General features: G+C 49.8%; 4 protein-coding genes across 12 annotated transcripts in view; 1 reads left to right on the plus strand and 3 right to left on the minus strand.

The window, feature by feature from the left end:
• The first annotated feature begins 3,620 nt into the window (after positions 1-3,620).
• TLE2 (TLE family member 2, transcriptional corepressor) lies at positions 3,621-47,375 on the plus strand. Of its 8 annotated transcripts, none has more exons than XM_082206350.1 (20): positions 3,623-4,251; positions 7,292-7,377; positions 9,563-9,626; positions 10,939-10,983; positions 14,673-14,735; positions 15,957-16,031; positions 18,480-18,675; positions 22,966-22,982; positions 24,564-24,665; positions 25,565-25,609; positions 27,909-28,049; positions 32,490-32,625; positions 34,105-34,265; positions 35,462-35,538; positions 37,039-37,288; positions 39,110-39,357; positions 40,468-40,615; positions 42,691-42,841; positions 44,782-44,858; positions 46,748-47,375. In XM_082206350.1, the coding sequence occupies exons 1-20, from the start codon at positions 4,228-4,230 to the stop codon at positions 46,853-46,855; spliced, it is 2,214 nt and encodes a 737-aa protein (XP_082062476.1). In that variant the 5' UTR covers positions 3,623-4,227; the 3' UTR covers positions 46,856-47,375. The 8 variants fall into 8 exon arrangements, with proteins under 8 accessions (XP_082062481.1, XP_082062476.1, XP_082062480.1 ...); XM_082206354.1 differs by having other exon boundaries at positions 24,564-24,653; XM_082206352.1 differs by having other exon boundaries at positions 3,624-4,251; positions 18,483-18,675.
• Positions 47,376-50,722: 3,347 nt separating this feature from the next.
• LOC309522782 (transducin-like enhancer protein 1) lies at positions 50,723-89,526 on the minus strand. Of its 2 annotated transcripts, none has more exons than XM_082206340.1 (21): positions 89,454-89,526; positions 87,830-87,936; positions 84,951-85,093; positions 83,820-83,883; positions 83,252-83,296; positions 77,598-77,660; positions 76,011-76,052; positions 69,219-69,414; positions 67,917-67,933; positions 65,397-65,501; positions 64,080-64,130; positions 62,518-62,664; positions 61,204-61,339; positions 59,943-60,124; positions 59,567-59,646; positions 58,213-58,462; positions 56,929-57,176; positions 55,161-55,308; positions 53,618-53,768; positions 52,739-52,815; positions 50,723-51,257 (listed from the first exon to the last, which is right to left on the minus strand). In XM_082206340.1, the coding sequence occupies exons 2-21, from the start codon at positions 87,851-87,853 to the stop codon at positions 51,150-51,152; spliced, it is 2,277 nt and encodes a 758-aa protein (XP_082062466.1). In that variant the 5' UTR covers positions 87,854-87,936; positions 89,454-89,526; the 3' UTR covers positions 50,723-51,149. The 2 variants fall into 2 exon arrangements, with proteins under 2 accessions (XP_082062466.1, XP_082062465.1); XM_082206339.1 differs by having other exon boundaries at positions 75,978-76,052.
• Positions 89,527-101,652: 12,126 nt separating this feature from the next.
• Positions 101,653-121,395, minus strand: PLPP2 (phospholipid phosphatase 2). The gene is made up of 6 exons (XM_082206697.1): positions 121,228-121,395; positions 107,416-107,567; positions 106,443-106,720; positions 105,665-105,722; positions 104,529-104,705; positions 101,653-102,153 (listed from the first exon to the last, which is right to left on the minus strand). The coding sequence occupies exons 1-6, from the start codon at positions 121,280-121,282 to the stop codon at positions 102,025-102,027; spliced, it is 849 nt and encodes a 282-aa protein (XP_082062823.1). The 5' UTR covers positions 121,283-121,395; the 3' UTR covers positions 101,653-102,024.
• Positions 121,396-125,384: 3,989 nt separating this feature from the next.
• LOC309522783 (interleukin-6 receptor subunit beta-like) overlaps positions 125,385-140,382 on the minus strand; it is a 27,722-nt gene continuing 12,724 nt past the window's right edge. The window contains exons 5-14 of the mRNA XM_082206341.1: positions 139,675-139,858; positions 138,727-138,809; positions 137,617-137,836; positions 135,559-135,744; positions 135,312-135,413; positions 133,338-133,484; positions 131,630-131,773; positions 130,380-130,476; positions 128,527-128,608; positions 125,385-127,368 (exon numbers count right to left, since the gene is read on the minus strand). Of these exons, the coding sequence (XP_082062467.1) occupies positions 126,832-127,368; positions 128,527-128,608; positions 130,380-130,476; positions 131,630-131,773; positions 133,338-133,484; positions 135,312-135,413; positions 135,559-135,744; positions 137,617-137,836; positions 138,727-138,809; positions 139,675-139,858 (1,782 nt within the window). The 3' untranslated portion in view covers positions 125,385-126,831. The remainder of the gene's footprint in view (positions 127,369-128,526; positions 128,609-130,379; positions 130,477-131,629; positions 131,774-133,337; positions 133,485-135,311; positions 135,414-135,558; positions 135,745-137,616; positions 137,837-138,726; positions 138,810-139,674; positions 139,859-140,382) is intronic.

Genomic DNA, 140,382 nt, shown 5'->3' on the forward strand with positions numbered 1-140,382 from the left:
AACATACCTGTGTTCTGAAAATCCCTTATTTTGGCTGCTGATCCCTTATTTTTGAGGCTGCTGGTCCCTTTTTTTCAAATCTGTAAGTTGACAGCTATGAGCTGGAAGGGCATTGCAAGCAAATTGACAAGCTCTGTGACCTCTAAAAATGACAGGGCAGTTTGCTCAGACATACAGTAAAAGAAATGTAAGAAACAAGCTCCAAATAGCCTTTGCCCTGCCCTTATACTCCCAATATATTTCTATTTATACTTTAAAATAATAATAAAAAAACATAATTTTTACAGCCCACGTACTCCCGAGCAAACAGGCATAAGGTTGCAAATATAAAACTATATGATTATGACAGGACTGGGGTTTCCTTCAGACGCTGCCTCTGCAAAGATAGGCTTGATTTCAAAGGCATTTTTTAAACAAGAAATATTTTGGCGAAACAAAATAAAGGGAAAATGGTGGTTTGTTACCCACCCTTTATGTTACCATCGTTTCCAACCATCCCTCTAATAATAGATAAAGTTATAACTTGTTCCCGTGTAAAAGGTCTGTATTTGCAAAAGAAAATTGAATTTTTTTGCAAGTTCTTGCACTGGGAGGCTGAAGAGACTACAACACCCAGAATGCACCGCGGGACAACCCTCCCCAGCATACGCACCCCGCCCCTCTCCCAGTCGTTCAAGCATTCTGCCTCGCTCCCTCCTGATTAGTCTCCCCAAACTCTGACGTCAGAGACCCATGTGGGATCCGCCTTCGCTGATTGGCTACCTCGCCTGCCCCGCTGCAGCCAATCAGCGGAAGCCTACAGTAGCAGAAGCTCGGAAAGGCAATTTAAGGTGGAACGGAATTTCTCCTTTCCGCTTATCCGGTGCTATTTTAATAAAAAGTATCTCCTGTTATACTGTGTATATAAATATATATGTTTAAATAAACTCTTTGCAGACGTTGTGTGGGACAACACTGGGGTTTTATTTCTTTATTTCGTGAAATGTATACCCCTCTTGATTGCAAAAATAAATAAGGCACTTTACCCCCAAAAAAGAACAGAAAGATAAAGAAATAAAATCATCACTAAGGAAAATGGACAGCAATAATTTAAGACACCCGGAAAGTTAAAATAGCAATAGTCTGAGTTACTGTATCACGTGGGAATTATAAGAGTCTCTGCCCCTATCTGCTTACAAAACCGGCTGCTTCTTTTCAACACGTGAACTTAAAAATATCCCGAAAATATTATTTCCGCTGCCAAAGAAGAGCACAAAGCCTTTCTCAGTCCAGTGCCTTTGAGGTGCATAGATGCTGCCATCCAATTGAATGTTCAGGGGAGACAAGAGAAAGTTAACCTGTGGAACTCTCTCCCACTGGAGGGAGTGGTGACAAGTCAACTTGGGGGCTTGGCTTCAGAAGAGGATTAGACAAAATCATGGTGGACTTGTCTTTCGGTGGCCACAAGCCACAATGGCTCGGCTCTGCTTCCATGGTCAGAGACAACGATACTTCTGAATTCCTGTGGCTGGAAAATTGCTCTTGGGCTCAGATCCTGGGTTCCACATAAGGGGAATCTAGTCAGCTTCTGTGAGACAAGGCATGCTGAATTAAATAGGCCGTCAGCCCGATCCCAGCAAGTTCTTCCTTCGTTCTTCTGCTCTTAAGTGTTCAAATAAGTTAGTCACGGTGTAAAGGTAAAGGGACCCCTGACCATTAGGTCCAGTCATGGCCGACTCTAGGGTTGCAGTGCTCATCTTGCTTTATTGGCTGAGGGAGCCTGCGTACAGCTTCCGGGTCATGTGGCCAGCAGGATTAAGCCGCTTCTGGCGAACCAGAGCAGCACACGGAAACACCGTTTACCTTCCCGCCGGAGTGGTACCTATTTATCTACTTGCACTTTTATGTGCTTTCGAACTGCTAGGTTGGCAGGAGCAGGGACTGAGCAACGGGAGCTCACCCCGTCGTTGCGGGGATTCGAACCACCGATCTTCCGAACGGTAAGTCCTAGGCTCTGTGGTTTAACCCACAGCGGCACCCACGTCCCTAGTCCCGGTGTACATACCATCAAATCAATTACAATCTTTTTTTAAAACAACAATTCCTAAGGATTTGTATTAACCACAGGGGTCTAAACTTTAGAATCTAAAGTACCGTATTTTTTGCTCTATAAGACTCACTTTTTCCCTCCTAAAAAATAAGGGGAAATGCGTGTGCGCCTTATGGAGCGCATGCAGGCTGCACAGCTATCCCAGAAGCCAGGACAGCAAGAGGGATTGCTGCTTTCACTGCGCAGCGATCCCTCTTGCTGTTCTGGCTTCTGAGATTCAGAATATTTTTTTTCTTGTTTTCCTCCTCCAAAAACTAGGTGCGTCTTGTGGTCTGGTGCGTCTTATAGAGCGAAAAATACGGTAAAATGCTCTCGAGTTAGGCTGCCCTCCTCGCACAGCCTGCTTTCAAAGCGAGCGGCTTCCTCAAAATAACCCTGGGAACTGTAGCTTGCCCCCTTCACAGGGCCTGCAATGCTCAGGACCCCAGCGAACTACAGTTCCCACAAGCCTTGGTCGTGTGCTTTGAATGAATGGTGTGTAAGGAATAGAACTGTAAGGCTGGAAAAGACTTGAAGGCCGGATCTAGCCCAACCAACCCTTGGCAAGGCAGGTATCTTTTACCCATCGTGGAACTCGAACCCACAACCCCAGGACTGAGAGTTTCATGCTCTACCGACTGAGCTATCCCAGCAGTCATCGTTGCTTCTTGTTGTAAGCCAGTTCCTGCAATGAAAGATCGGATCCCGAAACTGTTCAGAAGTTTCCAGCAGGTGTTTACTCCTGTATTGCAGTGCGATTGAGATTTTTCAGGAGGACTCGCAGCTCCAAAACAGCGAGCCTTTGTTTAGTCAGCTGGCCTTCAAGAAACCGCCGTTCCTTTATAAGAAGAGCTTGCAGGATTAGACCAATGACCTGCCTCCCACAGTTTGGTCAAACTCTTGCTGGTCGCTTCGAGAACACTGTCCCACCATCTCGTCCTCTGTCGTCCCCTTCTCCTTGCGCCCTCCATCTTTCCCAACATCAGGGTCTTTTCCAGGGAGTCTTCTCTTCTCCTGAGGTGGCCAAAGCCTTGGAGCCTCAGCTTCAGGATCTGTCCTTCCAGTGAGCACTCAGGGCTGATTTCCTTAAGAATGGATCGGTTGGATCTTCTTGCAGTCCATGGGACTCTCAAGAGTCTCCTCCAGCACCAGAATTCAAAAGCATCCATTCTTCAGCGATCAGCCTTCTTGATGGTCCAGCTCTCACTTCCATACATCACTACTGGGAAAACCATAGCTTTAACTATAGGGACCTTTGTTGGTAAGGTGATGTCTCTGCTTTTTAAGATGCTGTCTATGTCTGTCATTGCTTTTCTCCCAAGAAGAAATTTGCGGTCCTTGAATTTTGCGTGCAAAAATACACAAGAGCAATTCTGGATCATGCCAGCGGCCTTTTGAGATCTGGCGACCTGGGAAGCCAGCAAACAGCATCCGACCACGAGAGCGACACCCTCCCCTCCTGCGGTCCTCAGCTCTATCCACTAGCCGCTTCTGCCTCCCTCCCAGAAAGCGTGATAAGCCGCAGCGGTTTGGAAGCTCGCCGTTCTTCGGTTTGGAAGATCCACCTTAAGCTTCCCGTTTGAAAGATCATCTTTCCCCTGGGCTCGTAAGAGGCAGCTCCTTTTGCAGACAGGGACTGCTGCTGAAATCCGGCCAGATTTTCGCCTGACCTTCTGTTTGCGTTCTCCCCCTCCAGCTCCCTTCTCTCCACGCACCCCACCCCCGGCCAGCCGGCCCCCCCACCCCGACAAAAAAACCCCCAAAACATCTCCTCCCTTTTCTTTCCACAATTGCAAAAAAAATCTCCTTTTGCTCCCACCCCAGTGAGTCTCCTGACCCCCACATTCCAATGGGGGCGAAATTCCCTCCTCTGCTACTTCCAGCCTTCGCAAAGGAAATGCTGTTTTTTGGCACGGTTTTCTTTTAAGGGATATAATTCTTTTTAATTGATTAAAAGGGGAAAAAACAACAACAAGCCTCGACTTAGATCTGCGGAGCTTCGAAACGGGGGAGGGGGGGAGTTTTCTCTCTCCCCCCCCCCCTCCTTTTGCTTTTCGAGTTATTTTCCCCCCTGGATAATCTGAAAGAAGAAAAAGGATTCTTTCGTTTCTCCTCGGGTGGGTTTTTGGGTTTTTTTTGGGGGGGGGTTATCCCCCAGGATGTATCCACAAGGACGGCATGCTGTAAGTATCAATATTTGGGGTGTGTTTTTTTTTGGGGGGGTGTTGTTTGAAGGAAGATGCCAAAATGTCGTGAGAAATCTGGGGAAATAATTCAAAGCAATAGCTTTGGTGAAAGAATCTGGGGTTGTGTGTGTGTGTGTTTTGGAGGGGGTGGAGGAGAAGGGGGTTTAAACTGTGCCAGGATTTTAAACCTTTGCAGGTTAAAAAACAAGTAGACCCTCCCCGTGCAACCCTGGGCATCTTTACTCAGAAGTAAGTCTGTGTTGAAGGGCACTCCTCACTCAGGAAACCTGTGCAGAAACCTTGGTTTAGGAAGGTGAATTATCCCTTGAAATCCTATTGCTTCTCTGATATACTGGATAGCAGACGCAGTTCTGCCTCCCCGCCCATAATTATGGATTAATATTGTGCTTAGAGTGTTGTTGCTGTGTTTTTTTGCACGGTATAATTTTCTCCAACAGGGTCTTCCCCAAAGGAATTAGGGGTGTTTCAATTTGCAGTTTAAAAATACAAAAATAGAGGGGGGGAACTTAGCGTTATTTGGGGGACAGGGTCTGGTGACAAACTGAATGCTAGCCGCTAGCTGCAAGGTGCGGCGACTCACTCAGGGGTGCAACAGGGAACCTCGCTTCCAGGTAGACATTCCTGCTGCCTCATTTGCTTCAGCGGGGGTTCCTTGATCCGGGCGCGCCTGGCGGATGGTTGTGGCCCTGCCCGAGGCTGGTTGGCAGGAACGGGGACTCGCCAAGAGAAGCGGCAGGCAGCCTCTCCCGAGGGCAGCTCCTAAGGCCGGGTCTGTGTGTGGGCACAGTTCAGAACAACTCATGGGCGCAGAAATAAGTTGACCCGAAATGAACTTCCTGGGTTTTGTTCTTGTGATTTTTTTAATCTTGTATTTTTATGCTGTGATCTGCTCCAAGATCTTAGTAATAAATAGTGCAGAGTGGAACCCAGATCTCTCATGTCCTAGCCGGACGCTCTAACCACTGCATAACCGCTGCCTCTTTGTCCTAAAGAGAGATGTTTTGGAATCTATCGATCTCTCTCACACACACAAATTGTGGGGTCTTCCTGCCCTACATAACTTTTGGGCACCGTAACTTTTTCAGGCATGGTTTTCCAGCTGCCAAAGGGATAGCACTCTTACCATGCTCAGGGGCTGTTCTTCTCTGCAGGTGTCTCCCTGGGAATGGCTTGAGGGGAAGGCAGTGAAGCTGGTCAGGCTTTCAATACCCAAAGGGGTTTCTGCAGCCCCACCCCAAAGCCCGCAAACAAGTTGCAGATTTCGGTTGAGCGTTAGGAAAAAGTTATTTGGCAATGGGGTCCATACCCTAGAGAAGTGGGGTCCATCCTTCTCTGGAGGAGTTGAAGGAGACTACAAGCTGTCAGGGAACTGCGAGATTTTGGCGTTTCCTCCCTTGACCTGAGGTTGGGGTTGGAATAGATGATCCCTAAGGGCCCTCTTCTCACTTTTACGAGCCTGCTGATATTTCAGAAGGGTCTCCGAGGCTTCTTCCTCAAACATGAGGAAGGAACCAGAGTAGGAGTCGTGGGTCCCCAGCAAACTAATGTGCTGAGGAAGGAGAGAGCAAGAACTGGAAACCAAGCCGGATGAGGAACGGTCGAAGGAGCTAGTGGTACGTTTAGCCTGGAGACTGAGAGGAGATAGAATAAAGGTAAAGGTAAAGGGACCCCTGACCATTAGGTCCAGTCACGGACGACTCTGGGGTTGCGGCGCTCATCTCGCTTTATTGGCCGAGGGAGCCGGCGTACAGCTTCCGGGTCATGTGGCCAGCATGACTAAGCCACTTCTGGCAAACCAGAGCAGCTCACGGAAACGCCATTTACCTTCCCGCCGGAGCGGTACCTATTTATCTACTTGCACTTTGATGTGATTTTGAACTGCTAGGTTGGCAGGAGCAGGGACCGAGCAACGGGAGCTCACCCCGTCATTGTGGGGATTCGAACCGCTGACCTTCTGATTGGCAAGTCCTAGGCTCTGTGGTTTAACCCACAGTGCCACCCATGTCCCTTCAAATATCTGAAGCGCTGTCGCCTGGAAGATGGAGCGAGCTTGGTTCCTCTCACTCCAGAGGGTCAGACCTGAACCACTGGGTTCAAGTTGATAGAAAAGAGATTTTGACTGAACATCAGGAACAACTTTGGGTGGTAAGAGTTGTTCAACTGTGGAACGGACTCTCACAGAAGCTGGTTGATGGTTACTAAGCAGAGGTTGGGTTGCTGTCTGTCAGTGATTCTTTTGCTGAGATTCCTGGGGGTTCGACTTAGATTACAGTTTGCCAAACAGTGGCAGTTTAGTTCTCAAACTTAATCCGTTCCGGAAGTCCGTTCCAAAACCAAAGCGTTCCAAAACCAAGGCATGCTTTCCCATAGAAAGTAATGTGAAATGGATTAATCCGTTCTAGACTTTTAAAAACAACCCCCAAAACAGCAACGTAACATGAATTTTGCTATCAAACGAGACCGTCGATCCATAAAATGAAAGCGATAAACGTGTATTGCAGTCACACAATCAATCTGTCAGTAGCTGAACCGGGTTCCACACAGTCACAAAAACGAAAAGAGCCACAAAAACGCAAAATAAATAGCAAAAACAGACCAACCTCAGCGTTACACTCAAATTGGAAGCGTAACACTCTGAACGGAGCACATTCAGCTTACGGAAAAAGTTCGCAAACCGGAACGCTTACTTCTGGGTTTGCAGTGTTTGGGTTCCAAGTCGTTTGAGTACCAAGGTGTTTGAGAACTAAGGTACTGCTGTATTCCCAAAAGTGACAACCCAGAAATCCAGGCCTTTTACAGATTCAGAAAAAATGGTGCTCAAAGGCCCAAATCCCAGACGTGTCCAGGATAAACCCGGACTTATGGCAGCCCAAGAATAGATGGTCCATTATTCTGTGATTCCAGAGGACGTATCTTGTCTATACGCAAGGCGATGGGGAGAGTTTCTAACACGGCGTTATTTGATCATTCTTTTCTCCCTGCCTCGTTCCTGCTCTTTTGCTCCCCTCCTGCAAAGTCCGGACAGCCCTTCAAGTTCTCGGTTTTGGAAATCTGCGACCGGATCAAGGAAGAGTTCCAGTTCCTGCAGGCACAGTATCACAGGTATTTGCAGGGAAGGAAAGGAAAAAAGAGGGATGGCCACCAACTGTGCCGGCTAAAGTAGAGCTTCAGAGTTCAGGGGCAGTCTACCTCTGAACACAACCTTGCATTTCCGCAGGGCGATTTCGGAGGATCCATTCCTTCCTTCCTTGGACGTTGGATGGCCATCTGTCAGGGATGCTTTGGCTGAGATTCCTGCATAGCAGTGGGGGTTGGACTAGATTATTTTATTGGGGGGGTTCACTTCCACCTCTACAATCCTACGATTCTACATGCTTTGCTTTATTATTTATTGACCTCCTGTTGTGGGTGGGCTGCGTTAGACCGCCCTTTTACAGATCCAAACGCTTCTAGCCTTTTATCATTCTAGTTTTAAATTATTATATATATATTTTTTTGGAAATTTTGTTGCAAGTCGCTTTGAGGTTCTGTTCCGTTATAAACAACAGCAGTTCACAAGTCCAATTAATTGTCGCTGCCAATCTATATTGGACTTTTAAAAAATGGCATTATTATTATTATTATTATTATTATTCAAAGTTATAACAAGACATATTATCCAAAAACATATCCATATTCCCCCCCATTTTTCCTCCCTCCCCCCCCCACAGAAAACCCCCCCACCCCACCCCACCCCCCGATTTCCCTCAGTTCCAATCTTTGGTTTCTCCAATAATGCTGTTTTCTGCATGTTACAAAATTGTATAGATCCTCAAACTGTTTAGCTGATTATTATCAGTAAAAAAAATGGTGAATGTTTATTCAAAACCTGCCAAGGAGTCCAGTTCGCTTTGTTGCGCCTTCAGATACTTTGTAAAAGGTTCCCGTTCATCCTTTAAGTCACAGTTATCCTTGTCCCGTAGCTTACATGTCAATTTTGCCAGTTCGGCATAGTCGATCAATTTTTCTTGCCATGATTCTTTAGTTGGGATTTCTTCAGTCTTCCATCCTTTTTTCCAGGTTAAGGTTTTCTTGCTGCCTTGAACTTTGAGGCAGAAAGGCAGCGTTCTGAATCTCCATTTATTTTCTAAACTTACGTCCCGGTTTTCCTCCAGGGATATGTGGTTATTCCACCCAGTTTTACCTCCCAAAGACCCTGCGAAGTAGCTTAGAACTGGTCATCCCAGGACTCACTTTTGACCCAAACATGCCTTTGGGGGGACCGGTTTCTCAATCGTCTAGCCCAGTGAGCTTTGTGGCTGAGTGGGAGGATTTGAACCCAAGTCCCAGTCCAACGCTCTAACCCAGTGGTCCCCAACATGGGTGCTAGCACCCCCTGGAGGCAGATTACCTGGGGGGGGGGCGCTAAGAGGCAGGTTTCCGTGTGTAAATACACAACTTTGTAAATACACCAACTTTGTAAATCTGGTATCGCTGACTCCAGTTCATCCATTTTGCCCAATTAATTAAACCGAATAGTTTTAATTGAACTTTGAATAAATGTGCAATTAATTGCCAGGGCTTTGAATTTCATTGCGTTATTATCTGCCTTCGTGGAAACCGCTGTTCCGGATAACAGGGCACCGGGGGATACCAGGGAACTGGGGGTGAGTTTATGGAAACCAGGGCGGGCGGTGGCCTCAAATAAAATTGGGGACCGCTGCTCCAGCCACTAGGCTGCGGAGGCGAAGCAGGTGGGGTCTGCAGTAAAATGTTGGAGTCTCCTAGAGCGTGTGTGTCTTCGGAGTTCCGGCTAGCCGCAACCCTTTCCGGGAAACGGAGACATAAGTGTTTTGTTTTTCCTTTTCAAAAGGCCCTCAGGATCCCATGACTATAGAGAAAAGCTTGTTGCTGCTGAGATCATACATATATAATCTCCTGCTCTCGTTTTTTTATTTTTCGTCGTTCCACAAGCTCCCTGCCATTGCTGGGGATTAGAGGGACCGCTCTAAATGCAAGAGGCATTTTCTCGTCTCCTCGTGTTTCTCTCGCCCCTCCGCCCCCCCCCTATATTTCCCTCCTCTTCTCAGCATCCCTCCACCCTGTCTAAATTTCCCATCTTGACGGAGGGAAATGTCAAAAACATCACTTGGGTCTCATACCCAGTACAGAGAACGCCACGGTCATTTTGTGTGCGGTCTTTGGTTGGTTTTTTTTGGGGGGGAATTTGGGGGCTGGGGAGCAAGGGCCTCCCCCCCAAAAAAAAACACAGTGTGGAGGTTGCAAATAACGCTCTCTTTTTCTGCAGCTTGAAGTTGGAATGTGAAAAGCTGGCTAGCGAGAAGACAGAAATGCAAAGGCATTATGTCATGGTAATTGTGGCTGTTTGTTTGTTTGTTTGTTTGTTTATGTTTGTTTGTTTGTTTGTTTGTTTATGTCTGTCTGGGAAAGTTGCAGCCCAGAGTGACGGGGAAACCCCGCCAGATGGGCGGGGTATAAATAATTTATTATTATTATTATTATTATTATTATTATTATTATTGCAGTCATACCTCGGGTTACAGGCGCTTCAAGTTGCATTTTTTTGGGTTACAGACTGCCAAAACCCAGGAGTACCGGAACGGGTTACCGTATTTTTCGCTCTATAACACGCACCCGACCATAACACGCACGTAGTTTTTAGAGGAGGAAAATCCGTAGGCATGCCACCCGTAGACATTCCCTCCATAACACGCACAGACATTTCCCCTTACTTTTTAGGAGGAAAAAAGTGAGTGTTATGGTGCAAAAAATACGGTACTTCCAGGTTTCGGCGGTCGCGCATGCGCATAAGCACTAAATTGCGCTTTGCGCATGCGCAGAAGTGCAGAATCGCAACCGCGCATGTGCAGATGCACTGCTGCGAGTTGCGGACACTGCGGGTTGCGAACACGGATCACGTTCGCAACCCGAGCATCCACTGTATTATTATTATTATTATTATTATTATTATTATTATTATTATTATTATTATTATTATTATTATTACTGTGGCTGCAAACCTGGTTTGGTTAGCTCATATGATTGTATGACAACAGACCAGACCTAGAGACGCATATAAGCCTTGAATCTGCAGGGATGTGGTATTTACAAAAATTGCCCGTCTTGGGTTTTTTTTTTTTAACCCAAGTTTCTAGACTTTGTAAACCCAAATTTCTAGACGCCTCCCTCCCACTTTTGGCTGAACAAGGATAGGCTCTCATCTCTGAACATTGGAAGCTAGAATGAATTATCTATTACATCTCCCTCCCTCCCTCCCTCCTTCCTCATCTTACTTTTCTGTCCTCCCTTCATCTTTTCCTTCCTTCCTTCCTTCCTTCCTTCCTTCCTTCCTTCCTTCCTTCCTTCCTTCCTTCCTCTTTCTTCCCTCCCTCCCTCCCTCCCTCCCTCCATCTTTCTTTTCCTTCCTCCCTCCCTCCCTCCCTCCCTCCCTCCCTCCCTCCCTCCCTCCCTCCCTCCCTCCATCTTTCTTTTCCTTCCTTCCTTCTTTCCTCTTTCTTTCCTCCCTCCCTCCCTCATCTTTCTTTTACTCCCTCCGTCCCTCCCTCCCTCCCTCTTTCTTTTCCATCCTTCCTTCCTTCCCTCCCTCCCTCCCTCCCTCCCTCCCTCCCTCCCTTACCGATATTTGTTCTTGATCTGTTTCAGTATTACGAGATGTCTTACGGCTTGAACATCGAGATGCATAAGCAGGTATGCGACTTTCGAGTTCGTCTGGAGGAGGAGATGGGAACTGTACACTCCTCGGGGCAGAGACCTCTGATTTATTTATTTAATGGCGTCACACACAGAGACAGATGTTTCAGGCTTGGTTTTCCGACTAGTGGCGAGGACTGAGGGCTTAAGAAGAAACAAGGGAGACGCTGGCTTTCAGAGACCTCCAAATGGGGCTGTCATCTTTGATATTTGATATGCCTCTTACAAAAAACGACACGAGGCCACACATTTATTTTCTGACGTAACAGATTTCCTGCTGAAGCGTGTCCCATAGCCTTTCCTTCCACTGTCTGGGTGGTGGCGACCCTGCAAGTGAGGGATTTGTATGTTCAGGAGAACTCTTGCCTATAGCATGCCCTTGCTTATTCCGGAGACGTGGCCCCGGGCATTTTTAAAAAACGTGAATCCAGAGACTGAGCCCTGGATTTAAATTGCATCCTTATGTCACCTTCAGCTGCTTTGGAATAAAACTCCATTCAGCCCCAGCCAGCACATGGGGTAAATTAAAATTAAAATCAAATTAAATCAAATTAAAGAGCCCCTCCAGACTGGTGTTGTTGCATTGCAATTTGCAATTATTTTATTTTATTTTATTTTATTTTATTATTACATTACATTACATTACATTACATTACATTACATTACATTACATTACATTACATTACAGTGGTGCTTCGCAAGACGCGAAAACTGCTAGACGAAGAGAATCACAGAACGGATTCTTTTCATCTTGCGAGGCACCACTGTAATATAATTGACGGATTAGCGGATTAGCGCTATTAGCGCTATTAGTGGCTTTTAGCGGCTTATCTGCTGATCGGATCAGCTGATAAGTGGCTTAGCGGCTTAGAAAAGGGGGGGAGGGGAAAAAACCAGCAGGAACTCGCAAGACATTGTCGTCTTGCGAAGCAAGCCCATAGGAGATTCGTTTTGCGAAGCACCTCCAAAGCGGAAAACTCTTTCGTATAGCGAGTTTTCCGTCTTGCGAGGCATTCGTCTTGCGGGGCACCACTGTATATTATTATATTATATTGCATTGCATTGCAATTATCTCCCACTTTTTTCACCACGTGCTTCAAAATGGTTCTCCCCCTCATTTGATCCTCACAACGACCCTGTAAGGAAGGTTAGGCTGAGGGAAAGCAGGGATCCTCCCAAACACTTCTTCCAGCTGCGGAGGAAAGCAGGGTGGCGTTTAACCACAGGAGACCATCGTGGGCGCAAACTATCATTTACGAGCGATACAAAGAGATGTCTGGGGAGAGGCCAGGCGCAGTCTGCCTGACCTAACCACTTTTAGCTTGGGCTCCTTGATCACTGCAGATGGTGACAGCAGCCACGAAATTAAAAGACACCTGCTTCTTGGGAGAAAAGCAATGGCAAACATAGACAGCATCTTAAAAAGCAGAGACATCACCTTGCCAACAAAGGTCCGTATAGTTCAAGCTATGGTTTTTCCCAGTAGTGATGTATGGAAGTGAGAGCTGGACCATAAAGAAGGCTGATCGCCAAAGAATGGATGCTTTTGAATTCTGGTGCTGGAGGAGACTCTTGAGAGTCCCATGGACTACAAGAAGATCAAACCTCTCCATTCGGAAGGAAATCAGCCCTGAGTGCTCACTGGAAGGACAGATCCTGAAGCTGAGGCTCCAAGACTTTGGCCACCTCATGAGAAGAGAAGACTCCCTGGAAAAGACCCTGATGCTGGGAAAGACGGAGGGCACAAGGAGAAGGGGACGACAGAGGACGAGATGGTGGGACAGTGTTCTCGAAGCTACCAGCATGAGTTTGACCAAACTGCGGGAAGACAGGAGTGCTTGGCGTGCTCTGGTCCAGGGGGTCCCGAAGAGGCGGACACGACTAAACGACTCAACAACAACAACAACTGCTTTTAGCATGCAGAGATAGTGAACGTTCTTCTTGGTTTCTTTCCAGCAAGGGAAGAGGCGGGGAAGGGAAATATTAAGGCACGGAAATCCTCCAGACCTCTGTTTTCTTCGTGTTAATCCATTCGAAGAAGCCAGAAGTCTCTCTCTCTCTCTCTCTCTGGTTTCCCCAGATCTCCCCGCCCCGCTTGTAATTTGCTTCCTGTCTCTGGGTTTATCAATCCAGGGCATCATGGGAGGGCTGGGAGCGGCTGCCCGGGAGAACAAGCTTGGCAAGGCGCCCGGGGAAAGTGCCAAGGTTGCCAGCCTTCCTGTTTGTTCGTTTGCCTGCGAGAAGACAGGGAGCCTCGGAGCGAGAGTCACTTGTTTGCTTGTTGCTTCCTGGCCAATACAGTGGTACCTCAGGTTACATACACTTCAAGTTACATACGCTTCAGGTTACATACACTTTAGGTTGCAGACTCCGTTAACCCAGAAATAGTACCTCGGGTTAAGAACTTTGCTTCAGGATGAGAACACAAATCGTGCTCCGGCGGCGCGGCAGCAGCGGGAGGCCCCATTAGCTAAAGTGGTGCTTCAGGTTAAGAACAGTTTCAGGTTAAGAACAGACCTCCAGAACGAATTAAGAACTTAACCCGAGGTACCACAGTATATTTGTTCGCCCTTCTTCTCCTTGGAAATCTAGAGAGAGGTATGTTAGGAGGCAAGCTGTTTTTGCAGCATCCATCAGGGATGCTGGGGCTGGAGAAAACGAGAGGCGGGGCAACGTGTTGTTGTTTTAAAATATTTTATTTTTCATTTTTTAAACGATGTTCTATACATTTAAATAGGGATGCGGGTGGCACTGTGGGTTAAACCACAGAGCCTAGGTCTTGCCGATTAGAAGGTCGGCAGTTCGAATCCCCGCAACGACGGGGTGAGCTCCCGTTGCTCAGTCCCTGCTCCTGCCATCCTAGCAGTTCGAAAGCACGTCAAAGCGCAAGTAGATAAATAGGTACCGCTCCCGCAGGAAGGTAAACGGCGTTTCCGTGCGCTGCTCTGGTTCGCCAAAAGTGGCTTAGTCTTACTGGCCACATGACCCGGAAGCTGTATGTCGGCCAATAAAGCGAGATGAGCTCCGCAGCCTTCTGATCGGCAAGTCCTAGGCTCTGTGGTTTAACCCACCCGCGCCCCTTATAATCCCCATGTTACACCCCCCCAAACTACATTACTCATACATCATAGTTACATCATGAAAGGGGAGGTCTGGTGGCCGTAATCTGAGCATCCTGGACCCTGCCCCATGGTTCCCCTTGCCCTCCACCCATCAAATGAAACAAAAGAGATATTTACATTTCCCTGTTTCCCAGCCAAGTTCATCACACCCTTTTGTCTTCATCTGGGTTTGTTATTTCTGGACTGGCTACCTGTCTGGCACTCAGGTATCAGGAGGCCAGGGATTACCACTCAGGCAGAGGGGCTGCTGAGAAGCTGAGCTCACATGTCTATATGAATTTCTGAAGTTTTCCCAGAGAGCCAGTACATAGATGCATTGATCAGTGAATTCTTGCATTTGGTATTGTGCAGCAAAGGCCCTTTGAATAGACAGGAAGAAACTGCGATGAAGTGTTTTGTGGGGACAAGTCACAAAAGTCACAAAAGTGTTTGTGCTGGTTTTGGTAGTGGGCTGCATGTGCGTGATATCTGCTGGAGGGGCAAACCCACCCCAACCTATACGTAAATTCCTGCAACAGCTTCAACTCTGATGTGACTGAGACCGCCGTCTCTTTCATTTTCCAGGCGGAGATTGTTAAACGGCTCAGCGCTATTTGCGCCCAGATCATCCCCTTCCTGACGCAAGAGGTAAAATAAATTTGTTTGTGTTTCGTACGGAAAGCAGTTAGCATTTCACATGCAACACATTCTGGGCACCGGGGGTCCGCAATGACAAAACCTCAAACTGCCTTCGGCAGACTGAGGAATGGTTTGCCCCCAGGGCCGGATTTAGGTTCAATGTGGCCCTCAGCTATTGAAGGTAATGGGGCCCTTTATATATCCAGCTGTCCTTTGTCAACACAAATTTTCGCTGTTTTTTTGTGTTCGGTATATGCCATATGGAGGGACACGGGTGGCGCTGTGGGTTAAACCACAGAGCCTAGGGCTTGCCGATCAGAAGGTCGGCGGTTCGAATCCCCTCGACGGGGTGAGCTCCCGTTGCTCGGTCCCTGCTCCTGCCAACCTAGCAGTTCGAAAGCACGTCCAACTGCAAGTAGATAAATAGGTACCGCTCCAGTGGGAAGGTAAACGGCGTTTCCGTGCGCTGCTCTGGTTCGCCAGAAGCGGCTTAGTCCTGCTGGCCACATGACCCAGAAGCTGTACGCCGGCTCCCTCGGCCAATAAAGCGAGATGAGCGCCACAACCCCAGAGTCGGCCACGACTGGACCTAATGGTCAGGGGTCCCTTTACCTTTACCTATATGCTATATGGTCATTTATGGACCTCATAGGTATCTCAAACCATATGCCCATGTGGCCATGCAACCAGTCCATGCAGAATGTCAGCACCCTATACAGTGGTACCTCGGGTTACATACGCTTCAGGTTACATACGCTTCAGGTTACAGACTCCGTTAACCCAGAAATAGTGCTTCAGGTTAAGAACTTTGCTTCAGGATGAGAACAGAAATCGTGCTCTGGCGGCATGGCAGCAGCAGGAGGCCCCATGAGCTAAAGTGGTGCTTCAGGTTAAGAACAGTTTCAGTTTAAGTATGGACCTCCGGAATGAATTAAGTACTTAACCTGAGGTAACACTGTATATAGAAAGGAGCAAACCAGGGATATTTTAGGGAGCAGGCTAGCAGGCTGGGCCCATGACTTACATCGCAGGAGCCGACACAACACAAAACATTGTTGCTGCATGTCGGTTTTATTTTATTTGCTTTTTATCTTCTATTTTATATCTTTATAACTTTTATATTTTATATCGTATATTTTCGAAATCCAGGTTTTTCCCCTTTAAAATATTATTGAGAGAGGAACAAAGACTTCCCTAAATTTCCTGATGTGTTTTTTTTTCTCCTTCCAGCACCAACAGCAGGTGTTGCAAGCTATGGATCGGGCAAAGCAGGTGACGATGGGGGAACTGAACAGCATTATTGGGGTGAGTGGCCGGTTCGGACCAAAGGCCGTCTCTTTCCTGTTTGCAATTCATTTGTCTTTGCAAGGAGTTCTCCTTGGAGCAGCTCCTCTCTTGCAAAGATCTTCTTCCTGCTGTGCCATCTCATCTTTTGCAAAGCTTATCTTGATGAGGCAGACGAGGCAGAGACTGGGCATTTAGGGATGCTTAGCTACCCGGAAGTAGACAAAGATCCCAAGAGAGGGAACCGGCACATCCACAATGGGCTAGGAGGGGAGTAGCAGTTTCGTTTCCTTTACAGTGGTGCCTCGCAAGACGAAAAGAATCCGTTCTGTGATTCTTTTCGTCTAGCGTTTTTTTCGTCTTGCTAAGCAAGCCCATTGACAGATTAGCGGATTAGCGCTATTAGCGGCTTTTAGCGGCTTATCTGCTTATCGGATCAGCTGATAAGCAGCTTAGCGGCTTAGAAAAAGGGGGGAGGGGGAAAAAACCCGCAGGAACTCGCAAGACATTTTCGTCTTGCGAAGCAAGCCCATAGGAGATTCGTTTTGCGAAGCACCTCCAAAACGGAAAACTCTTTCGTCTAGCGAGTTTTCCGTCTTGCGAGGCATTCGTCTTGCGGGGCACCACTGTATTTATTTCATAAAATTCATATATACCACTTGATGGTAGGAGAAATGTTGACAGCAGGAATTTCAAACGTTCGGAAACCAGACTAAAAACAGATTATTATTATTATTATTATACATAATTTTTATTAGTTTTTTTAACATATCATTTTCAACAGTAATTAAACATACTTTTACATCTTATTCAAATTTTTGACTTCCATCAATCCTGTCTGAAAATTTTCCAATCTGATCTCTCAGTGTGCATTTCTTATCTTCCGTATTACATTTCAGACTCATAACCAATATCTCTTATCTTTTTCTACTTTGTAACACTTATATTTCTCCTTACAAAACTTATTGTAGTCCTACTAGCGTAATTTGTTGATTACAGTTGCTCTTCAAATAATTCATATACTTCTTCCAGTCTTCTGTGAATCTCTGGTCCTGCAGGTTTCGAACCCTTTCTGTCATTTTGTCCAATCCTGCGTAGTCCATTAATTTCGTCTGCCATTCTTCTTTGGTTGGAATTTCTTCAGATTATAATAATTTATTATTTATATCCCTCCCGTCCCCAGCCACTCTGGGCAGCTCCCTACAGAACACTAAAAACACAACAAAAGAGCAAACATTACGGCTCTTTCCAGTTGCTTGAAACGACAGGAGTGGAAATAATAATAATAATAATAATAATTTATCATTTATACCCTGCCCATCTGGCTGAGTTTCCCCAACCACTCTGGGCGGCTCCCAACAGAATATTAAAAACACAATAAAACATCAAGCATTAAAAACTTCCCTAAACAGGGCTGCCTTCAGATGTCTGCTAAAAGTCAGAGAGTTGTTTATCTCTTTGACATCTGATGGGAGGGCGTTCCACAGGGCGGGTGCCACTACTGAGAAGGCCCTCTGTCTGATTCCCTGCAACCTCACTTCTCGCAGTGAGGGAACTGCCAGAAGGCCCTCGGAGCTGGACCTCAGTGTCCGGGCTGGACGATGGGGGTGGAGACGCTCCTTCAGGGATATTGGGCCATTTAGGGCTTGAAAGGTCAGCACTATCACTTTGAATTGTGCTCAGAAATGTACTGGTAGCCGATGGAGGTCTTTCAGGGCTGGTGTTATGTGGTCTCGGTGGCTGCTCTCAGTCCCCAGTCTAGCTGCCGCATTCTGGATTAATTTCAGTTTCCGGGTCACCTTCAAAGGTAGCCCCACGTAGAGCGCGTTGCAGTGGTCCAAGCGGGAGATAACCAGAGCATGCACCACTCTGGAAAGACAGTGCGCAGGCAGGGAGGGTCTCATCCTGCATACCAGATGGAGCTGATAAACAGCCGCCCTGGACACAGAACTGACCTGCGCCTCCATGGACAGCTGTGAGTCCAAAATGACTCCCAGGCTGCGCACCTGGTCCTTCAGGGGTACAGTTACCCCATTCAGGACCAGGGAGTCCCCCACAAAAGGCCCTTCTCGTCGCTGCCGCCTCCAGTGACAGCTGAATCCAGGAGCGACCCCAAGCTGCAATCCCGTTCCTTCAGAGACAGCGCAGCCCAAGCCAGAGTACCATATCTTCCGCTGTATAAGACGCCCCAGACCACAAGACGCACCTAGTTTTTGGAGGAGGAAAACAAGGAAAAAAATATTCTGAATCTCAGAAGCCAGAACAGCAAGAGGGATCGCTGCGCAGCGAAAGCAGCAATCCCTCTTGCTGTTCTGGCTTCTGGGATAGCTGCGCAGCCTGCATTCGCTCCATAAGACACACACACGTTTCCCCTTACTTTTTAGGAGGGAAAAAGTGAGTCTTATAGAGCAAAAAATACGGTTTCCCAAACCCTTTACTGTCTTCAGGAGTCTTTCCTTTTGTCTCCAGCAGCAGCAGCTCCAGAACCTCTCCCACCACGCTCCTCCCATCCCACTGACCCCACACCCTTCGGGTCCACAGACCTCCAACTTAGTGGCAGTCAGCACCTCCTCTGGGCTCCTGGCGCTGTCCGGAGTGCTGGCGGCTCAGACGGCGTTGGTGGCAAAGGAGGAGAGGTCGTCTCGCGACTCGGAGAACCACCAAGGTAAGCGGAGAGGGTGCGTGCGTTCGAAGCAAGCTTGGCAGCCACAGGTTGGGCGAAGGTCTTGGATTCGAATTCCCCGCTGAAGCCCAGGGGCCGTGGGTTGTGCAGCTCAGGGGCTGTGCACACAAAGGCTGCAGATTTAATAAGAGGAGCCTTTTGCATCGGTCTAACGGGGGACAAATCGAGTCCCGTTCTCACAGGGGCGCCTTGAAGGAGCACGGTAATAAAAAGAACTGTGTTTTCGGAAGCTCTGTAACATGAACGGAGCCAGGCAGTGGGAGCTATCGGCCGCCGGTCCCGGCAGAATTCGAACTCAAGAGCACTCTCCCCTCCCACAATTGTGTTGTTGTTTAGTTGTTTAGTCGTGTCCGCCTCTTGGTGACCCCCTGGACCAGAGCACGCCAGGCACTCCTGTCTTCCACTGCCTCCCGCAGTTTGGTCAAACTCATGTTGGTAGCTTCGAGAACACTGTCCAGCCATCTCGTCCTCTGTCGTCCCCTTCTCCTTGTGCCCTCCATCTTTCCCAACATCAGGGTCTTTTCCAGGGAGTCTTCTCTTCTCATGAGGTGGCCAAAGTCTTGGAGCCTCAGCTTCAGGATCTGTCCTTCCAGTGAGCACTCAGGGCTGATTTCCTTCAGAATGGAGAGGTTTGATCTTCTTACAGTCCAGGGGACTCTCAAGAGTCTCCTCCAGCACCAGAATTCAAAAGCATCCATTCTTCGGCGATCAGCCTTCTTGATGGTCCAGCTCTCACTTCCATACATCACTACTGGGAAAACCAGAGCTTGAACTATACGGACCTTTGTTGGTAAGGTGATGCCTCTGCTTTTTTGAGATGCTGTCTGGGTTTGTCATTGCTTTTTTCCCAAGAAGCAGGAGTCTTTTAATTTCGTGGCTGCTGTCACCATCTGCAGTGACCATGGAGCCCAAGAAAGTGAAATCTCTCACTGCCTCCATTTCTTCCCCTTCTATTTGCCAGGAGGTGATGGGACCACAATTATACCCAGGCGCATAGCTTGTCTCCAGCTGTGTTACAAGAGAGTGAGGAGAGCTTTCCTCTTTTTCGCTCTCTGTACTACGACTGACTTTGCAATACGTCTATCGTTTCTCTTCTCGTTTGCCTTTTTCCTCGTAAGCTAAAAAAGCTGCGACCGCTCCTAACTAGGGAAAAAACCTCCTTTCTCCTCACTGGCGTCTCACATTAAAAAGCGTCAGGTCTCCAGATGGAAGAAGCCTCTGCCCCAAAGTGCTTACAATCAAAATGTGCTTTGTCTGATGGGGAAGAGGGATAGGAATATAGGTACTTCTTTCCAGTTGTGGGTGAGAGACCCTCCGATCACCCACCCCCACCCAATCCCCCTCTTTCCACGCTGCAGCTGTTTCTTCAGGAGGAAACGACCCAACTAATAATAATAATAACTTTGCTAATTAAGTCTCTCCAACATGGCGGGGAGACTGGCACTATTTTTGACCCGGGGAACAGCTGCGTGGTCCGGTGTGGCTAAACTCTAGCGGGGGCTGTTGAGTTCTAAAATGAGAGGTGCAGCCTGGAAGATTAAAGCTGTGGTCTGGGAGTCTTGCCAAGTTCCCCACAGCTTGCAAATCCCAGATCCATGCGCTGCTCTGGTTCACCAGAGGCAGCTTAGTCATGCTGGCCACATGACCCGGAAGCTTATACCTTTAAAGGTAAAGGGACCCCTGACCATTAGGTCCTGTCGTGGCCGACTCTGGGGTTGCGGCTCTCTTCTCGCTTTACTGGCCGAGGGAGCCGGCGTACAGCTTCCGGGTCATGTGGCCAGCAGGACTAAGCCGCTTCTGGCGAACCAGAGCAGCGCACGGAAACGCCGTTTACCTTCCCGCTGGAGCGGTACCTATTTATCTACTTGCACTTTGACATGCTTTTGAACTGCTAGGTTGGCAGGAGCTGGGACTGAGCAACAGGAGCTCACCCTGTCGCGGGGATTTGAACCGCCAACCTTCTGATCAGCAAGTCTAGGCTCTGTGGTTTAACCCACAGCGCCACCCACGTCCCTCAATACATGCCTAATTTGCATGATTTATGTGGGGGGCGTAATCCTGCTTCTCTTTAACCGCCGCCCCCCAAAGATAGATAGAATATAAAATCTCTGTGTTTACAGCTCAGGTAGAAACCAATTTTGGAGAATTGCAGAATTGAAGATGAACCTGTCTAGACTTGTGGAGCAATGGGGGCAAGCGTGTGGAATCTAGAGTTGCCCCAGCTGGCTCTTAGAAATGTGTGTGTTTTTTTGGGGGGGGGCTCTCTCGCCCCCCTTTTGTTACAAATTGCTTTGCATGCAGGCTGTGATCAAAGCCAAATGTAGCTTAGGAAAGCTTTTTGGCAGGCTTGCGTTGTGGGATTGCATCCAGCACCTCTTGGGACGCCCCCCCCCATTTTGGCAAATTTCCTCTCTGTTCTGGGTGGGTGGGAGGGAATAAAGGCCTATTCTCTCTCTCTCTCTCTCTCTCCCCCTCCTCCCTCCATACCGCCTGGGCACCTACGGCGAGGAGTCTCTTCCGCAGGCGACCATGTTATCGATGCTTTTACAATAATAATAATATCCCCCCCCCAAAAAAAAACTCAATGCGGCTGTGTCCACATGTGCAGAAGGAGAACGGTCTGCCTCGCTTCAGAGTTACAGGTTGGGGAGACCTCTCCCCCCTCCTGAAAAAGGGGAAAGGGGTGAACGACCTCTCCCTGCAAGTAGACACCAAGCATGTCAGGGATTATAAAGGTTCTAGCCAAGCCCGTTCTCTTTATTTTACCCATGCAAGGCAAAGTGCGGGACTCTCGGGTGTTCCAAAGGGGATTAGACAAATTTGGGGGTGTGGAGTGGGGGTGTGGAGTGGGGGGGGCCTGTTGATGGCTGCCATCTGGGATGCTTCTGCTTCTGCCTCCGCAATCGGAGGCATCGACACTTCCAAAATTAATTTGCTGCAAACGGGCAAGAGGGGAGAGCAGCTTTTGTGCTTGTGGCTCTTTGCCGCAGACGGAAAAAGGCTCTCTGCACACACTGTTGTTGTTGTTTAGTCTTGTCCGCCTCTTCGTGACCCCCTGGACCAGAGCACGCCAGGCCCTCCTGTCTTCCACTGCCTCCCGCAGTTTGGTCAAACTCATGCTGGTAGCTTTGAGAACACTATCCAACCATCTCGTCCTCCGTCGTCCCCTTCTCCTTGCGCCCTCCATCTTTCCCAACATCAGGGTCTTTTCCAGGGAGTCTTATATCAACAACCTCAGATATGCAGATGACACAACCTTGATGGCAGAAAGTGAGGAGGAATTAAAGAACCTTTTAATGAGGGTGAAAGAGGAGAGCACAAAATATGGTCTGAAGCTCAGCATCAAAAAAACGAAGATCATGGCCACTGGTCCCATCACCTCCTGGCAAATAGAAGGGGAAGAAATGGAGGCAGTGAGAGATTTTACTTTCTTGGGCTCCATGATCACTGCAGATGGTGACAGCAGCCACGAAATTAAAAGACACCTGCTTCTTGGGAGAAAAGCAATGACAAACCTAGACAGCATCTTAAAAAGCAGAGACATCACCTTGCCAACAGAGGTCCCGATAGTTAAATCTATGGTTTTCCCAGTAGTGATGTATGGAAGTGACAGCTGGACCATCAAGAAGGCTGATCGCCGAAGAATGGATGCTTTTGAATTCTGGTGCCGGAGGAGACTCTTGAGAGTCCCATGGACTGCAAGAAGATCCAACCTCTCCATTCGGAAGGAAATCAGCCCTGAGTGCTCACTGGAAGGACAGATCCTGAAGCTGAGGCTCCAAGACTTTGGCCACCTCAGGAGAAGAGAAGACTCCCTGGAAAAGACCCTGATGTTGGGAAAGATGGAGGGCGCAAGGAGAAGGGGACGACAGAGAACGAGATGGTGGGACAGTGTTCTCGAAGCGATCTCCTTTATTTACATGCATGCTTTAGCTGAGGTTCCTGAATTGCAGGGGGTTGGACTAGATGACCATAGCGGCGGGGAGGTCCCTTCCAACGTTACTATTCTGGGCTCTGGAGCAGCGCCTCTGTTCTCCCCTTTGGGAGGCTGGCGTTGAATCACAATGAAACTCGCATCCGGATGCTGTCTTGGATTAACGATAGCCCTTTCCCCCATTTCCCATGATCCTCCCTGGCCCGCAACTCAACGCTCTCGTTATCGCCGCACGGTGATATTTTTGCTTGGAGGGGTGTCTAACTAAATGTCTTTGCTTCTTTGTGTGTCTCCCTCGGTTATCTGAATACCTTCCTGGCTGGACTCACCTGCTCCAGAACACGCTTCGAGTCGGGTAAGCCTTTCTGCGATAGATACGACTATCTGCTCCCATTTGTACTGATCCGGGTGACTCAAGTGTCATAAAATAATTATATTATTGGTAACCTCAAGGTTAGATTACTGCAATGCGTTCTGCATAGGGCTGCCTCTGAAGACGGTTCGGAAACTTTAGCCGGTGCCAAATTCTGCGGCCAGGTTGCTCACTGGAGCAAGACTGAGCATATTGCACCGATCCGGATCCAGTTGGCTACTGATTAGTTTCCAGGCCCAGTTCAAAGTGCTGGTTCTGACCTATAAATCCTTAAATGGCCCTCTCGGTGGCGGCTCCCTCCCTGTAGAACGCCCTCCCATCAGATGTCAAGGAAATAAAGAGCTATCTGATTTGTAGAAGACATCTGAAGGCAGCCCTGTTTAAGGAAGTTTTTAATGTTTGATCGTGTTTTTAATATTCTGTTGGGAGCCGCTCAGAGTGGCTGGGGAGGCCTGTCCAGATGGGCAGGGTATAAGTAATTTATTATTATTATTATTATTATTATTATTATTATTATTATTATTATTATTATTGCACCAGCTGGAGCCTCCGGATCAGGCTTAAGAGCAGCGCCACGGAGTGCAATGCGAGGGAGAAAATACACTAAAATATCACACATTAAAAACTTCCCTGAACAGGGCTGCCTTAAGACGTCTTCTGAATGTCAGGTAGTTGTTTATCACTTTGACATCTGATGGGAGGGTGTTCCACAGGGCAGGTGCCACCACCGAGAAGGCCCTCTGTCTGGTTCCCTGTAGCTTTGCTTCTCGCAATGAGGGAACCGCCAGAAGGCCCTCGGCGCTGGACCTCAGTGTCTGGGCTGAACGATGGGGGTGGAGACGCTCCTTCAGGTATACAGGACCAAGGCCATTTAGGGCTTTAAAGGTCAGCACCAGCACTTTGAATTGTGCTCGGAAATGTACTGGGAGCCAATGCAGATCTCTCAGGACCGGTGTTATCTGGTCCCAGCGGCTGTTCCCAGTCACCAGTCTAGCTGTCGCATTCTGGGTTAGTTGTGGTTTCCGGGTCACCTTCAAAGGTAGCCCCACGTAGAGTGCATTGCAGTAGTCCAAGTGGGAGATAACCAGAGCATGCACCACTCTGGTGAGACAGTCCGCAGGCAGGGAGGGTCTCATCCTGCGTACCAGATGGAGCTGGTAGACAGCCGCCCTGGACACAGAACTGACCTGCGCCTCCATGGACAGCTGTGAGTCCAGAATGACTCCCAGGCTGCGCACCTGGTCCTTCAGGGGCACAGTTACCCCATTCAGGACCAGGGAGTCCTCCACACCTGCCCGCCTCCTGTCCCCCAAAAACAGTCCTTCTGTCTTGTCAGGATTCAACCTCGATCTGTTAGCCGCCATCCATCCTCCAACCGCCTCCAGGCACTCACACAGGACCTTCACCGCCTTCACTGGTTCTGATTTAAAAGAGAGGTAGAACTGGGTATCATCCGTCTACTGATGTACACCCAGCCCCCTCCTTCGCCCTCTAGCATCCTGCTCTCTCGGAGACACCCCCAATGAATTTTTTCATTTCTCCTTCTCTTCCTCCTCCCCAAAGAGCAATTCGGCCTCTCCCCCCGAGAGCCTGCAAGGCGAGGAGCCGCTGGACAGCGCAGGATCAAAGCGCAAGCAGGAGGGCAAGGAGGAGGTGAGGCTCTACGTAAGTGTCGCTTCTGGATCTGGCCCCGGCGACCCCGGGAAAGAGTCGGCATGGCGGCCAGACCCCCGGTTCAGTTCCCCAACCAAGCACGAAACTCGCTGGGTGACCTAGAGCCAAGTGACTCGCCTCGCAAGGTTGTTGTGAGGGCTAAAGCATAGCTGTCAACCGTCCCTTACTTGGCGGGACAGTCTCTTATCCCAGCGCCGTGTCCCGCTGCTGTCCCTTATTGATGATGTCCCTTAAATTTCCCGGGTTTCAAAGGAAGCAGCTCCTCCTCCCTCCCCCCCTGCCAGCCAGGGAGGAGGGAGGCTCCAGCTGTGTTGCTTGGCTGCGTTGCTCACCCAATAAGGAGTCTAAGAACGACTGGGGGGTGGAGCTTGCATGCCTTGTGCCAATCAAATCGGCCGCGTTGCCTGGGGACTCGCCTTTGCTCAGCGCTTCCCAGCGGAGAGGTGACGGTGGTTTCCCTTGCTGCAAAAGGTGGAACGCGAACTTGTCAGTACTCTCCGAGGCTCGAGGCGTGTCTGAAACAGGCTTAGCGATCGTTCCTTCCCCCTGTGGGGACCCTGGAAACTCTCATTCCTGCCTCCAATGGGGACCCTGGAAACTCTCAATCCTGCCTCCAATGGGGAACCTGGAAACTCTCATTTCTGCCCCCCAGGGGACCCTGGAAACTCTCATTCCTGCCTCCAGTGGGGACCCTCAAAACTCTCATTCCTGCCCTCGTATAGACCAGTCGCAGTTAATGGCCATAACTAACTCAGGTCTCTTCTTTTCGGTGGGTCGACTCTTGAATATAACTTACTCCAGCTTTTTGGGGGAGCTGGGTTCGAGAGCTGCACCCGACGAGGTATTGAGATGCATAAGGACCCTGCCCCTTTCCCCCCCTTCTCTTGCAGGAAAGCGACGGGGAGAGGAGCGACTACAATTTGGTTGTGGACGAGGTACGTTGGCATCCTGGGTTGCAGAGACAGAGGCAGAATTCAATTATGCAAGACGGCAACCACCGGCAGAGCAAATCTGCATAATTCATGCGGGTCGCGGAGTTTATTTTTCCCTCTCTCCCACCCCCTTCGCGCAGGACTGTGCTTTAAAAAAACATAATCATAAAGAATTGAAGCGAGGAAAGGCACGGGGCTTGCCCCCCACCCAACCCCAAGGTGGGGCATTTTCTCAAAGGTTTTTTAAAATCGCTGACGGCACGATCCGAGGGGAGCCTGGGAAAAAAGAAGCCCCCCCTCCTTTGTTGTTGTTGTTGTTTAGTCGTGTCCGCCTCTTCGTGACCCCCTGGACCAGAGCACGCCAGGCCCTCCTGTCTTCCACTGCCTCCCGCAGTTTGGTCAAACTCATGCTGGTTGCTTCGAGAACACTGTCCCACCATCTCGTCCTCTGTCGTCCCCTTCTCCTTGCGCCCTCCATCTTTCCCAACATCAGGGTCTTTTCCAGGGAGTCTTCTCTTCTCATGCGGTGGCCAAAGTCTTGGAGCCTCAGCTTCAGGATCTGTCCTTCCAGTGAGCACTCAGGGATGATTTCCTTCAGAATGGAGAGGTTGGATCTTCTTGCAGTCCATGGGACTCTCAAGAGTCTCCTCCAGCACCAGAATTCAAAAGCATCCATTCTTCGGCGATCAGCCTTCTTTATGATCCAGCTCTCACTTCCATACATCACTACTGGGAAAACCATAGCTTTAACTATACGGACCTTTGTTGGCAAGGTGATGTCTCTGCTTTTTAAGATGCTGTCTAGGTTTGTCATTGCTTTTCTCCCAAGAAGCAGGCATCTTTTAATTTTGTGACTGTTGTCACCATCTGCAGTGATCATGGAGCCCAAGAAAGTAAAATCTCTCACTGCCTCCATTTCTTCCCCTACTATTTGCCAGGAGATGACCAGTGGCCATGATCTTCATGATCCTTAGATCATGAATTTGCCCAAACCTCTTTTCAAGCTGTCCAGGTTTGTGGTCTCATCCCTGTCTACTAAGGCAGGAAGTTTTCTTTCGGTGTATAGCATGCTGTGAATTTCATATCTACATTTCATGCAGCCATTTCAATATTATATCCTAGATCTTCTTTGGTGATCCCTCATAGCCGAGTAAGATTGTCTTCCATAAACACGGTTTTAACCATGAGTCCGTAAGTGACTGTGGAGGCCAATTCTGGATCCACACGTCCTTCCACACTGGAGACATTGGTTTCCGGGCAGGAGTTGATCCCGGTGTCGATTTGCCAAGCGTGCTTTCCTCTTAGCATGTTTCTCCCTCTCGCCCTGATTTCGAATGTCTTCAAAGCCCACGACACCTTTGGCAAAGGCTGTTCTCCAACTGGAGCGCAGGCCAGTGTTTCCCAGTTGTCGGTGTTTATACTACATTTTTAAATATTTGCCTTGAGAGACTCTTTAAACCTCTTTTGTTCTGTATGTAAATTTTCTATTACATTTCTAACACATCATTTTCAGCAGTAATTAAACATACTCTTACACCTTATTCCATTTTTTTTTACTTCCATCAATCCTTTCTGAAAATTTTCCAATCTAATCTCTTAGTATGCATTTCTTATCTTCCCTATTACATTTCAAACTCTATCTTTTTTTACTTTGTAACAATTTGTATACTGCATTTCTCCTTACAAAACTTCTTTTAAACCTCTTTTGTTGACCACCAGCATTACGCTTTCCATTTTTAAGTTCAGAATAGAGTAGTTGCTTTGGAAGACAATAATCAGGCGTCCGCACAACAAAGTTGATGTTGAAGAATCATCGCTTCCACACTGGTGATCTTTGCTTCTTCCAGTACACTGACACTTGTTCGCCTGTCTTCCCAAGTGATGTGTAAAATGTATCATCACAGAGACCAACAAATTTAATGAACTAAGGAACGAACGAACGAAATGATGGGGACTGGAATCGACCAGTTTTTTTTTTAAGCACCGTATTTTTCGCTCCATAAGACGCACCAGACCACAAGACGCACCTAGTTTTTGGAGGAGGAAAACAAGGAAAAAAATATTCTGAATCTCAGAAGCCAGAACAGCAAGAGGGATCGCTGCGCAGCGAAAGCAGCAATCCCTCTTGCTGTTCTGGCTTCTGGGATAGCTGCGCAGCCTGCATTCGCTCCATAAGACGCACACACATTTCCCCTTACTTTTTAGGAGGGGAAAAGTGCGTCTTACAGAGCGAAAAATGCAGTAATTCATTTGAGGACTTTGCCCCTTCCTTCCTGGATTCTTCGCTCTCTTTTTCGTGCAGGACCCTGCTTCCGAACATGGTAGCCCACCCTGCGCATCTGCCACGAAGGTCGTTCCGGTCCGGAGGGATCTCCCAGGCAGCCCTGCTTCTCTGCCGTCCAGCAGGAGCGACACCCCCCTCAAAGCGAAAGAGCAGAGCCCGGTAAGCAAAGCGGGGTACATATTGCCTGCCAAACCCATCTAGCTGGCTGTTGTCTACCCTGGCTGGCAGCCGCAATCCAGGGGTTCAGAAATCTGGGGGTTCTTCCACCTAGGAATGGGCAAAGGGGTCATGACTGTTTCTCATTTCCCACCTGCCAATCTTCTCCATGTTTGCAGAGTTGCAGGTTATCCCCGCACCCAAAGGGACATGGGTGGCGCCGTGGGTTAAACCATAGAGCCTAGGACTTGCCGATCAGAAGGTCGGCGGTTTGAATCCCCGCAATGACAGGGTGAGCTCCCATTGCTCGGTCCCTGCTCCTGCCCACCTAGCAGTTCGAAAGCACGTCAAAGTGCAAGTAGATCAATAGGTACCGCTCCGGAGGGAAGGTAAACAGTGTTTTCGTGCACTGCTCTGGTTCGCCAGATGCGGCTTAGTCCTGCTGGCCACATGACCCGGAAGCTGTACGCCGGCTCCCTCGGCCAGTAAAGCGAGATGAGCGCTGCAACCCCAGAGTCGGCCACGACTGGACCTAATGGTCAGGGGTCCCTTTACCTTTACCTTTACCCTCCCTAATTCTGATGAAAACCTATCAGCATTTCAATGTGACTTGCTCTGAATACAGTGGTGCCCCGCAAGACGAATGCCTCGCAAGACGAAAAACTCGCTAGACAAAAGGGTTTTGCATTTTTTGAGCTGCTTCGCAAGACGAATTTCCTTATGGGCTTGCTTCGCAAGACGAAAACATCTTGCAAGTTTGTTTCCTTTTTCTTAACACCGTTAATACAGTTGCGACTTGACTTCGAGGAGCAACTCATAGAACGTGGTGTGGTAGCCTTTTTTGAGGTTTTTGAAGACTTTGGTGATTTTTGAAGCTTTTCCAAAACTTTCCCGACACCGTGCTTCGCAAGACGAAAAATTCGCTAGACGAAAAAACTCGCGGAACGAATTAATTTCGTCTTGCGAGGCACCACTCTTTTCGTGAGTGGTTTTCCGTAATGCACGCATTTCTGCAAAGCAGCTTTGCACTATAATAATAATAATAATAATTTACTTATACAGTGGTACCTCGGGTTACATACGCTTCAGGTTACATACGCTTCAGGTTACAGACTCCGCTAACCCAGAAATAGTACCTTGGGTTAAGAACTTTGCTTCAGGATGAGAACAGAAATCGTGCTCCGGTGGTGGCGCGGCAGCAGCAGGAGGCCCCATTAGCTAAAGCGGTGCTTCAGGTTAAGAACAGTTTCAGGTTAAGAACGGACCTCCAGAACGAATTAAGTACTTAACCCGAGGTACCACTGTACCTTGCCCCTCTGGCTGGGTTTCCCAGATGGGCGGGGTATAAGTAATAAATTATTTCTGGGTGCTATCCAGAGATAGACTGCCCCTGATGGTGGGTGTTCTACTTAAGAAGGAACTCGTTTCTGCAGGAACTTGCTCACTGTGCAATATTCTTTTTGCCATCTCTGACCCCGCAAGCTTTTATTCTGTTCTTCCTTATGCCCCCCGCCCCACAAAAAATACCCCATCCAAAATTCGTACCCTTTTTGCAATTTTCAGCCCAGCAGATTCGCCTCCTCACCAAAGCCGGATGCCTGGGTTCCATTTTGAGATGCGCCTCCTCCTGCTTCCGAGTCGCCCCCCTCCCCTTATTCTCCTCTGGGTGTGTGCGCATGCCTTCACCCCCCCTCCCCCAAACAAGCCCCCTCCTCAAATGCACAGGGGGGGCCACGTGGCTCGGTTAATTAGTGGCCCACAGGGGAGCTTTGAGATTCCTCAGAGGATTTTAATGTATAATTAATTGCTATTAGCGCCGCCTTGCAGGGAGCGAGGGGCTTGTGGGGGGGCAATTGCAGAGGGGGGGGGAGATTGGCATACCATCTGGGTTAGACTGGGAGGAGAGCGTCCCAAACAGAGGTCATTGAAGTGGTGATAATTATTTTCGTGGAGGGTTTTTTTGCCCTCCTATTTCTTCCTTCCTTCCTTCCTTCCTTCCTTCCTTCCTTCCTTCCTTCCTTCCTTCCTTCCTTTCCTTCCTTCCTTCCTTCGTTCCTTATTTATCTTTCTTTCCTTCCTTTCTTTCTTATATATCTTTCTTTCCTTTCCCTCCCTCCCTCCCTCCCTCCCTTCCTTCCTTTCTTTCTTTCTTTCTTTCTTTCTTTCTTTCTTTCTTTCTTTCTTTCTTTCTTTCTTGTTTTCTTTCTTTCTTTCTTTCCTTCCCTTCCTTTCTTCCTTCTCCTCCCTCCCACCTTCCTTCCTTCCTTTCTCTCCTTCCTTCCTCTCCTTCCTCCCCCTCCCCCTCCCTCCCTCCCTCCCTTCCTTATTTCCTTCCTTCCTTCCTTCCTTCCTTCCTTCCTTCCTTCCTTCCTTCCTTATTTTCTTTCCTTCCTTCCTTCCTTCCTTCCTTCCTTCCTTCCTTCCTCCCTCCCTCCCTCCCTCCCTTCCTTCCTTTTCTTTCCTCCCTCCCTCCCTCCCTCCCTCCCTTCCTTCCTTCCTTATTTTCCTTCCTTCCTTCCTTCCTTGCTTCCTTCCTTCCTTCCTTCCTTATTTTCTTTCCTTCCTTCCTTCCTTCCTTCCTTCCTTCCTTCCTTCCTTCTTTTCTTTCCTTTCTTTCTTCCTTCCTTCCTTCCTTCCTTCCTACATTTCTGGCAGGCTGCATTTCTGCCTCTCTCCCTCCTTTCCTTGCGGTGTGTGTGTGTGTGTGTGTGTGTGTGTGTGTGTTTAAAACACACAGTGCGACCGAGGGAGAGAGAGAGAAAAGCAAACCCTATTGATCTCCCCGCAACCTGCCAAGATCTCTGGATTGAAACATCAGGGCAGGAGGAGGACAGCGGCTGGAAGGCAGGAAGACGGCATTGATCCGTCTGTCAAATCCTCAAGGCTTCATTTGGCAACCCGCAACCCCTCCCTCCCTAACTCCCCAGACAGGCTGGAGGGCAGACTCTCCCCCCCCCCCAAATGCACACTGGGTGAGTGGCTGAGCTCAATCGGATTAGCACGGTCTCCGCTCCCTGAATAACGACAGCCCTGCTGTGCGGCGAAAAAGCTTTTCCTACCTCCCCACCACCACCAAAAAGGCAGAAGGCGAAACAGACAGAAAGACCAGTTGCGATTCTTCCACATACCACCCCCAAGATCTTGGCTACCCACTCATCCCTGATTCCCTGAAAGTTTTATTTTATTTTATTGTATTATTTTATTTTATTTTATTTTATTTTATTACTTTGCTTTATACTTTGCTTTGCTTTGCTTTGCTTTGCTTTGCTTTGCTTTGCTTTGCTTTGCTTTACTTTGCTTTGCTTTACTTTATTTTATTGTGGTACCTCGGGTTAAGTACTTAATTCCGGAGGTCCGTTCTTAACCTGAAACTGTTCATAACCTGAAGCACCACTTTAGCTAATGCGGCCTCCCACTGGAGCACAATTTCTGTTCTCATCCTGAAGCAAAGTTCTTAACCCGAGGTACTCTTTCTGGGTTAGCGGAGTCTGTACCCCGAAGCATATGTAACCTGAAGCGTATGTAACTTGAGGTACCACTGTATATGCATTTATAGGTGCTCTTTCTGCTAATGTACTCCACTATGTATGTACCACTGTATGCAAATTTTTATTAGTTTTTTAATATCATTTCCAACAATAATTAAACATACTTTGACATCAATCACCTATGAAAACTTTCCAATCTGATAATTTAATATACATTTCTTACTTTCACTCTTCCATTTAAATCTCATAACTAATATATCTCATCTCCCTCTACTTTGCAATGTTTTGTATATTTCTCCTTACGAAAATATGAGCCGGTACTTTAGAACAAGTTTGTGACGTGTATTTTATTTTTATTTTTATGAAGAACACCCACTCTGAGTCCCCACAGCTGGCCTAAGTAGAACAAATTCAGCCAGCTAGCCCTGGGGATTATCTGATTTTTGAATTTTATTGTTATTCATGTTTTTATACTGTATTTTATGCTGCTTTTATAATTAAGTGTTTTAAAGTGTTTTAAATTTGTGGTTAGCCGCCCTGAGCCAGGTTTTTGAACTGGGAAGGGCGGGGTATAATAATAATAATAATAATAATAATAATAATAATAATAATAATAATAATTTATACCCCGCCCATCTGGCTGGGTTTCCCCAGCCACTCTGGGCGGCTTCCAACAAAACACTAAAATACAATAACCTATTAAACATTAAAAGCTTCCCTAAACAGCCTTTAGATGTCTTCTAAAAGTTTGGTAGTTATTTTTCTCTTTGACATCTGGTGGGAGGGTGTTCCACAGGGCGGGCGCCACCACCGAGAAGGCCCTCTGCCTGGTTCCCTGTAACTTGGCTTCTTGTAGCTTTATTATTATTATTATCATCATTATTATTATTAGGTGTCTCGGAGCTTGGAGCCTTGTTCCTTAAAACGGACACCCCTTTTTCCTCCCCCCCCACAGAATGACGACAACCCTGCCCCATGCAAATCCGCCAGCCTGTCTCCGCCCCACGATTCCTTGACCCCCGGACTCGGTCCCAGCTGCGCCCCTCACCTCCAACAGGTCTCCTCTAAGCCATCCACGACAGATGCCATCAGTAAGTCGTTTGTGCAATTATTTTTTTTAAAAAATTATACTTTATTGAAAATTTCCAATAGAGTGGAAAAAAGGTGTAGAGAAATCTCCCAGGTCCTGCTCTGACCATAGCTGTCAACCGTCCCTTATTTGGCGGGACAGTCCCTCATCCCAGCGCAGTGTCCCGCTGCTGTCCCTCATTGATGATGTCCCTTAAATTTCCCGGGTTTCAAAGGAAGCAGCTCCTCCCCCTCCCTCCCTGCCGGCCAGGGAGGAGGGAGGCTCCAACTGTGTTGCTTGGCTGCGTTGCTCACCCAATAAGGAGTCTAAGAACGACTGGGGGGGGGGAGCTTGCATGCCTTGTGCCAATCAAATCGGCCGCGTTGCCTGGGGACTCGCCTTTGCTCAGCGCTTCCCAGCGGAGAGGCGACGCTGGTTTTCCTTGCTGCATCCCCTTTGCCGGGTTGCTGCGCTGTGGGAACCACCGCTTGAGGCTTCGTTTGGCTGCTGGCTGGGCTTTCTGCCTTTGGCTCGGAGGGGCTCAGAAGTCGAACATACCTGTGCCCGGAAAATCCCTTATTTTGGCTGCTGGTCCCTTATTTTCGAGGCTGCTGGTCCCTTATTTTCAAAGCTGAAAGTTGACAGCTATGGGTCTGACACTCTAACCGGTGTGCTACTGTTGATGTTTTAAGGGATGCTCTATTCTGGCAGAAGCGCAGAGAGTTGTTTGGTTTGGAATACAGTGGTACCTTGGTTGTCAAACGCTGAAAACCCGGAAGTAACTGTTCCGGTTTTCGAACGTTTTTCAGAAGCCGGACGTCCGATGCGGCTGTCGGCTGTTGTTTCCGGGGCGCCAGCACCAATCAGAAGCTGCGCCTTGGTTTTTGAACATTTCGGAAGTCAAACGGACTTCTGGGATATATTAAGTTTGGCACTTTTGTTTTTGCTATTTTGCGTTTTTGTTTCTGAGGCTTTTTCGGTTAATTTGTTTTTTGTGACTGCGTGGAGCTCAGTCCAGCTGATTGATTGATTGTGCAACTGGGGAATTGGATAAAAGCCCCCCCTCCAAAAAATCAGAGCAAGTAACATAATATTCTAATTTCCATCATCTACAATACAATATTTATTTTATTGATTATTGCTTTCATCTTATGGATCAATGGTCTCGTTAGAGAGTAAAATTCATGTCTTAGGCGTTGTTTTTAAAAGTCTGGAACGGATTAATCCGTTGTGCATTCCTTTCTATGGGGAAGGGCGCCTTGGTTTTGGAACGCTTTGGTTTTGGAACAGACTACGGATTACGTTTGAGAACCAATGTACCACTGTATCTTGGAAACAGTTTGTGTTAATTTTGCAGCCGCATTTATATTTGTATTCACACGGATCTGCTTCTCCTTTGCGAGTTTGCCTGTTTTGCATATAAATAAAATAGCAGCATAATGTAATCTATTTGGCTTTATGGAGTCTCCTGCCCCCCCCCATATCTTTCTTTTCTTCCTAGCCCTCCGAAGCCCCCTGAGCATGGCCAGTTCATACGCTTCGTCCTTCGGACTAATTCCCCAAGCCACACTCAATGGTGATCTCACCGCTCCGCGATCGTATGTCAGCATACACCTCTCTCCGCAAATTAGTGGGACGGTTCTGTACGGACGTTCCCCCATGGTAAGCTGAGAGGCTGTTTTTACCCCCCGCAAGTAAATATATGGGACGCGGGTGGCGCTGTGGGTTAAACCACAGAGCCTAGGGCTTAGAATCCTAGAGTTGGAAGAGCCCCCAAGGGCCATCGAGTCCAACCCCCTGCCAAGCAGGAAACACCATCAGAGCACTCCTGACATATGGTTGTCAAGCCTCTGCTTAAAGACCTCCAAAATAGGAGACTCCACCACACTCCTGGGCAGCAAATTCCACTGTCGAACAGCTCTTACTGTCAGGAAGTTCTTCCTAATGTTTAGGTGGAATCTTCTTTCTTGTAGTTTGGATCCATTGCTCCGTGTCCGCTTCTCTGGAGCAGCAGAAAACAACCTTTCTCCCTCCTCTATGTGACATCCTTTTCTATATTTGAACATGGCTATCATATCACCCCTTAACCTCCTCTTCTCCAGGCTAAACATGCCCAGCTCCCTTAGCCGTCCTCATAAGTCATCGTTTCCAGGCCTTTGACCATTTTGGTTGCCCTCCTCTGGACACGTTCCAGTTTGTCAGTGTCCTTCTTGAACTGATCGGCTTGCTGATCAGAAGGTCGGCGGTTCGAATCCCCGCCACCCACATCCCTAATATACTTCTTCTTAATCAGTTCAACAATTACTTTGATGAAATACATATTTTGTTATGTGCAAATGGATTTAGATACCTGTTAGGTCCATAAATGACCACACAGCATTTGTTCAACACAAAAAAACAGTGACAAATTGTTGACAAAGGACAGCTGGACATAGAATGGGCCCCATTACCTTCAATAGCAGCTAAAAAAGCCAATGCAATTCTGGGCTGCATCAATAGGAGTATAGCATCTAGATCAAGGGAAGTAATAGTGCCACTGTATTCTGCTCTGGTCAGACCTCACCTGGAGTACTGTGTCCAGTTCTGGGCACCACAGTTCAAGAAGGTGAGAAGCGGATTGAAGCTTGTGTCGGCTCCCTAAACTTGTGTGACCAAGAATTCGAGCCGGCGTCAGAAAGAGTGCAGTGAGGAAAACCTCTCAAGTGGCAGGGAGTTCCATAGGGCAGACGCTGCTTTCTGCTGTTCTTTAGCCGCAGATGCCAAAGGCTGAGCCCGAGTTTGTGTGCCAAGCGGGTGTTGTTACCACTCAGCAACAGCCTCTCCCTGTTGACATCGCCTCTTCTTGATTCCGCCCGCAGGTAGCCTTTGAATCTCACCCCCACTTACGAGCTTCGACCGCTTCGGCTTCCCTGTCTTCCGTTCCGGGTGGCAAACCGTAAGTAACTGGCTGCCTGTGGCCCTATGGGGAGAGGGCGCTTCATCAGGGCTGGAATTGAGCGATCTGAGCCTCAAAAACGAAGGAACGACGGCAATAAACCGTGTCTAAAAATCTCCCCCTTTTGCATTCCCGTGTCTGAGCCTCTGAAGCTAACAGATGCTGAAGGAATGGGTTTCTGTGCAGTCAGTTTGAAACTGACCCCAAATCCCCATTTTTCCTCCTCCAAGGGAGCATTTCTAAAATGCTCTAACTTGAGCTCTTGAGCCAAAACCCAGCTGTATAAACAAGTGCTCAAAGCTCTCACCCTTATCAGTCCGTGACGGCAATGAGTGGCCTTGGCTGTTCCAGTGGAGCAGGGATGGCACGTCTGGGTCTTATCTTACATCCTGACCGCAAAGACCACAAAGACGCACAGACCTTGTCAAGTCTGACAAGAGACCCGGGAACGGCGCCAGGAGTTGGTGACCTCTTGCCCCAAGATAAGAGTATAGGGACAGGAACAACCTTTTATAGTCAAGAGTACCGGAACAGGAACTTATGTGATGTCAACCTGCGTGTATAAGCTGACGTGGTTGGATTCCTGGGGAAGGGGTGCCTGGAGGATATATATACTGCATGAAATCTCTCATTTCTTTGGACTTGCTGTGGACTGACCACGCAAGTGCCTTCTGCTATCCAGAGAGCAGAATAAACTCTTTCTCTGAATAAACCTTGGTGTCAATTGACTTCCTTCCTCCCTCCCGGGAGCAACGCAGACCCCACCAGTCAGTACAGTCTAATAAGGCTACAATGCGACAATAATAGATGGAATAATTTCCATCTGCATTTTCGCCCTCCTGCTTTCTTCAGAAGATCATTGGGCACTGCTGGCTTCGAAATGCAACCTGTTTAGCCTTAAATAAATAAATGGTGGTTCACAACAGTCCTGCGAAGTAGGTTAGGGAGAGAGGGAGAGGGACTGGCTTAAGGTCGCCCTGAGACTTTCCTGGCCCATGGGCAAATTCGAACCCTCTTGTCTTCTTACCTGATGATTTGCAGATTGTGGCTCCCATCACCGCCAAGTGATGGAGCCTAGCGGTCCCCAAATATCTTGCGAACAGTGGCATGGAGAGTCTTTGAGAAGAGCACACAGCACTCCAGACCCAAACATTGTTATTTGCAGCTTCCTCTTGTGTGGACAGTTCTGTGTTTGGGTTTTCGGGGGGTGGGGGTGGCAGAGAGGCCTGGAAGGGAGTTTACGGGAAAAGGGCTTGGCCGGCAGGGCAGGAGAGGCCTACGCCGCAACAGCGTTTTGCAAGGTCTCCCTTGCTTGGTGCAGAACTTTTCCTTAAGTCGTGCTGTTATTTAGTTCAGTGGCGGCAAAGATTTTAGGGGAATGGCAGTTCACGGCACCTTCCTATCCCCCTGGAGGGGGGCCTCACCCCACAGGGAATGGCGGTCCGGGGTCTTTTGGCCATTCCGTTCGCACCCAAAGCCTTCTTCCTGCTTCCCCTGCAGAGCGTACTCCTTCCATGTCAGCTCCGACGGGCAGATGCAGCCAGTGCCCTTCCCGCCCGACGCCCTCATCGGCTCGGGCATTCCTCGCCACGCCCGCCAGCTCCACACCCTGACCCACGGGGAGGTGGTCTGCGCCGTCACCATCAGCAATTCCACGCAGCACGTCTACACGGGGGGCAAAGGCTGCGTGAAGGTGTGGGACGTGGCCCAGCCGGGCGCAAAGACCCCCGTGGCGCAGCTGGACTGCCTGGTACGTATGTGTGTGTGTGCGCACGTTGGTTTGCGTGACTCGGTTTCCCTGGCGCATGCCTAGCGTCTCCCAGGACTTGGGTGCTTTCGTGGGCCTTGCAAGATGGTTTTGTACTGTGGCTGCCGTTTTTATTGCTTCCTGTCTTTTAAAAGAAATATATCACCATCATTCCTTCTAGCACCGATCTTCAGGGGGGTGAGTGCCAATCATTTCTCACTAAAAATGGCACTTTCCATGTGTAAGAGGGGAGAAAACCCAAAGGGTCAACCCGCTAAAAAAATTAATCAGTTAATGAGGGATGGGCCTAGAATTATGACTTTCTGTTTGGGGTGCGGTCAGGGAAAGAGGACACGGAATGGAGTCTTGGACAAAGGATGTGGCTGGCGGGCTGGAGCCCTGAGCAGGATTACTCCATTTGCAATTTTATACTCTAACCTGGAGTTAACCTTAAGCTGCTTAAAGGCTGAAATGGGGAGTATCTGTGGTCCTCCACTGCAAGGCTCCATTGTCTCTTAGCATTAGGCATGCTGGCTGGAGCTGGCGGGAAGTAGAGTTCCGTATGATCTGGAATACACCCCTTTTGCTTGCAAAAATGATAGCTCTCTGATCTGTTGTCCCTGTCTCCATGACAGTTATCAATGCCCAGGGCAGGCTGACAATCTGCGGATGCCAAAAGGAAAAATAGCATGGGATTTACTCAGTGGCAAATTCATTCCTATATTTACTAAAATTAATATACAACATGATTTGATTGCGGGGGGAGGGGAGACCCACAAAAACGGTTTACGAGAAAGCCTATTTAAATAAAAAACAGTTTAAAACATTTAAAGAATCCTTAAGATCTATGCCAAACTAAAAATTAAAATATCTCACCATATCTGGGTTCAAAAAAATGTTTTCAGCAGGAGATTGCGAAGGCGAGGCTTGGAAGTGCGTGAGCGAAGCTTGTGGAGATGTTTTAACAACAGCAATAACTTCTTCCCCAGCCACACTGGGCGGCTTCCAACAGAATATTAAAAATACAATAAAACACCAAGCATTAAAACTTATGTAAACAGAGCTGCCCTCAGATGTCTTCTACAAGTCAGATAGTTGTTTATTTCCTTGACATCTGACGGGAGCACGTTCCACAGGGCGGGGGCCACCACCGAGAAGGCCCTCTACCTGGTTCCCTGAAACCTCACTTCTCGCAGGGAGGGAACCGGAGAAGGCCTTTGGAGCTGGACCTCAGTGTCCAGGCTGGACGATGGGGGTGGAGACGCCCCTTCAGGTTTACTGGGCCGTTTAGGGCTTTAAAGGTCAACACCATCACTTTGAATTGTGCTCGGAAACATCCTGGGAGCCAATGGAGGTCTTTCAGGACCGGTGTTATGTGGTCTCGGCGGTTGCTCCCAGTCCCCAGTCCAGCTGCTGCATTCTGGATTAGTTGCAGTTTCTGGTTCATGGCAGTAGTCCAAGCAGGAGATAACTAGAGCATGCACCACTCTGGCGAGACAGTCCGCAGGCAAGGAGGGTCTCATCCTGCGTAACAGATGGAGCTGCCCTGGACATAGAACTGACCTGCGCCTCCATGGACAGCTGTGAGTCCAAAATGACTCCCAGGCTGCGCACCTGGTCCTTCAGGGGCACAGTGACCCCATTCAGGACCAGGGAGTCCCCCACATCTGCCCGTCCCCTGTCCCCCCAAAACAGTACTTCTGTCTTATCAGGATTCAACCTCAATCTGTTAGCCGCCGTCCATCCTCCAGTGAAAGACCCTCGCGGTTGGGAGGTGGCCTCCTGCTTCCGTGTCATTCTCTTGCCTCTTGTGTCCCCACCCAGAACCGGGACAACTACATCCGGTCGTGCAAGCTCCTCCCAGATGGGCGGAGTCTGATTGTGGGCGGGGAGGCCAGCACCCTCTCCATCTGGGACCTGGCGGCACCGACTCCCCGGATCAAGGCAGAGCTGACGTCCTCTGCCCCGGCCTGCTACGCCCTCGCCATCAGTCCCGATGCCAAGGTCTGCTTTTCCTGCTGCAGCGATGGCAACATCGTGGTCTGGGACCTGCAGAACCAGACTATGGTCAGGTGAGATTTATTGGCGAACGACGTTTGATGCACGGTCATTCACGGAACGCCCTTCCACCCTCAACACCCTCCGGATAAACGGCGCACACCTGGAGAAACCCTGCAATCATTATTCTGCAGTGGTACCTTGGTTGTCAGACTTAATCCTTTCCCAAAGTCCGTTCCAAAACCAAAGCGTTCCAAAATCAAGGCGCGCTTTCCCATAGGAAGTAATGCAGAACGGATCAATCCGTTCCAGACTTTTAAAAACAGCAATTTAATGTGAATTTTACTATCGAACGAGACCCCTGATCCATAGAATGAAAGCAATAAACAATGGACTGCAGCCACACAGTCAGTCCATCAGTAGCTGAACTGGGTTCCACACAGTCACAAAAACAAAAGAGCCGCAAAAACGCAAAATAAATGGCAAAAACAGGCAGACCTCAGCGTAACGCTCAAATCGGAAGCGTAACACTCAAAACGGACCACGTTCGACTTCTGAAAAAAGTTTGCAAACTAGAACACTTCCTTCCGGGTTTGCAGTGTTTGGGTTCCAAGATGTTTGAGTATCAAGGTGTTTGAGAACCAAGGCGCCACTGTATCTGTTTATTTCACGAAATTTATATGTCGTTTCAGAGGAGTTGGCCCCTATGTGCCTCTTGGTTGTAGGGTGGGTGGGTGGGGAAATCCTCAAAGCAGTTTGCAATATAAAAACGTTAGAATCATCAAGTCAAATCCGCAGGCAACCCCTGGAGATCTCTGAGAACGGCCTTCCTTCCTTCCTTCCTTCTCCCTTCCCTTCCTTTCCTTTCCTTTCAGAAAATAGCACACTGTGCTTTGAAGGCCCAAAGTTCAGCTGTCTATTGGGGCTTCCAAGGGTGTGCAAGACCCAGCCCATTCTTCTGTGATGCAGGGGAGACCCATAAGTCAGAATTGCTTCATTTGCCAGTCTGGGGTTCTGAGTGCTTTCAGAAAATAGCACCTGGTGCTTTGAAGGCCCAGAGTTCAGCTATCTATTGGGCCTTCAAAGCCCCAGCGCTGTGCGAGACCCAGCGGACCGCTTATTCCAACGTGTCTAATCTGTCATTCCCGGGATATAGGGTGACTCCCTTCTCCCTTCCTTTCCAGGCAGTTCCAAGGCCACACGGACGGCGCCAGTTGCATCGACATCTCCAATTACGGCACCAAGCTTTGGACCGGGGGCCTGGACAACACTGTGCGGTGCTGGGACCTACGGGAAGGGCGACAGCTACAGCAGCATGACTTCAGCTCTCAGGTCAGCCTTGGAAGGGAGGGCGGGGAGTCGGCTGGGTGTGCGACATGCACAACGCACTTGTTTAAAATCACCCCTTTGCTTGGCACATTCCGGAAGTGGTTCAATGGAAAATGTCTCTTTCCTGGCTCACAGCGCTCAACGAGGCTCTCGAGAATGGTTTACCTCGCCTGCAATAGAGCCTCCAGTCTAAGGAGCACTGTACCTGATTCTGTGTTGGAAGTTGGAAGGGACCCCCGGGGTCAATTTTGTCCAGCCCCCTGCAACGCAGGAATCTAAACTAGATCAGAAACACAACCTTCCGCTTTTCGGTGGCGGGGCGTGGGGAGCTCAGTCGACTGAAATCAGTGGCGTAGCGTGGGTTGTCAGCACCCGGGGCAAGGCAAGTAATTTGCGCCCCCTAACCCGTGGATTTGCGCCCCCTAACCCGTGGATTTGCGCCCCCTAACCCTAACCCCCAGATGTTGTGCCCGGTGTGGCCGGGCCCCCCTGCACCCCCCACGCTACGCCACTGACTGAAATGACTGGGGCAGGTGATTCGGGGTGTGCAATATGGGATTCAGGGACTCAGCGCCGCAAAGATCTGCAGTGAACATTGATTGAGGTGGCTGCTTTTTTAAAAACCTTTTATTATTTTTATATTTCATTTGTTATATATATTTTTGTTCGATTATCAAGCCGGTATCCCATCCTTCTTCTTTTTAAAATCATTTTAATTTGATTTTGCAAATAAATAAATGTATAACAACCCGAATGCATATCCATATATAGAGATTCCTCTGAATCTCGAGGCTTCCCCCCATCCCCTCACGTGTCCTATTGTCAACATTTACAGCTGATGTGGGTGCTGCTGTGGGTTAAACCACAGAGCCTAGGACTTGCTGATCAGAAGGTCGGTGGTTCAAATCCCCGCGAAGGAGTGAGCTCCCATTGCTCGGTCCCTGCTCCTGCCAACCTAGCCGTTCGAAAGCATGTCAAAGTGCAAGTAGATAAATAGGTACCGCTCCGGCGGGAAGGTAAATGGCGTTTCCGTGCGCTGCTCTGGTTCACCAGAAGCGGCTTAGTCCTGCTGGCCACATGACCCGGAAGCTGTACGCCGGCTCCCTCGGCCAATAAAGCGAGATGAGCGCCGCAACCCCAGAGTCGGTCACGACTGGACCTAGTGGTCAGGGATCCCCTTTAACTTTACCTATCATTCCATAATCTACATTTTGCATCCATCCATATTATCCATAGTATTTCTTATATTACAAGTGAGATTAAAACGCTGGTAATGTTTTCATCTGCTTACAGTGGTCTCCTAAATAAGTTGTAATCCCCACCCCATTATTTTAAAAAGTTTTTGTCCTCTTGGTTCTTGAGCTTTCCGGCCAGATTTTGCTGGTTCCGGAGCGCCCTGGGCAGTTGGCCAGGTGCTCTCACGCCCGGCTCAATTTGAGTTGTGTGTGTCCACCGGTTCCCCCAGTTGATGTACCGGCTGTCCCCAGTCCCCCCCCCGCCCCCAGCAGTGGTGGAGCAGCAGCAGTTTCAGCAGCCCGGAGCCAACCTGGTAGCGCCGTTGCTCGCTGCCATGGTGCCTGCCATTTTGTGTCGCCGGAAGTCCCCATACAGTGGTACCTCGGTTTAAGAACTTAATTCGTTCCGGAGGTCCGCTCTTAACCTGAAACTGTTCTTAACCTGAAGCACCACTTTAGCTAATGGGGCCTCCCGCTGGTGCCGCACGATTTCTGTCCTCATCCTGAAGCAAAGTTCTTAACCCGAGGTACTATTTCTGGGTTGGCGGAGTCTGTAACCTGAAGCGTATGCAACCTGAAGCGGATGTAACCCGAGGTACCATGGTGTGATGTGTCTTGTGCCGTTGAACCAACCACGCAACATTCATTCCCTACTAATAAATCTACAACACTTAAAATATAAGTCCGGGAACATTAAATGAAATCCAGGGACATTTCGGGGACGGATTTTGTCCAGGGACTTATTTGTGAATCTGGGGACGTCTGGTAACCATAATCAAAACATCATTTTCACCACATTTTCTTTGCGTGCACTGACCTGACTCTGACCACTCTGACCTACAGATTTTCTCCCTGGGCTACTGCCCCACGGGCGAGTGGCTGGCGGTTGGGATGGAGAGCAGCCATGTCGAGATACTTCACGTCACCAAGTCGGAGAAGTACCAACTCCACCTGCATGAGAGCTGCGTTCTGTCGCTGAAGTTTGCGTCCTGTGGTAGGTGTGTGAGCTGTCTCCCTGCCCTAAGGCTTCCAGCTTAGCTTAAGCCCGCCGCTGTGGCGGTCCGGGGTTTCGGGGAGTCGGGAAACACCCCCTCCGATTTCTGCCATTTCCACTGTCCTGGACCTCCACCCAGCGAGCACGAAAAAGGGAGCTTTTCTGCCGCCGCTGGGAATTGTAGCGCCGTGAGGAGTCAGCTACAATTCCCAGGGTTCTTTATATGCAAACTGCTAAAGATGAGGGATGCGGGTGGCGCTGTGGGTTAAACCACAGAGCCTAGGACTTGCCGATCAGAAGGTCGGCGGTTCGAATCCCCGCAATGGGTGAGCTCCCGTTGCTCGGTCCCTGCTCCTGCCAACCTAGCAGTTCAAAAGCACGTCACAGTGCAAGTAGATAAATAGGTACCACTCCGGCGGGAAGGTAAACGGCGTTTCCATGCGCTGCTCTGGTTCTCCAGAAGCGGCTTAGTCCTGCTGGCCACATGACCCGGAAGCTGGACGCCGGCTCCCTTGGCCAGTAAAGCGAGATGAGCGCCGCAACCCCAGAGTCGGTCACGACTGGACCTAATGGTCAGGGGTCCTTTTACCTTTACTAAAGATGAGTTAAAATGAAAATCAGATGGGGGGACTTGGGAAAAAATAAGGATAAGACAAGAATTTGTGTTGTTTGTTTGTTTGTTTCTGTTTGGGTTGTTTAGTTGTGTTATAAGATGAATAAAAAAAAATTGGGGGGAAAAATACAATTCCCAGGTTTCGGGGGGGGACGCTTTAAATTTTCTTAAATCGCCCACAGGCAAGAGCCATTGCTGTGCCCATTTGAACCTCTGGAAGTGCCCACCACCGCCCACCCCCGAAGAAAATGTGGTGCCACAGACCATACATTCAAAGCATCTTAAGTGTCAGAAGGGGTCCAAGGGTCATCTAGTCCAACCCCCTGCAATGCATGACTCTCGTCCCCCATCCAGTTTTGAAACCATAGCAGACCCTGCTTAGCTTTGCAAGTGCGCCAGCAGTTTTATTGCTGTGAAAAGACCCTCTTGGGCAGGCTTCCTCAACCTCGGCCCTCCCAATGTTTTGAGACTACAATTCCCATCATCCCTGACCACTGGCCCTGTTAGCTAGGGATCATGGGAGTTGCAGGGCAAAAACATCTGGAGGGCCGAGGCTGAGGAAGCCTGAAATTGACGGTACTCTCTGCAGCAACGCCACCACCTTGGCCTGAATATCTTGCCCTTTTTCTTGAGGAGGGATAAACTCTATGGGCAAGGATAGCAAAGTAGAGCTTCCTAGCCCAGGAGCAGTCTACCTGCAAATCCCAGCCTCCGCGGACTGGCAGGAGGCTTCCAGGGTCGGTTTCCCCCCTCCAATTTTTTTATTGATTTCCAAAATTCAAAACAAACAGACAAACATACATACATTCTGTTTAAATCTTGGTCACATTATTAAGTGGCTTCCTCAAACCCCCTTGGTTGAATTTCGTTATATATCATTTTAACCGTTCCCCAAAATTGATTCTCTCAAAAAATTAACCTGATCGCTTAACATCTTTCGTTCTTTCTAATTTAAACCTCTTAAATCTTATCCTTACATATTTGAATCTTAAGCCCTATCTATTATTTGCAAGCTTTCCCAATTAAGTTATCTTAACATAGTTAGCTAAACAGTCTTTAAATTTCATCCATTCTTCCTGATACTCCTCCTCCTCCTCCTGGTCGCGGACTCTTCTGGTTAGGTCGGCTGAAAAACCCATCATCTTCATCTGCCATCCGGGGTCGGTTTGTTGACCAGCCGTTTCCTCTTCAAGAAAGTAGAGCTCCCCAGCCCAGGAGCAGTCTACCTGCAAATCCCAGCAGGGTTAGCTTCCTTTTTAAGAGGAAGGAAGACCCCTTTTGGCCCACGAACACGTCAATGTCTCCCCTTTTCTCTCTCTCCCTACAGGAAAATGGTTTATCAGCACAGGGAAAGATAATCTCCTCAATGCCTGGCGAACGCCTTACGGTGCAAGCATATTCCAGGTACAGTGGGGGCTTGAGCTATCCATGGGGTTCAGGGTGTGGGGTATAGCTGTCTCAACCGTCCCTTATTTGGCGGAAAACTCCCTTATCCCAGCGCCGTGTCCCGCTGCTGTCCCTTATTGATGATGTCCCTTAAATTTCCCGGGTTTCAAAGGAAGCAGCTCCTCTCCCTCCCTCCCTGCCGGCCAGGGAGGAGGGAGGCTCCAACTGTGTTGCTTGGCTGCGTTGCTCACCCAATAAGGAGTCTAAGAACGACTGGGGGGTGGAGCTTGCATGCCTTGTGCCGATCAAATCGGCCACGTTGCCTGGGCACTCGCCTTTGCTCAGCGCTTCCCAGCGGAGAGGTGACAGTGGTTTTCCTTGCTGCATCCCCTTTGCCGGGTTGCTGCGCTGTGGGAACCACCGCTTGAGGCTTCGTTTGGCTGCTGGCTGGGCTTTCTGCCTTTGGCTCGGAGGGGCTCAGAAGTTGAACATACCTGTGCTTTGAAAATCCCTTATTTTGGCTGCTGATACCTTATTTTCGAGGCTGCTGGTCCCTTATTTTCAAATCTGTAAGTTGATAGCTATGGTGTGGGGAGATCCTGATTTCTATATTACATTTATACCCCTACTCCCTTCTCTTGTTTTATCCTCATAACAACCCTTTGGGGTAGGCTAGTCCGAGAGGCGGCCTCAAGGGAGCTTCGATGCTCAAGGGAGGATTCGAACCCAGGACCTCGCAGAGGGTCCCTTAACACGGGGGGGGGGCGCTCCCTCTCAACCCCACCAACCACATCCCTGAGCGGTTTGCTCACACGCGGAAGGGAGTTTCCCATGCTCTTTTTAAAAATAGTCTGTTTGACCTATGTCCAGGGCCGGATTTAGGTCTGATGCGGCCCTCAGCTACTGAAGGTAATGAGGCCCTTTGTATCTCCAGTTGTCCTTTGCCAACAACAAATTGTCGCTGTTTTTTTGTTGTTGAATACAGTGGTACCTCAGGTTAAGTACTTAATTCGTTCCGGAGGTCCGTTCTTAACCTGAAACTGTTCTTAACCTGAAGCACCACTTTAGCTAATGGGGCCTCCTGCTGCCGCCGGAGCACGATTTCTGTTCTCATCCTGAAGCAAAGTTCTTAACCTGAAGCACTATTTCTGGTTTAGCAGAGCCTGTAACCTGAAGCGTATGTAACCCGAGGTACCACTGTATATGGTAATTGATGGACCTAATAGGTATCCCAAGCCATTTGCACACGTTGCCCTGCAACCAGTCCATGTAGAATGTAGGCACCCTATATATAGAAAGGAGCAAATCAGTGATAATTTAGGGAGCAGACGAGGCCCATAACTTACATCATAGGAGCCTAGACAACACAAAACACTGTTGCTGGATGTAGGTTTTGTTTTATTTGTCTTTTATCTCATATTTTGGAAATGTACATCCAGTGGTTTTTTTCCCGTTTAATTTTTTGGGGGACCCCCCATAGAGTGAGGCTTTAAGCTATAGCTTGTTTAGCTTATACAGTGGTACCTCGGGTTACATACGCTTCAGGTTACAGACTCCGCTAACCTAGAAATATTACCTCGGGTTAAGAACTTTGCTTCAGGATGAGAACAGAAATCGTGCTCCGGCGGCGGCACAGCAGCAGGAGGCCCCATTAGCTAAAGTGGTGCTTCAGGTTAAGAACAGTTTCAGGTTAAGAACGGACCTCTGGAACAAATTAAGTGCTTAACCCGAGGTACCACTGTGTAGCTTATACGTAAATCTGGCACTGGTAAGGTCTGTCTGTAGGAGGCACAAGGCTGTCCCCTGTTGGAAACGCAATGCCAGGTCGAAAACGGCCCAATCGAGGCAGGCCGCTCGCGTTTCTGAACCGCGAAATTAAGAATTCTCCCTTTCCTTTCCTTCGGCAGTCCAAAGAGTCGTCTTCGGTTCTGAGCTGCGATATCTCAGCCAACGACAAATTCATTGTGACGGGATCGGGAGACAAGAAGGCCACCGTTTATGAACTGGTGTACTGAGAAGGAAGGAAGGAAGGAAGGAAGGAAGGAAGGAAGGAAGGAAGGGGGCTTGGCTGTCCTTGTAATTTTCTTATTTTGTTTTTTTGGGGACTCCCTCCCCCACCTCCCTCCAACAGCCATGAACTTGATGGACGGAGACTTGGCCAGGAAATCCTATCCGGCGATCTTCCCTTTCGACGTCGCTCGCCGTCTCATGAGGACTAGGAACCTCCCTTTTTTAAACTGAAAGCAGCGGCGAACGTTTTCAGAAAGCTGCCCTGGAATCATGGGGTCCCCAAGCAGTTTTGCTCACCTAGAGGGGTCTCCCTGCCACCCCCCCCCCATGAACAAAGGAGATTCTCCCCTTCCCCACACTTTGATTGACAAGCAAGAGAGACCAACCGCTGCCCTTCTCTACGTCTCCTGCCAGCCCCTTCTGACCACACGGACGTTTGAAAGCACCGCCGACTTTCCCCTCTGGTGCGTGCTAAAGAAATCAGCCGTCTTAAATCACCCCCTAATTAAATGTGTTGGAAAACGGCGGCTAGATCTGTGGGTCCGCGTGGGGTGGGTAAGGGGGAGAGGCAATCACAGAATGGATTATCAGTGTCGGGGGGGTCACCCTCAGAGCTCATCCAGCTCCACCCCTTGCACGCTGCTAAATCAACCCCCAACACGATTGGCCGTGGAAGCAGCAGCCACCGTTCATTAACTGGAAGGACTGGCTCAAAAGTCGCAGAGAGCATATCTGTCAACCGTCCCTTATTTGGCGGGAAAGTCCCTTATCCCAGCGCCGTGTCCCGCTGCTGTCCCTTATTGATGATGTCCCTTCAATTTCCCGGGTTTCAAAGGAAGCAGCTCCTCTCCCTCCCTCCCCACCGGCCAGGGAGGAGGGAGGCTCCAGCTGTGTTGCTTGGCTGCGTTGCTCACCCAATAAGGAGTCTAAGAAAGACTGGGGGGTGGAGCTTGCATGCCTTGTGCCGATCAAATTGGCCGCGTTGCCTGGGGACTCGCCTTTGCTCAGCGCTTCCCAGCGGAGAGGTGACGGTGGTTTTCCTTGCTGCATCCCCTTTGCCGGGTTGCTGCGCTGTGGGAACCACCGCTTGAGGCTTCGTTTGGCTGCTGGCTGGGCTTTCTGCCTTTGGCTCGGAGGGGCTCAGAAGTTGAACATACCGGTGCTGGGAAAATCCCTTATTTTGGCTGCTGATTCCTTATTTTCGAGGCTGCTGGTCCCTTATTTTCAAATCTAAGTTGACAGCTATGGCAGAGAGATGGAGAAGTTTTGGGGTCTAGGAAAGTGAGGGGTCCCGTTTGGCCTGTGGCGCCCTTTTCCCAAAACCCCACCCAGTTCCTTCAAACTTCACCAGAGTTTCTGCGCTACGGTTCCCAGAATCCCCTGTGAGAAAGGATTGACTAACCCCTTCGAGAATCGCAGCACCCTGTGCAAAGTACACGTCCCAGGGATCTTTTGGATGGGGGGAGGGCTGGCTGTTCAATATAAAATGGGGAAAAACACAAGTAAAGGGCCTTCTCACCCCCCCCCATAAAAACTTGCTGTAGGTAAGGAGGGGGGAACAGGCATTGAACAGCTCACCAGGGCTAGCCGACCATTCCTCAGTCTGCTGTCAAATTGCAGTGTGACGACATCATTGCATTTCCATTTATATAGGCAGATAATGAGGTTTTTTGAGTTTGTCTCCGCCATCCAATTTGTTTATTCAATGATTACAATTAAGTATCAATGGAATTTTCTGGTTTTGTGCACACCTGAGGGATCTCTCCCTCTTTCTCAATCTCTATATAAAAGCTCCCCCCCTTACTAATAGGCTAGAAAAGAAACAGGAGCAATTGTAAAATCTCAGCACACAATTCCTACAAAATTGTACAGTTGGGACCCCAAGAGTCATCTAGACGAACCCCGCTGCCATGCAGATTCTTACCCGATATATCCGGTGCAGAATTTTTTTGTAAAAAATGTGGTTTGCTTTGTGCAGTTTTCTGGGTTTGGGAAAATGCGAGGGGTGAAAAGGGGGTGGGAGGGAGGGAAAATATATGCCTCCATTCTGCCCTGGGCAGTTATGAGCCCAGGCAAAAAAAGAAGCATTCAAGTGTTGGGGAAGTAGAAGGTCTACAAAGAGAAGCATTGCACTGAATAATCTGCAACCCTGTGTGGAATGGTTTGGAGCCCCATTTCCCCCCAAATTTATTGGGTTGTCCCCGTAGTCATACCTCAGGTTACAGACACTTCAGATTGCATTTTTTTTTGGGGGGGGGTTACGGACTGCCAAAACCTGGAAGTACTGGAACAGGTTATTTCCAGGTTTCGGCGGCCGTGCATGCGCAGAAGCACTAAATCGTGCTTTGCACATGCGCAGAAGCGCTGAATTGCAACCTGCACGTACGCAGATGTGCCGCTGCGGGTTGTGAATGTGCATCCCGCACGGATCACGTTTGCAACCCAATCGTCCACTGTATTGTGTAAGCCTGAGTTTACAAAGCGAAGCATCGAGATGGGTGGTGTTTGAGAGTAACGCTATGCGAATTTGTGGAAATTATACAGGGACAGAAATGGCTGCGGGCACAGTGAACTCTGGCGTGGGCAAGCCCTTTGTCGACTGTCAGAAGGTCCTTCGGGGTTCTGACCGGACGCCTTTCCCTTCCCCACGTGGAGATGTCGGAGATTTGAATCCGAGTCCTTCCACATGCTCTCTGGCACAGACCACGAGAGCTGGGACCACAAGGGACGTGGGTGGCGCTGTGGGTTAAACCACAGAGCCTAGGACTTGCCAATCAGAAGGTCAGCAGTTTGAATCCCCGCAATGACGGGGTGAGCTCCCGTTGCTCGGTCCCTGCTCCTGCCAACCTAGCAGTTCGAAAGCATGTCAAAGTGCAAGTAGATAAATAGGTACCACTCCGGCGGGAAGGTAAACGGCGTTTCCGTGCGCTGCTCTGGTTCGCCAGAAGCGGCTTAGTCCTGCTGGCCACATGACCCGGAAGCTGTACGCTGGCTCCCTCGGCCAATAAAGCGAGATGAGCACCGCAACCCCAGAGTCGGCCACAACTGGACCTAATGGTCAGGGGTCCCTTTACCTTTACCTTACCTTCCACGTGCTCTCTGGCACAGACCACGAGAGCCGAGTCCACAAGGTGCCTCGACCGATTTGGGCAATCTCGCCTTGAAGGGGAATGCAGTAAAATCCATGTCCACAGGGTGCTAGAAGCACTCATCCGTAGGGGTGTGGGGGGGAAGTAGAGGGCCGGAGGGCCGCAAATCTCTCTTGTCTGGCCCTTGGGGGCTGTTCCCCAGGCCAAACGCCCCAGCCATGTTCCTTGAATGTCTTTGCCCGTCTGGAAAAAAACCTTGAACCACAGTATACCGTATTTTTCGCTCTATAAGATGCATCAGACCACAAGAGGCACCTAGTTTTTGGAGGAGGGAAACAAGAAAAAAATATTCTGAATCTCAGAAGCCAGAACAGCAAGAAGGATCGCTGTGCAGTGAAAGCAGAAATCCCTCTTGCTGTTCTGGCTTCTGGGATAGCTGCGCAGCCTTCATTCGCTCCATAAGATGCACACACATTTTACTTTTTAGGAGGGGAAAAGTGAGTCTTATAGAGCAAAAAATACGGTATGTTCTCTTGCTTGCATGGGAAGATGGCATTTCTGGACAGCGCAGAGAATTCTGATATTAAAGGTAAGTCGCAACCCGTCGTTTGGAAAACTACCTTCAGACCTGTCCTACTCTCCCTGGAAGCTCCCCGAGGAAGGAAGGAAGGAGACAGAAAAGACGAAAGAAAGAAAGACAGAGAGAGAGGAGGAGGACAAGTAAGAAAGAGACGATAGACAGGCAGAGAGAAAATATCCCCAACAAAAGGAACAGAGGCCGAGTTGTGCCACAAAACAACCCATCCCATTTTTATTTTAAAGATTCTAAAAAAAAAGGATCAAAACACACAAGAAACAGTTCCGAGTTGTTTAAGATTTGAACACACAATTAAGGAGAGAGAAAGAGTTGCGGGGGAAAGAGGCAACCTTACTCCCTCTTGACCCCACCGGAAAAAAATAAAAATAAAAAAATCAGATTGGGGAGAATTAAAAGCAGCAGCAGAGTCCTATTTCTGAAATCTGCGTCTCTTTCCCCAAACGCAGGCACACACACAAACCCTCATCCACGAAAGGAACGTGCTTAGCAGGAGAAAGGAGGTCCAATTTTGCTCTCCGGGCTAAGCTTAAGTGTATTCTTTGGCTGGGGGGTGGGGAGACACTGGGGGGCTTATCCGCCCCTCTCTCTTTCAGCGAGGAGGCCGGCTTGTCCTCAATACATCACTTCGTAGACGGACGCCTTCTTGTCTCCGGAACCGGTGACAATGAACTGGTCATCGGTGGAAACGTCGCAGCTGAGGACCGACGAAGATTCCTTGGACTGAAAGTGTGGGGGTTTTTTTTAAAAAAAAGGGAGGGGAAGAGAAAGGGTTAATAATAATAATAATAATTAATAATAATAATTTATTATTTATACCCCGCCTATCTGGCTGGGCTTCCCCAGCCACTCTGGGCGGCTTCCAAAAAAACATTAAAATACTGTAATACATCAAACATTAAAAGCTTCCCTAAACAGGGCTGCCTTCAGACGTCCTCTACAAGTTTGGTAGTTGTTGTTCTCTTTGACATCTGACGGGAGGGCGTTCCACAGGGTGGGCGCCACCACCGAGAAGGCCCTCTGCCTGGTTCCCTGTAACTTGGCTTCTCGCAGCGAGGGAACAGCCGAAGGCCCTCGGAGCTGGACCTCAGCGTCCGGGTAGAACGATGGGGGTGGAGACGCTCCTTCAGATATACTGGACCGAGGCCGTTTAGGGCTTTCAAGGTCAGCACCAAGACTTGGAATTGTGCTCGGAAACGTACTGGGAGCCAGTGTAGGTCTTTCAAGACCGGTGTTATATGGTCTCAGCGGCTGCTCCCAGTCACCAGTCTGGCTGCTGGTGTTGAAAGGAGGCCAGGTTTGGTTTTCACGAGAGCAGGAGGTCACCGTTCTCGCCCCGAACCTCAGGAAATGAAACCTTCAAAGTAAAACCCTCCCATAAATGCTAGGGAAAAAAATGGAAGCAAAAAGGTTGGAAGGAACCCAAAGGTCATCCATCCCAACCCCTCTGCAATGCAGGAATCTCAGCTAAAGTATCGACTGAACTTCTGCCTAATAGCCTTCAAGGAAGGAGAGAGTCCATCTCCCGATGGAGTCCGTTTTCCCCCTGCTGAAAATTTATTCCTAATGTTTAGTTGGAACCATCACTGGAAGCCCTGGGTTCGAGTCCTGCCCTCTGAAGCAGAAGAAAACAAATTTTCTCCATCCGCCCCGCGACAGCCCTGGAGATGTTTGAAGGCGGCTCTCATTATCTCCTCTATCGCCCAGGCTAAACATACCTAGCTCCTTCAACCGTTCCTCATCAGGGTCAGTTTCTGGACCCTTGACCGTCTAGAACAGGGGTCAGCAAACTTTTTCGGCAGGGGGCCGGTCCACTGTCCCTTAGACCTTGTGGGGGGCCGGGTTATATTTTGAAAGGGGAAAAAATGAACGGATTCCTATGCCCCACAAATAACCCAGAGATGCATTTTAAATCAAAGGACACATTCTACTCATGTAAAAACACGCTGATTCCCGGACCGTCTGCGGGCCGGATTTAGAAGGCGATTGGGCCGGATCCGGCCCCTGGGCCTTAGTTTGCCTACCCCTGTCTAGAAAAATCAACAACTCTCCAGACAACTTATTTGATCGGAGAAAGGGGTGTGCGTTCGGAAGCTAGACGAATTACCACCAGTTCTTACGGATAAATGAATTGTTGGTCCACAGCCACTCTGCATAGGTCTCCTCTCTCACCCATCAGCGGCCTGACCCTGGCTCTCTCTTACCTGGAATATGCTGGCCCCATAGGGCGTCCTCCAGGCATTCAATAAGTTGTCCTTCCCGGTGCTCACGAACCATTTCCCTGTAAAGGGGGGAGAAACAGGCTGTTTGCCGCCTCTCAATAAAGAGAATAATCTCATCTGACCATAGCTGTCAACTTACAGATTTGAAAATAAGGGACCAGCAGCCTCGAAAATAAGGGATCAGCAGCCAAAATAAGGGATTTTCCAAGCACAGGTATGTTCAACTTCTGAGCCCCTCCGAGCCAAAGGCAGAAAGCCCAGCCAGCAGCCGAACGAAGCCTCAAGCGGTGGTTCCCACAGCGCAGCAACCCGGCAAAGGGGATGCAGCAAGGGAAACCACCGTCACCTCTCCGCTGGGAAGCGCTGAGCAAAGGCGAGTCCCCAGGCAACGCGGCCGATTTGATTGGCACAAGGCATGCAAGCTCCACCCCCTCAGTCGTTCTTAGACTCCTTATTGGGTGAGCAAGGCAGCGAAGCAACGCAGCTGGAGCCTCCCTCCTCCCTGGCCGGCAGGGAGGGAGGGAGAGGAGCTGCTTCCTTTGAAACCCGGGAAATTTAAGGGGCATCATCAATAAGGGACAGCAGCGGGACACGGCACTGGGATAAGGGACTTTCCCACCAAATAAGGGACGGCTGACAGCTATGGCTGGAAGGGGCCCTATCCTGTAGAAGCACACGTTGGTCTGTCTACTCTCTACCTCCTCCCCCGATTTAAAAGCTGCACGTGGCAATTTGAGCTGTTCATAGTACAAAATATGTCCCTTGTGTGATTTTATTCCCTGAACCGCACCAAGACGCTGTGATGAAGGGCAGTACATAAATCAACAATAATAATAATTTCAGCAGAAACCCCAGGCTTACCGCAGGAGGCGAACTTGAGGGAGAGGACGCAGCTCTCGTGGAGGTGGAGTTGGTACTTTTCGGGCTTCGAGACGTGAAGGATTTCGACGTGGCTACTTTCCATCCCGACCGCCAACCACTCCCCTGTGGGGCAGTAACCCAGGGAAAATATCTGGAAGGGCAAGAGTGGGGGGGGGGGATAGATGGGAGACAGTGGCGGCTGAGCCATTAGGGCGAATGGAGCAGTGCAAAACCTACCGTATTTTTCGCTCTATTGGACGCACCGGACCATAGGAGGGGGAGAATAGGGGGGAAAAATTTCTTCTTCTTCTCCCCCTCAAAAACAAGGTGTGTTCAAGAGCAGGCCGGGGAACAGTGGCTGCTTTCCCCCACCGCCAGCCTCAAAGATCCCTTGAGGCTTCGGAGACATCCTTTGTAGCTTTGCACAGCCCTCCCGAAGCTGGAACAGCGAGACGGAGGGCTGCGCAGCGCCCCGTCTCGCTGTTTTGGCTTCGGGGACAGCAGGCGGCTATCCGCAAGCCTGTGGAGCCTGGCGGGAACTCCAGGCTTCAGCGAAAGCCTGCCTTCGCTCCATAGGACGCACACACTTCCCCCCTTTATTTTTGGAGGGGGGAAAGTGCGTCCTATAGAGCGAAAAATACGGTACTTCCAGCCTGACTTCTCACTTCAACCTGTCAGGAAGTGGCTCTGCCTGCCATTGGCTTTAGCGCCACCTACTGGTCAGCTCCCTACCTCCCACCCAATCGGGCCTTCAGTGAGCACTGATGGGGTCAGCGGGAAGAGAACTGAGAGCAGGGCATGAGCCAGGGTTGTGGCTGAGCGGTGGCCACAGTCCCGTGGGTTTCGCAAGCCTCTGCCTTAATTTCGGCCCCCACCAAGTTTCTAGTACTCATTTCTAGTTGCAATGCGGATGGAGGCGATCTGGTGTCATTACTTCGGTTGCCCGGGACACAGTGATTTCTCTCACACATGCACCCAAGTTTCTAATCCTCATTATTATTGACAGGGAATAACCTGCTGAAATCTCCGAGAAACCAGAGGGCGAGTGGATGGAAAGAAGATTGCCAGGACTTGGGGACGGATTTTTTTGGGGGGAGACTGTAGTGCCCCTCTCTGCGCCTCACATTTCTGAATTCTTGTTTTTAAGCTAAAGAAAACACGGCAGAAAAATCCCCCGGGGATTTAGCACCTTCCCATGCCAAAAAGTATTTTTATTTTGAAAACAAGAAAAAGAAGCATTTTTTAAAAAAATAAATGATGGGATATTTATAAAGTTATGCCAGTGCCAATAGAAGAAAGCTTTTTCTCGCTTGTTCATAAATCTAGAAATTCGTAAGAGATTCAGGGAAGTCCTTGTTCACACAAGGACTCGTTAACATATGGAACTCACTGCCACAAGAAAGCGATAGACACTAACACAGATGTCTTTTTCAAGAGGGTTCTGGGAGGCTACGTGTATCATTGGCTGCCCAGAGGCCACACCCACTTCAACCAGGTGAGTTTCCTCCCCCTTCTGCCCCCTCCTTTGCCCCCCTCCCCATGCCTGTGAGGTGAAGTCGTGCTGTTGAAGCTGGCGCCCTTCTCGGAGGTCCCAGCACCGCACTGTGTTGTCCAGGCCTCCCGTCCAAAGCTTGGTGCCGTCGTTCGAGATGTCGATGCAACTGGCGCCGTCCGTGTGCCCCTGGAACTGCCTAGAAAGGAAGAGATAAAAGGAGAGTCACCCAATATTCCAGGAATGACAGATTAGACACATTGGAATAAGCGATCCGCTGGGTCTCGCACAGCGCTGGTGCTTCGAAGCCCCAATAGACAGCTGAACTTCAGGCCTTCAAAGCACCAGGTGGTATTTTCTGAAAGCACTCAGAACCATAGCTGTCAACTTTTCCCTTTTCTTGTGAGGAATCCTATTTGGAATAAGGGAATTTCCCTTAAAAAAAAGGAAAACATTGACAGATATGCTCAGAACCCCTGACTGGCAAATGAGGGTGAAAGAGGAGAGCGCAAAATATGGTCTGAAGCTCAACATAAAAAAAACTAAGATCGTGGCCACTGGTCCCATCACCTTCTGGCAAATAGAAGGGGAAGAAATGGAGGCAGTGAGAGATTTTAATTTCTTGGGCTCTGTGATTACTGCAGATGATGATGGCAGTCATGAAATTCAGAGACACCTGCTTCTTGGGAGAAAAGTGATGACAAACCTAGACAGCATCTTAAAAAGCAGAGACATCTCCTTGCAGACAAAGGTCCGTATAGTTAAAGCTATGGTTTCCCCAGTAGTGATGTATGGAAGTGAGAGCTGGACCATAAAGAAGGCTGATGGCCGAAGAATGGATGCTTTTGAATTCTGGTGCTGGAGGAGACTCTTGAGAGTCCCATGGACTGCAAGAAGATCCAACCTCTCCATTCGGAAGGAAATCAGCCCTGAGTGCTCACTGGAAGGACAGATCCTGAAGCCGAGACTCCTTCATGAGAGTCCACCTCATGAGAAGAGAAGACTCCCTGGAAAAGACCTTGATGCTGGGAAAGATGGAGGGCGCAAGGAGAAGGGGATGACAGAGGACGAGATGGTGGGACAGTGTTCTTGAAGCTACCAGCATGAGTTTGACCAAACTGTGGGAGGCAGTGGAAGACAGGAGTGCCTGGCGTGCTCTGGTCCAGGGGGTCACGAAGAGGCGGACACGACTAAACGACTAAACAACAATACTTAGGGGTCATCACAGAAGGGTGACATTTTTTCTGGCAAAAAGGCCTTTTTTCTGAAACCGGTGTCCCGCTAAAGCAGTAATTTCCAAAGTTGGTTGTTTAGTGTCCGGATAGAACGATGGGGGTGGAGACGCTCCTTCAGGTATACTGGGCCATTTAGGGCTTTCAAGGTCAGCGCCAACACTTTGAATTGTGCTCCAAAATGTACTGGGAGCCAACATAGGTCTTTCAAGACCGGTGCTATGTGGTCTTGGTGTCCGCTCCCAGTCCCCAGTCTACCTGTCGCATTCTGGATTAGTTGCAGTTTCCGGGTCACCTTCAAAGCTAGCCCCACATAGAGCGCATTGCAGTAGTCCAAGCGGGAGATAACTAGAGCATGCACCACTCTGGCCAGACAGTCCATGGGCAGATAGGGTCTCAACCTGCGTACCAGATGGAGCTGCCCTGGACACAGAATTGACCTGCGCCTCCATGGACAGCTGTGAGTCCAAAATGACTCCCAGGCCGCGCACCTGGTCCTTCAGGGGCACAGTTACCCCATTCAGGACCAGGGAGTCCTCCACACCTGCCCGCCTCCTGGAGACAGACTGCCAGCAGGTAACACTCACCTAACAAGGGTCTGGTTCTGGAGGTCCCAGACCACGATGTTGCCATCGCTGCAGCAGGAAAAGCAGACCTTGGCATCGGGGCTGATGGCCAGGGCGTAGCAGGCCGGGGCAGAGGACGTCAGTTCCGCCTTGATCCGGGGAGTCGGCGCCGCCAGGTCCCAGATGGACAGGGTGCTGGCCTCCCCGCCCACAATCAGACTTCTGCTGTCGGGGAGGAGCTTGCACGACCGGATGTAGTTTTCTCGGTTCTGTGGCAAGGGAGGAAGAGGTTTAAGGAAGCGTCTGGCGCTGTTTGGAATGGCAAAAACGATCAGCGCTCACCCCTGAAAATCGCGAATACAGTTGTACCTCGGAAGTCAAATGGAATCCGTTCCAGAAGTCCGTTCGACTTCCAAAACATTCGGAAACCAAAGTGCGGCTTCTGATTGGCTGCAGGAAGCTCCAATCGGAAGCCCCGTCAGGCGTTCGGGTTCCAAAGAACGTTCGCAAACCAGAACAGGTTTGTGGAGTTCGGGAGCCGAAAGGTTCGACTTGCAAGGCATTCGGGATTTGACTGTAGAGGGAATGGCGATATTCCCAGTTTCTTTCATAAGCGATAGAAATAGCTCACCCAGCACAGAAATATCCCACACGTCTGAATCGTAGACCAACCGAAGAGGCAAAAGGTTTATTAAGTCACACTTGGGGAAAAAAATTGCAGGTGGAGTGATCCTGCTCAGGGCTGCAGCCTGCCAGCCACAACCTTTGTCGGAGACTCCATTCCATGTCCACTCCCCCCCCCACCTGACCCCACTCCAGATACTCCCCATTCCTGCCTTTAAGCAGCTTAAGGCTTACTCTAGGTTAGAATATAAAATTGCAAATGGAGTGATGCTGCTCAGGGCTCCAGCCTGCCAGCCACACCCTTTGTCAGAGACTCCATTCCGTGTCCTCTTTCCCTGACCTGACCCCAAACAGAAAATCATACTTCTAGGCCCATCCCTCAATAGCTGATTTAATTTTTAGCGGGTTGACCCTTTGGGTTTTCTCCCCTCTTACACATGGGAAGTGCCATTTTTAGTGATTGGCACTCACCCCCCCTGAAGATCGGTGCTAGAAGGAATGCCCAAATACTGAGTTTCTTTTAAAAGACAGGAAGCAATAAAAACGTCAACCGCAATACAAAACCATCTTGCAAGGCCCACGAAAGCACCCAAGTCCTGGGAGACTCTAGGCATGCGCCAGGGAAACTGAGTCACGCAAACCAACGTGCGCACACACACACACACACACACACATACGTACCAGGCAGTCCAGCTGTGCCACGGGGGTCTTTGCGCCCGGCTGGGCCACGTCCCACACCTTCACGCAGCCTTTGCCCCCCGTGTAGACGTGCTGCGTGGAATTGCTGATGGTGACGGCGCAGACCACCTCCCCGTGGGTCAGGGTGTGGAGCTGGCGGGCGTGGCGAGGAATGCCCGAGCCGATGAGGGCGTCGGGCGGGAAGGGCACCGGCTGCATCTGCCCGTCGGAGCTGACGTGGAAGGAGTACGCTCTGCGGGGGAAGCGGGGAGAAGGCTTTGGGTGCGAACGGAATGGCCAAAAGACCCCGGACCGCCATTCCCTGTGGGGTGAGGCCCCCCTCCAGGGGGATAGGAAGGTGCCGTGAACTGCCATTCCCCTAAAATCTTTGCCGCCACTGAACTAAATAACAGCACGACTTAAGGGAAAGTTCTGCACCAAACGAGGGAGACCTTGCAAAACGCTGTTGTGGCGTAGGCCTCTCCTGCCCTGCCGGCCAAGCCCTTTCCCCATAAACTCCATTCCAGGCCTCTCTGCCACCCCCCAAAAAACCCAAACACAGAACTGTCCACACAAGGGGTTATCTCTGGTTATCTCTCGCTTGGACTACTGTAATGCGCTCTACGTGGGGCTACCTTTGAAGGTGACCCGGAAACTACAACTAATCCAGAATGCGGCAGCTAGACTGGGGACTGGGAGCGGCCGCCGAGACCATATAACACCGGTCTTGAAAGACCTACACTGGCTCCCAGTACGTTTCTGAGCACAATTCAAAGTGTTGGCGCTGACCTTTAAAGCCCTAAATGGCCTCGGTCCAGTAAGGAGTGTCTCCACCTCCATCATTTTGCCCGGACACTGAGGTCCAGTGCCGAGGGCCTTCTGGCGGTTCCCTCCCTGCGAGAAGCCACGTTACAGGGAACTAGGCAGAGGGCCTTCTCGGTGGTGGCACCCGCCCTGTGGAACGCCCTTCCACCAGATGTGAAAGAGAAAAATAAGTACCAAACTTTTAGAAGACATCTAAAGGCAGCCCTGTTTAGGGAAGCTTTTAATGTTTAATAGGTTATTGTATTTTAGTGTTTTGTTGGAAGCCGCCCAGAGTGGCTGGGGAAGCCCAGCCAGATGGGCGGGGTATAAATAATAAATTATTATTATTATTATTATTATTATTATTATTATTATTATTATTATTATCTGTTAGCTTCAGAGGCTCAGACATGGGAATGCAAAGGGGGAGATTTTTAGACACCGTTTATTGCCATCGTTGCTTTGCTTTCGAGGCTCGGCAATGGGACGCCACCCTCCTGAATCCCCAAATTCGGCCCTTGCTGTGCGCACAGACCCCCACGCCATCACTTACGGCTTTGCTGAAGCCACACCTGTCTGCATCCCTGTCGACAATCCTGGGACCCGCAGGTGAGAGTGAGGGTCGTAGGCGACCTGGTCAGACCAGAGGAGAGGATTTGCTTTGGTTAACAGACAGCAACTTGAGTTTCACAAAGCCAGAAACTTGAGGACTAGAACCTTGCATTTTGCTTTGAGGAAGCGCGGTGGCTCATTGGCAGTCTCAATCCACAGCATCTATAGGCTGGGCCGAGCACGTTCCCCCTGCCTGAAATGCTGGAAAGATGCTGCCAACCTGTGTAGGCAGCACTGGTCTAGATGGAGCAATGGTCTGGGTCAGAATAGCGCAGCCCTCTCTCATTTCCGAAAGCCCCAATGGCTCAAATACTCACCAGAGGGGAGCGCCCGTAGCTGGCGGCCCCCACGACCGCCGCCCCATTGAGCTGGGGGGTTACCAGGTGCAGCCCCGCATAAGGCCCCGCGCTCGCCATGTCGCCGTTGACAGATGCGTGCGCCACGTTGAAGGCGGCTTGGTAAGAGCTCTGGACCGTGAGCGGATTTCGCAGGCTCAGGGCTGAAGTGGAAGAAAAGGATCAAGGAATAGATGAGAGATAAAGGTAAAGGGATGGGACGCGGGTGGCGCTGTGGGTTAAACCACAGAGCCTAGGACTTGCTGATCAGAAGGTCGGAGGTTCGAATCCCCGTGACAGGCTGAGCTCCCGTTACTCGGTCCCTGCTCCAGCCAACCTAGCAGTTCGAAAGCATGTCAAAGTGCAAGTAGATAAATAGGTACTGCTCTGGTGGGAAGGTAAACGTTGTTTCCGTGTGCTGCTCTGGTTCACCAGAAGTGGCTTAGTCATGCTGGCCACATGACCAGGAAGCTGTACACTGTAAAGGGACCCCTGACCATTAGGTCTAGTCGTGGCCGACTCTGGGGTTGCGGCGCTCATCTCGCTTTATTGGCCGAGGGAGCCGGCATACAGCTTCCAGGTCATGTGGGCAGCAAACCAGCTTCTGGCCAACCAGAGCAGCGCACGGAAACGCCGTTTACCTTCCCACTGGAGTGGTACCTATTTATCTACTTGCACTTTCACATGCTTTCAAACTGCTAGGTTGGCAGGAGCAGGGACCGAGCAACGGGAGCTCACCCCGTCGTTGCGGGGATTCGAACCGCTGACCTTCTGATCGGCAAGTCCTAGCCTCTGTGGTTTAACCTACAGTGCCACCTGCGTCCCTAGTGGATTATTAGGATATAATAATAAGCACTCCATAAAACATGTCCGCAGCGAGGTTTAATTTGGCGAGTGCTTCACACAGCAGTTTAGCAAGCTGTTCTTGTGAAGCTCTTTTGCTGCTCTGTGAAGCACAGAGGCTCTGCAAGATTCGCTGTGCCTCCGCCTCCATTAAAAAGTTTGCCTGGGCTCACTGCCCTGCTTGCTTTCTCTCTCTCCTGCCTGCTGCTTATCACACTGGAGTTGGAGTGGCCCCCTACTGGCGGCCGCAGGAACTGCAGCGTGACGACAGCCTTACAACCTTATTTCTATAGCAAGAAAAAGCCAAAAGGACTTGAAGGCCAGTTTGACAGCAGTTCACACACCTCCCCACTCTGCCCCGCCCAAATCACAGACCCGCTTCCGATCTCCCCCATATTACCGAGAGATTCCACCGTCTGCTTTGTGACCCCTGGACGGAGCTGTGGCGTGCTACTGCTGGAGGATCCCGGCGCCGTCCCTTCGCCTTGGGAAGTCGGGGTGCTAGACTTCAAACCGGGGGTGCCCGCTTTCTCTACCTGGAAGGTATTACTGCTTTAATTTCATTTATTTACACCTCTGCCCCCATCCCTTTCTCATAGAAGCTCGGGGAGAGCGGACAAAGTCCTTCCCACTCTTAAAAGAAGAAAAAACCACGACGACAACTGAGGTCTAGCTCGGGGTGTGTGTGTCTTCTGGTGGTTGTGTCTCTGCGAGACCTGAGGCATAGCTGTCAACTTACAGATTTGAAAATAAGGGACCAGCAGCCTCGAAAATAAGGGACCAGCAGCCAAAATAAGGGATTTTAGTCAACCAGCAGCCAAACGAAGCCTCAAGAGGTGGTTCCCACAGCGCAGGAACCCAGCAAAGGGGATGCAGCAAGGAAAACCACCGTCACCTCTCCGCTGGGAAGCGCTGAGCAAAGGCGAGTCCCCAGGCAAGGCGGCCGATTTGATTGGCACAAGGCATGCAAGCTCCACCCCCAGTCGTTCTTAGACTCCTTATTGGGTGAGCAACGCAGCCAAGCAACACAGCTGGAGCCTCCCTCCTCCCTGGCCGGCAGGGAGGGAGGGAGAGGAGCTGCTTCCTTTGAAACCCGGGAAATTTAAGGGGCATCATCAATAAGGGACAGCAGCGGGACACGGCGCTGGGATAAGGGACTTTCCCGCCAAATAAGGGACGGTTGACAGCTATGACGTGAGGTGGCAGGGCCTTCTTGGTAGTGGCACCCTCCCATCAGATGTCAAGGAAATAAACAATGGCAAGGGCTTTTAGAAGACACCTGAAGGCAGCCTTGTACAGGGAAGTTTTTAAGCTTTAATGTGGCTTCGTAATTTGATGGAAGCAAATTTATTATATTATAAATATAACGTAACAATTAGCTGGAGGCACCAAACATGATGAGCTCTGAACATCTGAAGGACCGTCTGTCCCGACCAGCTCTGCTAGACTCTTTTGATGTTTTCAAGGTTCAAGGTGTCACTATCAGTGTGTAAAGCTCTTCGCAACTCGGGACCAGTTTACCTGCGAGGTCGTTTTCCTACTCTAAGCGGCATAGAAATGTACAAAATCCATCAAACAAAGCCAAGACTTTCGTGGAAAGAGGACGAGAACGGGCTGCTCTGTGCCTCAATTGCCGGGGCTCCCCCCCCCAAAAAATGCTCCCTGGATCCCCTGGACGCAGGAAGGCGTAGATCCCACGAAATTACGCACGTACCGTGACCACCTCCTTGGTGATCCGGGGTGGGGAGGAACTGCAAGATGTGGGACTGAGCTGCATGGATTCCTTCCTCTGCAGGGAGATTTTATCGACACCGTTTTCCCGGGAGGAGAAGGAATTGACGCTGTGGGGCGAGGAGGGATCCTGGTATGGGGAAAACAGAAACAGACACACAGAAAGAGAGAGAGACAAACAGGCAGGTATCAGAGGTCCTTTCCAACTACGGTGTTTTTTGCTCTAGAAGACTCACTTTTTCCCTCCTAAAAAGTAAGGGGAAATGTGTGTGCGTCTTATGGAGCGAATGCAGGCTGCGCAGCTATCCCAGAAGCCAGAACAGCAAGAGGGATTGCTGCTTTCACTGCGCAGCGATCCCTCTTGCTCTTCTGGCTTCTGAGATTCAGAATATTTTTTTTTCTTGTTTTCCTCCTCCAAAAACTAGGCGCGTCTTGTGGTCTGGTGCGTCTTATAGAGTGAAAAATACGGTAAATAATTCTTGTTCAGATATCTGCTTTCTGCAAACCTCAAACAAAATTCTCAGCAGCCAATATTGGGGCACCGAACGAGCAAAACAGGCTTCGGTTTGTGAAGTGGGACTAACCCCCTTCTAGTTTAATTTGAATTCAGCCTGATCTTTTATTTTCTTTCTCTTCCCTTTTATGAAGATCACCCGCTCTGAGACCCCACAGCTAATTCTACCCAGGCCTCCTCGCTGGCCCAAGGCGGACCAATTCAGCCAGCTAGCCCTGGGGATCATCTGTTTACCTTCCTGCTGGAGCAGTACCTATTTATCTACTTGCACTTTGACGTGCTTTGGAACTCGTAGGTTGGCAGGAGCTGGGACCAAGCAACAGGAGCTCACCCCGTCATTGCGGGGATTCCAACCGCCGACCTTCGGATCGGCAAGTCCTAGGCTCTGTGGTTTAACCCACAGCGTCACCCGGGTCCCTTATTTGCATGTTTAATTCCTTGTTTATTTGCAGGTGCATTGCTTCATGACTTCCCCTTCCTCCATGACAATTTTTTGGGACGCTTCTCGATCATCCGTTTCTAAACTGCGACTTCTTTTCTTGCCTTGGATATTGGCTATAGGGCAAGCTTTTCTTCAACGGTTCAGAAGTCTGCCTGAACACAGGAAACGCCCACAAAGACCATAGTAAAGGTAAAGGGACCCCTGACCATTAGGTCCAGTTGTGGCCGACTCTGGGGTTGCGGCGCTCATCTCGCTTTATTGGCTGAGGGAGCCGGCGTACAGCTTCCGGGTCATGTGGCCAGCAGGACTAAGCCGCTTCTGGTGAAGCAGAGCAGCGCACTGAAACGCCGTTTACCTTCCCGCCAGAGCGGTACCTATTCATCTCCTTGTACTTTGATGTGCTTTCGAACTGCTAGGTTGGCAGGAGCAGGGACCGAGCAACGGGAGCTCACCCCGTCATTGCAGGGATTCGAACCGCCGACCTTCCGATCGGCAAGTCCTAGGCTCTGTGGTTTAACCCACAGACCATAGCCTACTGTCATTAACTTGGAAATATCTATATGCCCGCGACAAGTTCTATTGTACGCACGCAAAGCTCGTCAACCACCAAATTTTCTTCGCTCTTGTCTCCGTCGCTGCCCTGTAAAGAAAAGAGGGGAAACGAAAGCTATGAGAGGCTCCCCCAATACCAGCTCTGTGAATTCGTTAAACTAAATACTTCCAATAAATGTGCAAATACAGCGGCACCTTAGTTCTCAAACGCCTTGGTTCCCAGACGTCGAAAACCTGGAAGTGTTCCGGCTTCCGAACGTTTTTCGGAAGCCGAACGTCCGATGCGGCTGTCGGCTACTGTTTCCGGGGCGCCTGCACCAATCAGAAGCTGTGCCTTGGTTTTCGAACAATTCGGAAGTCAAACGGACTTCCGGAACGGATTAAGTTTGGCGCTTTTGTTTTTGCTATTTATTTTGCGTTTTGGGGGCTTTTTCGGTTTATTTGTTTTCGTGGCTGTGTGGAACCCCGTTCAGCTACTGATTGATTGATTGTGTGTCTGTGGAAATGGATAAAAGCCCCCAATCCAAACAATGACTATCATCAGTGCAGGTAAGAAAAAAAATGATTTTAATTTTTATCATCTACAATACTGTCTTATTTATTTTATAGTACAGTGGTACCTCGCAAGACGAATGCCTCACAAGACGAAAAATGCGCAATACGAAAGAGTTTTCCGTTTTTTGAGTCGTTCCGCAAGACGAATTTCCCTATGGGCTTGCTTCGCAAGACGAAACGTCTTGCGAGTTCTTGCGAGTTTGTTTCCTTTTTCTTAAAGCTGGTAAGCCTCTAATAGCCGTGCTTCGCAAGACGAAAAAACCGCAAGACGAAGAGACTCGTGGAACAGATTAATTTCGTCTTGCGAGGCACCACTGTACAGTGGTACCTCGGGTTACATACGCTTCAGGTTACACACTCCGCTAACCCAGAAATCGTGCTTCAGGTTAAGAACTTTGCTTCAGGATAAGAACAGAAATTGGGCTCTGGCGGCGCGGCAGCAGCAGGAGGCCCCATTGGCTAAAGTGGTGCTACAGATTAAGAACAGTTTCAGGTTGAGAACGGACCTCCGGAACGAATTAAGTACTCAACCTGAGGTACCACTGTACAGCACATGGATTATTGCTTTCATTTTAGGGATCAATGGTCTTGTTGGATAGTAAAATTCATGTTAAATTGCTGATTTAGGGGTTGTTTTTAAAAGTCTGGGACGGATTGATCCATTCTGCATTACTTCCTATGGGAAAGCGCGCCTTGGTTTTGGAACGCTTTGGTTTTGGAACGGACTTCCGGAAGGGATTAAGTTTGAGAACCAAGGTGTCACTGTTATGCACAAGCCCCCAAACCTAGCCCGCCGTACGTAGTCTGTGGCATATTCCTTCTCCTCCGTTTTCCTCTTTTTGCTGCTGTTCAGATACTCCGAAATGGCTCGCATTCGCTCCCCGTTGGACAGCGCTAAGGAACTCTGGGGAAGGAGGAAAGAGAAGCAAGTGTCTGTTTCAATATTTCAGTCGCCACACCTGCCCTCCCCGTGGAAAGCCCTCCCACCAGACGTCAAGGAAATAAACGCCTATCCGATTTTTAGAAGACACCTGAGCTCACCCAGCAGTGAGTTCCATAGTTCAACCGCCTTTTTTCTGTCCTGATATTTTGACAGCAGCACCCGCCTCCCCCATACACACACACACACACACACACAACGTATTTTCCGCCCTATAGGGCGCACCGGCCCATCGGGCGCACCTAGTTTTCAGGGGGGGAAATCAAGGGAAAAAATATGATCCCCCCCTGCAGCTCTGGGAGCAGCGGACAGGCTACACGCAGCCTGTGCGCTACTCCAAGACCTTCTCCCTGCTTTTGCGGGAGGTGGCGAAATTCCCCCACTGCGCGCGACTCCTGCGGGCTTTTCGACCAGGAAGGAGAAGGGACTGAAACGTCGTGCACCTTCCCGCTGCCCCCCGATCCTCTGGGGCTGGAGATAAGCAGAAGCCCTGCTTTCCCCCACCGCCAGCCTCAAAGAGCAGACTCTCCAGGGTTCAGCGAAAGCAACGCGTAGCCTCCGGAGCGCGTAGCCTCTGCACTTCGGAGGCTTCGCGTTGCTATCGCTGAAGCCAAGGAGCCTGCATTCGCTCCATAGGACGCACACACATTTCCCCTTCATTTTTTGGAGGGGGGAAAGTGCGTCCTATAGGGCTAAAAATACGGTGTATACACACACACACACACACACACACACACTGGAAACGGAGATTACAAGGGGTAATAAAAAAATATGGATGTACCGTTCCATATTAGAAGCAAAAAAAAAACCCTTATTTTGATGAATTGGGAGAGCCGCAAAAAGTTCCCATTGAACACATGGATTGACAATATGGACAGACTAGTTGCCTACAAACGGATTGCATATCGACGCAAATTAAGAATGGATAAATACGAAGAAATCTGGAAGGAATACTTAAGCGATAAGGCGGGAAGTAGGGGGAGGAGAGGTTGGGAAATATTGTTGAAAGGGTGCCGTTATAGGTATAGAGCAGTACACAAATCTGAATTGTTAAACTGTATTATTAGTGGTACAGTGCTGCCTCGCAAGACGAAATTAATCCGTTCCGCGAGTCTCTTCGTCTAGCGGTTTTTTCGTCTTGCGAAGCAACCCTATTAGCGGCTTAGCGGATTAGCGGTTTGGCGGCTATTAAAGACTTAGTGGCTTAGCGGCTAAAAGGCTATTAGCGGCTTAGAAAAAGGGGGGGAGCGGGGGAAAATCGGAACACTCGCAAGACGTTTTCGTCTTGCGAAGCAAGCCCATAGGGAAATTCGTCTTGCGAAGCAGCTCAAAAACGGAAAACCCTTTCGTCTAGCGGGTTTTCCGTCTTGCGAGGCATTCGTTTTGCGGGGCTGTGTGTGTTTTTTGTGGTTGGTGTCTGTATTGAAAAAATGATTAAATATATATATATTATACACACACACACACACATATGCATACACACACACACACACACACACATATATATATACACACACACACACACACACACACATATAATATATACACACACACACACACACACACACACACACACGTGTACACGTACACACACGCATATAGAGAGGTGCGGACGCGCGCGTGCGCGCAGGCGGGCACCAGGATGTTTTACCATTAACAAGAAGCCGAAAGCACCAGCCTGAAGATGACGAGTGAGACCTCGTCGAAACGTCGCACAGACACCCCGACTCTTACACGGGAAGACACCCGAAGACACCAAAACCTGCATTCCTGTACCCGTGAAAATCTACGAAAGCATATATATATATATATATATATATATATGCAGGTTTTGGTGTCTTCGGGTGTTTTCCCGTGTAAGAGTCGGGGTGTCTGTGCGACGTTTCGACGAGGTCTCACTCATCATCTTCAGGCTGGTGCTTTCGGCTTCTTGTTACTGGAACAGAGCCGATATATATATATATATATATATATACCAACAAGAAGGGGTTTGTCACGTGCTCAATGCCCCCCTCCCGGGGGAAAAACAAGGGGACACACACACAACATTTTCAAAAGCGCAAATTGGCTGCCTCCCAAACCCTTTACAGCAAATGTTTTGTTCAACGGGTTTTTCCCACTCGTTCTTCTCCATCTCATCCCCCCCCCAGCTCCAAACACATACAGAGCTTTAAAAATAAAACGGGGGGGGGGACCCATACGCTCTCCAAAATGCACAACCCCCCCCAAAAAAAATTATTCATCTCTCTCTGTTTAGAAGTGATTTCTCGAGCAAAGGGGGGGGGAGGAAAGGGGCATCCGTACGGCTAAACAATTGGGGGGGGGAGCAAAGGATTGAAGAATGGAAGGGAAGGGGTGAGAGGGAAAAAAGATACTTACGGGACCCGGGTCTCTCTCTGTCACCATGGCAACGCGGATCAGCAACAGGGAAAAGGGAGAGAGAGAGAGAGAGAGAGAGATTTCAGTATCTCAAAAACAGCCACAATGCACACACAAAACTAACAGCAGAATTGATATTTGTGAGCAAAATGTTAAAATAATATTATCTATCATCTCTCTCTCTCTCTATCTCTATCTATTATCTATCTACCATCATCTATCTATATATATCTCTCTCTCTCTATCTATCATCTATCTATCTATATCTACATCTCTCTCTCTCTCTCTATCATCTATCTATCTCTCTCTCTATCTATCTATCTATCTATCTATCTATCTATCATCTATCTATCTATCTATCATCTATCTACCATCATCATCTATCTATATCTATATCTATATCTATCTATCTATCATCTATCTATCTATCTATCTATCTATCTCTATATCTACATCTCTCTCTCTCTATCATCTATCTATCATCTATCTATCTATCTATCTATCTATCTATCTATCTATCTATCTATCTCTATATCTACATCTCTCTCTCTCTATCATCTATCTATCTATCATCTATCTATATCTATATCTATATCATCTATACCTATACCTATACCTATACCTATACAGTGGTGCCTCGCAAGACGAAAAGAATCCGTTCTGTGATTCTCTTCGTCTAGCGGTTTTTTCGTCTTGCGAAGCAAGCTCATTGACGGATTAGCGGATTAGCGCTATTAGCGGCTTTTAGCGGCTTATCAGATCAGCTGATAAGCAGCTTAGAAAAGGGGGGAGGGGAAAAACCCCGCAGGAACTCGCAAGACATTTTCGTCTTGCGAAGCAAGCCCATAGGAGATTCGTTTTGCGAAGCACCTCCAAAACGGAAAACTCTTTAGTCTAGCGAGTTTTCCGTCTTGCGAGGCATTCGTCTTGCGGGGCACCACTGTACAATTAAGAAGTATATTAACAGTGAAATACTATTAAGAAGTATATTTTTGGGGGACCCCCAAGAGAGTGGGGCCCTAAGCTATAGCTTGTTTAGCTTATACGTAAATCTGGCACTGTATAAATCGTAGAGTTGATCGGAGGTTACACACACACAGAAAGTGAAAACGCACTTAATTTTAAATCTTTATAAAAAGGTAAAGGGACCCCTGACCATTAGGTCCAGTCGTGGCTTGGTTATATATATTTTCTTTTTTTCTGTTGTATTTTCTTTTGCTGTAAATATGCACCGGTATGTTTTCTAATTTGTACTTAATAAAAATCATTTTTTTAAAAAGAGGAAAGGTTAGACTTTGGTACCTCTGTGATCCGTGTCGACAAGGCCTCGGTCATCCTTGGCGAGGAGATGGGCTTGGGCGCCCAGCACTCCGGACAACGCCAGCAGGCCGGACGCACTGCCCAGGGTCGCCAGACTGGCCGGCTGCATTCCGGATGGGTGAGGGGTCAATGGGATGGGAGGCGCATGGTGCGAGAGGTGCTGAGCTTGGAGTTGATGCTGCGAGGAGACAGAAGGGGGTTTATAGAAGGGGGGGGAACCAAATGTGGAATCACAGGACCATAGCTGTCAACTTACAGATTTGAAAGCCTCGAAAATAAGGGATCAGCAGCCAAAATAAGGGATTTTCCAGGCACAGGTATGTTCAACTTCTGAGCCCCTCCGAGCCAAAGGCAGAAAGCCCAGCCAGCAGCCAAACGAAGCCTCAAGCGGTGGTTCCCACAGCACAGCAACCCGGCAAAGGGGACGCAGCAAGGAAAACCACCGTCACCTCTCCGCTGGGAAGCGCTGAGCAAAGGCGAGTCCCCAGGCAACGCGGCCGATTTGATCGGCACAAGGCATGCAAGCTCCACCCCCCAGTCGTTCTTAGACTCCTTATTGGGTGAGCAACGCAGCCAAGCAACACAGTTGGAGCCTCCCTCCTCCCTGGCCGGCAGGGAGGGAGGGAGAGGAGCTGCTTCCTTTGAAACCCGGGAAATTTAAGGGACATCATCAATAAGGGACAGCAGCGAGACACAGCGCTGGGATAAGGGACTGTCCCGCCATATAAGGGACGCTTGACAGCTATGCACAGGACTGGGGAGCTGGAAGGGACCCCAGCGGTCATCTAGACCAACCCCCTGCAATGAAGGCATCTCAGCGAAAGCATCCATGAGAGACGGCCGTCCAACCTCTGCTTAGAAACCTCCAAGGAAGGAGAGTTCAGCACTTCTAGTGGGAGTCTGTTCCGCCGTCAAACAACTCTTAATTTCAGAAATTTCTTCCCGATGTTTCGTCAGAATCCCCTTTCTGACAACCAGCTCGCCAAGAGACAGTTTCCTGGCCTCATGCCGAGGCCGCGAGCTTCATGGTTGAGTGGGGATTCGAACCCTGGGTCTTCCAGGTCAAATCCGGCGCTCTAACCACTAAGCCACACTGCCTCCCAGGAGGAGGGGCTGTGGAGAGGAGAGATTGCTCATCTCCTTCGCTCCTTAACTCCCTTCCTGTCAGAAAAAAACCATGCGTGCTCCAGAAACTGGGTCAGCCTTCCCTTTCTCGAGCCTTTTAAATTAAATATGGCCCGTTCGTTCTGCTATAAAGGAAGGAAAACACTTTTTTTTAACAAAAAGGAACCAATAGGAGCGGCTGCCTCACAGGTTAACCACGTTACCGCAAACCAATTCCCCGCTCGGGATTTCTGCAGCCGCCACTCAGAGCTGTTTCCATTCTCTCACTGTCTTACAATGCACCGAAGAAAAATTATAACGTTTTTATTATTTGTGCCCTGCTTGGGTTGCCCCAGCCACTCAAACAGAAACCCCCCTTTTTTAAAAAAAAAAACCTCTTTTCCATGATTTTATTTTAAGAATAACTCTGGTACACTCTGAATATTAAGCAGAGAGGGACGCTGTCCAGTCTGTGTGCTTTGCCTTCGCACTGTGTGATAGCAGTGTTTTCCTCTACCCTCCCTGTTCCTTTTTCCTCGCATGTCGTAGGCACGGGTTGTTTGTTTTATGAAATAGTAAGTCTGCGGGTAGATACCGCCTTGTTCCGATTGTGTGAAAGCCGCTCTGGGAGATTTTCCTGGCCGGAGAGCGGGGAGCAAACAATCCAAATAAATAACAGAGCGTAAAATCGAGCTCAGCCCTTATCAACTGTTTCCATTTAGAAGAAGGAGAAGTAAGAAAAATGGAGTCAAGTGTGTAGTCCTCAAGATAAAACAGCCCACAGACTCCGCTACCATGACTATGCGGTCTTGCGTCAACTCAACTTCCACTGCCCTGGGACACATAAAGGGGTCATCAGAGGCCTTATATCTGTGGGGAGGGGATTGGAATGGAGTGTCTTGAAAAAGGGCTTGGCTGGCCCTTTTTCAGGCCTGGAAATGGTGCCTGGGGAAAGGGCATGGTTGGCTGGAACCCTGAAAATGGAGTGCTTTGGAAAGGGCACGGCTGGCTGGCACCCTGAACATGGTGTTTGGGGAAAGGCTGGCACCCGGGAAATGGAGTGCATTGGAAAGGGCACGGCTGGCTGGCACCCTGGAAATGGAGTGCTTTCAAAAGGGCATGGCTGGCTGGCACCCTGAAAATGGTGCTTGGGGAAAGGGTATGGCTGGCTGGCACCCTGAAAATGGTGCTTGGGGAAAGAGCATGGCTGGCTGGCTGGCACTCTGAAAATGGTGTGCTTTGGAAAGGGCATGGCTGGCTGACACCCTGGAAATGGTGTTTGGGGAAAGGGCACGGCTGGCTGGCACCCTGGAAATGGAGTGCTTTGGAAAGGGCATGGCTGGCTGGCACCCTGAAAATGGTGTTGGGGAAAGGGTATGGCTGGCTGGAACCCTGGAAATGGAGTGCTTTCAAAAGGGCATGGGCTGGCTGGCACCCTGAAAATGGTGCTTGGGGAAAGGGTACGGTTGGGTGGCACCCTGAAAATGGTGCTTGGGGAAAGAGCATGGCTGGCTGGCTGGCACTCAGAAAATGGTGTGCTTTGGAAAGGGCACGGCTGGCTGGCACCCTGGAAATGGTGTTTGGGGAAAGGGCACGGCTGGCTGGCACCCTGAAAATGGAGTGCTTTGGAAAGGGCATAGCTGGCTGGCACCCTGAAAATGAAGTGCTTTGGAAAGGGCACGGCTGGCTGGCACCCTGAAAATGGAGTGCTTTGGAAAGGGAACGGCTGGCTGGCACCCTGAAAATGGAGTGCTTTGGAAAGGGCACAGCTGACTGGAACCCTGGAAATGTTTGGGGAAAGGGTACGGCTGGCTGGAACCCTGAAAATGGTGTTTGGGGAAAGGGATGGCTGGCTGGCACTCGGAACACGCGAAAACCTCCCGTTGCCAAGTCCTTCTCGGCAGACACAAACCTGCCATCCTTTCCTAGAGCTCGCCGGCTCCAGTTCCAGTCTTTCCGACGCTGTGCGCGATCACATGCCCCCTTTCCTCCCCGTTCCAGACGTCCCACTCAGGACTCCCCAGCCTCTTGCGCTAAATCCAATTACCCACAGCCATTATCATTACCGCGTCCCTCCGGTTAGAGCCTTTTCTAATCCGCTCATTAACCGCGGCGATGGAGCAATCTGCCATCCCTGCCAACACACCTTTAAAAGGGCTCCCCTTTCTCCCTCCCTCTCTGTAAGATTCAGGATGGCGTCCGTGCTGAGCTCTTGTGAGCGAGAAACACAAGAGGACCCGGGAGAAATCAGATTCCGTTTGCATTTAAAGGCGAGCCTAGGAAACCTAGGAAATTGCACACCGAAAGGGCAAAACCACCTCTCAAAATTTGCACCATTCCCAAAATCTTCTACACACACACACACACAAAGCACGCTTTAGGAGGCGCGTTAAAACACATTTACACACGCACACCTATGTGAAATTCACGTGCAAATCAAGCGTCATGTTATGAAAACTCCTGAGGGTTTTTTGGCTGCTTTTTAGGAGTTGCGGTTGGGTTCTCGTTTTACAATCCAGAAGCATATGCTTGTTAACAAATAAATTTTGCTCTGGAAAACTGTAGACAAAGCAGAACTAGATACCTAAAAGTGTTCAGCGGTGGTGTGTGTGTTTATATATTTCTTTACACAGTGGAAAACCTTGGTTTCCGAGCATCTCGGAAGCCGAACATTTTGGTTTCCGAACGCCGGAAACCCGGAAGTACCGGTAATTGCTTTGGTTTTCGAATGCTTTTCGGAAGTCGAACGGTTTTCATTGCGTGTTTTTTCTCTCTCCAATTTCCCCCAATGACTTTGCCCTTTGCGCCTCGGTTGTCGAACGTTTCAGAAGTCGAACGGTCTTCCGGCACAGATCGCGTTTGACAGCCGAGGTACCATTGTATTGACATAATTCGTAATGTATCTGAAAGGCCGTTAAGTAAAGGTAAAGGGACCCCTGACCATTAGGTCCAGTCGTGGCCGACTCTGGGGTTGCGGCACTCATCTCGCTTTATTGGCCGAGGGAGCCGGCGTACAGCTTCCGGGTCATGTGGCCAGCAGGACTAAGCCGCTTCTGGTGAACCAGAGCAGCGCACGGAAACGCTGTTTACCTTCCCGCCAGAGTGGTACCTATTTATCTACTTGCACTTTGACATGCTTTAGAACTGCTAGGTTGGCAGGAGCAGGGACCGAGCAACGGGAGCTCACCCCATCATTGCGGGGATTCGAACCACTGACCTTCTGATCGGCAAGTCCTAGGCTCTGTGGTTTAACCCACAGCGCCACCCGTTAGAAGGATGATAATAAAGACCTGTTGGACAGCCGCCTTAGGAGGCGATGCTGGAGGTATTGAAAGCAGAAGTTGCACAACTGTTTCCCAGGGATATTGCACTTGCATAGAGCAGAGATGTTTTCTGCTGGGGTGGGTGTGTGTTAAATATTCCAACCTGAAAAATATTTGGCCACGGGTCTCAGGCTGGCCATCGATTTGCCCAGCGCGATGGAGAAGAAAAAAGGGGGGTTTCGACTGGGGAGAAAACCTTTCAGAGCATAAATAGAGAGAGCCTGTCGACGTCATCATGAAACTTTCTATAGCAGTGATACCCCGTGCGTCTGCTTCCAGGTTAAGATAACACTGGTATGGCTAGCATCAAGGTGACTCGTTCTCCTGGAGAGCAGAAAGGGGGGGCAGATTTCTTAAATCGGAAGGAGCCCCCCCCCCCCCGAGCTACAAATCTCACCAGTCCTCTTAAGAACCATAAAAACTCCAGGGCAGCGTCTTGGATCAGACCGTCTGGCGCAGCGTCCTTTTCCGCAAGACCCAAACGGAAGACCACTTTGTGCCCCCCCCTCTTGAAAATGGTTTCTGGAAGCCTTCCCGGCTACAACTGCAAAAGCCCACAGCTTGGCGAATTTGCCTAATCCTTTTTTGAAGCCATCCCAAGTTGGCAGCCTTCGCTGCCTTGTGGCGCAGCGAGTTCCCACGGTCTAACTTTCAAGCCAAAGGAAGAAGGGTTGTTATTTTCTCTGCCCTGAATCGCCCAGCGGTCAGTTCCCTCGGTCCTAGATTTTCTCTAGCCGGTGGTTTTCGGTGGGGGTGCCTGGAATGACGGTCGGGGTGCCGCGGGAAACACTGGCCTCCGTCCCTCTTTCCTTCCTCTGACGTCTCTGTCTCCCAAAGGCTTGCACAGCTGTTTGTTGCAGCAGCCCTGGCTGCAAGCTCCCCGTGCGAATGGCGCCTCTGGGGCTGGCCAGGGGGTGCTGGGTGCCAGGAACTGAGATGGCCTCGGAGTAATCAAGCAAACGGGCGGGGAGCCCAGTCCGCCAGCCCTTGCCGTTGGGGTTGGGCAGGCAAGTCCCAGGCCCCTATGGGGCAGTTTGAGGAGGCACCTCTCTTTGGGGCAGCGGGGCAGCTCAGAGACCAGGGGGACACTCTCCCCAGGAGAGGGGAGAAGAGGGGAGGCTGGGGGATTGCTCCACAAGGGAGGGTGTTCGAAAAGGAGTGAGGGGCTGCCATCTCTGCGGTCATAACTGGGCTCCTGAGCCTCTCACGGGTGCCGCAGAAATAACATACAGTGCGACCTCGGGTTAAGCACTTAATTCGTTCCAGAGGTCCGTTCTTAACCTGAAACTGTTCTTAACCTGAAGCACCACTTTAGCTAATGGGGCCTCCCGCTGCCGCCGCGCCGCCAGAGCACGATTTCTGTTCTCATCCTGAAGCAACGTTCTTAACCTGAAGCACTATTTCTGGGTTAGTGGAGTCTGTAACCTGAAGCGTATGTAACCCGAGGTACCACTGTAGTTGGTAGAGGGAGCCGTGGACTTGGAAAGGTTGAAAACCTCTGCTCTATCCCCCATGCATAATTTTTATAAACTACTGCAATGCGCTCTCTGTGGGGCTAGCTTTGAAAGTCACCTGGAAACTACAACTAATCCAAAATGCGGCAGCTAGACTGGGGACTGGGAGCGGCCGCCGAGACCACATAACACCGGTCCTGAAAGACCTGCATTGGCTCCCAGGACGTTTCCGAGCACAATTCAAATTGTTGGTGCTGACCTTTAAAGCCCTAAACGGCCTCAGTCCAGTATCCCTGAAGGAGCGTCTCCACCCCCATTGTTCTGCCCGGACACTGAGGTCCAGCCTCGAGGGCCTTCTGGCAGTTCCCTCACTGAGAGAAGCGAAGCTACAGGGAACCAGGCAGAGGGCCTTCTTGGTGGTGGCACCCTCCCTGTGGAACGCCCTCCCACCAGATGTCAAGGAAATAAACAACTACCTGACGTTCAGAAGACATCTTAAGGCAGCCCTGTTCAGGGAAGTTTTTAATGTGTGACATCTTAGTGTATTTTTGGTCTCTGTGGAAGCCGCCCAGAGTGGCTGGGGAAACCCAGCCAGATGGCCGGGGTACCAATAATAAATTATTATTATTATTATTATAAATTAGAAAGCTCCCCAACGCTGAAGAGGAAGCGTTCCTTTCCTGAACCGTTTTTTCCCCATTTCAAGGTGAGGGATAAGGATGGGACTTATAGTTCAGCGACACACCCAGAAGCTCAAAGCCACGCAACCCCATAGTTAAAGGGTTTGGGGTGGGGTGGGGAGGAGAGGACGGCTTCGGGCTCCCCCAAGAGCGTGGGAGGGAAGTGGGGGGTCCACATACCCCGATTGAAACATTCACTTCTTCCATAGTCACCTGCTTGGCTCGTTCGACCGCTTGCACCACTTGTTGTTGATGCTGGAGGGGAAAAGGGAGAGGAAGGATAATTTAACGAGCAAATCAGAAAATAAAAAAAGTCGGGGGTCCATCAAGGCAGGGGTGGGGGACTCTCCAGTTCTGAATGGGTTAACTGTGCCCCCGAAGGACCAGGTGCACAGCCTGGGGGGTCATTTTGGACCCACAGCTGTCCATGAATGCGCAGGTTAATTCCGTGTCCAGGGCAGCTCCATCTGGTACGCAAGATGAGACCCTCCCTGCCCACAGATTGTCTGGCCAGTGTGGTGCATGCTCTGGTTATCTCCCGCTTGGACTACTGCCATGCACTCTCCGTGGGGCTGCCTTGGAAGGTGACCCAGAAGCTACAACTAATCCAGAATGCGGCAGCTAGACTGGGGACTGGGAGCGGCTGCCAGGACCACATAACACCGGTCCTGAGAGATCTGCATTGGCTCCCAGTACGTTTCCAAGCACAATTCAAAGTATTGGTGCTGATCTTGAAAGCCCTAAACGACCCAGTAGACCTGAAGGGGCGTCTCCACCCCATCCTTCTGCCTGGACACCAGGGTCCATCTCCCGAGGGCCTTCTGGCGGTTCCCTCCCTGCGAGAAGCGTGGTTGCAGGGAACCAGGCAGAGGGCCTTCTCGGTGGTGGCACCCTCCCTGAGGAACACCCTTCCACCAGATGCCAAAGAAGTAAACAACTACCTGACTTTTAGAAGACATCTGAAGACCCTCCCTGCCCGCAGACTGTCTCACCAGAGTGGTGCATGCTCTGGTTATCTCCCGCTTGGACTACTGCCATGCACTCTCCGTGGGGCTACCTTGGAAGGTGACCCGGAAACTGCAATTAATCCAGAATGCGGCAGCTAGACTGGGGACTGGGAGCGGCCGCTGAGACCACATAACACTGGTCCTGAAAGACCTCCATTGGCTCCCAGGACGTTTCCGAGCGCAATTCAAAGTGTTGGTGCTGAGTGGGATGGAATGGAGTGCCTTCTGGAAGGGCATGGCCGGCGGGCATCCAGAGCCAAAGTACCCCATTGTTGTAAACTTCAGGTGAGTGTCTCACGTGCAACCGTCTACACATCCTGCCACTAATAATATCAGGCCCTCACATCTACAGGACGCTGAGCATCTGTTGTAGGGGAAGGAAAACTGGGAAGAGGGAATGGAGTTGATTGCAAAAGGGCATGGCTGGCATCCCAAGCCAAGAGCACAGCGTGCGGCAAAGTTCAGTTTGAAGGCTTCGCTTGTAGCAACAGCTATACTAATAAATGCTCTGGCTAGCTGCCCCCTTGCATCTGTTGTAGAGGAAGAAAAATTGGGAAGAAGGAATGGAGTTGATTGCGAAAGGGCATGGCTGGCATCCTGAGAAAGAACACCCCGCACTGCAAAGTTCACTTTGAAGGCTTTGCTTGTAACAATAGCAACACTAATGGCTAGCAGTCCCCTTGCATCTGTTGAAGTAGGATGGAAAAACAGAAAGGAGAAGGAATGGAGTCAATGGTGAAAGGGCATGGCTGGCATATTTATAGAAGAGATTGTGTGAAGACGAGACACTCACCTCCTGGGACAAAAACGGGATGAGCTGAGCACAGATGACGTTGAGTCGCTTGGCAATCTCCGTCTGCAAAGGCAAGGAGGAGAGACAAGAGAGGAAAAGGAAAATGGCAGACTTAGACAGAAAACAGAGCTGGACATCAATGCTTCTCAGCTGGAGGCAAACAGTTAAATCGGGGGCCGTATAAACCCCCTTAACGGCTTGGGATCAGTTGAGACCTTCTCACCCTATAAATTCCCATTTGGCCACTTCGATCCGTGACAGGTTAACAACACATGCTCTGAATTTGCAAGAATTTGCAAGTGCCTGTGGAACTCCCTGCCACTTGACGACAAGCAGGCACCGTTCTCTTTTGTGGCCCCTGCTAAAAACATTATTTCTTGAGACAAGCCTCCCCAGAGGCTCAGTTTTAATCTGCTCAACTGTTACCTTTTTTAAAACCCTTAAATTATTGCAGGTAATTTTCCCTGGTGGATAATTTTATTGTTTTCTCCAGTGTTTATTTTTTGAGTGTTTTCTTTGTGGAGTATAAAAGGTAAAGGGACCCCTGACCGTTAAGTCCAGTTGCGGACGACTCTGGGGTTGCGACGCTCATCTCGCTCTATAGGCCGAGGGAGATGGCGTTTGTCCGAAGACAGCTTCCGGGTCATGTGGCCAGCAGGACTAAGCCGCTTCTGGCAAACCAGAGCAGCGCATGGAAACACCGTTTACCTTCCCGCCAGAGCGGTACCTATTTATCTACTTGCGCTTTGAGGTGCTTTAGAACTGCTAGGTTGGCAGGAGCAGGGACCGAGCAACGGGAGCTCACCCCGTCGTTGCGGTGATTCGAACCGCCGACCTTCTGATCGGCAATTCCTAGGCTCTGTGGTTTAACCCACAGCGCCACCCGCGTCCCTTTTGTGGAGTATACACTTAGATAAATAAAACAGCAACCAGCCTTGCTTCTCCCCGTTTTCCTCGCGCAACCACTAGGCGCCACTACATTCCCCCCTGTGGCAGTGGCACCTTCATTCAGAGTAGGGACGAGGAGCCTCATGTGGCTGGCCCCCTGACGCTTTCAACTGGCCCTCGTGATCCCCCCGAGTCCGGCGGCGCTGTTGTTGTTGTTTAGTCATGCCCGCCTCTTCATGACCCCCTGGACCAGAGCACGCCAGGCCCTCCTGTCTTCCACTGCCTCCCGCAGTTGGGTCAAACTCATGCTGGTCTCTTCGAGAACACTGTCCCACCATCTCGTCCTCTGTCGTCCCCTTCTCCTTGCGCCCTCCATCTTTCCCCACATCAGGGTCTTTTCCAGGGAGTCTTCTCTTCTCGTGAGGTGGCCAAAGTCTTGGAGCCTCAGCTTGAGGATCTGTCCTTCCAGTGAGCACTCAGGGCTGATTTCCTTCAGAATGGAGAGGTTGGATCTTCTTGCAGTCCATGGGACTCTCAAGAGTCTCCTCCAGCACCAGAATTCAAAAGCATCCATTCTTCAGCCATCAGCCTTCTTGATGGTCCAGCTCTCACTTCCATACATCACTGCTGGGGAAACCAGAGCTTTGACTATACGGACCTTTGTCGGCAAGGTGGTGTCTCTGCTGCTGTCCGGCTACACCCTCCTATAAATGCAACCCCAAACCCAAAAGCTTAGAAGTCTCCCGTTTCTACGCTGCTTCGCGTGAAACAAAAACCTCACGGCAGAGAGACCAGATGCTTGATCGCACATCCGCCAAACACAGGGAGGGGGAAACCGAGGCAGAAATAGAGGAATCGAGGCACCGCTAGCAGGTACTTTCTGGGAAAGATTTAATTCTCTCCCGGGGCTGGCAGTAATGGATTCTCCCTCCTTAATGCACCGATGGGCAGGGTTGGCTCCTGGGGGAAGAGCCAGCCTCCAATTCACTCGCGCTCGTTAATGTTCAATTTAGTGGCACTTTAACGCTCGAGGTATGAAAAACGATCAGGCCTGACTCAGCAGGCTTCCCCCCCGCCCCGCCCCTGTTTTTCCGCAGCCCCCACAGCTTCCTCTCCCAGAGACCTCTCCCCTTTCCTGCGGGGGAAATATATATATATATTTATCGACAGCCTGCTTCTGCACGCAGAAATCGCTCTCCCACCTTTGCCCGAAAGGCAAGAGCGATTAAGCAGAGTTTGGCTTCTTTGCAAAACCACGAGAACGCGTTTCATTACCCGCCCCCCTCAAATAAATTATTATTATTATTATTATTATTATTATTATTATTATTACGTAAAGGTAAAGGGACCCCTGACCAATAAGTCCAGTCACGGCCGACTCTGGGGTTGCGGCGCTGATCTCACTTTACTGGCCAAGGGAGCCGCCATACACCTTCCGGGTCATGTGGCCAGCATGACTAAGCTGCTTCTGGCGAACCAGAGCAGCGCACGGAAACGCCGTTTACCTTAGTCCTGCTGGCCACACGACCCGGAAGCTGTACACCAGCTCCCTCAGCCAATAAAGCGAGATGAGCACCGCAACGCCAGAGTCGGCCGTGACTGGACCTAATGGTCAGGGGTCCCTTTACCTTTTAACTGTTCCTAAATGGGACGCGGGTGGCGCTGTGGTCTAAACCACAGAGCCTAGGGCTTGCAGATCAGAAGGCTGGCAGTTCAAATCTCCGCGTAGCTCTGTCCCTGTTCCTGCCCACCTAGCAGTTCGAAAGCACGTCAAAGTGCAAGTAGATAAACAGGTACCACTCCGGCGGGAAGGTAAACGGCGTTTCCGTGCGCTGCTCTGGTTCGCCAGAAGCGGCTTAGTCCTGCTGGCCACACGACCCGGAAGCTGCACGCCGGCTCCCTCGGCCAGTAAAGAGAGATGAGCGCCGCAACCCCAGAGTCGGCCACGACCGGACCTAATGGTCAGGTGTCCATTTACCTTTACCTTAGGATGTATGTATGCTTGTTTAAAAATTTTTTGGGAAAATTAATTTTAAAAAATTGAGGGGGGGAAAGAAGTTTGTGGGTTGGAGGTGAGCAAGAAGGATCCGTCGGCACGGCCAAGGCGATAACTCCAAAAGCAGCCGTCCCCACAAAAGCCCAGCTCCTATTTGTCACACAGGGGCTGTCAAGAGCCCAGAGTTATGAGCCCTTGTTAAAAGGTGAGGGTTTGGGGGGAGAGCGAGAAGGAGGGGGGAAACCCCCCCCCAGGAGCGCAGACAGGCTGTTGGCAGCCGGCCAGCGGCACCTGAAGTCAGCTGTAAATCTTGCCAGAGGAAATGAACAAGGGGGGGCAGCAGCGGTTGTGGGGTGTGGAGAGCGCTGGCAGCAGGAGAATTCCAAAAGGGAGCGAAATTAAAAAGACGAAGCGTTGTGGGGAGGAGGACAAGTCGAAAAAAAGACCAAATGGGAGGTTCTGCCGGACGGGGGGGGGGGTCTTCCTACACACACACACACACACACCCTCCTCTGCGCAGGCACCAGGTGCCAGGGCCCAGCAAGGTGGTTTAAGAGCATGGGTAGGCAAACTAAGGCCCGCGGGGCCGGATCTTGCCCAATCGCCTTCCAAATCCGGCCCCCGGACGGTCCGGGAATCAGCGTGTTTTTACACGAGTAGAATGTGTGCTTTTATTTAAAATGCATCTCTGGGTTATTTGCGGGGCCTGCCTGGTGTTTTCACATGAGTAATAATAATAATAATAATTTTTATTTATACCCCGCCCTCCCCAGCCAAGGCCGGGCTCACAAGCAGCAGTAAAAACAAGTTGAATGAATACAACTTAAAAACAAAATTAAAATACAACATTAAAATATTGAAAACATTAAAATATGTGCTTTTATTTAAAATGTATCTCTGGGTTATTTGTGGGTCCTGCCTGGTGTTTTCACGCGAGCAGAATTTGCCCTTTAATTTAAAATGCATCTCAGGGTTATTCGTGGGGCATAGGAATTCGTTCATTTTCTTTCCTTTCCAAAATATAGTCCGGCCCCCCACAAGGTCTGAGGGACAGTGGACCGGCCCCCTGCTGAAAAAGTTTGCTGACCCCTGTTTCAGAGTATCAGGGGGACGGGAAGCACGGTTCGAATCCTAACCCGCTCGGTCCCCCATAGCCATCAACGTTTCCCTTTTTTAAAGGGAAATTCCCTTATTCCGAATAGGATTCCTCGCAAGAAAAGGGGAAAGTTGACAGCTACGGTTCGGTCCCTTGTGAGCATAGCTGTCAAGCGTCCCTTATTTGGCGGGACAGTCCCTTATCCCAGCGCCGTGTCCCGCTGCTGTCCCTTATTGATGATGTCCCTTAAATTTCCCGGGTTTCAAAGGAAGCAGCTCCTCTCCCTCCCTCCCTGCCGGCCAGGGAGGAGGGAGGCTCCAACTGTGTTGCATGGCTGTGTTGCTCACCCAATAAGGAGTCTCAGAACGACTGGGGGGTGGAGCTTGCATGCCTTGTGCCAATCAAATCGGCCGCGTTGCCTGGGGACTCGCCTTTGCTCAGCGCTTCCCAGCGGAGAGGTGACGGTGGTTTTCCTTGCTGCATCCCCTTTGCCGGGTTGCTGCGCTGTGGGAACCACCGCTTGAGGCTTCGTTTGGCTGCTGGCTGGGCTTTCTGCCTTTGGCTCGGAGGGGCTCAGAAGTTGAACATACCTGTGCTCTGAAAATCCCTTATTTTGGCTGCTGATCCCTTATTTTCAAGGCTGCTGGTCCCTTATTTTCAAATCTGTAAGTTGACAGCTATGCTTGTGAGTAGCCTTACGGGGCCAATGGCTGACTCTCTCTTAGGCTGACTCTACATGGCAGGGCTGTTTTTTGGATGAAATTGCAAGGGGGAAGAGGTGTGGGCATCACCTGGGACTCCTTGTAGGTGGGCCACAAATGCAACACATTAATGCCTCTGGGAAAGGTCGGGAGAGGAGCGCTGAAAGGCAATTGCTGCCTCTGAACAGCGTAGGGAGAACGCAGCCATTGTTTGTAGGCTCCTCCTCCCAGAATTTACCCAAGCTTGCTTTGTAGCTGTTCGAGGCCATAGAAAGCACAACAAAGAGGTAGCCAGTCTTAACCTCTCTCGGGAAGCAATGCTGCCATCTGGGGGCAGCCACAGAAAAGGCCCTGCTCTCTCGCACAACACTCGCCACGCTTCTACGGTTGGCAGGGCCAAGAAAACTGTAAACAGCTTTAAAACGCGAGCAGGGGTGGATTTAAAATGAGCAGCCAAATAATAATTTGAATTGAGCGGAAAAGGACAAATAATAAATAGATTTAAATCGGATATGCAGCTATATTGGGCATAAGCAGATAGGGGAAGAGGTTTGATATTCTTATTTGGTAACTTTAACCGGATGCGTAAATTTGTTTGGAAAATGAGAAATAAAATAAGGCCGGGCGCCATTATACTGTCCGATTCCTGGGAAAACACGGGCGTACGGCAGCCCTAGGAAACGGAGTAGGCCCCACAGCCCTTCCTTGGATATTGATTATTATCGATTACCATCGCTCGTTACATTTGTACATCCCCCTTCAAGTGTCCTCAAGGTTGTGGGGCTCGGAAGCAGACGTCAGAAATTGCTATTCACAGCAAGGCTCACTTGTCGTCTAGATTGGAAGATCTTTGGGGCAGAGACCCTGCATGATTTTGCTTCCCCCTACACACGGAGGGGCCTTATCCGATCAGAGCCAAACACATACATAGACAAACACATCTATAAATAAACACATCTATACATAAACGTACCTGTTTGTGCATTTCAATGTTCAGACCATAGGACATTTCGTAGTACTGCAAAACAAAGATTTTTATTTTATCTTTCTTAAGAAAGAGAAAAGATCCTGTGTATATAAGAGTGCGGTAAGTCACGGCTTGAAGGTAAAGGTAAAGGGACCCCTGACCATTAGGTCCAATCGTGACCGACTCTGGGGTTGCGGCGCTCATCTCGCTTTACTGGCGGAGAGAGCCGGCGTACAGCTTCTGGGTCATGTGGCCAGCAGGACTAAGCCGCTTCTGGCGAACCAGAGCAGCGCACGGAAACATCGTTTACCTTCCCGCCAGAGCAGTACCTATTTATCTACTTGCACTTTGACGTGCTTTCGAACTGCTAGGTTGGCAGGAGCAGGGATCGAGCAACGGGAGCTCGCCCCGTCGCGGGAATTCAAACCGCCGACCTTCTGATCGGCAAGTCCGAGGATCTGTGGTTTAACCCACAGCGCCACCCGCATCACGGCTTAGGGACCCTCTTTACACCATCATCCAACCCTTCGCCCCCCCCCAAAAAACCCCACATTTGCCCCAGTATGGCACTTACCATGACATAATGCCTTTGGATTTCTGTTTTTTCTGTGGCGAGTTTCTCACATTCCAGTTTCAAGCTGCAAAGAGAAGGGAACGGACATGGGAAGATCAAAAATTATATCAAAAATTACTGATCTGGTTATACCAGGGGTCTACAGCCTAGGGCCCATGGGCTGGAAGCGGCCACGGAGGCTGTTTAACTGGCCCACGAACCGCCCCCAAACTAAGCCGCCTGCTCGGTGAGTCCCCACACGCTGCGCTAAACCGGCGCAACACGGCGCGAGGACTCTCATCCGCGGCACCGGAAATCGCGTCTGCGCATGCCAAGACGCCGGAAATTGTGTCTGCGCGTGTCCGCGGTGGTGGAAATCGCTTCTGCGTGTGCCCAGACGCCGGAAATCGTGTCAACGCCTGTCCGCGGTGCCGGAAATTGCTTCTGCACATGCCCAGATGTCGGAAATCAGGTCTGCGCATGTCCGCGGTGCCGGAAATCGCTTCTGCACATGCCCAGATGCCAGAAATCAGGTCTGTGCATGTCCGCGGTGCCGGAAATTGCTTCAGCGCAAGCCCAGACAGCGGAAATCGCTCCTGCGCATGCCCAGACACAGGAAACCGCTTTTGCACATGCCCAGATGACAGAAATCGCGTCTGCGCATGTCCAGATGACAGAAAACGCGTCTGCGCATGTCCAGATGACAGAAAACGCGTCTGCGCATGCCCAGATGACAGAAAATGCGTCTGCGCATGCCCAGATGACAGAAAACGCGTCTGCGCATGCCCAGATGACAGAAAACGCGTCTGCGCATGCCCAGATGACAAAATCGTGTCTGCGCATGCCCAGATGACAGAAATCACGTCTGTGCATGCCCAGATGACAGAAAACGCGTCTGCGCATGCCCAGATGACGGAAATCGTGTCTGCGCATGCCCAGATGATGGAAATCATGTCTGCGCATGTCCGCAGTGCCGGAAATCACTTCTGCGCAGGTGCAATTTTCAGCGTCTGGGCATGCGCAGACGTCACTCTGCGCTGGTCCGGCCCACGAAGGATCCGCCCACTTGCCGACCCCTGGGTTATACTATGAGAAATACATAGACAGGTCATTATGAACCCTACCAGCCCAAAAATAACCTGGCCGTTTTACCTGTGGTACTGGTTTTGCAAGAACTGGAATTCCTCCTTGATGCGGTCCAAAATCTCCGGGTAAGTCAGCTTCAGGGACTGGGGGGCCGTCGAGACGACGCTGGTCGCGGCGGCAGTGACCACAGGCGCTGCCTGCAGGTGACCCTGGGAGACAGGTAGCGAAAAGGCCAATCACCACCAACTTCAGACCATAGGGAAACAGGAGCTTGCCGGGTCTTCGGAGAGCTCACAGTCCCAGGTTGTCAAAAAAGGTGATTTATTTTTTTAAAAAAATAAATAAATATTGAATTTTCACAAATTATAAAAACACACACAATACAAACATACACACACAAAAACAAACATGTATAATTTCGAATCCTTTTTTCCTTAAAACTTACTTCACCGACTTCCCCATACCTCCCCTTTCTGCATTCCAATTCCCAAATTTGTTTCAGCAAATCCTCCCCCTTAATTTTATCTAATTTTTTTCCTTTTCTATTCTTTTACTTAAACTTTTACAGCTATAATCCCTTGCTTTCTATAACCACAAAAAAGGTGATTTATGTATGCCGCTACTGCGCCCCCGTGTTTCGTTAGCCAAAAAAATGTAAAACGAGCGAAAGGAGAATGGCAACTTCAGTTGACGGAATATGCACAACTCGCAGACTTAACATATAGAAGAAGAGAACAGTAATATATGTTTAGAGAAGACAGGATAATGTTTATTTAATATATGGTGGGGGGGAAATAATTGTGTACAGCTGAAAATGCCGGCAGCCTTAAGATAAATTCAACAGTGTAAATAAGTTTTGATGGATGCAATGATGGAATACTTGAATGGTATAAAAAGGTAAAGGGACCCCTGACCATTAGGTCCAGTCGTGACCCACTATGGGGTTGCGGCGCTCATCTCGCTTTACTGGCCGAGGGAGCCGGCGTACAGCTTCCGGGTCATGTGGCCAGCAGGACTAAGCCGCTTCTGGCGAACCAGAGCAGCACACGGAAACGCCGTTTCCCTTCCCGCCGGAGCGGTACCTATTTATCTACTTGCACTTTGACGTGCTTTCGAACTGCTAGGTGGGCAGGAGCAGGGACCGAGCAACGGGAGCTCACCTCGTCATTGCGGGGATTTGAACCGCCAACCTTCTGATTGGCAAGTCCTAGGCTTCGTGGTTTAACCCACAGCGCCACCCGCGTCCCTTACTTGAATGGTATATTTTTTGCAAAATATGCAGGGGTTTATGGTATGCAAAACGAACCATGGCAAGAGAAGAAGGGAAGTCATTGATATCTTTAAAGATGTGAAATGAGTATTTTAAAAGGCAAAGGCTCACCTTTGGGGGCCAAAATCACGTTGCGAAAATTTAGGTGCGTGTTATAGATTCAATGGCGCATTTACATTTGCCAGCAAACATTTTTTTTCTTTTCGAGGTTCTGAAAGTTGGGGTGCGCTTTGGACTCGATGGCAAATTAGAGAAGCTTTTAATATTTGATGCATTACTGTATTTTAATATTTTGTTGGAAGCCGCCCAGAGTGGCTGGGGAAGCCCAGCCAGATGGGCGGGGTATAAATAATAAATAAATAAATTATTATTATTATTATTATTATTAGACTCAAGTAAATACAGTTGTACCTTGGTTCGCGAACAGAATCCATTCGACTCCTGGAACTATTCAAAAACCAAAGCACGGCTTCCAATTGGCTGCAGCCAATCGGAAGCCGCGCCGGACATTCGGCTTCTGAAAATCGTTCGGAAACCGGAACACTCACTTCCAGGTTTCGATTGTTCGGGAACCGATTTGTTCGGGAGCCAAGGCATTTGAGTTCCAAGGTACGACTGTACGGTCGTCCCAGGTAACGTTTTGTTGTGTGATAACCTAGCCCATGGGTAGGCAAACTAAGGCCCGGGGGCAGGATCCGACCCAATCGCCTTCTTAATCCGGCCCGCGGATGGTCCGGGAATCAGGGTGTTTTTACATGAGTAGAATGTGTGCTTTTATTTAAAATACATCTCTGGGTTATTTGTGGGGGCTGCCTGGTGTTTTTACATGAGTAGAATGCGTGCTTTTATTTAAAATGCATCTCTGGGTTGTTTGTGGGGCATAGGAATTCATTCCTTCCCCCCCCCTTCAAAATATAGTCCGGCCCCCCACAAGGTCTGAGAGACAGTGGACCGGCCCCCTGCTGAAAAGGTTTGACCCCTGACCTACAGCTAAAAACCACAGCAACCTGGGAACTAGCTCTACAGGGAATGAGAGAATGGGAGGGGGCAGAAACTTTGGGATGTGGCCCCCGCCAGATTTAAATCCCCTTGGAAGACGGCCCTCTTTACTTACAGGGAGACGGCTGATCGCTTGATTAATACAAACCATTCTGAGGTTTTATTGCAAACAATTAAGGAAACATGCTGTTTGCAGCTTCAAGCACTTTTGTTTATAGACCAAAGTATTTCTAAACCAACAGCTCCTTTATATATTTATATATATGTAACGGTATGGATATTGATATCAATATAAACAGCAGCGTGCAAGAAAATAAAATAAAAAAATCATAAAACACAGAAGCAGTGACCGACACTTTTTTATCTGGGGGGGGGCCGCGGCAGAAATATATAGATAGATCTCTTTTCGCTCTGTTGTTTTATTACCGGAAAAAATTGAATATCCCTGGTTTGATCAAAAGCAGGGGAGAGGACTGTCCAGAAAAAAGGCCTTTACAAAACCTTTCCTCACCACACACAAACAAAAAAAAAAGTTTTCAGCAAGTGAAATTTGTGGGTGGATAGCATTTTGAAAGGCGAAAATCAGTTCAAAACGGACTATGTTTAAGACGGTTCTTTCCAAAGAATTGGGAAACAGACATTTTCCACGGGACCTTTAAATCGGGGATAAACTCACCGGTGGCCGGTTTTGAGGGAACATCCTTCGAGAAAAACCATAGGAATGTTGTTTCTGCAATTTTGCTCGCGATCCTTTTTTTCTGCTACGAACCGAACCCTGGTCACCTGTAGAGAATCAAATTTTGAACCGGGAACCGATGGGCCGCACCTGATCAAGCCTTACTCAAGAGTAAAAAAGGTAAAGGGACCCCTGACCATTAGGTCCAGTCGTGACCGACCCTGGGGTTGCGGCGCTCATCTCGCTTTATTGGCCAAGGGAGCCGGCGTACAGCTTCCGGGTCATGACTAAGCATGGCGAACCAGAGCAGCGCACGGAAACGCCGTTTACCTTCCTGCCGGAGTGGTACCTATTTATCTACTTGCACTGGTGTGCTTTCGAACTGCTAGGTTGGCAGGAGAAGGGACTGAGCTCACCCCGTCGCGGGGATTCGAACTGCCGACCTTCTGATCGGCAAGCCCTAGGCTCTGTGGTTTAACCCGCAGCGCCACCCGCGGCCCAGATATATACACCCCCAATAGCCACCCAGATTTGCACGTTTGCTCTGTGTTTTATTCCCAATAAGTCTTTTCCGAATGGAGGCAGGAATATGCAGAATTCTGTCCCTTACGGGGAATCGAACCCACAACCTTGGCGTTTATCAGCACCGAGCTCTAACCGACTGAGCTGTCTTTCCTTGCGGTTCACGCGCTAAATGACTCTTGGGGGGGGGGGCTTTTCCCACTCAAAAATAGGATCAGATCTCCAAGCAGGGAAAATGCCCTTTTTGACACTTGCTTCCCTCTAACAGCGTGGGGGATAGGAATGCACTTTGCACATGCTCAAGGGCAAGCGATGGGAATGCACTTTGCACATGCTCAAGGGCAAGGGATGGGAATGCACTTTGCACATGCTCAAGGGCAGCCCCTTAATTCCTTTGGCTTGGGAGGGGGCAGCAAGGAAGGAAGGAGGTTAAGCAAAAGTTTAAAACCCTGGGTAGCAGTTGGCAGTGGCTGGTTTTTTTGGGGGGGTGGCTCCCAAGAAAAAATGAGCGCCCCCCCGCAACTAGGTGGTCCTCATCCTCAGGGAAATACAGGTGAGTTGGCAGGTGTGGGGGCAGAGAAGGGGGGAAATCAAATAGACACAAATGGGTATTTTTTTGGGGGGGGTGCCAGAAACCAGCATAAGGCCCTAGGAAAAGACAATTAGACCACAACTAGGGAGAAAACTTCTTTCCCCCCCTCAACAAACGCCCCCCAATGCTCTGCTTAAAGTAACCCCCCCATCAAGTTCTCCCCACCTCACCCAATGCCCGTTTTGAGTCTCTCTCTTTTTAACTCCCCAAGAAACTCTCATTACCCCCCCAATAAAAGAAAAAGAAGAATAGATCCCATTTCCTCCTCTCTCTCCCTCTCACCGCGCCCCCCACCCTGGCCAAAAAAAAAATCCAACCCCCCCCCCCCCGGTCTCATTTATAATCTCCCAGGCTGAACAAAAGGGTCTCCTTCTTTTTCTAGCAGGTAGGAAGAGAGAGGAGGGGGGGGGGGAATCAGAGATCAGGAAAAGGCCCCTCCTGCTTTCTTCTTTTCGGCTAACGCCCCCCCCCCAGCAAACCTCAGCGCCCCCCCCCGATAAAAGCACTCACCAAACCACTGCGAGCCAGGATCGGGCCCCCAGGAGCCTAGAGAGGGTGGGAGGGTGGGTGGGACGCAGGCCCGTTGCCTTGAATGGGTGTGAGAAACCCCCCCCTCCTCTCTCTTCCTCTCTCTCTTCCTCCCCCCCCCCGCCACCCCCCACACAGCAGCCTTGCGGGGGGAGGGCGATCAATGAACGAGCGCCAAGCTCCACGTGGGGTCTGGCTGCTTCTCTTTCGCTACAGTCCGGCGCGCCGCAGCCAATCGGGAGGGGGGGAAGCGCTCGGTCCCCACGTGGGGCGGGGAGAAAGGGCTTGGGATTGGTCCGAAGCGGCCGCCCGTAGAAAATGTGTCAATCTGGAAGGACGCGGGGGAGGAGGGGGGGAGCGTGGAGAGAGAAAGAGATTTTTTTTTCGGTTAACCCTTTCGGAGGACTCGGAGCGACGGGAGAGGAGAAAATTGGATTAACCCGTAAAAGGCTGGAGGGGGGGAAAGGTGGAAATGGGTTTAACCCTTCAAAGGGCCAGAGGAGGAGGAGAGGGAGATTTTTCCCCCTTAAGGGGTAACAGGGGAGAATGAGTTTTAACCCTTAAAAGGGCCAAAGGGTGTCGCTTAACCCTTAAAGGGCCAGCGAGGGAGAATGAGTTTTAACCCTTAAAAGGGCCGAAGGATGTCGCTTAACCCTTAAAGGGCCAGCGAGGGAGAATGAGTTTTAACCCTTTAAAGGGCCAGTGAGGGAGAAGGAGTTTTAACCCTTTAAAGGGCCAGAGGGTGTCGCTTAACCCTTAAAGGGCCAGCGAGGGAGAATGAGTTTTAACCCTTAAAAGGGCCAAAGGGTGTCGCTTAACCCTTAAAGGGCTGGCGAGGGAGAATGAGTTTTAACCCTTTAAAGGGGCAGAGGGTGTCGCTTAACCCTTAAAGGGCTGGCGAGGGAGAATGAGTTTTAACCCTTTAAAGGGGCAGAGGGTGTCGCTTAACCCTTAAAGGGCTAGCGAGGGAGAATGAGTTTTAACCCTTTAAAGGGGCAGAGGGTGTCGCTTAACCCTTAAAGGGCTAGCGAGGGAGAATGAGTTTTAACCCTTTAAAGGGCCAGAGGGTGTCGCTTAACCCTTAAAGGGCCAGTGAGGGAGAATGAGTTTTAACCCTTAAAAGGGCCAAAGGGTGTTGCTTAACCCTTAAAGGGCTAGCGAGGGAGAATGAGTTTTAACCCTTAAAAGGGCCGAAGGGTGTCGCTTAACCCTTAAAGGGCCGGTGAGGGAGAATGAGTTTTAACCCTTCAAGGGGCCAGAGGAGGAGGAGAGGGAGATTTTTTTTCCCTTAAGGGGTAACAGGGGAGAATGAGTTTTAACCCTTAAAAGGGCCGAAGGGTGTCGCTCATAGGCGCCGACTCCATGGGGCTTGAGGGGGCTCGAGCCCCCTCAAAAAAAATTTTGGGGGGGCTCAGCCCCCCCAATAATCTCGGGCGGGCGCCCTTCCAGCAGAGCGCCGCCGCCGGCCCCCGCCTCCTCCTCACCTGCTCCTTCGCCAGCCAGCCAGCCGCGCGCCCTAATCGGAGGCACTGCCGGAAATCCCGCGAGAACAGGGGAATCCCGACTGGCCACACCTCCCAGCCAGCCAATCGGCTGGCTGGGGGGCGTGGCTTGCCCTATTTAGGGCCGGAGCCACTTTATTTGCATATTCATGAGCTTATTTATTATTCATGAGCTTTCCCGGGCCCCCCCAATATTTTTTCTAAGTCCGCGTCCCTGGTGTCGCTTAACCCTTAAAGGGCTGGCGAGGGAGAATGAGTTTTAACCCTTAAAAGGGCCAGAGGGTGTCGCTTAACCCTTAAAGGGCCAGCGAGGGAGAATGAGTTTTAACCCTTAAAAGCGCCAAAGGGTGTCGCTTAACCCTTAAAGGGCCAGTGAGGGAGAATGAGTTTTAACCCTTTAAAGGGCCAGAGGGTGTCGCTTAACTCTTAAAGGGCCAGCGAGGGAGAATGAGTTTTAACCCTTAAAAGAGCCAAAGGGTGTCGCTTAACCCTTAAAGGTCTGGAGCAGGAGAAGAGGGGAGAATTGGTCTAACCCTTAAAAGCTTGGACAGAAATGGGGGGATTGGTTCAACACAATTGCGTTACCCTTTAAAAAGGCGGTGTTGTGTTGCTTAACCCTCAAACGACCTGGAAGGAGGCGGGAGAAAATTAACCCTTAAAAGAGTCGGAGAAGACAGGAGAGGGTTCGCTTAACCCTTCAAGGCCCGGAGGGGGGAGGGAATTAGTTCAACTATTATTATTATTATTATTATTATTATTATTATTATTAGAGCCTGAGGAGAAGAGGGTGTTGTTTAACCCTTGAAGGACTGGAGGGGGTGGGTTGATTTTCATGCGTCCTTGACAGGACAAGAGCGGTACAATTAGTTAAAAAAAATACCCACCCACCACGCATTAAGAAAATTCAGAAGGAATTTGGATTAAAGTCTGAACTGGGGGGGGTGGATTAACCCTTACAGCTCTGGAGCGCTGGCAGAATGGTAATGGACTTAGTCCTTTAAAATCTTGCAGTGCTAAGGGGGGGGGGATATCAGTGGGGTGTGTGTGGGAAATTGGTTGAACCTTCAAAGGTCTGGATGGGGGCGGGGGGGGGAAATAATCCTTAAAAGGTCTGGAGAGCCGGGAGAGGAGAGATTAACCTTAACCGTTAAAGGACTGGGGGGGGGGAAGGCTAACCCTCAAAAGGATTACAGCTCTGAAGAAGGGGGGAGCGATGTGAAGTGAAGGGAGAGCGAGGGGAGGTTGTATATTAGGCACCTCCTCCCCTCCCCGTAAAAGCTATGGTTTTCCCAGTAGTCATAGAATCATAGAATCATAGAATCATAGAGTTGGAAGAGACCACAAGGCCCCTCGAGTCCAACCCCCTGCCAAGCAGGAAACACCATCAGAGCACTCCTGACATATGGTTGTCAAGCCTCTGCTTAAAGACCTCCAAAGTAGGAGACTCCACCACACTCCTTGGCAGCAAATTCCACTGTCGAACAGCTCTTACTGTCAGGAAGTTCTTCCTAAGGTTTAGGTGGAATCTTCTTTCTTGTAGTTTGGATCCATTGCTCCGTGTCCGCTTCTCCGGAGCAGCAGAAAACAACCTTTCTCCCTCCTCTATGTGACATCCTTTTATATATTTGAACATGGCTATCATATCACCCCTTAACCTCCTCTTCTCCAGGCTAAACATGCCCAGCTCCCTTAGCCGTTCCTCATAAGGCATTGTTTCCAGGCCTTTGACCATTTTGGTTGCCCTCCTCTGGACACGTTCCAGTTTGTCAGTATCCTTCTTGAATTGTGGTGCCCAGAACTGGACACAGTACTCCAGGTGAGGTCTGACCAGAGCAGAGTAGTGATGTATGGAAGTGAGAGCTGGACCATAAAGAAGGCTGATCACCGAAGAACTGATGCTTATGAATTCTGGTGCTGGAGGAGACTCTTGAGAGTCCCATGGACTGCAAGAAGATCAAACCTCTCCATTCAGAAGGTCCAGCTCTCACTTCCATACATCACTACTGGGAAAACCATATCTTGAACTATACGGACCTTTGTTGGCAAGGTGATGTCTCTGCTTTTTAAGATGCTGTCTAGGTTTGCCATCTCCTTTCTCAGAAGGAGCAGGCGTCTTTTAATTTCGTGGCTGCTGTCACCACCTGCAGTGATGATGGAGCCCAAGAAAGTCAAATCTCTCACTGCCTCCATTTCTTCCCCTTCTATTTGCCAGGAGGTGGTGGGACCAGTGGCCATGATCTTTGTTTTTTCATGTTGAGCTTCAAACCATATTTTGCGCTCTCCTCTTTCACCCTCCTAGGTTATATCCATCAGTCAGCAGAATGCTTCTGAAAAACCCCAGAAATTTGACAGCAGCCCCATTTGCCTCTGAAAAGCTGGTATTCCAAGGTAGACTGCTCCTGCAACTGGAGGTTCTGCTCAACTCCTTGTAACTGTTTTGTTAGACCTCTTCCCTCCCATGTTTTTCTTTTTAAATCCCAATTTTCTACTTTTGTATACATCACCTGGAAAGACAGGTAAACTAATGCCAGTGTACTGGAAGAAGCAATGATCACCAGCAATGATTCTTCAACTTCGTTGGACTGGCCATGATGTGCGGATGACTAAATATCGTCTTCCAAAGCAACTACTCTATTCCCAACTTAAAAATGGAAAGCTGTTGGTCAACAAAAGAGGTTTAAAGACTCTCTCAAGGCAAATCTTTAAAAAGATAGTATAAACACCGACAACTGGGAAACACTGGCCTGTGAGCGCTCCAGTTGGAGAACAGCTTTTACCAAAGGTGTCATGGGCTTTGAAGACACTTGAACTCAGGACGCAAGGGAGAAACGTGCTAGGAGGAAGGCACGCTTGGCAAACCCTCACCGGGATCAACTCCCGCCTGGAAACCAATGTCCCCACTGTGGAAGGACGTGTGGATCCAGAATTGGCCTCCACAGCCACTTATGGAGTCACTGTTAAACCGTGTTTATGGAAGACAATGTTACTTGGCTACGAGGGATGGCTGAAGAAGAAGAAGAAGAAGAAGAAGAGGAAAAAGAAAAAGAAGAAGAGGAAGAAGAGGAAGAGGAAGAGGAAGAAGAGGAAGAAGAAGAAGGAAGAAGAGGAAGAAGAAGAGGAAGAAGAGGAAGAAGAGGAAGAAGAAGAGGAAGAAAAAGAAGAAGAGGAAGAGGAAGAAGAAGGAGGAGGAGGAAGAAGAAGAAGAGAAAGAGGTAGAAGGAGGAGAAGGAGGAAGAAGAGCTATGAGAGAGTGAGAGTGAGAGAGAGAGTGTATGTGTATGTATATGTGTGTGTGAATAGATATATATAGAGAGAGTATATATATAGAATAGATATATATTCCTGCAGGGTTTCCTCCCCTGCAATCATACCCCCCTCCGTCCGACAGCATCCCTCCTCCCCACCTCTCTGAGAACAGATGTAGGTCACTTCTTGTGTTGTGGTGGTTTTTTTTGCATTTGCTCAAAACAGCAGCCCGCCCCCCAAACTCCCCACCCTCTCCCCACCCTCTTTAGAAGTCAGCTATGGCCTCTGTTGCTCTTGACTCCCACTGGGAAACGTGCACGCTCTCTGCACGCCAGCACCCGCCCCCCCCCCAGCACCCAGAGATAAGCAAAATCTGTCTAGCCTCTCCCCCCCTCACCCGGCCGCCCTCCCTGCCATGTGTCAGAACCAATCTTTTCAAATCTGCTTCCATGAGCATGGATGAGTTTTGGTGTGAGCTGGATTAAAAAGGGTGTGTGTGTGTGTGTGGATTAAAATTAAAACGGAGGTCTTGTCATTTAAATGGGAAATCTGGGAGGGGGGGGCGAGGCAAGGCAGTTCCATGTCTGGCCTGGGTTTTAAACCTGCCAACCGAGAAGGTTTGACGAGAAATCGAAGGGATTTGATTACCGACTCTCTCTGCCATCTCCCGCTTTTGCAAACCCTGGAAATGAAAAGATAGAGCCATGTCTCTGATCTTGCAAAGCCCAGTGCTGGGTGACTTCCTTACAGAACTGGGGGGGGAGGTGTTCTTTTTGGCAGGGGGGCAACCCAAGGCTTGCAAAAGTAGAAAACTGGAATTTTTAAAAAAAGGAATTTGATGGGAGGCGAAGGACTCCCTGCCCCCCAAAAAAGACCAATGAGCATGTTTGATGTGCATAAATGGATGGATGGCGGCTAACAGATTGAGGTTGAATCCTGACAAGACAGAAGGGCTGTTTTTGGGGGACAGGGGGCGGGCAGGTGTGGAGGACTCCCAGGTCCTGAATGGGGTAACTGTGCCCCTGAAGGACCAGGTGCGCAGCCTGGGAGTCATTTTGGACTCACAGCTGTCCATGGAGGCACAGGTTAATTCTGTGTCCAGGGCAGCTCCATCTGGTATGCAGGATGAGACCCTCTCTGCCCGCGGACTGTCTGGCCAGAGTGGTGCATGCTCTGGTTATCTCCTGCTTGGACTACTGCCATGCGCTCTACGTGGGGCTACCTTTGAAGTTGACCTGGAAACTGCAACTAATCCAGAATGCGGCAGCTAGACTGGGGACTGGGAGTGGCCGCCGGGACCACATAACACTGGTTCTGAGAGATCTGTGTTGGCTCCCAGTACGTTTCTGAGCACAATTCAAAGTGTTGGTGTTGACCTTTAAAGCCCTAAACGGCCTCGGTCCCGTATACCTGAAGGAGCGTCTCCACTCCCATCGTTCTGCCCAGACGCTGAGGTCCAGAACTGAGGGCCTTCTGGCAGTTCCCTCATTGCGAGAAGTGAGGTTACAGGGAATCAGACAGAGGGCCTACTTGGTAGTGGCGCCTGCCCTGTGGAAAGCCCTCCCTTCAGATGTGAAGAAAATAAGCAGCTATCTTCTCTTTAAAAGCATATCGTTCAAATAAACGACAGGAGGGCCTGGCGTGCTCTGGTCCAGGGGGTCACAAAGAGGCACGACTAAACAATAATAGCAACAAAAGCAATTGGAGGATTTGTAGTGTTGCACTGCAATCGTGGATGAAGAAAATAAATGGGGAGAGAAAGCAAAGTGGCCATGGGATGAGGAAATGCCTGAGTGGGGGATTTGAACCCAGATCTTGGTCGAGCAATATAACCACTATGCCACACTGGAGTGAAAGACAAGCACCTGCTTCTGTCAAGTACAGTGGTACCTCGGGTTACATACGCTTCAGGTTACATACGCTTCAGGTTACAGACTCCGCTAACCCAGAAATAGTGCTTCAGGTTAAGAACTTTGCTTCAGGGTGAGAACAGAAATCGTGCTCCGGCAGCGCGGCAGCAGCAGGAGGCCCCATTAGCTAAAGTGGTGCTTCAGGTTAAGAACAGTTTCAGGTTAAGAACAGACCTCCGGAACAAATACTTAACCTGAGTTACCACTGTACAAGCACAAACCCCTGAAAGCTGCCCTCTTGAACTTGCAGAGCGACCAAAGAGAGGATTTTCAATTTAAGGCACATCTGCCATGAATGCTGGCTGCAGTGAGAACGTCTTTGGCTAAGATGTGGAATATGCCACAGGACTTAAACCTCAGAAAACTCTGGCCGTTGGCAGAAAAAATAACCCAGAAATTGTTCCTTTCTAAGGGTAAGGGATGTGGGTGGCGCTGTGGGTTAAACCACAGAGCCTAGGACTTGCCGATCAGAAGGTTGGCGGTTCGAATCCCTGCGATAGGGTGAGCTCCCGTTGCTCGGTCCCTGCTCCTGCCAACCTAGCAGTTCAAAAGCACGTCAAAGTGCAAGTAGATAAATAGGTACCACTCCAGAGGGAAGGTAAACGGCGTTTCCGTGCGCTGCTCTGGTTCACCAGAAGCGGCTTAGTCATGCTGGCCACATGACCCGGAAGCTATACGCCGGCTCCCTCGGCCAATAAAGCAAGATGAGCGCCGCAACCCCAGAGTCGGCCACGACTGTACCTAGCGGTCAGGCGTCCCTTTACCTTTTAAGGGTAAGGAAGACCTGGGATATTTCTGCATGTCATTCTTTCCGTATGAATTCCAGATACGCACAAAATTCTCTTTCCCCCAGCAAACGGCAAAAATCTAATTAACACATGCATTTTGCCGATTTTATTTTGTTGCTGGGTTGTAGTGATTTTTGTTTTTATTTTGGAAAACGCAACCTCCGTCTCGCTGCCACGTTTCTTGCAGTTTGGACGGTGCTTTTTCCGGTTTTCGCTTTTGATTTTACAGTTATAATGTAATTTTTTAAAAAGCAAAAAAAAAAAAAAAAAAAACCAACAACCCCGGAATCTGGGAGATTTCGGCTACCCAGAACGGCTGCAGATAGAAAACTGGGAGTCCTAAGTAAAACACAGGCTGCCGTTTTACCTGGCCAGATCCTGGCAGGAAGTCCCATTGCACCTGGCGGGCCTTACTCCCGAGTAGACGCCTACAGGGCTGCCTTGGCAAGGCACCTCTTTGATTAGAAATTTGGGCAAGACTGCTTTTTGTGGATGTGATCTTGCCTGTGACAATTTCTGGAGACAGATGGGACCCGGGACTTTCTTGACCAAACCTTGCCTGCCATCTGACAGGTTCCTGGTTAAGGGACAGGGCTCCAGGGATGACCATCTAAATAGGAGCAGGCATCCTTCATTTTAATCTTAAGGAGCAAAAGACAGCAGGAATTTTCTCTAGGTAGATAAAAATTTTCCCCCATCTGTCTTCTCTTATGGAGCTATTTTCGCAGTGGTCACACTGCCCTCTACTGTCCTTGTTGGGAATAGCAGGTGGTTCCTTGTGCTGTGTTCATATACATACAGTGGTACCTCGGGTTACGGACGCTTCAGGTTACAGACTCCGCTAACCCAGAAATATTGCTTCAGGTTAAGAACTTTGCTTCAGGATGAGAACAGAAATTGTGCTCTGGTGGCGCAGCAGCAGCAGGAGGCCCCATTAGCTAAAGTGGTGCTTCGGGTTAAGAACAGTTTCAGGTTAAGAACGGGCCTCCGGAAAGAATTAAGTTCTTAACCCAAGGTACAGTGGTACCTTGGTTTTCAAACTTAACCTGTTCTGGAAGTCCGTTCCAAAACCAAAGCGTTCCAAAACCGAGGCGCGCTTTCCCACAGGAAGCAATGCAAAACGGATTAATCCGTTCCAGGCTTTTAAAAACAACCCCTAAAGCAGCAATCGAACATGAATTTTACTATCGAACGAGACCATCGATCCATAAAATGAAAGCAATAAACACTGTACTACAGTCGCACAATCATTCAATCAATCAATCAGTAGCTGAACTGGGTTCCACACAGCCACAAAAACAAAATGAAAAAGGGCCACCAGAACAGAAACGCAAAATAAATCGCAAAAACAGACAAGACCTCAGTGTAACACTCAAAGCGGAGCATGTTCAGCTTCTATAAAAATTCGCAAACTGGAACACTTACTTCCGGGTTTCCAGTGTTTGGGTTCCAAGGTGTTTGAGAACCAAGGCACCACTGTATTTGGGCATTTTCAACACACCATAGGTCTACTAAAAAGGGATAAAGGTAAAGGGACCCCTGACCGTTAAGTCCAGTCATGGCCAACTCTGGGGTTGCGGCACTCATCTCGCTTTATTGGCCGAGGGAGCCGGCGTACAGCTTCCGGGTCATGTGGCCAGCAGGACTAAGCCACTTCTGGTGAACCAGAGCAGCGGACGGAAACGCCGTCTACCTTCCCGCCGGAGTGGTACCTATTTATCTACTTGCACTGGTGTGCTTTTGAACTGCTAGGTTGGCAGGAGCAGGGACCGAGCAAGGGGAGCTCACCCCGTCGCGGGGATTCGAACCACCGACCTTCTGATCAGCAAGTCCTAGGCTCTGTGGTTTAACCCACAGCGCCACCCGCGTCCCCCCCCAAAAGGGATATTTGTTGTTATTATTACCTCGCAGGGTTGTTGTGGGCAATCAATTGGGGTGGGGGAGAGAAAATTGTGTGCTCCAGCTCCTCAAAGTAAGACGTATGTTTGGAAACACAATACTATATAACATTATATAAATAGTGTACGAGGCATATTTCAGTCTGAGGGCCATATTTCCTCCCAGACAGCCTTCCGGGGGCCACACCCCGTTGTGTGGGTGGGGCTTGTGGCAAAAGCGGGCGGGGCAATGGACACAAATTTTAACCCCTGCCAATCAGGCGACATTCCAGCCATGGGAAAGTCACAGGGACACAGCCAGCTCCATCTTTTTACCCTGCCAAGCGAGAGGGGAGGACCCATGGCAGGCAATCACACAAGGTGGGTGTGGCCTATGGGAGAGGGCGTGGCCTATGGGAGAGGGTGTGGCTTGGGGGAAGTCCCACGGGCCACACAGATAGGCTTAGGCAGCTGCCACTCTGCATCCGGGGCTGAGACTTGCCACCCCTGGCTTTGGGAGAAAGTTGGTGACACTTAGGGCCAACTTGGGTGGCGCTGTGGGTTAAACCAGAGCCTAGGACTTGCCGATCAGAAGGTCGGCGGTTCGAATCCCCGCAATGACGGGGTGAGCTCCCGTTGCTCGGTCCCTGCTCCTGCCAACCTAGCAGTTTGAAAGCACGTCGAGTGCAAGTAGATAAATAGGTACCGCTCCGGCGGGAAGGTAAACGGCATTTCCATTTACCGCCAGAAGCGGCTTCGTCCTGCTGGCCACATGACCCGGAAGGTGTATGCCGGCTCCCTCGGCCAGTAAAGCAAGATGAGTACCACAACCCCAGAGTCGGTCACGACTGGACCTAATGGTCAGGGGTCCCTTTACATTTTGAGAACTTGCCTTACAGGGGGGTTTCGAGCCCCATCCAACTCAAAAGCTCGTTTCAGCCAGACTTGTCAGATCCCTTATCTGACGGTCTCGAGTGTCGGCACCAACGCCAGGGGTTTAAAATCCCCGCTGCCTGAAACCCACAGGAATTCACGTCCCAGTGCCATTATCCGCAGCTCTTTAGGAATAAGTCATGACCAAAACATCTCCATTAATGGAGCCATCGAGGGGAAATAATTCTCGGGTTTCCCCTCCAGGCCACCGGCAAAAGAGCCGGAATCAGCCATTCCTTAAGGGTGACGTGGATCTTTTTTTTTTTTTTAAAAAAAGGGAGAATTTGGAAAGAGATGTTGTAGAAGAAACGAGAGGCTCTGGGACAGAGGCGACTGCTCACAAATATTCCACATTTGGTAGTGTTTTGACTGTTCCTTTCGCTGCCGATTGTGTTTGTATACAGTGGTACCTCGGGTTACATACTCTTCAGGTTACAGACTCCGCTAACCCAGGAATAGTGCTTGAGGTTAAGAACTTTGCTTCAGGATGAGAACAGAAATCGGGCTCCAGCGGCGCGGCAGCAGCGGGAGGCCCCATTAGCTAAAGTGGTGCTTCAGGTTAAGAACAGTTTCAGGTTAAGTACGGACCTCCAGAACGAATTAAGTACTTAACCCGAGGTACCACTGTACATGTGTATTTTTGTGTGTGTATGTACATGTGAGGATAGCCAAATCCTTTTCAGTTTCAGATTCTTGATTCCTTCCAGTCACCCCATTGAGATTTTTGTGTGTGTGCTTTTTTTAAAGTTAGTAACGTGGGTGGCGCTGTGGGTTAAACCCCAGAGCCTAGGACTTGCCGATCAGAAGGTCAGCGGTTCGAATCCCCGCGACGGGGTGAGCTCCCGTTGCTCAGTCCCTGCTCCTGCCAACCTAGCAGTTCGAAAGCACGTCAAAGTGCAAGTAGATAAATAGGTACCACTCCGGCGGGAAGGCTGGCGCAAGTAGATAGTCACCTTTGACTGGACTTAACCATTCAGGGGTCCTTTGCCTTTGCCTTGCCTACAATTCTGTGATCTAGGGTGGGCGGAAGAAGCCAAGAACAAACTCGGCTAGGCAGAAAATGATTCCTGAGCTTGCTGGAATTGCTGTTTTGCGTGGCCGTTTCCTAGCCTGTCGAGGGACGCGGGTGGAGCTGTGGGTTAAACCACAGAGCCTAGGACTTGCCGATCAGAAGGTCGGCGGTTCAAATCCCCACGATGGGGTGAGCTCCCATTGCTTGGTCCCTGCTCCTGCCCACCCAAGCAGACACAACTAAACAACTAAACAACAACAGCTCAGGATTTCTGCAAGACTTTTCTCTGCTTTATTGAATTCTCCTCTTATTTCATCAGCACAAAACCAGGGCTTGGAATTTGCCATTTGGCCAAGCTGTCACGGGCCGAAGAGGTCCAACGTGTTTGCTGAAGATCCCATGGCTGCCTCTCAACCTGCTTGCATGCCAGCCCACCAACCTTTTGCCCCCCCAGATAAGGGGCCCCGATCCGGTTACTCAGAAACTCTGTGCCAAAAACTCCGTGTGTGCAGGTAGTGCGGAGGAGAGCCTTAAGGGAATGGTGTGGGTTTTTTGCCAGCGTGGACCCTATCGCTCTTTTCCGCTGGTGTGTTTGGGTTGCCAACTTACCAGGAGGGAGAGAATTTAAGCACCCTTCTGGCGCCTGCGCTTTTGAAACGGCTGCTCAGGTCTGCCGTCAAACTTTTGCATAGCATGGAGAACCAATCAACCCCCCGGGATGTTTGGGTTGCCAACTTACCAGGGGGGAGAGAATTTAAGCGTCCTTCTGGCACCTGCGCTTTTTAAACGGTTGCTCGGGTCTGCTGTCGGACTTTCGCATAGCATGGGGAACCGACCACCCACCCCGCTAAAAATCTGCAGGCCAGGATTCTGTTAACAGCAGAAGAGCATGGACAATTCGTAGAGGGGATAGTGGCAACCACAATGCAACCCCAATCCTGGGATTCCTGCGATAAAAGAACTCAAAAAGGCAACTTCTGCAAGAAGTTAAAGAGTTCGTTTCCTGCCTCTCCCAGATTCTTATTTCTTTTTTGGGGGGGCGTGCAGCAATCTTAGAGGTGCAAAATACATCGTGCAGTTATAACGGGCATCGCTGCCTCCGAGCAAACGATAAAAAATAAAAAATAAAAATGGACCGAGGGGGAAATGTCCAGCCAATGATCTCCATCGCCGCGCAAGTTCAAAAGCAAAAGGCTTTTCGGAAAGGAGGAAGGCGATTTCGGACAAGCGGCGGAAGCGAGTCTTTATGCCCCCCGGAAAAAGAGACACGACTTCAGGCAAAAGTTCAGGCCGCGTCCTCGTAGGTGTAATGGTTCCGATCCGGCTCGCTGAGGGGCATGTTGGGCTTGTGAGCGGGGTCTTCAGCGCATAGGGACGGGGGGCGGTGCTTGAAGAAGTCAGAGACGTAGCGGACCTGGAGAGGTGGGAAATTAATAATAATAATAATAATAATAATAATTTATTATTTGTACCCCGCCCATCTGCCACTCTGGGCAGCTTCCACAGAGACCAAAAATACACTAAAATGTCTCACATTAAAAACTTCCCTGAACAGGACTGCCTTCAGATGTCTTCTGAATGTCAGGTAGTTGTTTATCGCTTTGACATCTGATGGGAGGGCGTTCCATAGGGCGGGCGCCACCACCGAGAAGGCCCTCTGCCTGGTTCCCTGTAACCTCGCTTCTCGCAATGAGGGAACCGCCAGAAGGCCCTCAGAGCTGGACCTCAGTGTCCGGGCAGAACGATGGGGGTGGAGACGCTCCTTCAGGTATACTGGGCCGAGGCCATTTAGGTCTTTAAAGGTCAGCACCAACACTTTGAATTGTGCTTGGAAACGTCCTGGGAGCCAATGTAGGTCTTTCAAGACCGGTGATATGTGGTCCCGGCAGCCGCTTCCAGTCACCAGTCTAGCTGCCGCATTCTGGATTTGTTGCAGTTTCCGGGTCACGTTCAAAGGTAGCCCCACATAGAGCGCATTGCAGTAGTCCAAGCGGGAGATAACTAGAGCATGCACCACTATGGCCAGACAGTCTGGCCAGGGAGGGACTCATCCTGCGTACCAGGTGGAGCTGATAAACAGCTGCCCTGGACACAGAACTGACCTGTGCCTCCATGGACAGCGGTGAGTCCAAAATGACTCCCAGGCTGCACACCTGGTCCTTCAGGGGGCACAGTTACCCCGTTCAGGACCAGGGAGTCCCCCACACCTGCCCGCCCCCTGTCCCCCCAAAAACAGTGCTTCTGTCTTGTCAGGATTCAACCTCAATTAAGCGCCACGTTTGCAGGATAAATCCCAGAATCGGCCCTCCCAGGGGGCAGAGCTAGGCGGCTGCCTCAGGCGGCAAATACTGAGGGGCCGACAGCGAAAAGGGACTGGAAGGAGGCAGTGAAACCCCTGGGGGAATCCGTCCCACCAGCCCCAGGCAGAGGGCGCATTCAGACGCAGGGAATATTGCCTCGGAGATTACAATGCTCGTTGTCAGCATAGGACCCCGGTGCTCAGGGGTCTGCAATGGTGATCTGCGACCGGGCTGAGCTGAAGGTGTTACTATATAAAACGCACACACAACTTGGGACCCGTTTACCTGCGAGATCGCCTTGCCCCGCAGGAACCTACTTAAATCGCTCTGTTTGGTGTAATTGGCCCTGCTTAAATGGGACGCAGGTGGCGCTGTGGGTTAAACCACAGAACCTAGGACTTGCTGATCAGAAGGTCGGCGGTTCGAATCCCCACGATGGGGTGAGCTCCCGTTGCTTGGTCCCTGCTCCTGCCAACCTAGCAGTTCAAAAGCACGTCAAAGTGCAAGTAGATAAATAGGTACCACTCCGGCGGGAAGGGAAACGGTGTTTCTGTGCGCTGCTCTGGTTCAACAGAAGCGGCTTAGCCCTGCTGGCCACCTGACCCGGAAGCTGTACGCCGGCTCCCTCGGCCAATAAAGCGAGATGAGCGCCGCAACCCCAGAGTCGGCCACGACTGGACCTAATGGTCAGGGGTCCCTTTACCTTTAAACGTGCTGCCATACCCCCTGTTCCATGTGTGTAAGAACTTGACTTTCCAACTCCTTGCCTATAGACATCAAGCAGCTGGTTGCCTTCGCTGGACTTGTTCCGGCGCCTGCTAATATAAACTGCCCCTGATTCTGACAATGTTTAGAAAGCGGAGGCCATTTTAATCCATTTCAGTATTTTTGCATGTCTCCTCGTTTTACCTTTCTTTAAACAACTTTGAGGTTTTCTGAGTGTGTGTGTTTTGTTTTGTTTTGTTTTTACAATCAAACAATATACAGTGGTACCTCGAGTTACATACGCTCCAGGTTACATACGCTTCAGGTTACAGACTCTGCTAACCCGGAAATAGTGCTTCAGGTTAAGAACTTTGCTTCAGGATGAGAACAGAAATCGTGCTCCGGTGGCGCGGCAGCAGCAGGAGGCCCCATTAGCTAAAGTGGTGCTTCAGGTTAAGAACAATTTCAGGTTAAGTACGGACCTCCGGAATGAATTAAGTACTTAACCTGAGGTACCACTGTATATATTTTATGAAATGAAGACCACGAACAGTGACATCACGGAATGTTCGCAGGCATTCCAGCCAATCGGAAGCAGGAACAGAACCGCAAGGGGACTAATTTAGGAGCTGTGTGTTAGGGAGAGAGTGGGCGAAGGCAGGACGGCACCCGGCCGGGATTCGAACTCGGTTCTATGCACCCCCAGCCTGGCAGGGCCCTGGGGGGGCCCCCGATGGACTATGCCCCCTCCCCACCTCAGCCCCGCCCCCCGACAGAGACTTACAATGAGGATAGCGATCAGCATTCCTTGAAGGAGCCCCAACAATACGTCACTCCAGTGATGTTTATAGTCCGAGACCCGGGTGTAACCCACGAAGATGGCAAAGGAGATGAGGAAGAACTGGATGGTAGGGCGAACCAGGCGTGCCCATCGGCCAACGAGGCGTGCTTGGACGTAGAGCTGGAAAGAAAGAGAGAGAGGAGGGATTGGCTTCGGAGCAGATTTCTGACCTGCAGAAAGGGTCTGCTGCCTTTCTTCTTGAAAGACCTCCATTGGCTCCCAGTACGTTTCCGAGCACAATTCAAAGTGTTGGTGTTGACCTTTAAAGCCCTAAACAGCCCAGTATACCTGAAGGAGCGTCTCCACCCCCATCGTCCAGCCCGGACACTGAAGTCCAGCGCCGAGGGCCTCCTGGCGGTTCCCTCATTGCAAGAAGCAAAGCTACAGGGAACCAGGCAGAGGGCCTTCTCGGTGGTGGCACCCGCCCTGTGGAACACCGTACCACCAAATGTCAAAGAGAAAAATAACTACCAGACTTTTAGAAGACATCTGAAGGCAGCCCTGTTTAGGGAAACTTTTAATGTTTAATAGGTTACTGTATTTTAGTGTTTTGTTGGAAGCCGCCCTGAGTGGCTGGGGAAACCCAGGCAGATGGTCAGGGTATAAATAATCTATTATTATTCTATTATTATGCCCGGACACAGAGGTCCAGCTCCAAGGCCTTCTGGCGGTTCCCTCGTTGCGAGAAACAAAGCTACAGGGAACCAGGCAGAGGGCCTTCTCGGTGGTGGCGCCCTCACTGTGGAACGCCCTCCCATCAGATGTCAAGGAAATAAACAGCTATCTGACTTTTAGAAGACATCTGAAGGCAGCCCTGTTGAGGGAAGTTTTTAATGGTTGATATTCTATCTCTTTATTATTATTATTATTATTCTGTTGGGAGCTGCCCAGGGTGGCTGGGGAAACCTAGCCAGATGGGCGGGGTATAAATAATAAATTATGAGGATGATGTCTTAACCCAAACTCCCCTGTTTCATCTGCAGATGGTAAGGATCGAACCCAGAACCTTCTGGGTTCAAAGCAAGCCTTCTGCCACCGAGCAAAGTTTCCAAAAGTCGGGAAACAAACGGCACACTTACTGCTAGGAACATCATGCAGTACATTCCAAATGAGGAGTGTCCAGAATAGAAAGATAACCTAGGAGGAAAAAAAGAGAGAGATTACAAATAATAATTAAAAAATAAACACATCTTCGGGTTCAAAAAGTCCTTGGCAGGCAACTGTTCTTGGGATGGATCTACACACAGGAAAATCCCCACTATAAATAAGTCAGAAATCAAATCATCATAACAAAAGTTGGGGGGAAATCACTATGTAAAATCGCACAGAAAAGTTTTCTGCTCTATTGCGCCATCTGGTGGTGCACGTTTGTAACACATTAAAAACACTGTTTTTTTTACTAATGTAGCGAAGTCGTTGGAGTGAAGGGGTCTGGCGCTGCCTGGTGGAAGGGATCCCAAGGGTCATTTAGTCTGAACCCCTGCAACGCTGGGATCTTTCGAACCCGCAACCCTAAGACTAAGCGGCTCAGGCTCCACTATGGTGTTCAAAGACTTTGAAGAAAGCGTGAGATGGAAGCATCCAAAATAAATAGAAACTGTTAACTTCTATTGCGAAGATCATGGCCACTGGGCCCATCACCACCTGGCAAATAGAAGGGGAAGAAATGGAGGCAGTGAGAGATTTTACTTTCTCTCTTTCTGGTTGGTGTTGGTGTTCTGAAATCTCAATAAAAAGCATTTTTTTTTAAAAAAGAAACTGTTAACTTGACCGCTCCACTCAGCCTGGCATTGCCCGCTCTGGAGCAGCTGCCAAGATATCGAGTCCGCCTGCCCAGCGTACCCCTTCCAGCCTTACCTGGATTCAGTGATGTCTTTGACATTGCCTTGGCAGATGTCTTCCAGCTGGACATAAACCGAACAGTTGACTTTCGACCAATCGGGATTGCAGACCGCCAGGAAGTTGGGCCGCAGTCGCCCAATCATGTACTTCGCCAGGTCTGTCAGCGATTGGCTGATGGCACCGCCAAACAAGAAGGTCCCAACCACCTTGTATAGGGCGGCCAGGTAATTGTTGAACTTGGAGCGAGAGTACAGGCGCTCAGTGTAGACGAGGTATGCCTCACCGGCAGAAATCTACAAACGGATATATATATAGGAATCATAAAAGTGTAGCGTTGGGACCTGAGCGTCATCTAGTTCAACCCCCTGCAATGCAGTTATCTTTTTACCCCAAGCAGGACTCGAACTCGCAGCCCCAAGATAAAGCCTCATGCTCTACCAACTGAGCTATTGAGAGAGAGAGATTGATTAATGGACCTAAATTAGTCACGTGCCTTCATTTCAATGGGATTAATGGACCCAGGGTGGATAAACACACAGGGGGAAACGCTATAAATAAGTAAGAAATTAAATCGTTTTAACAGAAGGGGGGAAATCGCTATGGAAAAGCGCACAGAATTTTTTTTTTGCTCTCTGGCGCAGGGAACCAGGCAGAGGGCCTTCTCGGTGGTGGCGCCCGCCCTGTGGAACGCCCTCCCACCAGATGTCAAAGAGAAAAACAACTACCAGACTTTTAGAAGACATCTGAAGGCAACCCTGTGCAGGGAAGCTTTTAATGTCTAATAGGTTATTGTATTTTAATATTCTGTTGGAAGCCGCCCAGAGTGGCTGGGGAAGCCCAGCCGGATGGGCGGGGTATAAATATATTTTAATTTTCTTTTAAAGAAGAAGCTCGCAGAAGGAGCTTTGGGGTCCTCAGCCTCGCAGGGCTGTTGTAAGGATCCGAGAGACGCCCCCCCCCCCGCTATTGTAACCACCGATTTCCTTACGATGAGAACGGTGCACGGAATCGTCACGCCGGCCATCGCTCCGTGGGTGATGGTGTCTGCCTTGTAGGGGTAGCGGATGGAGGGGTCTTCGCAATAGAAGCCCCTCTTGTAGGGGGAGTTCACCAGGGTCAGGATGATGAACGGCAGCGAGGCTGGAAGTGGGGAGAAGAAAAAGATCGTGAGGAGGAGCGAGCCAACAGGAAATCACACCGTGCAAGTTTATTGCAGTCATAAGGGACCCCTGACCAATAGGTCCAGTCGTGGCCGACTCTGGGGTTGTGGCGCTCATCTCGCTTTATTGGCCGAGGGAGCCGGCGTACAGCTTCTGGGTCATGTGGCCAGCAGGACTAAGCCGCTTCTGGCGAACCAGAGCAGCGCACGGAAACGCCGTTTACCTTCCCGCCGGAGTAGTACCTATTTATCTACTTGCACTTTGACGTGCTTTCGAACTGCTAGGTTGGCAGGAGCAGGGACCGAGCAACGGGAGCTCACCCCATCATCGCGGGGATTCGAACCGCCGACCTTCTGATCGGCAAGTCCTAGGCTCTGTGGTTTACAGTCACACCTTGGGATAAATACAGTTCAGGTTGAGCGCATTCGGCTTGCGCTCCGCGGTGACCCGGAAGTAACGGAGCGCGTTACTTCCGGGTTTTGCCGCTCACGCATGCGCAGACGGTCAAAATGCCGTGTCTTACGTTATGTTCAGGATGCGAACGGGGCTCCGGAACGGATCCCGTTCACATCCGGAGGTACCACGGTACTGTGGTACCTCGGGTTAAGTACTTAATTCATTCTGGAGGTCCATTCTTAACCTGAAACTCTTCTTAACCTGAAGCACCACTTTAGCTAATGGGGCCTCCTGCTGCCGTCGCCCGATTTCTATTCTCATCCTGAAGCAAAGTTCTTAACCCAAGGTACTATTTCTGGGTTAGCGGATTCTGTAACCTGAAGCGTATGTAACCCGAGGTACCCCTGTAGTGAGATTTTCAGGAGGCGGGTTGTCATCACATCAGAGAGAGAGAGAGAGAGAAGAAGAGAAAGAGAGAGAAAGAAAGAAAGAGAGAGAGAGAAAGAAAGAAAGAAAGAAAGAAAGAGGGAAAGAAAGAGAGAGAGAGAAATAAAGAAACAAAGAGAAAGAAAGAGAGAGAGACAGAGAAGGAAAGAAAGAGAGAGAGAGAGAGAAAGAAAGAAAGAAAGAAAGAAAGAAAGAAAGAAAGAGAGAGAAAGAGAGAGAAAGAGAGAGAGAGAGAAAGAAAAAGAGAGAGAGAGAGAGAGAGAGAGAGAGAGAGAGAGAAAGATAGAGAGAGAGAGAGAGAGAGAGAGAGAGAGAGAGAGAGAGAAAGAGAGAGGAGAGAGAGGGAAAGAGTGGCAGAAAGAAAAGAAAAACCGCTAAGTGTTTTATTCCTGGATGATGGGGAGCGAGACAGGGCCTTGCCGAGGCCGCTAGAGGGCCCCCCTGAACCCAGAGCTCCCGGATAAAAGTGTGACACTGTTTTGCGCTCGGCCACAGAACCCGGAGGGGCAGAACACTCCCAATGTCAACAAGCCCTTTGCCCGCCCCCTTTTATTAGGGCTCGCCCAACTCTTCCGTAGACGCACTTACTTGCCTAACCGGTTCTAAGCATGAGGGGAAAGGGGGTGGAAGGAGGAGGCAGCCGCCTTTGATCGCCAACTGCTCTCGCTTTCCACTTTCCGCCTGCAGAGGAAGAAAGCCCAAACCAACAAATCCCAAAAATTCAGGACCGCCTCGCCGGATCAGGGCTAGACTCCGAATCTCACGGCTGTGGGATTGAGCCCCACACGTCCCCTTGATGAGAAGGGAGCTGTGCATGGTCTCTGAGCATGCACAGAGCGCCCCCAGCTTCACAGGGTTGTTGTGGGGATGGAGAGAGGAGCGTGAGAACCACTTACCTGCCCCCCTAGAGCTCCCTGGAGAAACAGGTGGGCCATAAATGCAGTAGCTCACGAGGCTCTCAATGTCAAGGTTGTGGGTTCGAGTCCTGCATTCCAGGGGGTTGGACTAGATGACCCTGGAAGTACTTTTTCAGTCCTATGATTCTATGTTGCCTGACCCCAAAACCGCTGGAGAACTGGCCACAAATGATATTTATATCCTTCCTCGCTCACTCAAAAACTATATGGGGGAATCTAACCCCAGTCGTGGGACGCAGGTGGCGCTGTGTGTTAAACCACAGAGCGTAGGGCTTGCCGATCAGAAGGTCGGCGGTTCGAATCCCCGTGACAGGGTGAGCTCCCGTTGCTCGGTCCCTGCTCCTGCCCACCTAGCAGTTCGAAAGCACGTCAAAGTGCAAGTAGATAACTAGGTACCGCTCCAGCAGGAAGGTAAACGGCGTTTCCGTGCGCTGCTCTGGTTCGCCAGAAGCGGCTTAGTCCTGCTGGCCACATGACCCGGAAGCTGTACGCCGGCTCTCTTGGCCAATAAAGTGAGATGATCACCGCAACCCCAGAGTTGGCCACAACTGGACCTAATGATCAGGGGTCCCTTTACCTTTACCCCCAGTCAGGTGATCTCTAAACGTAAGCTTTTACTCACTTTTACATAAGTAAAAGCTTATGTTTAGAGATCACCTGACTGGGGTTTTGTTGTTGTTGTTGTTTAGTCGTTTAGTCGTGTCTGCCTCTTCGTGACCCCCTGGACCAGAGCACGCCAGGCACTTCTGTCTTCCACTGCCTCCCGTGGTTTGGTCAGACTCATGCTGGCATCTTCGAGAACACTGTCCCACCATCTCATCCTCCGTCGTCCCCTTCTCCTTGTGCCCTCCATCTTTCCCAACATCAGGGTCTTTTCCAGGGAGTCTTCTCTTCTCCTGAGGTGGCCAAAGTCTTGGAGCCTCAGCTTCAGGATCTGTCCTTCCCGTGAGCACTCAGGGCTGATTTCCTTCAGAATGGAGAGGTTTGATCTTCTTGCAGTCCAGGGACTCTCAAGAGTCTCCTCCAGCACCAGAATTCAAAAGCATCCATTCTTTGGCGATCAGCCTTCCTTATGGTTCAGCTCTCACTTCCATACATCACTACTGGGAAAACCATAGCTTTTACTATCTGGACCTTTGTTGGCAAGGTGATGTCTCTGCTTTTTAAGATGCTGTCTAGGTTTGTCATTGCTTTTCTCCCAAGAAGCAGGCGTCTTTTAATTCCGTGACTGCTGTCACCATCTGCAGTGATCATGGAGCCCAAGAAAGTAAAATCTCTCACTGCCTCCATTTCTTCCCCTTCTATTTGCCAAGAGGTGACTGGGGTTAGATTCTCCTATATAGTTTTTGCGTGAGTGGCTGCCTAAGGAAGCATATATCTATATATGGCTGGAGGAAGCAGGTGCAACGGGAAATCCTAACTTTAGAGGCACGTTTAGACTGTTCTATTCCCAGAGGAAAAATGCAATGGGAAAGAATAAGTCCGAATCACCACTTGGGCCCTGACGCCAGCGATGCCCACCTGTGGTTAAACCAGATTTAGGGCTAAGAAGAGCTGCCGAAACTCCAAATTAAACCTTTTGGTGCTTTTCTTAAGAGGCGCTTTATATATATATAAAAAAAGATTATGGGGCAGTAGGTAACTATTTTGGAAGAAGTCCTCTTTGCTCTCGCTGGAGTAAGGAGGGTCATCCGATTGTCTCGAGAGAGCTAAAAACAAACACACCTAAAATAAAACCACGTCGGCACGGGAAAGACTTTACGGTGCGATGGGGGAGGTAGAATATAAAAATAGGACGTAAATGGGTTAAACGGGGGTGGAGGGGGGAGAAGGAGGAAATGGGAAACGGGGGGAAGGAGACTGAAGGTTTAAAATACAGGACGGGTGGTAATTTAAAATTGCAGGGAGGTCATTTCTGCTTCCTTAAAAAGCACAGAGGGAGCTTGATTTCGCGAGTGAAAGCTTCTTAATTTGGAGGAAATGGCATAAAAAGCTGGCTTTTTCCGGGTGTGTCTGGATAGCTTTCTTCTTTGGCGATCCCTCGTAGCCGAGTAAGATTGTCTTCCATAAACACGGTTTTAACAGTGAGTCCGTAAGTGAGTGTGGAGGCCAGTTCTGGATCCACACGTCCTTCCACGGTGGGGACATAGGTTTCCAGGTGGGAGTTGATCCTGGTGACGGTTTGCCAAGCGTGCCTTCCTCTTAGCACATTTCTCCCTTTCTTCCTGAGTTTGAGCATCTTCAAAGTCCATGACACCTTTGGTAAAGGCTGTTCTCCAACTGGAGTGCTCGCAGGCCAGTGTTTTCCAGTTGCCGGTGTTTATACTACATTTTTTAAAAATTTGCCTTGAGACAGTCTTTAAACCTCTTTTGTTGACCACCAGCATTACGCTTTCCGTTTTCAAGTTCGGAATAGAGTAGTTGCTTTGGAAGACGATCATCAGGCACCCGCACAACATAAACGGTCCAACAAAGTTGATGTTGAAGAATCATCGCTTCCACACTGGTGATCTTTGCTTCTTCCAGTACACTGGCATTAGTTTGCCTGTCTTCCCAAGTGATGTGTAAAAATTTCCGGAGACGCCGTTGATGGAATCTTTTGAGGAGTTGGATAGCAGCGCAATGTGCCATTCTCCACCATTCTCTGGTCAAGTTTGCCAGGTGAGCATGAAGGAGGTCTTCTTAGATGACAGCACCTGACGTTTGGAGATACACTACTCCTGTACAAGAAGGCTTGTTTGTTTATTTATTATCGCCCCTTCGCCCCCAATGAAGGTTACGGCGATCAAAGCACCACGTTGAAAGCAGGCACATCCAAAGTCCGTTTTGGGGGTCTAATCTGGCCCGCCGGTCAGTTTAATTCGGCCTGTGGCAGTTTATTTCTGGGGTAAAATCCTAAAAAAAACCTCAACAGCTTTCGTCACGGCCCTCCACTTCATCAAATCTGGCCCTCTTTGAAAAAAGTTTGGACACCACTGGTAAAGCAACTTAACAGCCAAAAAAATAAAATGGGTCTGAAAAAGTGTCAAAGGTGCGTCTCCATCTTTCCCCGAAAGCTCAGAAATGAAGGTGCCTTGAATCACCTCTGCGGGGAGGAAGAACCACAGATTAGGGGCCGCCACCGATAAGACACTCGTGCACACACACACGGCCACCCCCTGAGCATCTGAGGGTGGAGGAACTACCAAGAGGGCCTCACTCTGCCAATCTCAGCACCCAAAGGGGTCTGAATGGAACCAGCCGCTGCATTTGGTACCCAAATTGAGTTTCTGAGTCGTCTTCAAGGGCAGCCCCACAAAGAGCGCATTGCAGTAATCCAGCCCGGGGAAACTTTCCTCCTCCCAGCGATGCAGCCATCTGAAAGAGGCCAGCAGATTGGCCTCACTTTCCCCACCTGTAAAATGGGCGTGGACCTCTGTTAAGATATATTAACCAAACCAGGTAAATATAGTCAAAGCAAAGACAGCCTCCAAGGGAACCGATCTCATGAAGGTTGGTCGAAACGCTGTTGGGATCGAGACTGGGAGAACTCGGGTTCAAATCCTGAGTAAGCCACGAAACTCTGCCCCCCCCCAGACCTTGGTTTGCCCACCCATGGCTTTCAGAGTGCGGTGCATGCAAAAAGCAAAAGTGCTTGGGCTAGGCTCAAGATAAAACAGCCGAAGAGAAAGTTGCTCAATGCAGGTGGATTTTCTGCATTCCGTACCTGCCCAGCCAAAGTTCTCGCCAAGCCGCAAGCGAGTTTCAAAGACAGCCCACGCCAAGCCTTTTCAGGCAGAAAACCACACCCCGGTGCAGAGAGAACAAGGATCGGTGGACGGGCAGAGCTCTCTCTCTCTCTCGAATCCGGATCTTTTAATCCGTTCCAGAGATTCTGAGCCAGCCTCTTAACTCAGGAAGTGCATGCAGGATCAGGCCCAGCTGGCCCAAACTCCTGTTCTTGCAACGCAGGCGAGAAACCTGAAAGCGGATTCCAAGCGCAAAAGCACACACTCCCCTAGGGGCATAGCGTGGAGGGCGGGTTGCCAGGCCCCAGGCACATTTTCCGTGTGCACATTTGGCTCCTCACACCGCCCTGCCAGCCACGAGCTGCTTTGCGAGAGATAATCCGAGGGCTGAATTGGCCAGCCGGGCTCACAGTGCAAGGGAGGGCGCTTCGGCAGCCAGGCCCGGGCTTATGTAGCGCCATTGCATGCCCCGGGACACAGCAAACCGTGCTACGCCACTGCTCCCTCTCCCTGCAGTTTCCCGCAACCGGTATTCAGAAACGTCTTCATTGGTGGAGGCAGAGCACAGCGAATTGGTCTAATACTCTTTTGAAGTTGGCGGGCGTTGCTGCCTCCTTCAGCAGGAAGTTCCACCGTTCAATCTATCCGCGTCACAAAGAAGTTTATCTGTCCCGAACCGCCCGACATTCGGCTCCTCTGGGTGCTCACGAGATGCAGGAAAACCCTTCATCCATTGATGCGTATACCGTATTTTTTGCTCTATAAGACTCCCTTTTCCCCTCCTAAAAAGTAAGGGGAAATGTGTGTGTGTCTTATGGAGCGAATGCAGGCTGCGCAGCTATCCCAGAAGCCAGAACAGCAAGAGGGATTGCTGCTTTCGCTGCGCAGCGATCCCTCTTGCTGTTCTGGCTTCTGAGATTCGAAATATTTTTTTCCTTGTTTTCCTCCTCCAAAAACTAGGTGCGTCTTGTGGTCTGGTGCGTCTTATAGACGGAAAAATACAGTAATTTTGCAGCCTTCTATCACGTTGCCTCTCGCTCGACTTTTCTCTAAACGAAAAAGCACCCCCAATCAGAGCTGTCAACTTTCCCCTTTTCTTAATCCTATTCAGAATAAGGGAATTTCCCTTAAAAAAAAGGGAACAGTTGACAGCTATGCCCCCAATTCAGTAGCTTTTCCTCCTTGGATAGTTGCTCCCTCACCGTAGAGCAGGCATGTCCAAAGTCCATTTCGGGGGCCTAATCCGTCCCGCCGGTCGATTTAATCTGGCCCCTGTGGCAGGATATGTCCTGGGGTAAAGGTAAAGGGACCCCTGACCATTAGGTCCAGTCGTGACCGACTCTGGGGTTGCGGCGCTCATCTCGCTTTACTGGCCGAGGGAGCCGGCGTACAGCTTCCGGGTCATGTGGCCAGCAGGACTAAGCCACTTCTGGCGAACCAGAGCAGCGCACGGAGACGCCGTTTACCTTCCCGCTGGAGCGATACCTATTTATCTACTTGCACTGGTGTGCTTTCGAACTGCTAGGTTGGCAGGAGCAGGGACTGAGCAACGGGAGCTCACCCCGTCATTGCGGGGATTCGAACCACCGACCATCCGATCGGCAAGTCCTAGGCTCTGTGGTTTAACCCACAGCGCCACCCGCGTCCCACTTGTCCTGGGGAAAAATCCATAAAAAAGCTCAACAACGTCTTTGGTTGGCCCTCACGCATGTTCGCTTCAAATTTGTCCCTCTTTGAAAAAGGTTTGGGTACCCTGCCTTAGAGAACCATACAGATTTTGTTAAATCGTCAAATGTGCAACGTTTTTATCTATCTGTCTATCCTTCCTCACATTTACAGCATATTTTGCAGAGGCTTAGGAGAAGGGGCAGACATCTTCAAAGATTATAAGCATGCGTCTCCAACCTTTACGGGTGTTCACACTTAAAAAAAATCGAACAAACACTTTGCCGGCAGAATCCGGAGTATCTTTTAGCCGGCAATTAAAAATATTTCCTTAAAGTGATCGGCTCGTTCCTGTTCCCTGTTCGTGGCATTTGCCTCTTCCCGTCTTCCCAAAGATTTTGGTTGCCGAGGCTTTTAGGATGTTTCCCCTTTTGCATCTTCGTCACGACAACCTAGCAGTTCGAAAGCACGTCAAAGTGCAAGTAGATAAATAGGTACCGCTCCGGTGGGAAATGTTTAACATCAAATATTTAAAACTTCCCTAAACAGGGCTGCCATCAGATGTCTTCTAAATGTCAGGTAGTTGTTTATCTCTTTGACATCTGATGGGAGGGCATTCTACAAGGCGGGCGCCACCACCGAGAAGGCCCTCTGCCTGGTTCCCTGTAACCTCACTTCTCGCAGGGAGGGAACTGCCAGAAGGCTCTCAGAGCTGGATCTCAGTGTCTGGGCTAGATGATGGGGGTAGAGGTATGCTTCCTTAGACAGCCACCCTTGCAAAAACTATATTGAGGAATCTAATCCTGGTCACCTCCTGGCAAATAGAAGGGGGAGAAATGGAGGCAGTGAGAGATTTCACTTTCTTGGGCTCCATGATCACTGCAAATGGTGACAGCAGTCACGGAATTAAAAGACGCCTGCTTCTTGGGAGAAAAGCAATGACAGCATCTTAAAATGCAGAGACATCACCTTGCCAACAAAGGTCCGTCTAGTTCAAGCTATGGTTTTCCCAGTAGTGATGTATGGAAGTGAGAGCTGGACCATCAAGAAGGCTGATCGCCAAAGAATGGATGCTTTTGAATTCTGGTGCTGGAGGAGACTCTTGAGAGTCCCATGGACTGCAAGAAGATCCAACCTCTCCATTCGGAAGGAAATCAGCCCTGAGTGCTCACTGGAAGGACAGATCCTGAAGCAGAGGCTCCAAGACTTTGGCCACCTCAGGAGAAGAGAAGACTCCCAGAAAAAGACCCTGATGTTGGGAAAGACGGAGGGCACAAGGAGAAGGGGACAACGGAGGACGAGATGGTGGGACAGTGTTCTCGAAGCTACCAGCATGAGTTTGACCAAACTTTGGGAGGCAGTGGAAGACAGGAGTGCCTGGCGTGCTCTGGTCCAGGGGGTCACGAAGAGTCAGACACAACTAAACAACTAAACAACAACAATTTATATCCCATCTATCTGGCTGGGCTTCCCCAGCCATTCTGGGTGGCTTCCAACAAAATATTAAAATACAGTAATGCATCAAACATTAAAAGCTTCCCTAAATTAGGGAATTAGCTCCCCCTGCAAGGACTTTTTAGTTTAGAGGAAAAGGTGAAGATCAACAGGATAGAAGTGTATTAAAGGATAAACGGCACAGAGAGAGAGAGGAACTCACGACTTGCAGAAATCCAGCAAAGCGGAATGCTGAGAGATTCAGCAAGATAAAAAGACAGGACTTTTTCATGCAGGGTGTAGTTGAACTACGGAACTGCCTGCCACAGGAAGCAGCCGCGAATTTAGATGGTTTTTGATAGAGGATTGGGCATATTTGAGGAGAAAGAGAAGGCTACTGACCGTGACAGCTTTCCTAGCGGGGCACCGCGATGTATCTGAATGCAAGTTCCTGCAAAACACAGCTCTCACAATCGGATCCTGCTAAGCCGCCATCCCACTGGTTGTCGACCGCAAGACTAGACAGACCATTGGGCCTGATCCAGTCACCAGTCACTCTTCTCAGCATTCCCTGGTAGGCAGTTACATTTCGTAGGGATACGTATTTAACTGCATGGTTCCTGCTTAGCTAATCCGCTTTGCCTTCCTTTTCCTCCCAAATTTCTTTAATAAAATACAGGCTTGACTCCCCCCAAAAGTTAAGGAACACAAATCTCTCAGTGGGTTGGATGAAAGGATAAAATAACTTGGTTTCTCGGTGTGCCAAGTTTCCCCACGACACACAATTTTCTTTGGGGGGAATAAGCAATATTTGGGTGATTTCTGCAGCCAAACATCTTAAGTTGACATTTGATAACCGCCATCTTTCGAGAAGCAGCTTTTGCATTTTATTTTTTAAAAATGGCAATAAACAAGCACAGATTTTCCCCCCCGAGGGCAAAAGTACTCAGGAGCTGATTGTCGCCTTGCCACAGGGCCGAAGGTCGTCTGTCCCGCTACAGCCGGTCCCTATCATCATTTCCTTCTCATGGCAAACCGAAGTGGTTGAGGGCCTGTCATTTGGATAGCAAAACAGGGCCTTTGGGGGGAAATAAGGGAGCAATTTCTGCACGCTTGGGCGAAGAGGGAGGGGGCCTTGTTGTAACCAAAAAGAAAAGGGGGGGAAAAAGAGGTCTGCAGAATAGCAGGGGGAGGCGAGGCAGGGGAACTCCCTGCCACTAGAATCGCTCCTCGTTTGTAGGTTTGCAAGAGGTTTTGTGAGGAGTGTTATTGGAATTATTGCAAAAATGGATAAGGGGGAGGGTGGTTAGTTAATATAATTAAAGGCAATATGAATTTAAGAAATGCATAAGAAGTGGTCAAAACGGTGGATCATCAGAGGTGCTGATGGAAGTCCAAAAAAAGAAAAAAGAAAAAGATTACATAAGTGATGAGGTTTTGTGGTATGAATTATAATTTATATGTTAAAATCAATAAAAATTATTATTGGGGAAAAAATCGCTCCTCATCTCCCTCTGTATTCTATAGTATAACGTGCATTTAAAACAACAACAACAACAACAACAACAACAATAATAATAACTGTTCCAGATTAATTTGAGACTCTTCATCATGGGTCGTGAGTTCGAGTCCCAGGTCGGGCAAAAGATTCCTGCCTTGCAGGGGGTTGGACTACAGACTCTCAGGTTACCTTTCCAACTTTATAATTCTAGGATTTTATTATAGTCATACTTCGGGTTGAATGTGCTTCGGGACAAGCGCATTCGAGTTGCGCTCCGCGGCAACCCAGAAGTATCGGAGCGCGTTACTTCCGGGTTTCGCCGCTTGCGCATGCGCAGACGCTCAAAATGGCATCGCACGCATGCGCAGAAGTGGCAAAAAGCGGCGTGTGCATGCGCAGACGTGCCGTCGCTGGTTACGTTTGCTTCTAGATGCGAACAAGGCTCCAGAACGGATCCCGTTCGCATCTAGAGGTACCACTGTATTCTAATGGAGCGGGAAGAGCCCTGCATTCGAATCCTGCTACTGAATGGCTTTGGGCAAGTCTCTCTCTCTCTCCCCTAAGAACCAGTTCATCTGTATATCTGGAATAACACACATTGACAGTCCCTTCTGATTTGTTGTTTAGTCGTTTAGTCGTGTCTGACTCTTCGTGACCCCCTGGACCAGAGCATGCCAGGCACTCCTGTCTTCCACTGTCTCCCGCAGTTTGGTCAGACTCATGCTGGCAGCTTCCAGAACACTGTCCCACCATCTCGTCCTCCGTCATCCCCTTCTCCTTGTGCCCTCCATCTTTCCCAGCATCAGGGTCTTTCCCAGGGAGTCTTCTCTTCTCCTGAGGTGTCCAAAGTCTTGGAGCCTCAGCTTCAGGATCTGTCCTTCCAGTGAGCACTCAGGGCTGATTTCCTTCAGAATGATTCACCTGCAAAATCTGGAGCCCCAGACGAACTATCAGAGTCAATTCGCTTCAGTCCTGGGGTTCAAATTCATGAGCCTTGCTGGGAATGGGAGACATCACATAGTTCAACTACGGAACGCACCGCCACTGGAGACGGCAATGGCTTGGCTTCAAAATAGGATTGGACAAACAGTGGGTAGGAGAGGGCTATCGATGGCGACTAGCCAGGGTGACTATGGTCTGCCTCCAGGGTCAGAGGCAGCCGGAAATTCCGGGAAGGGAGAGTTGTGTTCAAATCCTGATTGCGGGTTTCCTAAAGGCATCATGTTGGGTGCTGTGAAACTCTCCTTCCTTGGAGGATTTTCAGCAGAGCTTTGAGGGCAATCTGTTGTGGAAGCTTTAGCCGAGATTCCTGTATCGCAAGGGGCTGGACTGGATGACCCCCAGCGTCCCGTCCAACTCAAAAACGATTCTTCTTCCCCTTTGGCGATCACTTGTAGCCAAGTAAGATTGTCTTCCATAAACACGGTTTTGACAGTGAGTCCGTAAGTGAGTGTAGAGGCCGATTCTGGATCCACACGTCCTTCCACAGTGGGGACATAGGTTTCCGGGCAGGAGTTGATCACGGTGTGGATTTGCCAAGCATGCCTTCCTCTTAGCACGTTTCTCCCTTGCGTCCTGAGTTTGAGTGTCTTCAAAGCCCACAACACCTTTGGTAAAGGCTGTTCTCCAACTGGAGCGCTCGCAGGCCAGTGTTTCCCAGTTGTCGACATTTATACAGTCATACCTTGGGTTACAGGGACACGGGTGGCGCTGTGATTTAAACCACAGAGCCTAGGACTTGCCGATCAGAAGGTTGGGGGTTCGAATCCCCACGACGGGGTGAGCTCCCGTTCCTCGGTCCCAGCTCCTGCCAACCTAGCAGTTCGAAAGCACCTCAAAGTGCAAGTAGATAAACAGGTACCGCTCCGGCGGGAAGGTAAACGGCGTTTCCGTGCGCTGCTCTGGTTCGCCAGAAGCGGCTCAGTCATGCTGGCCACATGACCCGGAAGCTGTACGCCGGCTCCCTCGGCCAATAAAGTGAGATGAGCGCCGCAACCCCAGAGTCGGTCATGACTGGACCTAATGGTCAGGGGTCCCTTTACCTTTATCATAACCTGCCCCAAGGACCATTCAATCGGCAGGAAGGATATTATAATTCCGAGCAAAGAACGGGACAGCCGGGGGTCAAACCGATTTGAATCCAGATCGCCTTCCAGCCACCCATTCCATCATCACCCTCTGCTCCCACCCCCACAAAAAAAAAACAGCAATAGAAAACAGTTCCCCGGCCCGCCTTTAAGGGTTGTCGTTACAAATCGTGGAATTAAGACCGTGGGTCGACAGACAGCGGGAAGAGCATTTCTTGAAACAAGAGACCGATCAAAACCTCAGAATCGCAGTGGAGTCATTCAGTCTAGGCTGATTTCTACAGCGGCGCTGGGTTCGAATCTTCCCTCCGTCGTGGGTTTTTTTTTGGGGGGGCGGCAATCCGTCACAGAGGAATCAAAAGGAGGAATTCAGATGAGCTGGCATGCAAGCCAAGCCAACATTTCTTTGCAGGGGGGGGGCAGGGAGTGTTCCCTCACCCCCCCTTCTCCACCCCCCCAGATGGTATCAATAAAACCTCAGGGCCATTCCCCCCCCCTTTGCGGTAGCAAATGAGAAGATGACTTAGAACTTGCAACAAAAGGAGACCAAATTAGGAAAATATGGGGTGTGTGCCCCCCCCCAAAGCCAAGAGGTTGACTGTATAATAGATTTCATCATTCCTTGCTGGGGATCTGAACTGAGGGGGGGGGGTTAATTATTTGTTTAAAGGCACAGACATGCTTAACTAGAGTAACAGACTGCACACGTGTGTTTCTACAGGGTGGGGGTCCCGGGGAAAAAGGAAGTTGCTCAGAGACCCCCCCTCCCCATTTAAAACCCAGAGTGTCTCAAGTTAGGCAAATATCCCAGATTTTGTTTTTTCGGGGGGGGGGGCGTTCAGCAAAAAGCAGTTGGGGGAGAGCGGACTTAGGAGCGATCCCTAGAAGACCTCCCCATAAAGTGTGGGGGGTTTTTGCCGGGGGGGGGAGGAATTTGCAAAAGCCACGCCTGTTATTCACAATTTTTGCGGGTGTCCTGGTTAGTTTAGCTGGGCGAAAATGGGGCGCACCCCTCTTTCCTCGTTGGTGATTTTTTTTTTTGGGGGGGGGGAGATGGAGGCGACTTGGGCCAGGCTGCTTAGTCTTAGATGGGCAGCTTTGAGTGGGGGGTGGGGGGTCCAAGGAAATGCCCCCTTTCCCCATTTCCAGGCGCGTAAAGGGACGGATAAATTTGGGGAGGGGGTTCAAACGCAGACAGAACAGGGGATAGGGAAGTGGGGGGCAGTGGCGTAGCGTGGGGGGTGCAGGGGGGCCGGCCGCACCGGGCGCAACATCTGGGGGTTAGGGTTAGGGAGCGCAAATCCACGGGTTAGGGGGCGCAAATCCACGGGTTAGGGGGCGCAAATCCACGGGTTAGGGGGCGCAAATTACTTGCCTTGCCCCGGGCGCTGACAACCCACGCTACGCCACTGGTGGGAGGGCTAGTAGTGTGCGTTTTTTTGGAGGGGGGGCGAGTTTTCCTTACCAACCACGAGGCACAGGATATCCAGCGCCAGGAACAGCCTCGTTGCGCGCTCCATCGTTCCGCGGCCGCGGGGGATGCGCTCCGGCGCAGGCGGCGGCGGCAGCAGCGACGCCTCTCACATCGCCGGAGAAAGACCCGCGGAAGATCCGCGTCCGCTGGCCGCAACCCTGGGAGTTAAGGAGTCGGGAGGAAGCCAGAAGGCGGAGCCGGGTCTGCCTAGGGGCGGGCGTGAAGCCGAGGGGCCGGGCTGCTGGGACTCAGCCCTCCCCCCGGAGCCCGATCTCCTCCCTTGCCTCTCTCCCGGTTGTCGTGGCTCCGAGCATGTGCAGAGTGCCTTTCCGTGCTTCCAACAAGGGGCAGCCGTCGAATCATCAATGTAAGCGCAACATGCTTTGGGGCATGTGCAGAGGGCCTTTCCATAAAGCCGCCACATCATCGGTGTGGGTGTAAAGCGCTTTGGGGCATGTGCAGAGTGCCATGATTCCCGCAGGGGAAAGCTGACGAATCATCAGCGTAAGTGCAACGTGCTTTGGGGCATGTGCAGAGTGCCTTGCCATGATTCCGGCAGGGGAAAGCCAGCGGATCATCAATGCGGGTGCAATGTGCTTTGAGGCATGTACAAAGCGCCTTTCCAGTCCAGCAAGGCGGAGTCGCTGAAACGGACAGTGTGCCTTTGAGCATGGGCAGAGTGCCTTTCAAGATCACTTGGGCGCTTCACAACATTAAAAATACAACAGGAAAACTCAAGGGATCCTGTGAGTTAGCCAGAACTACAGGCCAGGGCTGATAATCTCTGGCTTGTAGGCCAGTTTCCAGAACATTATTGAAGAGAATAGAATCATAAAGGTAAAGGGACCCCTGACCATTAGGTCCAGTCGTGACCGACTCTGGGGTTGCGGCGCTCATCTCGCTTTCTTGGCCAAGGGAGCCGGCGTACAGCTTCCGGGTCATGTGGCCAGCAGGACTAAGCCGCTTCTGGCGAACCAGAGCAGCGCACGGAAACGGCGTTTACCTTCCCGCCGGAGTGGTACCTAGTTATCTACTTGCACTTTGATGTGCTTTCGAACTGCTAGGTGGGCAGGAGCAGGGACCGAGCAACGGGAGCTCACCCCGTCATGGGGATTAAATTTATTTTTTATACCTCCTTAAATTTATTTTTTATATCTTCTGCATATTCCAAATTAACTTAATTTACTCATTTGTTCATCTGCTTTAAATATATACACTTATGAAACTGCAGCTTATTACAGTAATCCTACCAATGTTCTTATCTGTTTACAGTTTATTTTGTAAATATTCAATAAACCATTTCCATTCTTTTATAGAAAGTGTGTTGTCTTGGATTTCTTATTTTCCCAGTATGTTTTGCCATTTCTGCAACAGTGTTTTGTGTTGTGTAGGCTCCTAGGATGTAAGCAATGCTAGCCTGCTCCCTAAAATATCCTGGTTTGCTCCTTTCTATATATAGGGTAGGGACGCGGGTAGCGCTGTGGGTTAAACCGCAGAGCCTAGGACTTGCCGATCAGAAGGTCGGCGGTTCGAATCCCCGCGACGGGGTGAGCTCCCGTTGCTCAGTCCCTGCTCCTGCCAACCTAGCAGTTCGAAAGCACACCGGCGCAAGTAGATAAAAAGGTACCGCTCTGGCGGGAAGGTAAACGGCGTCTCCATGCACTGCTCTTGTTCGCCAGAAGCAGCTTAGTCATGCCGGCCACATACCCGGAAGCTGTACGCCGGCTCCCTCGGCCAATAAAGCGAGATGAGTGCCGCAACCCCAGAGTCGGCCATGACTGGACCTAATGGTCAGGGGTCCCTTTACCTATATATAGGGTGCCTACATTCTGCATGGACTGGTTACATGGCCACATGTGCAAATGGCTTGAGATATCTATGAGGTCCATAAATGACCATATAGCATATATTCAACACAAAAAACAGCTGCAATTTGCTGTGGACAAAGGGCAGCTGGACATAGAAAGGGCCCCATTACCTTCAGGAGCTGAGGGCCTCATCAAACCTAAATCCGGCCCTGTCTGTGAGGTCGGTTAGGCTGAGAGGCAGCGATTGAATCTGATTCAGTCTTAAGGTTCTGATTCAACCTTAAGGACCTTTCAATGTTTCACCTCACTACGTGAAACACAAACCTCGTGAGTTGCAGCCAAATTGGACTTCTGCTCAGTGGGAGAGACCCGCTAAAAAAACCCAAATAGATCCCGGTGAACCATGCCCAGAATTCCCAATAGGTTTACTCTGAGTAGGAGGAACATCCCATGCAAGCTACTTACTAGATACATGACCTTGCAGCTCTGCATTTCTATCAGCAGTGAGAAGAAAATTGATATAAGTTTGTGAGCTGGTCTTTGACCGTAATAAATTATCTATCTATCTATCTATCATCTATCTATCTATCTATCTATCTATCTGTCTGTCTGTCTGTCTGTCTGTCTATCTCTATCTATCTATCTATCTATCTATTGATATAAGTTGGAAAGTTTATATTTCTTAACATGCTGTTTTATTTATTTTTTATTTATAAAAGGGACACATTGTTTTAAATTGTGTGTGTGTGTGTGTGTGTGTGTGTGTGTGTGTGTGGAGAGAGAGAGAGAGACTTGAACCACATTTTTGTTAAAAAAACCAAAATTCCAGACCAGCTATATGGAACAGCTTTCTGTAACTGGAAGAACAAGGGCGATGGAACGGGGCAATGGCGCCCCCTAGAGTAAAAAAATACAATTGTTTTGGAACACTTTGGTTTTGGAATGGACTCCCGGAACGGATTAAGTTTGGGAACCAAGGTATCACTGTACTCAAAAGCAAGCCCTACTGGCTTTGATGGGGATGTTCTCAAACGACGCAGGCAGAGTGTTTTCATCTTTTAGCTTTATTTTCAAAGCGCAACAGACAAGCAAGCGAACCGATCTCCTTCGGGATTCCAGAGTGCAAAACCTCGCATGGACAAATTCTGCAGCTTGCCCCGCTGAGGGCAGGATCCTGCACTGATCCATTCCTTGTGCCTGATCTTGCAGCCAAACTCTCCTTGAGTTCTCACCTCCCACCTCCCACTCCACAACAAACTTCCCTTTGTGCCCCTTCCTCTTTTTTGCTCTATAGGACGCACCGGACGATAGGACGCACCTAGTTTGGGGGGGGGGGGGAGGAAACAAGAAAAAATAAATTCTGAATCCCAGAAGCCAGAACAGCAAGAGGGATCTGGCTTCTGGGATAGCTGGTCTAGCTTTGCGCGAAGCCTCCGGAGGGCAGCGGGATGAAGGCACTCCGCTGCCCTGCAGAGGCTTTGCACCACTAACCCCGAAGCTAGAACAGTGAGACGGAGCGCTGCGCAGCGCTCCATCTCCCTGTTCTGGCTTCTGGGATAGCTGCGCAGCCTGCATTCGCTCCATAAGACGCACACACATTTCCCCTTACTTTTTAGAAGTGAAAAAGTGCGTCTTATAGAGCGAAAAATACGGTAAGTCTCCCCGCCACCCCAAGGCTCTGATCCATAGCATCTCACACGACTCTCCTTGGCAGAACAATGGATTTGAATACCCCTTTTTTTCTCGCTTCTCTCCAACTCAGAATCCTACTCTCTTAAGCCTTATTGTCTCCAAAATAATGAAGCAGCGAGACCTTTCAGGATCTGACCCCCTACACACAAGCCAGCCCCCTACGGTTCCATTGGCCTTGCCCTTTTCAATTGCAGGAGCAGTTGCCCATCTCTCAGGAACAGTTAAGTATTTTATTTTCTTCCCCTTTGGCAGCGTGACTCATCCTTTTGTCTGCAGATGTTCTCCGTAAGCTCTCTTTCTGCCTTCTCGCCTCTCGTAAGAAACCTCACTTCTGAGCAAAACTTTCCTCCCCAAAACTTTCCTCCCCATTCTTCCTTCTCTCCCTCTCTAGACACCAGGAAGAACTTTCTGGTGGTACGAAGTGTGTCGCCGGGCAAACGGACTCTCCTTTGCTGTGTGTCGCCGGGCAAACGGACTCTCCTTTGCTGGAGATTTTTCAGAAGAAGTCGGATGGTCTGGGATTGTTTAGCTGGGATTCCTGCACTGCAAAGAATTGTACTAGTTGTATTATTATTATTATTATTATTATTATTATTATTATTATTATTATTGTCATTTGAATGTAATATTGGGGTAGACGATTTGGAATTCCGCAAGAAGGAGCAAAGATTTAATCCATAAAGTCCTAAGCTGCACTATACATTTCAAGCTGTCTTTAAACAGTCAAAGAATAATGGGAAAGGTAGTTTGTTCCGGGTGCTGAAAAATCTAGTTTGTTCTGGGTGCTATTCCCCTCCCGGAACTACAATTCCCAGAGTTCTCAGGGAAGAGGGACTGATTGATAAACCAATCTGGAAAATGTAGTTCTGTGAGGGGACAACTCGGGCCACCCTTAACAAACCACGGTTTCCAGAATTCTTTTGGGGAAGCTGTGGCTCTTTTGTGCAATATCGCACTCCTTTCAATAACGCAGAAGAGCAGGAGGGGTCCTATCGGAAATCCAGAGATCTCTACGGCATCGATGGAGAGCCCAGCCACTCGCACCAGGTCACTGGTTCCACGGTCAAATCTTACTATTTCACGATGTTTCTTCTATAATGTTGTTGTTGTTGTTTAGTTGTTTAGTCGTGTCCGACTCTTTGTGACCCCCTGGACCAGAGCACACCAGGCCCTCCTGTCTTCCACTGCCTCCCGCAGTTTGGTCAAGCTCATGCTGGTAGCTTTGAGAACACTGTCCAACCATCTCTTCCTCTGTCGTCCCCTTCTCCTTGTGCCCTCCATCTTTCCCAACATCAGGGTCTTTTCCGGGGAGTCTTCTCTTCTCCTGAGGTGGCCAAAGTCTAGGAGCCTCAGGTTCAGGATCTGTCCTTCCAGTGAGCACTCAGGGCTGATTTCCTTCAGAATGGAGAGGTTTGATCTTCTTGCAGTCCATGGGACTCTCAAGAGTCTCCTCCAGCACCAGAATTCAAAAGCATCAATTCTTCAGCGATCAGCCTTCTTGATGGTCCAGCTCTCACTTCCATACATCACTACTGGGAAAACCATAGCTTTTACTATACGGACCTTTGCTGGCAAGGTGATGTCTCTGCTTTTTAAGATGCTGTCATCGCTTTTCTCCCAAGAAGCAGGCGTCTTTTAATTTCGTGGCTGCTGTCACCATCTGCAGTGATCATGGAGCCCAAGAAAGTAAAATCTCTCACTGCCTCCATTTCTTCCCCTTCTATTTGCCAGGAGGTGATAGGACCAGTGGCCATGATCTTGGTTTTTTTTTATGTTGAGCTTCAGACCATATTTTGCGCTCTCCTCTTTCACCCTCAATAAAAGGTTCTTTAATTCCTCCTCACTTTCTGCCATCAAGGTTGCGTCATCTGCATATCTGAGGTTGTTGATATATTTCTTCCGGCAATCTTAATTCCGGCTAGGGATTCATCCAGCCCAGCCTTTCGCATGATGAATTCTGCATATAAGTTAAATAAGCAGGGAGACAATATACAGCCTTGTCGTACTCCTTTCCAAGCAGGTTAGTTTTACGATAATAAAGCTGAGCAGCGAGAAAGCTCGTGTCGGAGGTCTTGCGAGATCCTTGCGAGATACGCTAGGGTTTCCTCCTCGGAGTCCCTTGCGGGCTTTCAGCCGGGTGGAGAATTCCCTCCACCAGACTCACCAGGAGTGGAAATTCACCCACGGACCCGAACGCCCTGCTACCTGACCCAACATCCAGCAGGGCCTGATAGGTGAAATTCTGCAACCAGACCCCTTGGCCAGACCTTGATCCGAGAGCAGAGTTTTCGGTATCCTGGCTCTTGGAGGAGGACTGCAAATGGTGAGGACTTCTCTGAGTATCACTTGGACCATGGTTCTTTTGGACCACGATGACTCTGGAGTAGTCCACTCGGCTCCAGGCGGACATGTTCCTCTGGGTCTGCCCCCGGCTTTCCCAGGAGGGGCTCCCGTTTCTGGTCATGGGGGCTGACTTCTGCAAAGGCCCGGGAACATCCACCAGCCACTGGTTCCCCAAAAATGCCTTCCTCCCCATCTCCTCCGACTGGGAGGGCAGAACTCTCAGGAGGTCGTTGATGGTCAAGGTGAGATAATCTTGACTCCATTTCTCAGGGCGACAAGGAGAGAAATCCTAAATAATAAGAATAATAATTTATTATTTGTACCCCGCCCATCTGGCTGGCTTTCCCCAGCCACTCTGGGCAGCTTCCAACAAAGACCAAGACTAAGATGTCACACATTAAAAACTTCCCTGAACAGGGCTGCCTTAAGATGTCTTCTGAATGTCAGGTAGTTGTTTATCGCTTTGACATCTGATGGGAGGGCGTTCCACAGGGTGGGTGCCACCACCGAGAAGGCCCTCTGCCTGGTTCCCTGTAGCTTTGCTTCTCGCAATGAGGGAACCGCCAGAAGGCCCTCGACGCTGGACCTCAGCATCCGGGTAGAACGATGGGGGTGGAGACGCTCCTTCAGGACAAGAAGGGGCTTTAAGGGGCGTCCTTTAAAAATTCTGACTCTCTGATTGGACTTGCGTAATGCCCATATTGCAGTTTGCTGGATCCAGCGATGGTTACAGCCTCTGCTCAGTGATTGGTTGAACTGCCCTTATGTCACAGAAGCACCGTGCTAGCCAATGATCCCATTGGCCGAGTCCTTAACGCCATCGGTTCCATGTTCTAATTGGGCTGCAATGCGTCTCTAACGCCCCTGCTCAGTGATTGGCTGAACTGCTCTTAGGTCACAGAAGACAAGCTGTGTATGAAGGCGCCTTTAACTGCCTGGGGGGGGCGGGGGAAATCCCTTTTGTGCCAATCCAAGCCACCCACCCAAACAACACTATCCTGGTATGCCCACAAATAGCAACATTTTGGAGGTCCCAAGCCGCAAGGAGGTTAGCTTGGTCTCAGCTAGGGAAAGGGCCTTTTCAGTACTGGCCCCGACTTGGTGGAACGCTCTGTCACAAGAGACCAGGGCCCTGCGGGATTTGACATCTTTCCGCAGGGCTTGCAAGACAGAGCTGTTCCACCTGGTCTTTATGTTTTTCTCCCCTTATGGCTTTGATTTATGGGCTACTACTAAAACGAGGCTGCATTTTAAATTGTATTTTAACCCGTATTTTAACCCATATTTTAATTAACTGTTTTTTCTTTCTTCTATTACGTTTTATTGTCATTTTATTGGTGTTAGCCGCCCTGAGCCCGGTTCTGGCCAGGGAGGGTGGGGTATAAATAAAAAAAATTTTTTATTATTATTATTATTATTATTATTATTATTATTATTTATTACTCACCAGACACATTTTTTGCGGTGCCCATGTAGCAAGGTTGCTTTTTGCCGGGTCGGGAATCGGCGGCCACAGGTACTTCCGAAGCCTGAAAAATCCAGAGACTTTAGTTAAAAGAATGGAGGTGGGAGACAGAAAAGGGGAAAAAAGGACTTCAACTGAAATAAGTTCTGACAATTAAAGAGGAAAGCAAAATTTAGTTTCTGCCTAGGAGGCAGAAGATTTTGGTTCAGTTTCAAAGTGTCTCTTTCGCAGAATGAGACTCGTATAATAATAATAATAATAATAATAATAATAATAATAATAATAATAATAATAATAATTTTATACCCCGCCCATCTGGCTGGGCTTCCCCAGCCACTCTGGGCGGCTTCCAACAAAATATTAAAATACATTAATGCATCAAACATTAAAAGCTTCCCTAAACAAGCAAGCTGAGGGGTGTGTGTGTGGACAGGGCTGCCTCGGTGGTGGCCCCAGACTTCCGAAATGTGCTTCTGAGGAAGCCCCACTGAGCCCTGGCACGGGGCATGCCAGCCTCTGCCAAACTGGTTCTCTCTAGATACTTTTGGACGACAACGCCCACCAGCCCAAGTTGGCACGCTGGCCGGTGGTGATGGGAGCTGTAGTTTGTAACGGCCCTGGTGGCTTGAGGCTGGCGGGAGTTATAATTTGAGATGGCTACAACGACTGGAGCCAATGGAAGCCGTAGTCCAGAAGGGAGAGATTTTCCCACAGGCCGGTGTAGAAAGGGGCTCAGGGTCATAGCTGTCAACTTACAGATTTGAAAATAAGGGACGAGCAGCCAAAATAAGGGATTTTAGTCAAGCAGCTGAAATACGAAGTTAAAAGGGACCGGATAATTTGGGAGAGCAGCGCCGGTTTTTAGACCTTCGTTTCCAGAGGTTGCTGCTCAAGACACCAGCCGATGAAACACTGCAATTAAAGAACTACAAGCAGCAACCACTTTTCGTGCAAAGCGAAGTCCGAGCTGCGAAGATGCTGCTGCAGTTCTGTATCTTTTCTCTCGTGCTCCATCTGCAGCTCTCAGTTCCATCAGGCGGGGCGGGAGGAAGGGGTGGGGAATAGCCCCCGAAGTAAACCCGCAGATCAGACCATCTATGCTAGTCTACCACTACAAATCTATGGGAGAAGCGCTTGCGGTCCTTCCCTTGTAGCCCTTGAAACACCTGCCCACGCCTCCTTCTCTTCCTCCTCTCTCTGAACTGCTTTCTCTATGGTTGCCCTCGCTCTCCTCTCAAGGCTCCTCAGCAATTCATAGGCCATGCCAGCCTGCCCATCTCATCCGGGTCCTTCGGTGGCACAGCTGCAGTACGGCCTAGTGGGAGCGGCGGTGACAGGCAGAGGGGAGGCCCCAGGCAGAGATGCTCAGTTTGGCGGCCGCGAGGAGGCTGGTGGCGGAAGGGCTCGAGGCTCCCGCCAGTACCAGCGGAGAGGGGCTCCCGGGGGCCGAGGCTGGTGAGAGGAGGCCGGAGGGGGGCAGACTGGGCAGCCAAGCAACACAGTTGGAGCCTCCCTCCTCCCTGGCCAGCAGGGAGGGAGGGAGAGGAGCTGCTTCCTTTGAAACCTGGGAAATTCAAGGGGCATCCATCAATAAGGAACAGCAGTGGGACATGGCGCTGGGATAAGGGACTTTCCCACCAAATAAGGGACGCTTGACAGCTATGCTCAGGTCTGTTTTCTTGAGTCATGCAGTCCCAAGCAGCAAAACGATTCCTTGCAGCCCTCTCCGGAGAATGTTATTTTTAAAAGAGAGAGAGAAGAAAAAGTTGGGAGCCCTAGCAAACGACAGGTTGGGTCTAGTGGGATGGGGAAGGCGATGCTTTATGGACACGCACAACCGATGCTTCCATAGGCAGGCCAGGGATCCGGCAAGCAGAACGAAGAGGAACCCCACGCAAAGGACGGAGGAGAGAATTTCGGTTTTGCCGTAATCTGCCAAGAAAGCAGAGAGAGAAAGAGGGAGCTTCAGATCTTGGAGGCCGGGGCATTCACCAAAGCGAAACCGGCGCCACCCCCTCCTGCCATCCACAGGAATACAGCCACAACATTGCATATTTCACAGAATTACAGGGGGTTGGGAACCGCTATGTAAAACCGTACATAAAAGTTTTCTGCTCCACTGCACCACCTGGTGTTGCATGTTTGTAATGCATTCAAAACGCTGTGGTGTGTTTTTAATACTACTACTAATAATAATAATAATGATTTATTCTTTATACCCCGCCCATCTGGCTGGGTCCCCCCAGCCACTCTGGGCAGCTTCCAACAAAACACTAAAATACAATAACCTATTACACAGTATCTGAATAAGTGTGCATGCACACGAAAGCTCATACCAAGAACTAACTTAGTTGGTCTTTAAGGTGCTACTGGAAGGATTTTTTTTTATTTTGACTATTACACATTAAAAGCTTCCCTAAACAGGGCTGCCTTCAGATGTCTTCTAAAAGTCTGGTAGTTGTTCTCTTTGACATCTGGTGGGAGGGCGTTCCACAGGGCGGGCGCCACCACTGAGAAGGCCCTCTGCCTGGTTCCCTGTAACTTGGCTTCTCTCAGTGAGGGAACTGACAGAAGTCCCTCGGCGCTGGACCTCAGTGTCCGGGCAGAACGATGGAGGTGGAGACGCTCCTTCAGATATACTGGACCGAGGCTGTTTAGGGCTTTAAAAGTCAGCACCAACACTTTGAATTGTGCTCAGAAACGTACTGGCGGTTCCCTCATTGCGAGAAGTGAGGTTACAGGGAACCAGGCAAAGGGCCTTCTTGGTGGTGGCGCCCGCCCTGTGGAACGCCCTCCCTCCAGATGTGAAGGAAATAAGCAGCTATCATCTTTTTAAAAGACATCTGAAGGCAGCCCTGTTTAGGGAAGTTTTTAAATATTCAATGCTGTATTGTTTTTAACACTTGATTGGAAGCCGCCCAGAGTGGCCGGGGAGACTCAGCCAGGTGGGCGGGGTATAAATAATAAATTATTATTATTATTATTAAAGGCGCAAGCACGGGGCTGAATGGGAAAGTTGGCAACACTTCGGACGCAGGGACGGAGCGAAAATGCAACCCCATGAAACCCCACCATGTTCCCTCACCGGAGTCCTTGGTGTGGATGGTCAAAACGGGTCCGTCTGTGCTCCCTCCATCGTTGGCAACAGTGATGAAGACTGTCACAGTGGAGCTAGGAGCCAGGCCTTCAATGAGGTAGCCGTGTACGGAGCTGTCCAGGACGACCGCCGCTGGAAAACAAGACAGAGGAGCTGTTCCTGAGGCAAGAACCAGCTCTGTAGTCAGAGGAGGTTGTGATGCTTTTGTTTTTTTTATAAATATTTTATTAAGTTTTAGCAATAGAAGAAAATTCAAGAAAAATACAAAAACAAGGAGAATACAAAGTCACAAAATACAGTACAAAAATACAAGCATTGAACACAACAAAAGGAAAAAAAGAAAAAAACACATATAATGACAAAAGAACAAAAATTCCCCCTTTCTTAATTTCTCATCTTCAATTAACTTATTTTCCCGACTTCCTCACGTCTCCCGTTCTTGTATCCCTTTTAAAAATTAATTCAGCAAATTCATATCCTATTAATTTATCTGTTATTGATCCAATCTTACATTTTACTTTGTTGCTAGAACCCCTGCAATTCATTTCAATGTCATCAACATTCAAAAAGTTTACAATACTTCTGCAAATAAATTTTAAATTTCCTCCAATCTTCCTCCACCGACTCCTCTCCCTGGTCTCGGATTCTGCCAGTCATTTCCGCCATCTCCATGTAGTCTATTAGTTGCATCTGCCAGTCTTCCTGGTTGTGATGCTTTTGAAGACCAGTTGCAAGAAACACCAAGAGGGTGTGCTTGGATCCTGCTTCCTATTAGGACATTGGATTCGCCACCGTGAGTACAGTGGTACCTTGTTTCCCAAACGCCTTGGTTCCCAAACACCTTGGTTCCCAAACGCCTTGGTTCTCAAACGCCTTGGTTCCCAAACGCCGCAAACCCGGAAGTAAATGTTCCGGTTTACAAACGTTTTCCGGAAGCCGAGCGTCCGACGCGGCTGTCGGCTATTGTTTCCAATTTGCACCAATCAAAAGCCGCGCCTTGGTTTTCGAACGTTTCGGAAGTCAAACCGGAACGGATTAAGTTTGGCGCTTTTGTTTTTGCTATTTATTTTGCCTTTTTGTGGCTTTGTCGGTTCATTGGTTTTTGTGACTGTGTGGAACCCAGTTCAGCTACTGATGGATTGACTGTGCGACTGTGGAAATGGATAAAAGACCCCCATGCAAACAATGACTATCATCAGTGTAGGTAAGGAGGTCCGTTCTTAACCTGAAACTGTTCTTAACCTGAAGCACCACTTTAGCTAATGGGGCCTCCTGCTGCTGCCGCGCCGCCGGAGCACGATTTCTGTTCTCATCCTGAAGCAAAGTTCTTAACCTGAAGCACTATTTCTGGGTTAGCGGAGTCTGTAACCTGAAGTGTATGTAACCTGAGGTACCACTGTATTTTGAAAAAAAAAATGAATGAATTCCTATGCCCCACAAATAACCCAGGGATGCATTTTAAATTAAAGGACACATTCTACTCATGTAAAAACACGCTGATTCCCGGGCCGTCCGTGGGCCGGATTGAGAAGGCGATTGGGCCGGATCCGGCCCCTGGGCCTTAGTTTGCCTACCCATGCCTTAAGGTCTAGAAACTTGGTGTGTCTTTTAAAAAAATGTTAAAGCAACCACAGCCACATTTTTTGCAATGGGTTCTGTGTGTTCCCTGTCAGAACAGAAGGAAGCACACCCTTACTATGCTCATCGTCACCCTCTTTTTTGTAGAAGACGGTGTAGTTTCGTATCACGCCTCCGCGTTCCTCCAAAGGGAGAATCTCCCACTGCAACTCGACCCGGGACTTCCAGACTCGGACGGGATATAGAGTCGGAGCACGGAGTGGAGCTGGAGAAAGAGGGAAGGAGGAAAGAAAGGGGGGAGAGGGAGAAAGATGAGTATCTCTTTATAGACACACAAATCGAACTCTGCATTTACCGTATTTTTCGCTCCATAAGGAGGAGGAAAACAAGAAAAAAAAATATTCTGGATGAAACAGTGGATGTATGACTTTTGTGGTTCATGCTGTGGCCACAGACGTGATATGTGATTTGGCGGTGAGTATCTCTCCTCATGTATAGTTCAAGCTCTGGTTTTCCCAGTAGTGATGTATGGAAGTGAGAGCTGGACCATAAATAAAATAATAATAATAATAATAATAATAATAATAATAATAATAATAATTTTTTATTTATACCCCGCCCTCCCCAGCCAAGGCCGGGCTCAGAGCGGCTTACAAGCAATAATAAAAACAAGATGAGTGATTACAACTTAAAAACAAAAATAAAATACAACATTAAAATAATGGAACATTAAAATATTAAAATGAAGCCTCATTGCAGGAGAAGGAAAAGAAAAAAGAAAAAGGGGGGCGGAGGGAATCAAATTGGCTCCAATCCAAAGGCCAGGCGGAACAACTCTGTCTTACAGGCCCTGCGGAAAAAAATCAGATCCTGCAGGGCCCTAGTCTCATGAGACAGAGCGTTCCACCAGGCCGGGGCCAGTGCTGAAAAGGCCCTGGCTCTGGTTGAAGCCAATCTAACTTCCTTAGGGCCCGGGACCACTAGGGTGTTGCTATTTATGGACCTTGAGGCTCTCCGTGGGGCATACCAGGCGAGGCGGTCCCGTAGGTACGAGGGTCCTAGGCCGTGAAGGGCTTTAAAGGTCAAAAGCAGCACCTTAAATCTGACCCTGTACTCCACCGGGAACCAGTGCAGCTTGAAAAACACTGGGTGAATATGCTCCATTGGCAGAGACCCCGTGAGGAGCCTCGCTGCAGAATTCTGCACCCGCTGGAGTTTCTGGGACAGCTTCAAGGGCAGCCCCGCATAGAGCGAATTACAGTAGTCAAGCCTGGAGATGACTGTCGCATGGATCACTGTGGCCAGGTCGGGGCGGGAAAGGTAAGGGACCAACTGCTTGATGCGGCAAAGGTGGAAAAATGTCGCCTTGGCTGTTGCTGTAACTTGCGCCTCCATGGAAAGGGAGGCGTCAAGGATTACACCCAAACTCTTAACGGAAGGCAATGGCACTAATTGGGCCCCCGCAAGAGAAGGGAGTTGGTCCCTCATCCCCATACCATCCCGACCTAGCCATAGGACCTCTGTCTTCTAAGGATTTAGTTTCAATCGGCTCCCACGAAACCATCCAGCCACAGCTTCCAAGCATCTGGTCAGTGTGTAAGGGGCCGAGTCGGTGTGGCCATCCATCAGCAGATAGAGCTGATAAAGAAGGCTGATCGCTGAAGAACTGATGCTTTTGAATTCTGGTGCTGGAGGAGACTCTTGAGAGTCCCATGGACTGCAAGAAGATCCAACCTCTCCATTCTGAAGGAAATCAGCCCTGAGTGCTCACTGGAAGGACAGATCCTGAAGCTGAGGCTCCAAGACTTTGGCCACTTCATGAGAAGAGAAGACTCCCTGGAAAAGACCCTGATGTTGGGAAAGATGGAGGGCGCAAGGAGAAGGGGACGACGGAGGACGAGATGGTGGGACAGTGTTCCCGAAGCGACCAGCATGAGTTTGACCAAACTGCAGGAGGCAGTGGAAGACAGGAGGGCCTGGTGTGCTCTGGTCCAGGGTGTCACAAAGAGGCGGACACGACTAAACAACTAAACAACAACAACAAATAAGTTTCGATGGGTGGAATAATGGAATACTTTCAGGTCCCACCTACCAATCTGCTTGGAGTAAGCACTGGTCAAACCTGAAGCCCAGATCTTGCCATCTATGAGAGCGAAAACCTTCAGTTCATAGAGCTTTCCTGGCTTGATTGCTTCTGGAAAGGAATAAAAAGATTCCACAAGAGGGAAATTAGCCCAAAACTTTTGGGTTTCCCTGCCCCCCCCCATCACCGGAATTCTGCTGACGCAGCCAAGAATCGCATTAGCTTCTTTTGCTGCTGCGTCACACGGTTGACTCACCTGTGATGAGCGCATGGCCAACGCTCGCTGGCTGATAACGCCAGGACACTTCTCTGCCCTCTTTCGCGGGTAGCTGACCCCATTCGAAAATGTAGACTGTCATTGGGTTGCTTGGGAGAGGCCAGCGTAAGAGGAGGCTGTGGTCCCCTGCAGGAGACACCAGGATGGGCAGCGGGGACAGCAGAGCTAGGAGCAAAAAAAAGAACGTCACGGAATGCTCACCAACACTCCAAAACGCCAGTTCGGTCAGAAAATGTGAAGTTTGGGAGCAACAGCCGAGAAGGCCTTCTCCCTCATTCACCACCCCCAAGCGTGCCAGAAAACATGGCTTCCCCCAAAAGTCTCAGGGCAGGTTCATACAAGAGGATAAGGTAAAGGACCCCTGGACGGTTAAGTCCAGTCAAAGGCAACTCTGGGGTTGCGGCGCTCATCTCGCTTTCAGGACAAGGGAGCCAGCATTTGTCTGCAGACAGCTTTCCGGGTCGTGTGGCCGGCAGGACTAACCCGCTTCTGGCGCAATGGGACACCATGATGGAAACCAGAGTGCACGGAAACACCGTTTAGCTTCCCGCCACAGTGGTACCTATTAATCTACTTGCACCGGTGTGCTTTCGAACTGCTAGGTTGGCAGGAGCTGGGACAGAGCAATGGGAGCTCACCCCGTCATGGGGATTCAAACCGCGAACCTTCTGATCAGCAAGCCCAAGAGGCTCAGTGGCTTAGACCACAGTGTCTACACTAGCCGGTAGCAGACAGATGAGTCTGAGATGAGTGTAAAGCAAAAGACAAAGGACCCCTGGATGGTTAAGTCCAGTCAAAGGCAACTATGGGGTTGCGGCGCTCATCTCGCTTTCGGGCCGAGGAAGCCAGTGTTTGTCTGCACACAGCTTTCCGGGTCGTGTGGCCAGCAGGACTAAACTGCTTCTGGCACAACGGGACATGTGACGGAAACCAGAGTGCATGGAAATGCTGTTTAGCTTCCCGCTGCAGTGGTACCTATTTATCTACTTGCACCGGCGTGCTTTCGAACTGCTAGGTTGGCAGGAGCTGGGAGAGAGCAACAGGAGGTCACTCCATTGCGGGGATTCGAACCGCCAACCTTCTGAACAGCAAGCCCAGGAGGATGGGTGGTTTAGACCACAGCGCCACCCGCTCCCCTATGGGAGGATGCGGTCCTTCTGATAGCCTGGGCCTAAGGAATGTGTCCTTGAAGTCTTGCTTGCTTGACCAAAGCTCTTGCTGTGCAAATGTGAGTAGAATCCAGCCTATTGAACAAAGATAAAAATGGCATTTCCTGCCAACCTAGCAGTTCAAAAGCACCTCATAGTGCAAGTAGATAAATAGGTACCGCTCCGGCAGGAAGGTAAACGTCGTTTGCGTGCGCTGCTCTGGTTGGCCAGAAGCGGCTCAGTCCTGCTGGCCACATGACCCAGAAACTGTACGCTGGCTCCCTCGGCCAATAAAGCGAGATGAGCGCCGCAACCCCAGAGTCAGCCACGACTGGACCTAACTGGCACCACAGTTCAAGAAGGACACTGACAAACTGGAACGTGTCCAGAGGAGGGCAACCAAAATGGTCCAAGGCCTGGAAACGATGCCTTATGAGGAACGGCTAAGGGAGCTGGGCATGTTTAGCCTGGAGAAGAGGAGGTTAAGGGGTGATATGATAGCCATGTTCAAATGTATAAAAGGATGTCACACAGAGGAGGGAGAAAGGTTGTTTTCTGCTGCTCCAGAGAAGCGGACACGGAGCAATGGATCCAAACTACAAGAAAGAAGATTCCACCTAAACATTAGGAAGAACTTCCTGACAGTAAGAGCTGTTTGACAGTGGAATTTGCTGCCAAGGAGTGTGGTGGAGTCTCCTCCTTTGGAGGTCTTTAAGCAGAGGCTTGACAACCATATGTCAGGAGTGCTCTGATGGTGTTTCCTGCTTGGCAGGGGGTTGGACTTGATGGCCCTTGTGGTCTCTTCCAACTCTATGATTCTATGATTCTAATGGTCAGGGGTCCCTTTACCTAAAAATGGCATTTGCTGTTCCCCACCCTCCTACTTCACCTTCTGGACCGGCGGATGGCGGGACCACGAGTTTGGTCGGAGGAGACATGCCCACCATGTTAGTGGCCACCACAAGGAACGTAAATTCCTCTCCTGCCGGGAGGAGAAGGCTACACTGGAGGTCTGGAGTGAAGCATTGCAGTGTGGCGGGCTCCCCTCTCTTTTGTGAGTGAAGGCTGTATCCCAGAATCTTGCCGTTTGCCTCCTTTGGCATCAGGGGCTGAAAGAAGGAAGCAAAAGGAAAAATTTGCAACTGTTATAAGAAAAAACTGCTCCTTTCCCCCATTTGTGGTATCCAAGAAAGACCTACATTGGCTCCCAGTACGTTTCCGAGCACAATTCAAAGTGTTAGTGCTGACTTTTAAAATAGGGGGTGTCTTATACATTAGGGGCGTCTCATAGACGGAAAAATACTGTAATATTTCCGGGGGTTTGCCATGCACAGATGTGCAGAAGCAGTCCCTCCGGCAGCAGAAACCTCAGGATCTGACCAGTGCTCTGGAACGGATCCTGTCCGCAACCGGGGGTTCCACTGTACACCAAACATCATATGCATGTCCCTACATCATATACAGGGATGTGGGTGGCGCTCTGTGTTAAACCACAGAGTCTAGGGCTTGCCGATCAGAAGGTCGGCGGTTCAAATCCCCGCAATGACGGGGTGAGCTCCCGTTGCTCAGTCCCCTCTCCTGCCAACCTAGCAGTTCGAAAGCACATCAAAGTGGAAGTAGATAAATAGGTACCGGTCTGGCGGGAAGGGAAACAGTGTTTCCGTGCGCAGCTCTGGTTCACCAGAAGCGGCTTAGTCCTGCTGGCCACATGACCCGGAAGCTGTACGCCAGCTCCCTCGGACGGTAAAGCGAGATGAGCGCCGCAACCCCAGAGTCGGCCACGACTGGACCTAATGGTCAGGGGTCCCTTTACCTTTACTTTACATCATATACACCAAATGCGGCCCCTTGGGACCTCAAGACGCTATCTTTGTGCGGCGAATCTTTCACCCATCCAGCAACAGGCTTGCGCTCAGACAATGATGTTGGCACCATGCCGTCTGCGACTCTTGGCACATTGCAGAACCACGGTGTTGGTGTATTGGATATCCGTCCTTACCTTCCACATGAGGACGACCACTCTGTTTCCATAGCCATCGGAGTGTCCTAATTTCCTCCAAAGTGCTGGCCCTGTCGATGGAACTGCAGCGGAAGCGAAACGTCGAGGTTCAGTACAGGCCTAGGACACTCGTACCTACAGGACCACCTCTCCTGGTATGTCCCACGGAGGACCTTATGGTCTTCAAACAAAAACATCTTGAAGGTCCCAGGCCACAGGGAGGTTAGGCTGGCCTTGACCAGAGCCAGGGCCTTTTTGGCTGTGGCTCCGATCTGGTGGAACGCTCTGTCACAAGAGACCAGGGCCCTGCGGGACTTGACATCTTTCTGCAGGGCCTGCAAGACGGAGCTGTTCCACCAGGCCTTTGGCCAGGGCACAGCCTGACCCCCTCCTTTGGTAATCCTCACAGAACTCTAGCCCATGGTTGCCATTAATTTTATTTGAACTGATTTTATACTGAAATTTAGAATGCTGTATTATTTTACTGTTGTTAGCCTCCTTTAGCTGGGGAGGGCAGGATATAAATAAAATTTTATTATTATTAGATCAGAGAAAGCAATTTATTCACCCAGCACAAACTACAGAGGGCCTTCTCGGTAGTGGCACCCGCCCTGTGGAACGCCCTCCCTTCAGATGTGAAGGAAATAAGCAGCTATCCTATCTTTAAAAGACGTCTGAAGGCAGCCCTGTTTAGGGAAGTTTTTAATATTTAACGCTGTATTGTTTTTAACACTTGATTGGGAGCCGCCCAGAGTGGCTGGGGAAACTCAGCCAGATGGGCGGGGTATAAATAATAAATTATTTTTATTATTATATTATTATTTGCCTGCTTGCTCTCGAGCAACCCCTTGGAACCTTAACCGTAGAGCTGGGAGGGTACCCCAGGGCCATCTAGACCAACCCCCTGTGATCCAGTGTCGCCTCTAAGCATAGCAGAGATCACCTTACCTTCAGGCAGGGTCCTCACAAATCTCTCACCGCTCCAGTCACTCCAGAACGGACGCCCGCCGCTGATGGCGAAGGAAACTTCATGGAGGTATTTTGCCCTCACTCGGACAGAGTAGTTGGTGAAGGGGGCGACGTGGCAGATGTTTGCGAAGCCGGGGGCATTTTCAGACAATGTAAGATTGACCTTTGCGGGAGGAGAAATATTGGGGAGTGGGGAGCACACTTTAGCACTTCGCGTGTTTTTAAAGCTGAGCTGCCACTGCAAATTGAGGCGGGTGAAATACTCTTATTCGGTTGGTAAGTAAAGGCAGATCTACTGTATTTTTTGCTCTATAAGATTCACTTTTTCCCTCCTAAAAAGTAAGGGGAAATGTGTGTGCGTCTTATGGAGCGAATGCAGGCTGCACAGCTATCCCAGAAGCCAGAACAGCAAGAGGGATTGCTGCTTTCATTGCGCAGCGATCCCTCTTGCTGTTCTGGCTTCTGAGATTCAGAATATTTTTTTTCTTGTTTTCCTCCTCCAAAAAACTAGGTGTGTCTTGTGGTCTGGTGCGTCTTATAGAGCGAAAAATACGGTACTCTTATTCGGTTGGTAAGTAAAGGCAGATCTATATAATTTGCCAAATCACAGCCATCCTTTGAAATTGGTACATGTCTGGATTTTGCAATGAGGCCCTCCAACAAAGTAATGCGTACAAAAAAAAAAGC

This window comes from Podarcis vaucheri, assembly GCF_965113315.1.
Source record: "Podarcis vaucheri genome assembly, chromosome: 18".
Lineage (NCBI taxonomy): Eukaryota > Metazoa > Chordata > Lepidosauria > Squamata > Lacertidae > Podarcis > Podarcis vaucheri.

Coding starts and splice junctions, on each gene's coding strand:
- TLE2 (XM_082206349.1), top strand. CDS start 4,228: ATGTATCCACAAGGACGGCATGCT. Junction 7,378..9,562: donor CTGCAGGCACAGTATCACAG/GTATTTGCAGGG, acceptor CTTTTTCTGCAG/CTTGAAGTTGGAATGTGAAA. Junction 28,050..32,489: donor AAGCGAAAGAGCAGAGCCCG/GTAAGCAAAGCG, acceptor CCCCCCCCACAG/AATGACGACAACCCTGCCCC.
- LOC309522782 (XM_082206339.1), bottom strand. CDS start 87,853: ATGTTCCCTCAAAACCGGCCACCG. Junction 83,884..84,950: donor TTGCAAAACCAGTACCACAG/GTAAAACGGCCA, acceptor TTCTCTTTGCAG/CTTGAAACTGGAATGTGAGA. Junction 83,297..83,819: donor TCCAAAGGCATTATGTCATG/GTAAGTGCCATA, acceptor TTTGTTTTGCAG/TACTACGAAATGTCCTATGG.
- PLPP2 (XM_082206697.1), bottom strand. CDS start 121,282: ATGGAGCGCGCAACGAGGCTGTTCCTGGCGCTGGATATCCTGTGCCTC. Junction 107,568..121,227: donor TATCCTGTGCCTCGTGGTTG/GTAAGGAAAACT, acceptor CCCCACTTCCAG/CCTCGCTGCCGTTCATCATC. Junction 105,723..106,442: donor AAAGACATCACTGAATCCAG/GTAAGGCTGGAA, acceptor TTTTCCTCCTAG/GTTATCTTTCTATTCTGGAC.